A 144,179-nucleotide genomic window follows, 5' to 3' on the forward strand; every position below is an offset into this window, starting at 1 on the left:
ATTTTTTGACATTCTCAAGGCATCAGAGCTCCATGACAAAACCCTTCCCTGTGTGATTTCTCCCTTGTCACACCATCTCAGGTCAGTTGTAACCATCTCAGGAAGGCCTCCCCGAGCATCTTGGTTAGAGCAGGCTTCCGTGTCACTAGGATTTCCACTGCTACCACAAATGCTTGTGGTAACAGACTTACAGAGAAGCAAGGTTTCTTTTGCCATTTAGTTTTGGAAGCTATGTTCTATTAAGGATTGGCCCTGTTCTTCTAGGGCTCTGTAGGAAGCAGAATCCTGCCTGACTGGGGCGCAAGGTAGGACAGAACTGATTGCTTCATGGCCAGGGAGTGAGGAAGGGAAAGAAGAGGCATAGTCCATGGTTGGATGGAAAGAATTTCCCAGTGGAGTCTTGCTTCTATTTCTCTTCAGCAGGCAACAGACTGAGTCACCATGGAATAGAGTCTCCTAGCCTGATGTCTGAAAAAGAATTAAAGGAATTGGATCAGATATTTTAGGAGACCAAAAGAAAATTTGACTTAATTTCCAGAACATATTCTTACTTATGTAACCATCTTGAAATTTGTGTGAGGGGATGGGTGGGTTAGCTCAGCATTTAAGAACATTGACTGCTTTCCCAGAGGACCTGAGCTCAATTCTCAGTATCCAAATGGCAGCTTTACAACCATTTGTAACTCCAGTTCCCGAGGAGCCAGTGTTGTCCATGAGCACATAGTACACAGATATAAATGCAAGAAAACTCCCATATACATAAACTAAATATACAATTTTTAAAAAATGTATGATGCAGGGTGTTTAGAGAACATGCTCTTTTTTAAATTCATCATGTACATTAATTCAAAATGTCTTTATCCAAATCATTTTGCGTATAATATAATAAAGGAAAAAATATTCAACATATATATGATCAAACTTGTTCTTGATGGCCAAGAGTCTTAACATATGGGATCAAATACACATAATGAGGTCTGCTTCCTGGGTGGACCCTGAGTCCTAATCTCCATGTTCTTTCCTCCTCTAAGAAAGAGGCAGTGATAGCTGAAATGGCCTAAGAAAGCTGTTAGGGCAGTGGTTCTCAATCTTCCTAATGTTGTCACAGTTCCTTATGTTGTGGTGACCCCCCGGACCATAAAATTACTTTTGCTTTTGCTTCATAACTGTAGTTTTGCTACTGTTATGGAATGCATGTAAATAATTTTGGAGATATAGGTTTGCCAATGGGGTTGTGACCCACGGCTTGAGAAGCACTGTGTTATGGAAAAGGGAGTCTGCGGCAAATACCAGGATGGAATTGGAAACCTTGGTCTTCTCTGTTTATCTTGTGAATACAGGGGAAGCTCTGACATCTACTCACATGACAATTCCTATTACAAAGCAATTGTCACAGGCACTCCAGGTCAGTCCCTTGAACTGTAATCCCCCTAAACCTGTCACAGAAATGCCATTTCTTCAGTTCATTTCAAAATGAGATGTTCTTTGCTGAGACAGGTTAAATCATTTGTTCTCTGTCTGAACGTTCTGTGTTCAGACCATCTGGAGACTCTTAGATGCTTCCCTGGTTTTGGTTTTTGGAAGCCTTGGAAGGGTTAGTGATTTATAGCTTCTGTGGGTTTTAACACACAATTTGATTTCACCCCCTGAGAGAATTTTATTTCATTTGGAACATTTGTGCAGTGATGTAGCGTGCCACATATGAAGCATTCCTTTTGGTACAAGTCAATCTATCTTCTGCACGTCCAGTCACATAGCTGGGTGGGGCGTGATCTGGAGCAGTTTTCATTGAAGAGCCAGGATCGTGAGGAGTGCAGCGATGGCTTGTTTCAGCCTGTCTCAGATCATCATCGCTCTGCAGAGCTGGGACCAGAAGACAAAAAGCCTCCATCTTTCCATGGTCAATCATTCAGGCTTCCTACAAAAGAGAGTTTTGTAGAGCTCTGGTGCTTTCAGATGCTCTGCAAAAAGGGACCTGGAGTAACTGCAAGTACCAGGAGAGTAAAAAGGGGACATGCAAGGGGCTCTAGAGTCGAGTGGGACAGAGGTGCTATGAATCGGGAAATGGGGAAGATAGAAATTTTAGTTGGTGAAGGGGGAGGGTAGAAGGGTAAAGGTATTGAGGCAAAGCACTAGATAGAGGAAGACAAGAAAAGCAGAAAAAAATTAACCTGACTTGATGGCTGGTTCTAAGTCAACTTGACACAAGCGAGTTCACTGGAGAGGCAGGAGTTTCAGCAGAGAAAATGTCTCCATAAGATGGCAAACCTGATTGACGGGAGAGTGTCCAGCCCATTGTAGGCGGGACTACTGTGGACTGCTGGTCCAGAAATCCAACTGAGCAAGCCACGAAGAGCAAATCAGTAAGCAGCATACCTCCATGGCCTCTGTGTCAGCTCTGTTTGAGTTCTTGTCTTTATGTGGAAGCATTAGTCACATAAGCCCTTCCCTCTCTGGGTTGCATTGCTCACAGTGTCTGGCCACAGAAATAGTAGCCCTAACTAGGACACCTGGTGCATGTTGAAAGCACATTCCATCTGCTAGTGCACATGTACAGCAGCGGAGCAGAGGCATAGAAGCCTCCCTTAGGCCTCGTGTTTCCATGAAACTTGAACTGTGTTGGAAGCCCACAGCTACTTTGGTGGAAACTGTGCCTGTAAGCTAACGGGTTAACCCACACTAACAAAGTCGGAAAGTGAAAAGTGTTTGGAACCAATAAGACAGCATAGTGATGAGAGCCAAGTTCTAGAAACATAAAAACTGAAGAGATTTTTCTTGGTTAATGAATATGTTTAAAAAGGTGGGGGTAGGGGAGCCCAAAGATATGCTACCTACACTTCCATAACTCTGGAGCCAAATGGCAGAGCATTTATTACTTCCAGTTAGTATTGCGGTTTCCACAACCTGTATATCCTAGTCACCAACTCCAAAGAACCACTTTTTGGGGGGTAAGTTTAAAAAAATCTGACAGCAGATATAGTAATTAATAGGCCAATTCCTTTTGTTCACGAAGACTCTGAATCTTGTATTTGTCTTGAATACCTTTCAAGAAAGCAAAAACAGTTCATCACTTATTCCACACTTTTCTGATAGAAAAACAAGACAAATCACAGAGGCAATGGGAAGAGAAGGGTGATTGCTAGTTATTCAGTTTCAAGAATTAGATCAAACTAATCCACTCTAGCCCCCATTAAATAAGGAGAGTCTCTTTCAATATGTCACCAGGAACCAAGTTACAGATGGATTGAAACCCATTTTTCTCTTAGTCCTACACTAATGAACTCCTTGTACTACCTTCACTCCCATCCAGGCTCCCCCATTAGTAGGGGCATCCTCATGACAAAAGGCATTTGGTTAGCAGTGTCATTAACATTTGTGTGACAGGAAGTATTTGTCTTCTGAGACCCTTCCTGGGGAGATAGAAACTAAAGTCTGCTTTACCCTACAGGGTAAAGAAACAGAACTAAGAATCAACCCTACTCAAGTCTAGGTTAATGATTCAATGAGTTTTTCTGGACGTGGATTACTTCATTCAGGATGATTTTTTCTAGTTTGCCCATTTGCCTTCAAATTTCCTGATTTCATTGTTTTAAACAGCAGAGTAATACTCCATTGTGTAAATTTACTACATTTCACTTATCCATGCTTTGGTTAAGGATCATCTAGGTTGTTTCCAGATTCTGGTTATTATAAATATAGTGGCTATGAGCATATTTGAGCAAGTATCCTTGTGGTATGATTGAGCATACTTTGAGTATATGCCCAAGAGTGGTATCACTGAGTCTTGAGGTAGATTGATTCCCAGTTTTCTGAGAAACCATATCAATTTCCAAAGTGCCTGTACAAGCTTGCACCAGCTCTGGCAATGGAGGAGTGCTCCCCCGCTCCACATCCTGGTATGTACTCACTTACCAGTGGATGATAGCTGTAAGGGAAACACTAACCATGCTATAGTACAGAGACCCAGAGAGGTTACATAACAAGGAGGGTCCAAGGGTGGCTGCATGGATCCCCCTGGGAAGGAGAAATAGAAGAGATCTCCTAGATGGACTGGGAGAGGGTAGGTATGGGAACTTGAGGGATCCAGTTGGTGGGTGGATGGAGAGGGAGAGTGCTGAGAGAGATGACTGTAAAGAGAAGTTTTTCTGGTCTAGATAGAAGTCTAAATCAAGAGAAACTGACACAAGTCTACAAGAATGGCCCTAGCTAAGACTCCTGAATGCAGTGAATGTGTAACATGAACTGGACATCTTTGGTGATCAGATTAGTGACTACCCCAATTGTCACCAGAGAGCCTTCATTTAGTGACTGATGGAGACAGATTCAGAGACCTACAGCCAAACACTGGGCAAAGCTCAGAGAGTCCTACTGATGAGAGAGAGGAGGGATTGGAGGAGTCAGAGGGGTCAGGGACATTGCAGGAAACCCCACATAGATGCTAGCCTGGGTCATGGGAACTCATAGATTCCAAACAAACAACCAGGGAACTTAGATGGGACCAACTGAGGCCCTTTGCATATATGAGACTGTGTAGCTTGGTCTGTTTGAGGGACTCCTGGAAATGGAAGCAGGGCTGTCACTAGTGTTTTGGCTGCCTCTTGGGACTCTATTCCTCATGCTGGATTGCTTTGCCCGGCCTGAAAACAGGTGAGGTGGTTGGTCTTATGGCAGCTCGATGTGTCATGCTTTGAAGATACCCATGGGAGATCTGCACCTTTTTGAGGAGAATCAGAGTAAAGGTTGATGGGGGGTGGGAGAGGAGAGGTGGGAGAGGGACTGGGAGGAGAGGAAAGAGGGGAGGCTGCCATCAGGATGTAAAACAAATTAATTAAATAAAAAATAAGTCAATGAGTTTATTCTTCGTACAGACCGTGAGTGTAAGGCCACTTATGGGAGCATGAATGAATCAAGGATAGAGGCATTCCCAATTCCACCTCAACACCAGCAAATCCCACCACACTGTCTACAAATCCCACCACAGCACCCGCAAATCCACTGCAGTATCCCCAAATCCCACCGCAGCATCTCAAAATCCCACCACAGAATCCCCAAATCCAACCGCAGCAACCCCAAATCCCACTGCAGCATCTTCAAATCCCACCGCATCATCTCTAAAGCCCACCGCAGCACTCCCAAATCCCACTACAGCACCCCGAAATCCCACCACAGTATTGGTGAAGATTGAGGAAGCTGTGTCTCAAGAGCTCCCTGACAAACTTAGAGGCTGCCCTGGGAGATTTTCGTTTTCCCTGGCAACCATTCACTTATACCACCTTGAGAAAGAGCCTCCTTGTGAGTGGTGTGACCTTCATGAGCTTTCTGTGCCTTGGAAGTTTTGTTGGCTTGCTGAATCATACAATCTCCCTTATCCCTCCAGGAGGAAGTGCTTGAATTCTGAGGGAGCATTTCCATTTGGAGGAAAAAGCTACACATGTGTTTTTAAGCCTTATTTTGAAGGCAGAAACACTCCTAGGAATGCAAGTTCACATGAAGCCACGCTGAAGAGACAGGCAGAAAAGTTATTTTTAATCAGATACTGTAATTTTTCCTTCCCAGAGTCCACATTCCTAGTGCAGTTCCTACAAGCTGGGTTGCCATGCAGTTCACCTGGATCCAGTCAAGGTTCCATTCTGCATCCTGAGTCAGGACGGTCCAACTTTTTCCTCCCCCCCCCCCCGTCTTTCTCTTTTTGATGATGCTGTCCAGAACTTTTAGACATTTTCTGTTAGTTCTGGCTTCCTGTTCTTTCTCCAAGTTGCTCTTCCCTGCCATGTGGCAGATCCATTCCAAAGAAACTTAACCCTGAAACATCTGTCCTCTCATTTCTCCTCCACTGGGTAGCAGTTGAGACTTATAGCTCAACTATAAGTTAAAATTATAAAATTAATTAAAAAATGTTTTTTTTTGCAAGACAACGTTTCTCAGTAGCTATAGAGCCAGTCTTGAAACTAATTCTGTAGACCTGGCTGGCCTTGAACTCACAAAGATCTGCCTGCCTCTGCCTCCTGAGGGCTGGGATTAAGGGCAGTGTAATGGTGGTGCACGCCTTAAACAGAGCTCTGGGGAGGCAGAGGCAGGAGGCAGTCTAAGAACTCAAGGCCAGCTGGGTTTACAGAGCTAGTTCTAAGACAGCCAAGGCTACACAAAGAAACCCTATCTCAAAAAACAAACAAATAAACAAAAACCAAAATAAATAAATTCTAATAAAAGTCCCCAAGCTCCTGTTTAAACTTATCCTTGAATTATTTTATTGATGAGACCAAGAAATCCAAGAGGGACCCAGATTTCCAAGCTACCATCTGCTTTCATGAAGGAACACCCCAAAATCTTGGTATCAGTATCAGCCATGAACTCAAGCATATGCACATCCTCCAACACTATCAAGAAAAAAAACAGGCATAATTTGTGGGCATATTCTATTTCACTTGAACCTCTTTAACTCCTAATTTTTTCTTTAGACCCAGACTAAGATAAAGGAAAACATTGGGTTGTTTCATAGTATTTTAATTAGCACACATTATCCAATTATATAAAAAGATAAGTAGTAAACAATTTTTAGCATATAGAGATCTCATGATGCATAAGTAAAGAGGACTTATTCTGTAGGCTGCCATTTTGTATTGTTGACTGTGTCCTTTATTTTACAGAAGTTTCTCAGTTTCAGGAGATCCTGTTTAGTAATTGTTACTTTCAGTGTCTATGCTACCTGATCTTACTGAGGGCTGATCTCCAAAATTTACAAAGTTTACAAAGAACTCAAGAAACACCAAAATACCAAATAATCCAATTTTAAAATGGGGTTCTGATCTAAACAGAGAATTTTCAGTAGAAGAAAAACATTTAAGGAATTTCTCGACAACCTTAGTCATCAGGGAAATGCAAATGAAAACAACTTTGAGATACCGTTTTACATGTGTCAGAATGACCAAGATCTAAAACACTGATGATGTCTTATGCTGGAGAAGATATAGAGAAATGGGAACTCTCCTCCATTGCTGGTGGGAGTGCAAACTTGTATAATTGCTTTGGAAATCAGTATGGTGAGTTCTCAGAAAACTGGGAATCAATCTACCTCAAGATCCAGCAATAGCACACTTGGGTGTATACCCAAAGAAGACACAGTCATACCACAAGGATATTTGCTCAACTACAAGGATATTTACTAAACACAGCAACATTATTCGTAATAGCTAGAACCTAGAAGCAACCTAGATGCTCCTCAACTGAAAATAGATAAAGAAAATGTGGTACATTTACACAGTGGAGTACTACTCAAAGATAAAAAACAACATCTTGAAATTTGCAGGCAAATGGATGTAAGTGGAAAATAAACATCTTGAATAAGGTAACACAGTCCCAGGAAGAGAAATATGGTATGTGCTCACTCATAAGTAAATATTAGGCATAAAGCAAAGGAAGAGCAGCCTACAATCTACAACCCCAGAGTAGCCAAGTAGCTTCTAAGAGAGACACAAATGGATTCACCTAGGAAGGGAAATAGACATGATCTCCTAAAACATTCATCCAATAACTGATGGAAGCAGATGCAGAGATGCAAATACGGAGTGGTTAGTTATGGAACTAACCACCGGTCATAGCTCCTAGAGTCCTGTTGATGTGAGGGAGGAGTGATAACATGAGCAAAGGAATCAAGACCATGATTAGAAAACCCACAAATAAGCTATCCTGAACTAGTGGGGGCTCACTGACTCCAAGTTGACAAGCAGAAAACCTGCATCAGACCAATCTAGCCCCACTGAAAATAGGTGACAGTGGGTGGCTTGGGAGTCTATGGAGCCACTGGCAGTGGGACCAGGAGCAGTCCCTGATGATGATCAGGCTTTTGGGGGCCCATATCCTATGAAGAGAAATATTGCTCAGTTTAGACATGACAGGGAGAGCCCTGGTCCTGCTTCAAAGTGGGAGTGTAACATAATTAATTGATTTTCCATGAAAGGCCTTACCTTCTCTGAGAAGCTGATAGGGGTGGGGTGAGGAGAAGGTGGAGGGAGCAGGAGGGGAGGGAGGGGCCACTGGGATTAGCGTGTTAAAAAAAAGGAAAAAAGAAAAAGAAAAAAGAAAGATGGACCTACCTGTCCACTTGCTATGACTGAAGACATGAGTTCAAAATTTTAAACGAAAATTTTACTTTAACTTTATTTCTTTATTCTTCACTTTTTCGATGACATGTTCTTGGATATTCATCCTGAGCAGGGCACTAGCAACAGATCACAAAAATGATTGCATCCAAATCTAGCTTGTTGAACCCCTTAGTTTATTGTGGTTACTTACAAAAGCATGGGGTAAGTAGCTGCTAACAGGGTCACTTGACAAATGAAAACTATGTATTTAAGGTACTTTATGTATTGGTGTGGGAGAATTGTCTGTATTCTGTCAATTATGCTTGAATGAATGCTGATTGGTCAGGCAGGAAGTATAGGTGAATCAACCAGACAAGAAGTAGAGCCAGGGGGCTGCCGGGAATCCCTGATCCTGTGCACTGACATTCCATCTGAACTGATTGTGCTGCCAGGTTCGCTGTGTGATAATCCATCCCGCCCTGCCCCCACCTTGGCCCTTTTGTCTGGGCAGTGTCCCTGGGCTGCCTGGAATCCCTGATCCTGTGCACTGACATCCCATCTGAACTGGAGAGTGAATGCGGACCAAGGGGCAACCTGCCCTGCAAGAGAGCACAGACCCCCTCCCCCCCAGCTCCCTCTGCAGGCTTGTCTCTGTTTCTCCCGTCCCTGTCTCTCCCAAGCTTTCCCTAGTGATCTCAGGTGTCCTGCTCCTGTTCTAAGGCCATCCACCCAAAGGGGTCAGACTCTGGCCTCCAGGCAGGTCTGACGATTCCTGCAAGGGAGTGCGGGCTTCTTCAGATTGTGACGCAAGGAATAGGTCCTCCTCTGGCACTGGGGAGATCCAACCAGTTTCAGTCACAACAAAGATTGGTCTAGGACACCAAGCGCCTCCGGGCTCCTTTTGAAGGAAGAGATGGGCAGGCGCCAATGCAGGAGCTCCTCCAACAACATGAAAGGCAACATGACATCACCACAATCCAGACATCCTGAAACAACAAGAATTGAACACCCTACCCCAGAAGATATAGAAGAAACCGACCTTAAACAGTACTTTATGAAAATAATAGAGGACCTTAAACAGGAGGTAAAAAACTGCCATAAAGAAATGGAGATGACAAACAAAAAGGTAGACGAAATGAATAAATCTCTCAAAGATACCCAAGAAAAACAAGAAAAAGCAATAAAACAGGTAAGGGAAACAGTACAAGACCTGATAAATGAAATGGAGGTATTGAAGAAAACACAATCTGAGGGACGACTGGAAATGGAAACTCTGAGTAAACGAACAGAAACTTCAGAGACAAGTATTTCCAACCGAATACAAGAGATGGAAGAAAGAATCTCGGACTCTGAAGATACTATAGAGGAAATAAATTCACAGATTAAAGAACAAAACAAATCTAACAAATTCTTAACACAAAACATTCAGGAAATCTGGGACACCATGAAAAGACCAAACCTAAGAATAATTGGGGTAGAAGAAGGAGAAGAATTACAACTCAAAGGCCCAGAAAACATATTCAACAAAATTATAGAAGAAAACTTCCCCAACCTAAAGAAGGATGTTTCTATGAAGGTACAAGAAGCCTACAGAACACCAAATAGACTGGATCAAAAGAAAGCATCCCCACGCCATATAATAATCAAAATACAAAACATACAGAATAAAGAACAGATATTAAGAGCTGCAAAGGAAAAAGGTCAAGTAACATATAAAGGGAAACCTGTCAGAATTACACCTGATTTCTCAATGGAAACCATGAAAGCCAGAAGAGCTTGGATAGATGTGCTACAGACACTAAGGGAACATGGATGCAAGTCTAGACTACTATACCCAGCAAAGCTTATATTCACCATTGATGGAGAAAACAAGATATTCCAGGACAAAAACAGATTTAAACAATACGTAGCCACAAATCCAGCCTTGCAGAAAGTAATAGAAGGAAAATCACAAACCAAGGAGTCCAACAACGCCCACAATAACTCAGGCATCTAGCGACCCTTCACCAGCACAACTAAAAGAAGGGAAACACACAAACTCTACTACAAAAAATGACCGAAGTTAACAACCACTGGTCATTAATATCACTTAATATCAATGGACTCAATTCACCTATAAAAAGGCACAGGCTAAGAGACTGGATACGAAAACAGGATCCAACATTTTGCTGTTTACAAGAAACACACCTCAACCACAAAGACAGACACCTACTCAGAGTAAAGGGTTGGGAAAAGGTTTATCAAGCAAATGGCCCTAAGAAACAAGCGGGTGTGGCCATACTAATTTCCAACAAAGTTGACTTCAAACTAAAATCAATCAGAAGAGATGGAAAGGGGCACTTTATACTCATAACAGGAAAAATCCATCAGAATGAAGTCTCAATCCTGAATATCTATGCCCCTAATATAAAAGCTCCCACTTATGTAAAAGAAACACTTCTAGAACTCAAGGCAGCCATCAAACCACACACACTAATAGTTGGAGACTTCAACACTCCTCTCTCACCAATGGACAGGTCAATCAGACAGAAACCTAACAGAGAATTGAAAGACTTAATGGAGGTAATGAACCAAATGGACTTAACAGACATCTATAGAACATTCCACCCAAATAGGAAAGAATATACCTTCTTCTCTTGCGGCTCATGGAACCTTTTTGAAAATTGACCATATACTTGGTAACAAAGCAAACTTCCACAGTTACAAAAAAATATTAGTAACCACCTGTGTCTTATCGGATCACCATGGATTAAAATTAGAATTCAACAACAATGCTACCCCCAGAAAGCCCACAAACTCATGGAAACTGAACAGTCAACTACTGATCCACACCTGGGTCAAGGAAGAAATAAAGAAAGAAATTAAAGTCTTTCTTGAATTTAATGAAAACAAAGACACAACATACTCAAACCTTTGGGACACAATGAAAGCAGTGCTAAGAGGAAAGTTCATAGCACTAAGTGCCCACTTAAAGAAAACGGAGAAAGCACTCATTGGTGACTTAACAGCACACCTGAAAGCTCTGGAAAAAAAAGAAGCAGACTCACCTAGGAGAAGTAGAAGACTGGAAATAATCAAACTGAGGGCAGAAATCAACAAAATAGAAACACAGAAAACAATCCAAAGAATCAATGAAACAAAAAGCTGGTTCTTGGAGAAAGTCAACAAGATTGACAAACCCTTAGCCAAACTAATCAAACGGCAGAGGGAGAACACGCAAATTAATAAGATCAGAAATGAAAAGGGGGACATAACCACAGACACAGAGGAAATTCAGAGAATCATTAGATCTTACTACAAAAGCCTGTATGCCACAAAATTGGAAAATGTAAAAGACATGGACAGTTTTTTAGATAAATACCATATACCAAAGTTAAACCAGGACCAGGTAAATGCTCTAAATCGTCCTGTTAGTCGCGAAGAATTAGAAACTGTTATCAGAAACCTCCCTACCAAAAAGAGCCCAGGACCAGATGGTTTCAATGCAGAATTCTACCAGAACTTCCAAGAAGACATAATACCTATACTCCTTAAGGTATTTCATAATATAGAAACACAAGAGTCACTGCCAAATTCCTTCTATGAAGCTACAATACCCTGATACCTAAACCACACAAAGACTCAACCAAGAAAGAGAATTACAGGCCAATCTCACTCATGAACATTGACGCAAAAATTCTCAATAAAATACTGGCAAACCGAATCCAAGAACACATTAGAAAAATTATCCATTACGATCAGGTAGGCTTCATCCCAGAGATGCAGGGCTGGTTCAACATATGAAAATCTATCAATGTAATCCATCATATAAATAAACTGAAGGAAAAAAAACCATATGGTCATCTCATTAGATGCTGAAAAAGCATTTGACAAAATTCAGCACCCTTTTATGATAAAGGTCTTGGAGAGATTAGGGATACAAGGGTCATTCCTAAATATAATAAAAGCTATTTACAGCAAGCCGACAGCTAACATCAAATTAAGCGGAGAGAAACTAAAGGCTATCCCACTAAATTCAGGAACGCGACAAGGCTGTCCACTCTCTCCTTATCTCTTCAATATAGTTCTTGAAGTTCTAGCAATAGCAATAAGACAACATAAGGGAATCAAGGGGATTCAATTTGGAAAGGAAGAAGTTAAACTTTCATTATTTGCAGATGATATGATAGTATACATAAGCGACCCCAAAAACTCCACCAAAGAACTCCTACAGCTGATAAACTCCTTCAGTAATGTGGCAGGTTACAAGATCAACTCCAAAAAATCAGTCGCCCTCCTATACACAAAGGATAAGGAAGCAGATAGGGAAATCAGAGAAGTATCACCTTTCACAATAGCCACAAACAGCATAAGATATCTGGGAGTATCTCTAACCAAGGAAGTGAAGGATTTATATGACAAGAACTTTAAGTCTTTGAAGAAAGAAATTGAAGAGGATACCAGAAAATGGAAGGATCTCCCCTGCTCGTGGATTGGGAGGATCAACATAGTAAAAATGGCAATTCTCCTAAAAGCAATCTATAGATTCAATGCAATCCCAATCAAGGTCCCATTAAAATTCTTCACAGAGATTGAGAGGACAATAATCAACTTTATATGGAAAAACAAGAAACCAAGGATAGCCAAAAAAATCTTATACAATAAAGGTACCTCTGGAGGCATTACCATCCCTGACTTCAAACTCTATTACAGAGCTACAGTATTGAAAACAGCTTGGAATTGGCATAAAAACAGAGAAGTTGACCAATGGAATCGTATAGAAGACCCGGATCTTAAACCATAAACCTACGAACACCTGATTTTTGATAAAGGAGCCAAAAGTACACAATGGAAGAAAGAGCGCATCTTCAACAAATGGTGCTGGCATAACTGGATGTCAACCTGTAGAAGAATGAAATAGATCCATATCTATCACCATGCACAAAACTCAAGTCCAAATGTATTAAAGACCTCAATATTAATCTGAACACATTGAGCTTGATAGAGGAGAAAGTGGGAAGTACTCTACAACAAATGGGCACAGGGAATCGTTTCCTAAGCATAACCCCAGCTGCACAGACTTTAAGGGCAACATTGAATAAATGGGACCTCCTGAAGTTGAGCAGCTTCTGTAAAGCAAAGGACATTGTCACTAAGACACAAAGGCAGCCTACTGACTGGGAAAAGATCTTCACCAACCCTGCAACTGACAAAGGTCTGATCTCTAAAATATATAAGGAACTCAAGAGACTAGACGGTAAAATGCCAATTAACCAAATTAAAAAATGGGGCGCTGAACTGAACAGAGAATTCTCAACAGAAGAAGTTCAAATGGCCAAAAGACACTTAAGGTCATGCTCAACCTCCCTAGCTATCAGGGAAATGCAAATCAAAACAACTTTGAGATATCATCTTATACCTGTAAGATTGGCTAAAATCCAAAACACCCATAATAACCTTTGCTGGAGAGGTTGTGGGGTAAGGGGTACACTCATCCATTGCTGGTGGGAATGCACACTTGTGCAACCACTTTGGAAAGCAGTGTGGCGGTTTCTCAGGAAATTCGGGATCAACCTACCCCAGGACCCAGCAATTCCACTATTGGGAATCTACCCAAGAGATGCCCAATCATACAACAAAAGCATATGCTCATCTATGTTCATAGCAGCATTATTTGTAATAGCCAGATCCTGGAAACAACCTAGATGCCCTTCAGTGGAAGAATGGATGAAGAAACTGTGGAATATATACATGCTAGAATACTACTCAGCGGTAAAAAACAATGACATCTTGAATTTTGCAGGCAAATGGATGGAAATAGAAAACACTATTCTGAGTGAGGTAACCCAGACCCAAAAAGATGAACATGGGATGTACTCACTCATAATCGGTTTCTAGCCATAATTAAAGGACATCGAGCCTATAAATTTGGGATCCTTGAGAAGATAATAAGAAGGTGAACTCCCAAAAAAGATATAATAATCCTCCTGGATATTGGAAGTAGACACGATCGCCAGGCAAAATTGGGAACTTGAGGGTTGGGCGAGACTGGGCCAAGGGAAGATGGGGAGAGAAAAGTGTGAAGGGGAGAATGGGGGGAGCTCGGAGGAATGGGATGCTTGGGATACAGGAAGGGTGGATATGGGAGCAGGGAAGCATATATCTTAATTTAAGGAGCTACCTGAGGGTTGTCAAGAACTTGACCCTAGAGGGGTTCCGAGGTTTCCAGGGAGATGCCCCCAGTTAATTCCTTGGGCAGCTGAGGAGAGGGAGCCTGAAAAGGCCAGTTCCTATAGCCATACTGATGAATTTCTTGCATATCACCATAGAACCTCCACCTGACGATAGATGAAGAAAATGACAGAGCCCCACATTGGAGCACCGGACTGAGCTCCCAAGGTCCTGATGAGGAGCAGAAGGAGAGAGAACATGAGAAAGAAAGTCAGGACCGTGAGGGAACCTCCATCTGGCGATAGATGGGGAAAATGACTGAGCCCCACATTGGAGCACTGGACTGAGCTCCCAAGGTCCTGATGAGGAGCAGAAGGAGAGAGAACATGAGGGAGAAAGTCAGGAACGTGAGGGGTGCATTCACTCATGGAGACGGTGGGACAGAACTAATGGGAGATCACCAACTCCAGTTGGAATGGGACTGATGGATCATGCGACCAAACCCGTCTCTCTGAATGTGGCCAACAGAGGGGGCTGACTGAGAAGCAAAGGACAATGGAGCTGGGCTCTGATTCTTCTGCATGGACGGGCTCTGTGGGAGCCTTCTCAGCTTGGTCGATCACCTTCCTGGACCTGGGGGGAGTTGGGAGGACCTTGGTCTTAGCATAGAGTGGGGAACCCTGATGGCTCCTTGGCTTTGAGAGGGAGGGAGGGGAGGTATGGGTGGAGGGGAGGGGAGGGAAGGGGGAGAAGGAGAGGAGGAAAGGGGGAGGAGGAGGGGAGGGAGGGGGGAGGAGGAGGGGAGGAGATGGAAATTTTTAAATATAAAAAAATAAACCATGAGAAAAAAAAAAAGAAGTAGAGCCAGGATGATGAGAACAGGAGTATTCTGGGAAGAAGGAAGCTCTTCCCCCAGTCCTGCCCAGACCACCGAAGAAGCAAGATGTAATCTACCCAGCTGGAAAAGGTACCTAGCCAAGTGGCTAACATCGATAAGAACAATGGGTTAATATGAGTTACATGAGCTAATAAGTAGCTTGAGCTAATGGGCCAATCAGTTTTATAATTTATGGAGATCTCTATGTGATTTTCTTTGGGGCTTGCCGGCTGTGGAATACTGGATGGGACAGAAACCCCAACAAACAGGCTCCTCATTGTTACAATGTATGGCTCAGTTACATTTATTCATTGTGAAATGATTGTTTTGATTAAGCTAATTAACATATCTATTACTTCAGTTATTGCCCATTTTGGATGTGGTGAAGACAATTAAAATCTATGCTCAGAAAATACCAACTATACAATTCAGAATTATTTGGTTTAGTTACCATATTATACATCAGATTTCTAGAATTAGTTGATCTTTTAATTGAAAATTAATCTTTTGACTGAAATCTCTATGTTTCCATCATCCTTAGCTGATGGCAACCACTGTACAGTTCTACTTTGTGGGTTAGAACTTTTTTTGGTTATATATGTAATTGAGATCATGTAACATTTTTTTCTATTTCATGCTTATTTGGTCGGTATAATAGTGCTCACATTCATCCATGCTGTGGAAAGAGAATTTATTTTTAAGGCTGAATCATATTCTTATCCACATCACATTTTCTTAAACTAGTTGTAACCATTTCTACAATGTGACTACTGTAAATGGTGTTATAACAGTCAGGAGTATCACAGAGAGTCTTAGGGATGAGAGATGTTGTCTGAGGGACCTGCCATTTTCATTATGTGACACAAATAATTGTATTTCTTGTAGCCAGAGACTGTACTTTCATTTCCTGGCTGCCCAAACCCAAATAATCACACAGAAACTATATTAGTTATAACACTGTTTAGCCAATGTCTCAGGTGTATTCATAGCTAGCTCGTTTTTTCTTAAATAAACTCATTTCTGTTAATGTATGTATTCCCATGAGGCTGTGGCATACTGATAAGGTTCTGGCATCTTTCTCCTTTGACAGCTATTTGTTGTCCCGTTGATTCCACCTATTCTCTCTATGTATCTCTGTTCAGATTTCTCACCTGGCTTTACTCTACTAGGCCATTGGCCAAAACAGATTTATTCATTAACCAGTAAAGGCAACACATACACAGAAGGACATCTGCCTGATTCCACCTTCTTTACCCTTGCATTCAGTTTAGTTTAACCAGTTAGCTATATACATCCCTGCCATAGGTCAAAGCAGCCTCTTTATTAAGCAATGGTATTAAAACATATTCACAGCATACAGAGGGGAATCCCACATCAACTTCTGGAAGTGGTTGAAGACTGAGAGACAAGGAAGTGGCAAACTTTTTAAAAGTAGAACTTCTCCTATCAGGATTGGAGAGGTATGAGTCCACAGAGTTTGAATTCTTTATAAAAGTCCTAGGTCCTCCCTTTTCCTGAAAACTCATCCTTTTTCCTTTATTGGTCCTGCCTGGTTTTCTTCCCTTGGCTAGGCTTTTCCTTCCCAATCCTCATAGTTTTCAGTGTAGAACAAAATTAAGGGCCTCTTTTTGCATACACCTGAGTTTCCCAACTCTTCCCAGAAGGCAGGAATAGGTATCTCTGCAGAGAACCAACTCCATTTGGACATGTAGTTGTAAGTAGAATTGATGATATCATGGTTGTTCTGTACTAGATGTTTTAAGGAACTTCCACATTGTTTCCTATAGTGATTGTACCAACTCACATTCTCACCAGTATTCTCCAGTGGGAAGTACTTTTAGATTACTCTTTTCTTCACTGACTTCTTCAACATTTATGCTCGAATAGTTTAGTGATTGTGAGGAAGAAACAGAGAGAGGTGTACAACTTCAGTCCTCTGTTGTGTTACTTTTCCTGCCCTGACAAAATAAATTAGGGGAGAAAATATTTATCTTAGCTCACAATTCCAGGTTACAACTCAATCTTTCAGGAAATGAAGGCAACAGAAACTTAGAGAGAATGAATGCATGCATGCTTCTGCTCATTTCCTTACTCAGTTTAGAATGTCTGTTCTAGGGAATGGTGCCACCCACAGTGGGTGGGTATTCCCACATAAGTTAACAGCATTCCTCACAGACCAACCTAGTATAGATAATTCCCCACTGAGATACTTTTCTCAAATTATTCTACTTTGTGTCAAGTTAACAAAAGTCACCACCATGCTTCTTCTCTCTTACTTCTGCTTCTCTACTTACTATCCCTCCCCCCTCTCTTCTCCTTCTCCCACTGTCCTCCCCATATTCACCTCTCATTTTCTAAATGCTCAAATATAGAAGGTAATCAATTCCTAAAGACTAATGTAGAAATTTCTCTTTACTGGACACTAATAAAAGATAACTATACAAGCAGAATTTTTTTTTCTGGATTTCTTCATGTTTTAACTTGCCAAGAAGTTCAATTCTTTAGTCCCCTTCTGGTATACTCTTAGTTCATTTCATCCAATTTACAGCATAAGTCACTACTGAGAATTCAAGGGAAATATGTTATTTTTAATTTGGTAGAAATGCTTGCATCTTATGGAGGGCCAGTCATACATCCTTTATCTGACTGAACTTTTACAAATTTATTTTAGCTTTTTATGGAAACTTCTATGCAGAAGGAAGTAAAAATTCACTGAATTACTTTGTGTCCTGACAAATTGTGTGCAGCTGGGGAACAGGGAACTGTGGTGGTAAAGGGGCTGGAAGGCGGAAGGTGCTCTACTGCATCTGCTCTGGCATGCTGGCCTGAGGAGAAGTATCAGTAAACTCATGCTGCTTCTTCACACAGGAATGGTGGAGGGTTGTGCAATATTATTTAAACTAGGAAAGGCTATGTTACATTTTCATTTATTTTTTTTTTAAAAAACTATCTTTTCTCCCTTTACATACCAATCCCAGTTCCCACTCCCTCTCCTCCTTCTGTTTCCTTTACCTCCCCCCTCCGCCACCATCCACTCCTCAGAGAGGGTAAGGTTTCCCATAGGGAGTCAACAAAGTCTACCACACTGTTTTTACGAAGGATCAAGGCCCTCCCTACTATATCTAGGCTGAGAAATGCTGCGAACCCCCCTGGCCAGCAGGGAAGAACGACCACCGATTCGAGGATTCTTCTCAAATCACGCTTTATTGGAGCCTTTTGGTTGAAGGGAGAGCAGAAAGCGAAGGGCCCAGAGCACTAAACGGCAGCTGCCTATATAGGGAGAGCAGACAAGGGTCGTGCCTGGATTGGCTACTCGCTCGTCTTTCGATGCCCCCGCCACAGGATTGGCCAAGATTACTGCGCACTACTGCGCATGCGAGAGGTTCCGTCTACAGCCTTGCCATATATGGAGTTGTTTACTCCGTGGTGCAGGGGCTCGGCTCCATCTTTTAATGGCGGCCAGCAAATTGGCTCCCTGCAGAGAAAGATATTCCTCCAAAGAAATGGGTTCCAAAAAAGTCAGTACAAGCTAGGGATAAATCCCGTTTCATTGACAGTGGCCCCATAGTATCCCACAGCCATACAATTGTCACCCACATTTAGAGGGTCTAGTTTGGTCTTATGCTTGTTTTTTCACTGTCAGGCCAGAGTTGGTGAGCTCCCATTAGCTCAGGTAAGTTGTTTCAGTGGGTGCACACATCATGGTCACACATCCTCTTTGCTTGTATTCACACTCCTCCCACTCTTGGACTGGACTTTGGGATCACAGCTCAGTGCTCCACTGTGCATCTTTGCCTCTGCTTTCATCAGTTGCTGGATAAAGGTTCTATGGTGACATTTAAGATAGTCATCAATCTGACTATAGGCAAGGCCAGTTTGGGCATCCTCTTCACTATTGCTTAGGGTCTTAGCTGGGGTGATCCTTGTGGATTTCTGGGAAGTTCTCTAGTGCCAGGTTTCTTGTTTGTTCTTGTTAATAGGATTCCTCAATCAAGATATCTTTTTCCTTTCTCTCTTTCTCTGCCCTTCCCCCATCTTGCCTACCCCATTCCATAAAGTTTTTTTTCTCTCTCCTCTTCTACCCTTCTCCTCCCTTTTAGCCCTCCCTCCTCTCCCCACCCCCATGCTCCCAATTTTCTCAGGAGATCTTGCCTATTTCCCTGTCCCAAGAGGATCTATATATGTTTATCTTAGGGTTCTCCTTGTTACTTAGCTTCTCTGGTGTCATGGAATATAGGCTCAGTATCCTTTGCTTTAGAGTTAGTATCCACTTATGAGTGAGTGTATACCACACTCATCTTTCTTGGTCTGGGTTACCTCACTCAGAATGATTTTTTTCTCGTTCCATCCATTTTCATGTGAATGTCAAGATGTCATTTTTTTTTAAACCACAGAGTAGCATTCCATTCTGTAATACCTACCACATTTTCTTTATCCATTCTTTGTTAGAGGGGCATCAAGGGTATTTCCAGGTTCTGGCTATTACAAATAATGCTGCTATGAGCATAGTCGAACAAATGTCCTTGTAGTATTATTGAGTGTCCTTTGGCTATATGTCCAAGAGTGGTATTGCTCGGTCTTGAGGTAGGATGATTTCCAATTTTCTGAGAAACCACCATACTGATTTCCAGAATGGTTGTACAAGTTTACATTGCTGGTTGCATCAGCAATGGATGAGTGCTCCCCTTACTCTGTATCCTCTGCAGCATAAACTGTGATTGGAGTTTTTGATGGTAGCCTTTCTTACTGGTGTAAGATGGTATGTCAGAGTTGTTTTGATTTGCATTTCTCTGATGGCTAAAGATGTTGATCATTTCCTTAAGTGTCTTTCAGGCATTTGAGATTCTTCCATGAAGAATTCTCTGTTTAAATCTGTAGTCCATTTTTCAATTGGATTATTTGATATTTTAATATTTAATTTCTTGAGTTTTTTATATATTTAGAAAATAAGTCCTTTGTCTGATGATGTGGGGTTGGTGAAGATTTTTTTCCCATTTGGTAGGCTGTTTTTTCTTTCTTTCTTTTTTTTTTTTTTTTTTTTTGTCTTATTGACTATGTCCTTTGCTTTACAGAAGTTTCTCAGTTTCAGGAGGTCCCATTTATTAATTGATTCAAGGGAGATCTTTCCATTTTCTTCAATCTTTTTTGATTTCTTTTTTCAAAGGCTTAAAGTTCTTGTCAAACAGGTCTTTTACTTCTTTGGTTTATGTTACTCCAATATATTTTATGTTATTTGTGGCTATTGTGAAGAGTGATTTTTCTCTTTTCTCTGATTTCTTTCTCAGATTCTTTATGACTTGTATATAGGAGGATTACTGATTTTTTGAGTTGATCTAGTATCCTAGCACATTACTGAAGGTATTTATCAGCTATAGGCGTTCTCTGGTAGATTTTTGGGGGTCACTTAGGTGTACTATCTTATCATCTGCAAATAGCGAAAGTGTGACTTCTTTCTTTCCTATTTGAATCCCCTTGATCTCCTTTTGCTGTCATATTGCTTTAGCCAGAACTTAAAGATTTACGTTGAATAGATATGGAGAGAGTGGACAGCCTTGTCTTGTTCCTGATCTTAGTGGAATCACTTTGAGTTTCACTCCATTTAATTTGATATTGGCTGTCAGCTTGCTGCATTTTGCTTTTATTATATTTAGATATGTTCCTTATAACACTGATTGTTCCAAGAACTTTATCATAAATTTCAACTTTGTTTAATCTTTTTCTGCATCTAGTGAGATTATCATATGGTTTTTTTCTTTCAGTTTATTTATATAGTGGGTTACACTGATAGATTTTCAAATGCTGAATCATTCTTGCATCATTGAGATGAAGCCAACTTGATTATGGTGGATGATTTTTTGATGTGTTCTTGGATTTCAATTGTCAGTATTTTATTAAGTATTTTTGCATCTATGTTCATAAGGGATATTGGTCTATAATATTCTTTCTTGGTTGAGTCTTTGTGCAGTTTCAATATCAAGGTAATTGTAGACTCATAAAAAGAGTTTGGGAATGTTCCTTCTGTTTCTATTATGTGGAAAAATTGAGGAGTACAGATGCTGGATCTTCTTTGAAGTTCTGGTAGAATTCTGCACTGAAACCATCCAGCCCTTGGCTTTTCGATTCGGAAGCTTTTGATGACTGCTTTTTATTTCCTTGCAGGTTATAGGTCTATTTAAATTGCTCACCTGGTCTTGATTTAACTTTTGTATGTGGTACCCATCCAGAAAATTGTCCACTTCTTTTACATTTTTCTATTTTGTGGAGTACAGGATATTTTATTATGACCTAATGATTCTCTGGATTTCCTCAGTGTCTGTTATTATGTTCCCCTTTTCATTTCTGATTTTGTTAATTTGGAAATTCTCTCTCTGCCTTTTGATTAATTTGGATAAAGGTTTGTCTATACTGTTGGTTTTCCCAACACCAATAATAATGATAAACAAAAGATGTGTTCCATTTGTTTCATGTTTTCTGTCTAAAGGTACCTGATTGGTCTAATGAAAACCTGGGTGATCAGTAGCTAGGCAGGAGAGTGCTAGGTGGGGCTGGCAGAGAGAAAGAATAATTATGAGGAGAAAGCCAGGCTGGAGAAAAAAGAAGACAGTGAGTGAGAAAAAGAGGGGCACACCTGGTGCCAGAAACCAGGCAACCATCAGCCAGACACAAGAAGCTGTAAAAGTAGGACATGCAAAAGGAAAGAAAGGGGAAACTCCCCAAGGCAAAATGTAAATTAAGAGAAACAGGTTAAGTTATAAGAGTCAGCAAGAAATGAGCTAAGCTAAGGCAAAGCATTCAAAACTAAGTCTCTGTGTCACGATTTGGGAGCTAGTTGATGGCCCCAAAGAGAAAGCCTTGCACATTGAAGGTTCTTCCTTCATGTACAATTTTTCAACAGGCACCCAACTTGCAGAAAGAAGCAACTTTTGAAACATGAACAAATAAAAAGAAATTTGTTGCATAATTCAAACTTTTCCCCCATCATTCAGAATTCTTAAACTACAATCTTTCTACATTTCTTTCATCAGTCTTTCTTAGTGAGATGTGAAAACTGTACAACAGTGGATACTTTTAAAAGAATCGTCTTGTGTTTTTCATGAACTACATTCACAGCTACAGCGAAATGTCGCATCAGATCTTTAAGAGATAACTTCATACAAGGATAGGCATGAACTTCATTTGCATAAGCTAAGCTTCATGTTCTCTACATTCTGTGATCACTTAGGGGTAAGCAAATGGAGAAATTGGAATAGCACAGACCTTGATATAAAGCAGTCTTCTGAGTGACCAGGACAGCTCTCATCATACAAAGTTGAGCCAGCTTCCCTCATATTAAGTTCTCTGCCTTAAGGCAACAAAAAATATCCTGGGAAAATTTTGAGAAGAATTGAATAAGCCTGATTAGGACATTTTTTAAAAAATTGACTTGTAAATCTCTTGGGAAAGTGATATTTTTAAAGTTCAAACTATTAAACAGCAGACAAAAATACATATAAGATGTTAAGAAGAAGTACCACAAATGGATTTACTTAATTACTGGTTCAATATATGTGAGAGGAAAACATTTCCTTCCATTTGCCCTGTACCCTTTTGAAAATAGGAATGGGGATGGGAAAGTATCAGATAGCAACCTGAGACACTCTCTGCAAGATTCAGAAGAAAGGGGCTGTGTAAAGGCACATAGATGCAATTTTTGCTTTGATAACTAATTAGAAAGCTACTTTCCAGAACTCTGTTTGCTGATCAATCTGCTCTTTTTAAAGCATGTGTTTTCAAATCCTCTTAAAATGACAGTCTACCAGTAATGTTGAAGCATCTTGAAAGATCTAAATGCTCCCAGCTGCTTTTTTAATTTTAAAATATTTTCTTAAAGGGGATTTCCAGTCTGTTCGCAAGATCCAGAGAGAATTTGTTTTATTGCTTGTTTCATTTTCTATTTTTGGATTTCATAATGTGTTTTTCCATGGAAAGACAGTAAAGTGTACTTATTTATAAATTTATATTATTTTTAATTACTCACTAAAATACATTTTTACACTGGCTTCAAGTTGTATTTATTAGAAGTGGATAATACAGAAAGCTGTGATGTTCCCCAAAAGGTTTTAAAAGTTGGTTGTGGCAGTAATATTATGGATAACTCAGCAAAAGTGAATTGGTATTAGTGATGAACAAAGAAACCAGTCCACAGAAAATCAATACCAAGAGATAATAGAAATAAGAGACATTGCAACAGGGGAGAAAGGGACATGGGGCAGATGTCCTCAAGATTCTATTTTTCAGTTTAACAAAGATATACAACTAGTTCCAAACTAGGCAAGAGACAGTGTGTGCAGTAATTGACCCCAGATGTTTTAGCCCTGTGAACTCTAAGAGCTACCACACCTGTAGAAAAGGCCATTGCAGTTTTGATGTGGAGTTAAGGTAAAAAAAAATCCTTCTTGGCCCCTAGTGCCACTGAGTGCCTCATGAGAGAGAAAGGTTAGATTCAGATAAATATGGAAAGGAAAAGGTATTATGTGCAGTGAGATAGAGTGGTTGGACCCACACCTTCCAGAACTATGGAAGCTATCCAGCAGGGGGAAAGGTTCAGCTCAGGTCAGTATTGTTTCTTTAGATCATGCACCATAGGATACATTGTCTTCAGCAACCAGGCCTTATCATCCGGTTTTGGTGGGAAAACAAGAACGGCAAAAGCTTGCAGTGGGGACCTCCCTGTCTAGCACCTCATATGGCCGTACCACATACCTTTTACTAGCAATATTACCCAGTCATGAAGGGTATCTCCTTTCTAACTTTTATCTTAATTATATTTTTAAATTAAATCACAAAGTAATAGGTTTTTATATGCTTTTGGGTTTGTTACCCCCTCTAATTTTCCCCATCTCCTGCCCCAAACTGGACCTACAAAAGACTGGCCCTGTCAACATTCGGTCATGAAAAGGGGAGGGGCTCTGAGGTCCCACCCTCGAATGTCAAACTGTTAGTTACTGGTATCGTCTGGGAGAAGACATCATTTACTTCAGGTGTGTACTCACTAGTATGTCACCAAGCTCTTATATTTAGAAGGACAGCCCTGGTTAAACTCAGTGGATCACAAATCAAAGGAAGATGATATCACAGTGGAAAAGGACTTGTAGGGAGGAGGGGTGAATGATGAGGTAGGAGGCATATATGAGGGGGTGGAGATGAGAGTAATTAGTATGCAGTATGGACATGCATGAAATTGTGAAAGAACATTTAATTGATAAAAATTGAGTTTTTATTGCTAAGCATATAAAATAAAACAAATATTTAGGCAGCCACTGTTGATATTGGAGACTATAAATACTTCCTCCAAATCAATAATGAGCAAGAAACAATGCAATAGAAACAATAGCAAAAACATGAATAATGAATTCATAAATGAGAAAAACAATATCTAGTTCATATAAAAATATGCTCAACTTTATTATTTTGTGGTCATCAAATTAGAGAGAAAAAATCTAATAATGCTTATCATATGGGAGAAAAGGGGAATCTATAGTACTGTGACTGGAAGTAAACTTCAGTAAAATTGATTTAAAAAAATAATTTGAAATTTCTTTAAATTTCTTTAAATTTACAGGTTGAATTGTGCCTACTCCAAAATAAATATATTGAAATCCTAACCCCAATACCTCACAATGGGACCTATTTGGAAATGGCGTTATTGCAGTTGGAACTATCAGCACAATGTCATACCGGGGTAGGGTGGGCCAATCTAATAGGACTGATGTCCTTCAAAATGTCCCAATGGAGACACAGGGACACACGGGAAAGTGCAGTGTGATGATGGAGGGGGAGGTAGTTCGCTGCATAACCATGCCAAGCGATGTCTGCTATTAGCAGAAACAGGAAGGACAAGAAAAGACCCTTCCTTGGAAGGATTTTTGCTGTGGGATAATGCCTTCATACTCTGTACAAATGTGTCACTTGGATTGGTTTAATAAAACACTGGTTGGCCAGTAGTCAGGTGGGAAGTACAGGCAGGGCAACCAGACCAGGAGAATTCTGGGAAGAGGAAAGACTGAGTAGCAGTCACTAGCCAGATGCAGAGGAAACAAGATGAGAATGCCTTACTGAGTAAGGTACCAAGCCACGTGGCTAACTATAGATATGAATTATGGGTTGATTTAAGTTGTAAGAGTTATTTAGTAATAAACCTGAGCTGATAAGCTAACAAGTTTATAATTAATATAAGCTTTTTTGTGGTTTTTGTGAATAGCTATGAGACTGGGTAGGACAGAAACTTCCATCTACAGATTTTGGGAAAAATGGTTTCTAAGCCACCCAGATTGGTTAAGCATTCTGTTAGAGAAATTCATTAGATAATGAAGCTGAAAATATGCATGCTGTTGACCTTATTTCTTGCTTACCTGAAAGAGTTCTCCACATTTACTCAAATAACCTCATGAATTCAAGTCAAGTCTTCCTGAAGTATCCTGAGACCTGACAATAGCAATTCATCAGCACGCACACAGAGATGGAGTGCGGTGAGGGAGGAAAATGTGAGTTTGGGTAGTCTACTCACCCTAGCTTCCACCCAATTATTTCATTTTTGTTTGATTTATGATTTCCCTTGAATAAAAAATTCTATGTCTAAAATAAACTTGAAAACAATTGGCATAAGAAAATATTCTCTCAAATGATGACAGTTCCTTTTGATTTAGTATAAACTGGTTCTTTTTTTAGGACATCCCTTGTTACAGTTTGGTCTAAAAAGTATGTGATGTGCTTATCTTAGGAAAACTTTTTCCGTTTTGGTCCTTTATCTTTATGTAGCTCTAGCATTATTTTTGAGGTATGCTAACTAATTTGTCTGTCTTACCAGTCAGGTAAGGTTTCCATTTGTCACATTAAAAAAAAAACTAAATGACTATTACAATAACTGGTTTTAGGTGGTATGTGGTAAGAATCAACATTTATCTGCTAAGTTTTGCATGTGTGTTTCTGATTGAACCCTGTACTTCTTAGGCTGTCTGCTGTCCCATCACTCAGCTGTTTGTTCTGGGTGTGTTCCCTGCTGGGCCATGCTGCTACACTGAGATTCATCACACACACACACACACACACACACACACACACACACACACACACACACACTTTCTTATCTTCTGGAGCTTTATGAATCCTCAAATCAAGCAACACTTCAAATTTATTTCTCTTCAAGGTGGTTTTGAACATTATGGATTCTTCCCAAGGGCCCCAAAGAATGTAAACTGAGTTACTACAGCATGAAAAATAAAAATCCTATTGCAGACAATAATTTTTTTAAAACATGCGATTCTAAGATAAAACCTGAAAGAAAATTTCTGTGATCAATGGCAGAGAATGTTTAGATATGATGTAAAAGACACTATTCACTAAATTAAACATTACATTAGATGTTATAAAATCAAAGCCTTTAAAGATGAGATTATCACAAGGAAAACTACCATACAAGGAGACATAATTTGTAAATTATATATTTGATAAAGTATATGAAACCAGAATATAAAGACATCTCAAACCTTAATTAAAAAAACAAAATAACTGAGTAAAAATGGGCATTTTGTTTGTAAAGATACTTCACAAACTGAAATATATAGAGGTAAATTAACTACATGAAAAGATAGTGAACATTATTAGAAAATACCCAGTTTAGAACTAGATGGAATATACCTCATCTCTATTAAGTTTAAACCTAAAAATATTGATTAAGTGTTAGCAAAAATGAAGTGTCCCAAACACATGTGTAAGAAGAGAAAATAGAACAAGTGTTTTAGAAAATGATTTGACAATTTCTTTCAAAGTTAATCATACCCTACCATTTAATCCAGCCTTCTAGTTATAAGTATTTATTCAAAAGAATACAAGTGTATGATTGTAAAATGTTTTAGTTAGGGTTTCTAATGCTGTGAAAGTGCACCATAACCATGGCAACACTTATAAAGGAAAACATTTAATTGAAGTAACAGCTTACAGTTTCAGAGGTTTACTGCATTATCATTATGGCAGAGAACATGGTGACGTGCTTCATATGCAAGCAACAGGAAGTAGACTAAAGCATCACACTGAGCAAAGCTTGAGCAGATATAAGACCTCAAAACTTACCTCTATAGTGACACATTTCCTCTAACAAGGCCATACCTACTCCAACAAAGCTATACCACCCAATAGTGCCCCTCCCTTTGAAGGCCTTTTTTCTTTCAAATCACCACACAAATACCACAAGAATTTGAAAATATTTGTGGTGGGTTTATTTGTAAAATAGTAATAATTCAAATGTATACAACAGGTAGATGGATCAACAGAGTCATCCAGCCTGGGCTATGGGAGATCAAGTCAAAAATCCAAAACAAAACCCCCAACTAAAGAAATGAAAACACAGAAAAATGTTTGCTATGATAAACAATTTTTTAAAAAGTATACAGGTATTTTTTAACAATTACTGCCTTACTGAGTTTTTGCTTAACTCTCATTCTTTATTGTACTCTAAGTTCTGTTACACTCTATCCATTTTGTTTATGGTCTAAGAAAGAAAATTATTTTGTAAGTAATTAGTGAGTAAATGAAAAGATAGCCACACAAGTGTCCATTACTATCAGGATCTCGTCTATTGGTCACAGCTGTTTCCCTGTTCATAGTTTACCATCAACACAACCTGTGATCCATGTGGCTCCTGCCCATAGTCATCTGGTTGCCTATCTCCCTGGGTCACTGAGTCAGTACTTTTGGATTTTACACATTGGTTCAGAGATTTGTCCTCTGTGTAATAAAGGCTATGAAACAACAAACTTTGAAATTTGAAAAGTCCTGGTAACTTTATTTATCTTTTGATACATTGAGAAAAGTGATTTAAGTTATTTAAAGTGAAGAATAAAGCTTGTAAAGGAGAGACTGGTGAGACTCCAGGTCTCATGTTATCCAAGACTGGATAATCTGGCGAGCAAGAGGAGCTGGACTTGGGCAGTGGATCTTACTGGTAGCTCATCTCCCATATTTATAGATGGTCTGAGGGTATTTGGATGACCAACATTATTTCAACATGAATAAATAATGTTGTTCTCAGATGTAAAGTTGGTTATAGTTAAATTCTGTCATCAATGTTACACAGTATCAATGAAAACAAATTCAACAGTCAGTGCAAGTATGTATAATGCTCAATTCTGCTATTTAAAGCTGTTGTGTATAGGTTTCTTCCAAAATTAAAACCTTACATCTTGGAGGAAAGTTTATTGAGACATAAGATGTTAAACAGGTGGTAAACAACAAAGTGGAAACTTACTAAAACCTAGGATGTTAGAAAGTGTTGTGGTCTAGCTGCCCTCACTCCCCCTGACTGACAGCAGAACATCCTTGTGGTCTGTAATTGACAAAGATGTTTGTCTTCTTTCTGACCAGTGGGTATCCACAGAAGGAGTAGAGGTATAAAAGGTTGCTAGGCAAAATAAAGGTTGCTGCTCTTCCATCTGAAAAGAAGCTTCTGTGTCTCAATCTGGGCACCCCCCCCCACCAGTCTCGGCTATCCAGGCTGCGCTGGCTGCAGCAAGAAAGGGGACAAAGTAAAGGATGTTCTAAGGCAATGGTTCTCAAGTGGTGTGGGTGGTCCTTCTGTCTGTGTGTTGCTTTTCTTGGTTAATAAATAAAGAAACTGCTTTGGCCTGTTGATAAGGCAGAACTTAGGTAGGTAAGGAAAACTGGCCTGAATGATGGGAGAAGGTAGGGAGAGAGAAAGAGAGAGAGAGAGAGAGAGAGAGAGAGAGAGAGAGAGAGAGAGAGAGAGAGAGACGCCTTGGAGCTGCCAGGGACAGACATGCCAAGTCATTGCCAAGTCATTGCGTTAAGCCACGGCCTCGTGTCAATACACAGATTAATAGAAATAGGTTAAATTAAGATGTAAGAGTTAGCCAATTAGAAGCGAGAGCTAATGAGCCAAGCAGTGTTTTAATTAATACAGTTTTCTGAGTGATTATTTTGGGGCTGGGCAGCCAGGAACAACAATGCAGCCCCTCTTCCTACACTCAACCTTCCTAATGCTGATGTTAGGTTCCATAAGGAGTCCCTAAAAAGATGGCAACACACGTATGTAACTGGCAAGAGCATTGAATTTTAGAGAATAAAAAGAGGTCCAGCATGCCGGTGCTGCATGTCTGACACCAAGGCAAAATGGAGTCCTTGAGAGAAGCTTGCAGGCTCCTTTTAGACACAGCTAAAGGAATTTTAAAGGGAGTGAAGTCATTCTATCTAGGATTGGCTTGTGTCAGTGGCAAGCAGACTAGCCTCGGCTGCGTAAGGCTATAGCTTTTCCATCTTTGGGCAAGTCTGTCCTTATTTGGTCATTGCCTTGAGATACTGTGGGGTCTGACTTAGGTCTGGTACATGCAGTTTCCCTGGCGACCCCTTATGTCAGTGCTGTGGTGATTGATTGTCCTTTGTTTGTGGCTTCCACAGAAACTGCCTGTCCTCTTTCAAGAGGTAGGAACTGAGGACTAAATTTTAACTGAGTTATTAGGAACCTGTCTTTGGCCTGGTCCTCTCACTATGACATTTTAATAGAGTTCCTCCATTAATATAGTGGTGATCCACAACAATAAAATTATTTTTATTGCTTCCTCATAAATGTAATTTTGTTACTGTTATGGATTATAGTGTAAATATCTGTGTTTCTGATGATTTTATGTGACCTCTGTGAAAGGGCCATTTGACCCACAAAATGGTTATAACCCATATATTGAAAACCTCAGTTCTAAGGGAAGATGAAACCTCCTATCTTTAAGGGATGTTCATCATGATGAGAAAGTAAACATCTGAATAGCTGAAGGAAGTTCCTGAAACTGATCAGATTCACTAGCATCCTTTCTCTTCAAGGATATTTAAATTGTAAGACCTGAGAGACATTCTCAGATAAACTGGAAGAGGCTGAGACCAACTGAGTTGCCCAAAGAAACAGAGACCAGATGACCTGCATGCAGTAAACAAAGAGCAGATAAACTCTCTGGAAGAGTCTCAGAACAACTAAGATACCTGGAAAGAACACCATCAAACCTGTTGGGTCTCCTGGAAATCATTCAGTGAACTTTATAGTTCCAGCAGTTGTGAGCTGTCATCCATCCTGGAGTAATCTTATAGTTATGCACCTATCTTTGAGTTACTTCTGCTCCAGTAAGCAACCCCTAACCCATATTCCTGTAAAGAACCACGATAGAACTTACTGGTCTACCAAGTTGGACTTTGGTGGTTTCTGTACTTTGTTCTGTTACTGGTTTCCAGTCTGAAGTAGGTATGTATTTTTTCAAATCACCTCGGGAAGTTTTGCACAAAAAATTCCTGGTATCTAAACCAAGTGTCAAAGGATTGTTCTCAGCACTTGTGTACTAAAATGTAGAAATCTCCCTAACCCATTACCAAGTACATAAAATTCATTGAGTATGTTGTAGTTATCTATGGAAGGCAAGACAGTTAGTTCTTCTTTTATGGAGAGAAGTGTGTTAGAAGAAAGTTATTAATAAAGCTAACATAGAACTGTCTGATTCAACATTAATAGAATTAGTAAAATTACAAACAGGCAAGGAACATTCCACAAGAAACTCAAACAACTCAGGTGGTCATCTGACATTGTCCTTAGGGTGGACATAAAACATCAATGATCTTTGTTCCTTCTGTCCTGTTATTTTGAGGATCTCTAGGTCCCTGACCTAAATCTTTGAAGGTTTCCTTGTGTTCAGGCTTATCTACTCTTGCAGAGAAATACCTGAGAGCCACCATCAAACCAACCACCAGTCAACCAGCATTAGCATTTCAAAGTCAGCTGAGGTTCAGCGGGGAGCACCATCTCTACTCAACATAGGATGATATGGCCTGAGAAGAATGTTTCCAATGTCACTCTGAATACATTAAAATATGGTCTTTCCAAAATTGTACTAGAAGGACACATTTGTTGAGCTATGTAGGTCATGTCACAAAAGTAGAAACCATCATCTATCCACTTTATTTTATATTCTTTGGGGGGAAAGGTGCTTAGAGAATTCGGGAACTAGGCTAAATTTATGATTAAAATATTCTGAGCTTACAATCTATAAATAGTATGATGACATTATCATTCTTTACTTTTTCTTTGCCCAGGCCTTTGCTACTTCATTTCTGTCTCTTCTTCCTCTTGCCTGTCCTCCTCCTGTCCCAAATCTTCATTTTCTTATTTTCTTTCTTTCTTCCTTCCTTCCTTCTTTCCTTCCTTCCTTCCTTCCTTCCTTCCTTCCTTCCACCCTTCCTTTCTCCATCTTTTTTTATTTCTTTCTTTCAACTTATTCATGTAGTCCAGGCTGGCCTCAAACGTGTGACTTATCCCACTTTGCTTTCCTGTGCACAAAGATTATAGACACAGTCCACCATGGCGGGCCTGTTTATTTTTATTGAAGTTGAAAGTCAGATGATACACTTTTAAAAAATATAGCAAAAAATAGTAACCCAGAGGTAAAAACAGAGTTCATGTTGATTTCTATTTGGACAGCTTCTTTTTCCTAAGGAAAAGAAAATGCCAAAAATATTTCATGAATCTTTGTAGTATATAGTTCCACTGGGGGAATCATGATTGGCATCTCAACTCAAATTACAGAGATAATATTTTAATTGAAACATTCCCTCCTGGAGAGAGGCTCATTGAGACATGGGGAATAAACGAAATTTACAACAAGAAGTAAACAAAACTTAGCTTCAGGAAATTCCTGATACTTACAAGATTCATAGAGCCCTCCCCCAGGTTATATGAGTAGAAACCATTGCTGAGGAGAAGGGACTTTCAGACTGGTGGAGCTGTCTGCAAGTCATGCAGCAAGTGGGATCTAGAGATGAAGCTTTTGTGTATCACTCATGCCAGGGTAGGATTTTTAGGGATTTATGTGCCTTTGAGTTATTCATTCTTGTATAAGTAACCCATTGGTCACACTATGCAAGAAACCCTAACAAACTCACTGGTTCACTGGGTGGAATTGTTTCTTTGGTCTGTTGCTCCTGCCCTGTCTGAGATGAGTAGCCATTTGGCTGCATCTCCCTAGGAAATGTCACACAACACAGACAAACATACATAACATAATAACATGTTAACTTGTTTCTTGTACACAGAGCTAACTGGTTAACAGGTCTATCTGGGACTTTCTATCAAGAAAAGAACTACCCAGTGACCACCACTCACTTGTAGATGTCAATGGGAAATTCCCATGGAAGGAAGGTTTAGGAGCAGAGAAATCTTTTTCTTTTCTCTTCCCCTTATAGGTCTGGGAAGTACATATGTTTGTCTGACTAATTTCTCACTCTTACACAGACCTGAATTAGTGGAGCTTCAAAAGGGTCAGATGTTTAGGTTGGAGATCCTCAAGAATAGACCATTCCAAAGGAGACAGAAGTCAGCTTCAGACACCACCCTGGCCTAAGCTTCCCATCAATTAGGATAGAGCATGGTGGAAAGACTCTGAAAATCTCTGCACATACATCTCCAGGAATATGGGAGTGCAGTTCCTAGAAAGGTCTGCCTGATTTTTCTCAGGAGGTTGTAAATTAAATAGACTGAAATAGATGTGGAAAATGTGCTGTATGCCCATATTTTGTTTAAAAATATTCCATTGGTGTTTGGACTTCCTAGAAGTTCTTGACCACTATGGCCATTGAAATGAGAATGTCCCCCAATAGACTCAGAAGTCTGAATACTTGGTCCTCAGTTGGTGGCATTGTTTAGGTAAGTTTAGAAGGTACTGCCTTGCTGGAGGAAGAATGTCATTAGGGTGGGCTTTGAGTTTTCAAAGCCATCACACCATTCCCAGTTCATTCCTGCTTGTGGTAAGATGTAAGTTCTCAGCTTGCTGCTCCAGCTGTCATAACTTCCTGCTGCCACAATTTCCCATCATGCTGGTGATAATTCTTACCCTCTAGAACCATAAATCTGAGTTAGCCCTTCTATAAGGTGCCATGGTCATAGTATTTTTTTAATTGTAGGTTACCACACATTCTTTTTATTGTTTTTTTATTTTCTCTGCTCCCCTCCCTTTCTCTCCCCTCTCCTTCTACCCTTTCCCATGGTCCCATGCTTCCAATTTACTCAGATCAAGTCTTTTCCTACTTCCCAAGTGCATTAGATTCATGTATGTCTCTGTTAGGGTCCTCTTTGTTGTCTAGGTTCTCTGGGATTGTGAATTGTAGACTTTTTTTTTGCTTTATGTCTAAAAGGTACTTATGAGTGAGTACATATGATATTTGTCTTTCTGGCTCTGGGTTACCTCAACTCAATATGATCTTTTCTAGATCCATCCATTTGCCTGCAAATTTCAAGATGTCATTACTTTTTCTGCTATGTAGTATTCCATTGTGTAATATGTACCACATTTTCCTTTTCCATTCTTTGGTTGAGGGGCATTAGGTTATTTCCATGTTCTGGCTATGACAAACAAGGCTTCTATGAACACAGTTGAGCACATGCCCTTGTGGTACAACTGAGCATCCTTTGGGTATATAACCAAAAGTGGTATTGCTGGGTCTTGAGGTCTTGCTTCCTAATTTTCTGAGAAATTGCCCTACTGATTTTTAAAGTGTCTATACCAGTTTACACTCCCACCAGCAATGGAGGAGTGTTCCCTTTACCCCACATTCTCTCCAGCATAAGTTGTCATCAGTGTTTTTGATCTTGACCATTCTTACAGGTATAAGATGGAATCTCAGAGTTGTTTTGATTTGCATTTATCTGATGACTAAGAATGCTGAGGATTTTCTTAAGAGTCTTTTAGCTATGTTAGATTCCTCTGTTGAGAGTTCTCTGTTTAGGTCTGTACCCCATTTTTTATTGGATTATTTGTTCTTTTGATGACCATTTTTTTTTAATTCTTTGTATGTTTTGGAGATCAGCCCTCTGTCTGATATGGCATTGTGCTGATGGACGTTCTCCATCAGGATTGGTAAAAAACTTTTCCCATTCTGTAGGCTGTTGTTTTGTCTTGTTGACCATGTCCGTTCTTCGCAGAAGCTTCTCAGTTTCAGGAGGTCCCATTTATTGTTTCCCTCAGAGTCTGTGCTACTGGGGTTATATTTAGGAAGTGGTCACCTGTGCCAATGTATTCAAGTGTACTTCCCACTTTCTCTTCTATGAGGTTCAGTGTGGTTGATTTTATATTGAGGTCTTTGATCCACTTGGACTTGAATTTTGTGCGTGGCGATAGATATGGATCTATTTTCATATTTCTATATGTTGATATCTAGTTATGTCAGTGCCATTTGCTAAATATGCTTTTTATCCATTGTATATCTTTTTACTTCTTTTTCAAAAATCAGGTGTTTATAGGTGTGCCGATTGATATTTGGATCTTCAATTTGTTTCCATTGGTCCTCCTATCTTTTTTTATGCCAATACCATGCTGTTTTCAGTACTGAAACTCTGTAGCAGAGTTTGAAGACAGGGATTGTGATCTTTTCTTTTTCTGGAATAGGAATTTATTATATGCCTTTATAATAGAAATATATATATATATATATATGACTTTATTATAAGTAGACATGATGTATCAATAAACCTCTTACAATGCAGAAATGAAGTTTCTTCATGGTTAAGCAAAACCTAATCGCAGCTATCCTGTAAATACCTACTATAATTTAGGCACCATCAAGTACTTTACAAGTAGGACGATGCTTGATTCAAATACTTATGTTTTTATTGTGCTCTTGTTTTAGCTGAGAAAAAGTGTGGCTCAGCATGAATAAATAATCTGTCTAAAAAAATAGCAAGAAAAGGGATTAATTGGATAAACCCAGCTTTCTTACAGGCCTACTGTTTTTGTATTGTGAACAAAATCTTGTTGATTTGTTTTTATCATAAAAACCAAAATTGCAAAGAGTTTAGCAGCTGTGAACAATCTATGAATGGACGCTCATGCAATGCTCTAGAATGTAGGGTCATGTGACACATGCTAGATGGATTATTAACAATGCTATTCAAATGTTCTTATTCATATTTTAGTTTCCTGCTTTATGGTTTAAAGAACTTCATTTTTTTCGGTGAGAGTTTTCTCAAGATGAATCCAGTTTCTAAGTCTTATATTAAAAAAGATTTTATTTGTTCGTTTTAAGGAGTTAATTAAACACGATGGCTGGAGAAATAGCTTAGCAGTTTCAAGCACTTACTGTTCTTGTAGCATACATGAACACAGTTCACAAACTTGCAATTTCAGTTCCAGGTGGTCCAGCACCTTCTTCTAATTCCATGGTACATGCAAACACATGTAGCATACTCATCAACACATAAAGATAATAAATAAGTCTTTAAAGACTGCACTGTATGAACTTGATATGAATTTGCAATTTTCACATGCATCAGTGAGTGTTTTAATTATCAAATAGTAGATGCATCCCTCAGAACAGTTACCAAAGTGATACTAAGCTTCAGCTCTGGACAAAATCTGGAAGCTCTCTAAGTTATTGCTTAATACATTTGCAAAATGAGACACTATCTTAAACTTTCAGGAGTCAGGAAAAGTAGAGAAAGACAGTAATTATACACATGAATCAATAAGGTATAATATTACCCTGTGTGCCCTATTCAGTGATGATGATATCAAGCCCATAGTCAGCCTTGTCCAAATGTACACATCAGGTGTATAAGGCCAGACTTTTTATGATAAAAAGAATTATCTTATGAAATACAATTTCTACATGACATATTTTTTTTGGTTTTTCGAGACAATATTTAACTAGTGTCTTTTCATGAGGCCATATTTTTTTTCTATAGGTGGTGAATAAAAAGGTCTATGGTACATTTAACCTTTAGTTTTTCAGACATTGTTTACACTTTAAGATAGATGCATGATAGAAGCAGTCTTCTACCTGTGCCTTTTTATTAGTAAAAGCAAAATCAGGAACAGAGAGAAGGAAAACCTGGGTATTATGGTAAAGATAAAACGGTGCCATTCTCCGAGTGACTGCAGTGGACAGCAGGCAATGAGGAGCTGCAGTGGTAAAACGTTGCAGTTCCTTGAGTGGAATTGGGATGGCAGATTCTCAAGACTGCTTCCTGTTTAGGCAAAAAAAATTAGAAGCAGGTAATTGAGAGAGGTGTGTCTGATCTGTTTAAGGTGAATCCTTCAATTCGGCTCCCTGTAATGGTCTGTCCTATTGCTTTAAGAGACAAACTCTGCCCACTCCCCCACACCCCATCTTCTGAGGCAAGCAGTTCTTCCTTCTACTTTCAGCCTGAGCCCCTTCCTTTCTGTCTCTTTCCCAAAGAGGCAGCTTCTGCCTCTCTCCCTTTTCCGGACTTTTCTGCTTCTCTCTCTCTCTCTCTCTCTCTCTCTCTCTCTCTCTCTCTCTCTCTCTCTCTCTCTCTCTCTCTCTCTCTGCTTTTCTCCCTTCTCCTCTTTCTTCTCTATAACCCACTAAAGAAATACCCACTTTCTCTGCATGGCATGCCTAATAAATCTCTGTCTCTCACTCACTGTGTGGCTCCCTGCCTGGGACCAGCTGCCTTTGTGGTCCACTGTGGTCTTGGGACCCGCTGGCCCTCGTGCCCTGCTGCTGTGCCCCTCAGGGAACCATAGCATTTTATTTTTTACCATAACATTCATGCTTGTGACTCGTCCAGGCTGTCTTCATGTTCCCTCTGGCCCACAGGCAGGCCGGCAGTGGATGCATGGAACCCTGGGCTCAGTAACCAGGTTTCTTTACAACAGCTTTGCATTCTATCTGCCTGAACGCCAACCTCTACACACACCAGCAGCTTTGGTGGTGAGTTTTTCCTTTCCTACACCCAACCACAGCCTTCACAGCTGACATTCATCTCTGGTTGCTTCTCATAGCTAAAACCATTATTATGAGACTAACCAGGTTAGTCCCTCCTGCACCAGCACTATACACATTGTGTGGTGCTTTCAATTTGGAGCCTAGGGTAGCCTTGGATTGTTCTTTTCTTTTCTTTTGGACCACTCATAAGTGGTCTCCACCATGAGAGACCACTCAGAGAGGTCTCTTGCCTCTGGCTTCTGAGTCCCCCAGACTAGAGCCAGTCAGGCTTTAACACCCTGCCTATAGAGAGAGGACATTCTTCTACAGGCCCTGCAGTGTTTGCTGTTTTTGTTGGTTTTCACATTTCAGCTATGGTATAAACCCTCAAACTATCAGCCACTCACCTGTAAATTCTGAGCTGGTGTCCTGCCAGCTCTGCTTTTCCTCAGACTGTCCCTGCTCCTGCTACTGCTGGTCCTATGGCAACTGAAAAATTTTGTTGAATCTGTGAGGCAGCTGTTTTCAGTTCCAGTCTTTGCTCCTTACCACAACTTGTGGTGCAGTGGCTTAGCAACAGGGCAGATCATGCCTCTACATCTCTTTGTTATTATGTTTAAAACTCCTGCAGCTCAAAAAATGTGGCTTCTCCATACAACATGTGACAGCCACCATTTTGACGGAGCTCGGGTGACCTTGCCACCATCTTAACTGAGGTTAGGTGACTTCACTGCCATCTTAACTGAGAGTCATGTCAGGTGATCAAGTTCTGCCATCTTTACTGAAGTATTCCCTCCTGGTCCCCCCATGCTGACTGTTTTACATGTGTGTTTTGAGAAGTGGCATGCCTTTGGTAGGGCCCACCAAGAGCATCCATTTTGCCCAATTCCTGTTCACCGTGTGTGTACATACATGTAATTTAAATACACCTGTGTTTACTGTTAAATGTTATAATTGTCTGTTCATTGCATCTCATTCCAGACTACAAAGCAATACGTTTCATGTTTTAAATTTGTATGTACTTTAAATCAACTAATCCAATCCTACTTTCCCTGTTGAGAGCCAGTACAGTCAAACTCAGATCCAGCTCTCCAGGCAGATTCTGTACTGTAATTGTAACTCATCTATACCTGGTAAACAGCCCTTAACTGCTCAGAGACTAGGGAATATGGCATTTAAATATTATTTAAAAACTTTTTACAACAAAAAGAGACATGTTAGCTCCTAGCAGCAGCACTCTATTTCCTCCAAAGGCAGAAGACAAATGGGCACAGAACAAGCTCCATCCGCAATTTGTTCCAACTGCCAAGTGCTGACCACTGGGAAAAATTGCCTTTCATCTAAACTGAAAATCTCCAGACAGTGGACAGAATCACCAAAATCGACAGCTTAGCTGCTCAGGTCAAGGTAGGCTTGTCTTCCTACAGATTTATTAGTCCACAGGATCTTTTGGAGGCTGGTAGGCCCTGTTCTAAACAGCAAAAGAAAATTACGACTCTCAGCCACCATGGAGGACCCTGAGGAATAGTTCTAGGTGCCAACCAAGTCAGTTCTCTGTTGTATTTTAATCAGTAACTCAATTAAATTTTATCCTTCTCAAAGATCTCTGATGCAGTTTGACAGCTGAGAGGTTTTGTCAGTTTAAAAGAGCAAGCTCACCAAACAAATTTTAGTAAAACACAAATACAGATATTAAGGTAGGTACCTGCAAGTTATAAAGGTGTGAAGACAAATACAAGTTAATCAAATTTCTCTCTCACACTGCTTTATATAGTCTTAAAAATACTTTTCATTGTGCAAAAACGTCTATCACAGTCATTCTGACCTAAATATGTTACTGTTTATACAATGCATATGTCTAAAACTTACGTTTTCACAAACTGAAAGAATTCTTGTAAGCTCCAGGGAGTCGAATTGAAGGATCCACCTTAAACAGGTCAGATATATCCCTCTCTATTCCCTGATCCTAAATTTTTCTTTTTCCTAAACTTAACTTTTTCCTCTGTTCTGCCAAAACCTTAAACAGGTGTAAGAGACACCAGACATTTCCCTACCACAAATACCAGATAGGAGCAAGAAGGCCAGCAATGCCAGGATGTGATCAGCACCCAGTTTTCTCAAGTTCCCCTTCCCCCAAGATAATGCCCACAAATAAACAGGAAGCAGTTTTGAGAATCCACTGTCCCAATTCCTTTAGCTTGTTGTGCCTAACCTCCTGCCTTTTTATTATAAAAAGGAGATGGGAATGTAATGGTCTGTCCTGTCCCTTTAAGAGACAAGCCCTGCCCACCCCCCCATCCACAAGGCAAGCAGATCTTCTTTCTGATTCCAACCTGAGTCCCCTCCTTTCCATCTCTCTCCCAAAGAGGCAGCTTCTGCCTCTCTCCCTTCTCTGCACTTCTCCCCTTTACCCCCCCCCTCTCTCTTTCTCTCTCTCTCCCCCTCTCTACTCTTCCCCCTTCTCCCCTTCCCCTCTGTCTCTTTCCTATCCACAACCCACTGAATAAATACCTACTTTCTCTGCATGGTGTGCCTAATAGGTCTCTGTCTCTCATCTGCTCTGTGGCTCCCTGCCTTCGTTGCCCACTGTGGTCTTGTGACCCATGGGCCCTCTTGGCCTGCCGCTGTACCCCTCAGGGGCCACAGTGTTTTACTTTTACCATAGCACTGGGGACAAAGTGTCTCAGAGCAGCTGGAGGACTTAGGCAAACAGCAGCGTTTCTAGCCAACTGGAGTATGTGCATGGAATTTCTGAAATGGACGGAAGACATGCAGTAGAAAGTCCTTTGAATTTAAACCATTCTCTGTGACATCTTTATTTCACATCACCATTCCAGATCCTTTTAAACGCATGTACATGCAATAGAAATAAACTAATGATTGGTTTTACAAAAGTGTATTCCTATGGAATGAAAAGTAAACATGGAGCTTCTTGGCATAAGTAAAAGCTAACCAAAGGTCCCCTGCTGCTTCTCAGGCAATCTGCTCCTCAGTCAGTTTGGCCATTACTTTTTCTTTTGTAGCTCCTAAAACTTTTCTTTTAAACCTAAGGTCACACTTAGACTCTTTGGGTGTTTGAGGATATTACATGCTGTTTAAAAGTATTTTACTTTAAGACCAAACTTCCTGTGTAGAGAGGTTAAGTGGGGTGAGGGAGTTGTACTGTCTTTGTCTGCAGTCTGTGCTATGATAAACATGGGAATCGTTTTCCCACTAGAATGAAATAACCCAAACTTCAAGCCCTCAAAGTCTTGTGCGTGTTTATTTATTGGCAAGCTCATTGTGAAATACAGGATTGGACTAACGCCATCCTATATTGAGGCCAATTTTTTACAGTAACACAATATCACTAGGACTGGGTTTTACAAAGATAACAATGTCAGCTTGACTTGTGTTCAAAACACAACAGATTAGTCATCAGACAATGAAACGCTGCCTGAGTTAAAGAGAATGCTCTCAGGAGACCAGAATTCTCTTCTATCTGGCCATATCCTTTTCGTTTTCTGTTTCTCTGTCATTTCTCTGCTCAAAAAATCACTGCTTCTCAATGACGGCTTCAAACCACACACCTCCCACAGAAATATCTGGAATGTGACACCAACCCACCTATTATCTTAGGTTTAAGTCCTGTGTCAGATCAGGTCTTCCAGTGATGGCAGCTGTATGATTTCTTGTCCCCATAGACCTTGATTTGCCTTTACTGCATGGCACCACTCTTCTCTGTATGACTAGACCCTTGTGATTGCCTTGGCCTCTAGAGTTTGTCAGAGATGCGGTGGGACACGGTGAATTAAATTATAAAATTACAATGTACTCCATAGTCTCTTGAACAGCTCCAGTCACCATATGAGCAGTTCATGAGTTCAAGTAGAGAGAATTCAGAGAGACACTGTCTGGATGCAGCGCAGGTCAGGTGAATAGGAAGGTTTTCCCCCTGATGGAAACATAGCAGAATAGCTCCTGTGACAAGTTTTACTTCCCATAAGCCTAAGAGTCACCTTCCCCTCTGCTGCTGATTTGATGTGAATGGTAGGAATTTTCTAAAGAATGCCTTCATAGCTCTTGTTTGTGCTTCATTCAAGTTCAGTGTCAAGCTGATGGGACCTCTCTGCAGCAGTCATATCCTCACATTGATGGCATCTGCCCCACCTTCCCTAGGATGATCACCAACGATTGAAGAAATATAGTCAAAATGTACCAAAGTACTTATTTACTGCATATTCACAGTGACAGAGATTTAATTTTAAAAGTACTTCTTTTAAACCCCCGAAACAGACTAGTTTGACACTTAATAATACACAGAAATATAAGAGCACTGTCTCAAAGAATTTAAGTACTGACTGTGTCCTAAAACTATAGAATACCTTTCATCAGAAAGCTCAGAGGATAACTGAGGGTAAGCCTGCCCAGAGTAGAATTAACAATAGGGTTAGCCTGTGAGAACAAAAGAGAGACCCAAGGCTCACGGTTCTTAGATTATGTTGTAGGTAGCCATTTCCCTGGAGACATTTGGGGAGATGCTAAGGAAAAGAGGGCAGGCAAGCACAGCAGACGGAGTCCAGCAGACTCACAATATGATTGCTGCAAACAAAACTGTTTGAATCCAATCACTCTGTCATGTGTTTATTCATGCATGAATGAGACTATCTATGGACAGAGAAACATGGTGACCTGATAGTTTGCAAGTCAGAACTTTTCATTACTGAATTGCTACGTCCACTCATAATGGTTCCATCGAAGAGTGATCTCGAAAAAGCAAAGTTAGGAGATGGGAAAGCATGGAAAGGAAACAAAAATAGAAAACAAAGTGAAGATGAACTTGAATAGAAAATGGGGTTCGGAAGTTCTTGTGGCCTAGCAAGTATATGGTCATAATAAACACTTGGCTCTTTCTCTTGTCATCTGTACACCTCTCAAGTTTTAGTCAGTCAGTTCGTTTTTGTAGACACAGCTTCTTTTCACAAATCTTTCACACTGGCTTCGTCCTCTCTTCATTCTCATTCATCGCTGACTATTTGATTAACCCCAGATGCATTTTTGAAACTGAACATGAACAAAGTTCTAGGTAGACAGATACAAGAGATGGAAGTCTTTACTCAACATCATCATCATTGGTATAAAAGACCTCCTAGTTGCAAATAGCCCATGCAGAAGCGTGGGGAAAAGTTATTAGATATGAGAAGAGTGTCAAGAAATCTGAGCTCTAATCTTTATGTACTGTATTGATTTTCCAATGCAATAATTGACGACTGGTTTAGCAGCCTGACCCACTATAGTTTTACGGGGAAGCAGCACCAGCATGGTAAGTTATGGGGCTCTGTTTAACATTTTTATTTATTTTATATCCTTTTCTAGAAATCTCTTCTACTCTAGACTTATCTCTCCTATTGCTGGCCCAATACGCTCTGCCATGATAACATTATGTATCAAGAACACACTTATAGTGAATATTGACTAAACCTGTCTCCCTTTGTTTGTTTGCTTTCCTTTTGAAGGAACTATAACACATTTTAAAGACAATGCATGGCCTGTAGCTGAAGTTACTAAGAGGTCTTGATAGAAAGAAAAATAAAATACGTTAAGCTCAGTGTTATACTACTATTCTAGTTAGTGTTAACTGTCAACTTGACAGAGCCTGAAACCACTTGAGAAGGGAGTCTCAATTGAGGGAAGATATAGATCAGATTGGCCCATGGACATGTCTGAGGAGTGTTATCTTGATTGTTGATTATGTAGCAAGGCTCACACCACTGTGGCCAGCACCACTCTCTGGGCAGTTATTTCTCAATTGTATAAGAAAGCTAGCAAAGTTGCCGGGCAGTGGTGGCGCACGACTTTAATCCCAGCACTCGGGAGGCAGAGGCAGGTGGATCTCTATGGGCTCGAGGCCAGCCTGTTGCCAGTCGTGTCATGCGTGGGAACAAGTCTTCAGAGGCAATTCTGTGATTCATTCCTAGCCTAGAGATAATCATAGCTCACTTGGGGGGAATCTGGGCTATGATGTAACTGTAATCAGCACCCAGACTGAGCCTCAGGGACTCAGCAGAGACCCTGACAATTCAGATTAGCCTACTTCCACATTTAATGACTATTCCTTCCATCCCAAGGGTCAGAGTATTTGTCATTGAGAATATTTCAAACATTCTTTAAAAAGGTACGTTCAAAGCCTAAACAGTGATCTGCTCTTCATTTATCTTGCAAGGCTTTCAAATGGAATGTTCTGTTTTATCTTCAAGTGAGCTCAGGCACCTGGGGATAGCTGAAGACAGAATCCAGGGACGTTGGTGCTGTCTGCAGAAAGGAGGCTTTCAGGCAGAGAAGCATTGACATCAAGGTATCTTTTGCCACTTCAAACCCAGAGCATTTTCTTAAATGTTGACCTTGGCACAAGAACAGATGGAATTAAAGATGGAAGTAAGCAGGTGACCAGAGGAAACATCTTTTGAGGTATCTCATAACTCCAAGATTTTACTTTAAAAGGAGGGGAAGGTAAATAGTAATTTTGACAGTAAGACTGTTTCTCAGGAATAGAGCATTAGGAAACCACGGCTGACTGCAGCAATTCTGAGCTCAGGGCAGCAGTGGAAGCCCATAGCAACTCTGAAATTCTCCAGCATGACAAATATGGAATATGCTCACTTACCCCATGGAAGCTGAGATTGAAGAAGGTGTGCTTATCATCTCATTGACTCTAGTTTTCTCCCAAAACATGCTCAGGACACTAATTTCATTAGCTGAAAGATACTATAAAAAAATGGAGCTGAGATACTATAAGGCATTACTAAATTGTTTAAAGCAAGTGCCAGAAGATACTTTGAATTGTAGTTTACCAATGAATGTGTGTTTTTATGCAAGGCCTAAATAATGGCTAAGAAATTAAGTATAAATGAACTTATATTTATTCAGTTGATGTTAGAAAATTTTGCACGTACATATGTTTTGATCAAGTCCTTCATTACCTCCCCTTCAATTCCCCCATCCCCCACCACTATTCCCTCCCAATTTCATGTGTTCATTTTTTTTTTAAAAGCAAAACCACTGATTCTATTTAATGCTGCCAATATTGCATGGATGTTGGGTCATCCATTAGATCATGGGTAACCTCCTGGGGGTTGCAACCTTGAAGAAAGCTGAGTCTTCCTCCCCAGTAGTCATAGTTGCCAATAGCTCCTGAGATAGTGCTAACATTTCATGATTACCATTGTCCTCCATGCTGGGATTTTGCTTGGCTTGGTCTTGTGCAGGTCTTGTGCTTGGTGCTGTATTTACAGTGAATTCGTCTATTTGATTTTCCCATTGTATCCTGAAAATACTGTTTCACTATAATCATCCATTGCTTCTGGCTTTTACAGTCTTCCAGCCCTCTCCTCCTCCTCAAGCCTTAAATCTTGAGAAGAGGGCATATAGATATCTCATTTTGGACTGCAATCTTTTATTTCCTTCACCTTGACCAGTTGTGGGTCTCTGTGTTGGTCACCATGTATTCCAAAAAGAAACTTCTCTGAAGAAGTTTGGAAAATAATCTAATAGTCATTAGGTTATTAGAATAAGTTACTAGGAAATGGGTTAATACTATATCCATTTAGCAAATTCTTCCCTTGGTGTTACAACATAACTAGCGTGGGTTCTTTGCCTCATTTATGGTATATGCAAGAGTTCTGATTAATCCCTATCAGAAAATGGTTGGTTATCTCCCCTAATATTTCTGTCACTATTGTAGCAGTGTGCAAATCTTGCCAGGTCTATTGCTGTTTGTGGATTTCAGGGTTCCCAGCTGGATAAAACTGTTGATTGCATGTGCAGTACTTTCTAGCTTTATGGAAGGCGGGCAACAGGAAGGAAACTTCCAGGTCAGCAGCAAACTTGTTATCTCTGTGTTCTATGGTGTCTTTAGCAATAGAGTCTTAGCCTCAGATTCTGGAATGTAACCAAGAGGAATGGAAGTAGACTTCCATGTTGGGGTGGATCTATGACTCCATACTGACAAGTTTTCTCCAAAGAGGTAACCCATACCTGGCACTGCACTTTTATTGCCTAGGGGAAGCATTTATTGCCTGAGTGTCTAGGGGAAGCATTGTCCTTCTGATATAGGGCAACTCCATTTAAAATCTCTAAATATGCATGCATTTTAGAAAGAGATATTTGTTCATTCATGTTTATTGATTCATAATAGGGTAATGAATATGTAGTAATTCAAATAATAAATATTATTTAGGTGTTAAGAAAATTGAAAATTTTGATATATTTTGGAGGTCAACCCTCTGTCAGATGTAGGGTTGGTAAAGATCTTTCCCCATTCATTAGGCTGTCATTTTGTCTAATTTACCATGTCCTTTGCCTGACAGAAGCTCTTTGGGTCCAGAGTGTCCCATTTATTGATAGTTGCTCTCAGTGTCTATGCTATTATTGTTGTATTTAGGAAGTGGTCTCCTGTGCCATTGTGATTGAGGCAACTTCCCACTTTTTCTTCTATGTGGTTCAATGTAACTGGGTTTATGAAGAGGTCCTTGATCCACTTGGACTTCAGTTTTATGCATGGCCATAGATATGAATCTATTTGCAGTCTTCTACATTTTGACATCCAGTTATGCAAGTGCCATCTTTTAAAGATATTTTCCTTTTTCCATTGTATGATTTTGGCTTCTTTGTCAAAAATCAGGTGTTCATAGGTATGTGAATTAATGTCAGGGTCTTTGATTCGGTTCCATTGGTCTATGTGTCTGTTTTTTTATGCCTATACCAAACTTTTTATTACTACAGCTTTATCTGAGGGGCCCCTGGCAGTAGGACCAGGATCTATCCCTAGTGTATGAGCTGACTTGCTGGAGTCCATTCCCTATGGTGGGATGCCATGCTCAGCCTTAATGCAGGGGTGAGGGGCTTGGTCCTGCAGTAACTTTATGTTCCAGACTTTGATGACTCCCCATGGGAGCTGTTACCCATTGGGAGGAGGGGATGGAAGGTGGGTTGACAGGGTCAGGTAAGGGGTGGTTAGAGGAGGGATGGGAGGGAGAACTGTGGTTGGCAAAATAAAAAAAAAAGAAAATTGAAATTATGGGATTGCTATGGCTAGAACTAGAAAATATTTTACTGAGGGAGGTCACCCAGATTCAGAAAGACAACTGTTACATGTTTTCTTTTTTATGTGGATGCTGGTTTTGAACCTTTAGGGGTGTGTGTGTGTGTGTGTGTGTGTTTAAGTTGGAATGCCCATAGATGGCAGGAAATGAGTAAAGTATACTGGGAGTGGAGGTGGAAAGGGTTGGATGTAGTGGTGGATTGGTTGAGGGTCTCAAGGGAGGGGAGGTAGAACCAGAGGAGATATGAAGAGGGATTGCTGAACAATGGAGCAGAAAGGACCAGTTAGGGTAGGGGATGGGAGGGCAGGGTGGAGGAATGAGTACGGCGAGGGATAACTAACACTAAATAACTTTGAAAACACCATATAGATGCAATATTTATAAATGGGTGGGGAACATTTTCAGCTGCCACATTGTTTAAATTCTCTATTGGTGCTTCACTTGATCAGGCTACCAAGCAGCTCCCAGTCAGACTTGGCCCTGAGCTGTGGCACATAGCACTAGAGAGAAATAATAGGCTATGATTACCTAGACTTTCATGTGCGAATGTTAGGCAAGTCTGTGATTTCTTTATTTCTAGGGCATGGGGACCTTATTTTCCCACTTACTGGAACCTTATTTTTTTTGATCACCTGGATTTAATAAAAGGCAGATGATGGAAATCTCGGTGAACTAAAAGAATGTAGGGTAAATTCTTCAGAAGAGATAGCTGCACACTGATTTTCTTCTTTCCTCAAGTGATCCTGAGTGTTAGGCACAATTCGGTCTCACAGAGTGCTGAAGATACCCTGGAACACATGGGATGTAGAAACACCCAGGAACATGGCAGACTTTGGAAACAGGACAGATTAACACTAGCACATGCAAGTCCCGGGAAGGTCTTGGGTGAGGATGCTTGACAAGGAGGAAACACTAGGGAAGCTCACATGGAGAGCTTTATGTGAAAGCAATCATGTGCAAATGACGATCGTCCTATTTGTTTATGTTCTAGCCTTTTTGTTGGGAAGTATGAGTGTGTGTCACAGTGGTTGAGGACACAGAACTGGCTGTCTCCACTGGACCTTTCCTTGCCACTGATATGACTAATTGCATCTATCACCTTGAGTTTCCTCATCCGGGGAATATAGTAATTCTTCAGCAGTAGTGTTGGGAACAGGCAAAAAGCACCCTGTCCTAAGAACTGCAATTTTGACTTCAGACTCCATTTTACCTGTCGGGTGAAACCAAGTTCAAATTCTCAATCCCTAGGGAGCTGGGAACATTCCTTTAGCTGACCAGCCTCCACTTTAAGCAATAGAAACATTCTGTTATTCATCTTTAGTTCTCTAAAGCATTACGACTGTTTCTAACAACGAAGAGAACAAATGAATCTGATTGGTTGGATTGAAAAGTTTCCATTCTGTGTTGGTTGACAATGATGGAACGCATAGGGAAAGGCCCTAATCTTTGGGTCCTGATTGGTGGAACATTGCAACTGACTTGTCACAGATGTTTGGGGATTTTGTGCTTGTAAAGCCTGCTTCGGGCCCTGCTCAGGGTGGCCAGGAGAAGCAAGGGTCCAGAGTCCTTGTCCTGCAACCCTAATCAATCAGAGACTTACTAAAGACTTTGCTGTTTCACAATCCCGTTGGTGCTGTCCCTCTCCCTCTTCATGGTGCACAACAGACATGGTGTATCGATAGTGGTCAAGGAGAGTGTGCTCCCCATGGATACTGCTGTGATAGTGGTAGAGGAAGGTGGTACTCCATAGAATATTTGCGGCAGCTTATCTCTCAGCTAGGTAGGCCCCATGGAAGCTTCTGGAAGTTTCTTTTCTGAGGTAGGAGCTGCGTCTTGTTTTAAATCAACATAGTTTCTATGGTTATTAGGAGAGAAAACCAACTCACAGATCATACTCTATTTCTCTAACAGTCAGAAAACTCATTGTGAGTTCTGCTGAATTCTTTTTTCTTTTCTTTTGTCTTTTTGATTTGTTTTGTTTTTGATTTTAAGACAGGGTTTTTCTGTGTACCTTTGGCTGTTCTGGAACTCACTCTGTAGACCAGGCTGGCCTCAGACTCACAGATCTGCCTGCCTCTCCCTCATGAACACTGGGATTAAAGGGGTGTGCTACCATTCCTGGCTCTGAAGTCTTAATAGTGAGATACACTCATACACTCATACAGAGTGAATGTGCCTGTGGAGGCCAGGCAAGGGTGTGGGATCCTCTGGAACTCCTGTTTCAGGCTAATGTAAGCTGAGCTGCTGTGAGTGCTGGGAGCCCAGCTCAGGTTCGCAGCAAGAGCCTTTCACACCGTTGATCACTGAACTATCACTCCAGCCTCCAAGACAGCACCATCTTGATGAATTACCACCGTATGAGCACAAGTGCTTTAAAGCCCAGCCTTGGTGCTTCTTCTAAGAAAAGTTTATTTTCTAGTTGTTTGCTTATACCCCAAAGTCTGGCCTGACAGGTTTGATGAGCTTGACATCTTTGTTTTGGTTGCGTGCATTCATAATTAGAAGGTATAAATACAAAAGAGGAACCTATCACCCACCATACAAATGGCAGCCACTGTTTATTCTTTCCATTATCCTTCTCGTGGATTGCGCCTTGCACAACAAACACCAGGCTGTTGGCTTTTACATTGCAGTTCATTCTGTCTTTTGTTTTCTCACTAAATTCCTTTACTTTGTTTTTAACTCTAGATTATTAGAATTCTTTTTAATGATTCCATAATATTTTATTATATGAATGTGTGGTGCTCTTTTAAAGTTACCATGTCAGGTTCCTTTTTTTTTTCTCATTTTTTTATTAAAGATTACCATCTCCTCCCCTCTTCCTCCCCCTTCCCTCCCCTCCCTTCCACCCACACCCCCACTCCCTCCCTCTCCAGGCCAAAGAGCCATCAGGGTTCCCTTCACTATGTTAAGTCCAAGGTCCTCCCAGATCCCCCTAAGTCCAGGAAGGTGAACAACCAAGCTGACAAGGCTCACAGTGAGCCCATCCATGCTGAAGAGTCCAAGCCCATTGCCGTTGTCCTTGGTTTCTCAGTCAGCCTCCACCGTCAGCCACATTCAGAGAGTCTGGTTTGGTTGCCTGTTCCATCAGTCCCATTCCAACTGGACTTGGTGGTCTCCCGTTAGTTCTGTCCCACTGTCCCAATGGGTGAACGCACCCCTCACGGTCCTGACTTCCTTGCTCATGATCTCCCTCCTTTTGCTCCTCATCAGGTCCTTGGGAGCTCAGTCCGGTGCTCCAATGTGGGGCTCTGTCATTTTCTCCATCCAATGCCAGGTGAAAGTTCTATGGTGATATGCAAGATATTCATGAGTATGGCAATAGGATCTGGACATTTATGGCTCCCTCTCTTCAGCTGCCCAAGGAACTAGCTGGGGGCATCTTCCTGGATACCTGGGAACCCCTCTAGAGTTAAGTCTCTGCCAACCCTAGAATGGCTTCCTTAATTAAGATATATAATTCCTTGTTCCCATATCCACCCTTCCTATATCCCAACCATTCTATTCCCCCAAGCTCTCCCCATCCTCCACTTCACACTTTTCTCTCCCCATCCCCCCATCCCCCCATCCCACCCCACCCAAAACACCATCCTGAGTGAGGTAACCCAGGCCCAAAAAGATGAACATGGGATGTACTCACTCATAATTGGTTTCTAGCCATAAATGAAGGACATAGAGCCTATAACTCGTGATCCTAGGGAAGCTGAATAAGAAGGTTAATCCAAAGAAAAACATATAGTTATCCTCCTGGATATTGAAAATAGACAAGATTTCCGGCCATGTCAGGTTCTTGATCTCTTTATAAAGCTGCACATAATAACTAAAGCTGGGATAAACCTCAAACGAGAAAAGATTCCATTACTAGCTTGATTTTTGATGTCGGAGAGTGGGCTATAACAAAACTAAAGGGCACTTCTCACTTAATATCTTTTTTTTTCTTTTTTTCTTTATAAAAAAAAAGCAAAGCTGGATACCTCTAAGTAGTTGTACAAATTCCAATGGCATTAATAAAGGATGAAGAGCTAAGGGTGGAATATCTGAGGGAAAACCTTAATATGGCTGCTTTCTCCTATGTAGTTTGAGATAGTGTAGTTTTTATTATGTCCATTGTTGCATGGCTTGACAATGGGTGGAGAGACACACAACCACTTCCCAGTCCTCTATGCAGAATAAAAGTTTGAATGAAGAGTTATGCAAGAAATCTAAGTCATCTTCTCTGTGGTATAGGGTGATAAGCCTGCTTAATGAATGTGGTCCTACAAATATAGGGTTTTTTTTTAATAAATATAGGAGTTTACTGTAAATATAGAGATGTCCTAAGAAAGGGGACAAGAGTATCAACAGGCTGTGTGAGAAGTTGAATGGGCACAGTTATATGCAGTAAAAATGTAAAAAGTGTGTGTTTTGGAGGCAAGATGTCTACTCAGTGGGAATTTGCTCATGTAAGAAAGGATGAGCTAAAGATATGTCTTGATGTTTATTACTGTTGGCAAGGTACACGGGAAAGAGTCCAAGGTAAATCAGTTCTAAATAACCCTTTCTTGCATCCAGAAACTTGCCTGGAATGAGTCTGAAAACAAAGAGAGAAATAAATAATAAGATAAAGATGACAGTGAAGAACTCAAGAAAGAAACTCAAGAAAGTGGTGTTTGCTGCACAGTTTACCAGGGCAGATAATGCTATGTTCATTCCTGAGTTAAAGGGGTCAGTCTATCAGTGAACTCAGACTGAGATAGTGGCTTTGGTGAGCCCCATGAGAAACATTAATTTTCTAAAGTAAGGAAGGATTCAGCAGACAAAAATAACTTAGACTAATACATAAACCAGTTCCAAAAAAGGATAGATTGCAATTGGGATGAAAAATAAATTAACTGATTAGTAAAAAAAATACAATAAAGATGTAAAATTATACTAAAAAAAGAGAAAGCCAAGACAGATGGAAGGGTGGTTGGGTGGTTGGATGGATGGACAGAAAAATGATAGATAGATGATAGATGATAGATAGATGATAGATAGATAGATAGATAGATAGATAGATGATAGATAGATAGATAGATAGATGATAGATAGATAGATAGATAGATGATAGATAGATAGATAGATGATAGATAGATGGATAGATAGATAGATAGATAGACAGACAAACAGAGAGATAGACAGACAGACAGAGGAAATCCTCATGTTACTTGGAGTCATCTGTGGATACATTTTCCCTAGGGGAGAAACTAATAGATGACCAAATTCAGTGCTGGCTAATCTTTGGAAGGCCTTCAGTTCTGATCAGCAATTCAACATAGTGTTAAATTTTATAAAAACAAAGACGTAAAGATGATTTCTACTGTACTTCCTGCTATAGAGGAAGGAGGTCTCTAGGGAAGGAAATGACCTCAGCCCCTTCCCTAACAATGTTGCCAGGGATACCTCCAGGAGAAGACCATACACGGTGACTGTAATGTTGAATTACAGATTTGTTCTTCTTCTACTAAAGTTAATATTTAGGCCAGAGTGGATGCTGAAGCAGGTAAGCCTTGGTGCCCATGGCCTGCAGGAGTATGAAAGGCAAGAAAAATCATCGGGGGTGCATAGATATTCACAAACATGGATTACATGAAAGGAGTGGGCAGCTGCATCCTTTACTCAGATGCCATGGAATAAAACAACCAGTTAATGTCACAAATGAACAAAATCTTTTTATGCTTTACTGGACCACACCAACAATTCATTATCTTCTTAATGCTAACTCCGGAATCATGTGAGATTTGCCCAGAATGGATGGCAATGAACTTTCAGAGTGCTTTGCCAATGTTATATTGCTCACTACCTAACTCCGTAATGTGTATGGGATGGTTGTTCCAGACTTGTTGCCCTGACCATCCTCTGTAAAAAGGATTTGTTGTTGTTGTTGTTGTTGTAGATAGAATACATAATGCTAACTCTTAAGTATTTTACGGATTTAAAGACTCATTTGGCAAACACAGGAATACACCTAAAGGAGTAAAGATTAAAAAAAATTAGTTCAGTAAAAGTCAGTAAGGCTGTTATGTGAGCTTAAAGCAGATACTTCACCAAGCCATAAATGTGGGGAGCTGAGGACCCCTGAGTGGGTGTGTGACGAGAGAATGAAGGTCTGAGTGAAAGTGTGGTGGTGACATGGGCACAGTGATGCCAAGTATACCAACGTCTCAGATCCATGGAAGCCGGCAAAGCCTTCCTCCAGGAGAAGCTCAGAGGAATGGCAAAACCTTCTCCTTAAGTATGAATGTTTACAAATGATTAAAAATGTATACAAAACCTAGTATCTGCAGCTTCCTCCTCTCAAGTGACTGCAACCTCAGGTGGCTCCCCTGCCGAAGGCTCCTACTAAAGGTAACTACCTCTGCTTCCTGTACTATAGGTAAGAAACACACTGAGGAGATGCTCCATCGGAGTCAGCACAGCCTACCTGGTTCTAGATTGTTTTAGATTCTCTCTCTCTCTCTCTCTCTCTCTCTCTCTCTCTCTCTCTCTCTCCTCTCTGTGTGTGTGTGTGTGTCTCACTGTCTCTCTTTGTGTATGTTATGTATGTATGCTTGTTCTTTTTTCATCCCCGTGTTGCCCTTAGTCAGATCTGTAGGACCAGCAAAAATCCTAGTGCTGACGATGGGTTACCTCCCCAGGAGTTGTTAACCAGGGAGCCCTATAGGCCCTTAAAATACAAAGACCATAGCATTGCTCTTAGTTGCACCCCAGAATCAGATGGTAAGGATCTATTGTTGAAGACATCAGGCATTTGGTTACATGACTTGGGGGAAAAAAGTATAGGACAGAGCTGGAACTGTTCCCTTTATGTGGTCTAGCTCTCTTAGCAACAAGGTGTTGCCTAGGTTACTGGGGAAAAGCATAGCCATAAATCCTCCTTGGCTGTGGATCCTGCATGCTTCATGATAAATGTGCCAGACAATGTTTGCCAGCTAGTGCAATAGTAGCACAAGTGATTATAGATGTAGTGGTTAAAAATAGAACCAACTTTCTGATTGGATTTAAGGCCCACTCCATCTATTAGTATTGACTTATTCAAGACTTATAGCCAGGTAAGTCACAGACCCCAATGAGAAAATAACTAGTATTGCTTTGGTAAACAAATGAGATTCTTACTGGGTAATGTCTTTCACAAGATTTGTGTTTATGGCCATCGTTATTAATACTGTTGGTCCTCACTTGGATACTATTCTGTTTCTCATGTTATGCCTTTTCCCCACAGCAAAAGAAATACCGATGAGACTCATCACCAGCCATGTTCTGGAAGCAGGAAGATAAATAAAAGACACTAAGGTTTAGTATTTACTCCACTAGAGTTAAACGACAATATTAAGACTTCTATTCCACACCCCCAAGGCTCAGGGACCATTGCAGAAGAGGGAACAGAAAGAACATTAGAGACTGAGCAAGGGATGGAATATTGTCTGAAACTTTCCTGCCAGATTAAAACCATCTATTTTGGAGGGAAGCTCATTAAGACATGACATTTTAAAAAGGAGTTAAGGTAACAGAATGTTATAAGGGAAATAAAACAGTCCGTCCTGCAAGGAAACTTGATACTTTCAACTCAATAGCTTCAACAAGTCCCTGAAACTAATCAGATTCACTAGGCTCCTCACTCCTCAAGCATATATAAGCTGTAACAGCTTCTGCAACACACTGTCAGATGAGTTGAGCTGCCTAGAAGAGGTTCAGACCAACCAACAAGCCCGAAATCAACTGCCGGAAGAAGCAGAGACCACCTGAACTGCCTGAGGAGTCTCAGCACAATTGAGCCACCTGGAAACTGAAACACTTCAACCCATTGAACTGCCTGTAGGCTGTGCACAGGTTTCTAGTTTTCATGCATTGTCATGCATACTGGAGTGGGATTTGATGATTCAGATGTCTTTGAATCATTTCTACTCCAGTAAGTGGTTTCTCACCTGTATTCCTGTGACTAATCCCTATAAAACTCCTGGCATCACGGAGCTGAAGTGTGGTAGTATCCTAACTTCAGTGTTGGCAGTTTCCCATCTAGGGTGAGTAAAAATTTGTTCATGTCTCCCCAGGAATAGTGTCACCCAACAGTGTGAAACATGTTTTTAATTCTTTTGGGTATACCTTATTTATATGATAAAATATAGTTAACTTTATATATAAAAATCCTAACATCCATTTGTTTAGAAGTGGTTACGTTATTTTGCATTCTCTTCAAAAGGAAAAGTTTCTCTTCTTTTCAACACGTCTTTCTCAGAATTTGGTGTGATCAGTGTTTGCTTTAGTGATCCTAATTGCTGCGTAGTATGAATACTGTACTTTCCTAATAATGATAAGGGATATGTGTCATTTATACAACATTTGTGGGGGTGATTAGGGCATTTTTATACTTTCTTTGTCACTCTCTCCTGATCGAATTTCAAGCTTACATTTTCATTTCCTTTGGGTTCTCTAAGCGTTGTGTCAGTAAAGGCTGGCATCTATTGCCAGGTAGAAGATGAGCAGTGACCATCCTCCTGGGGCTACTTGCTTCTTGAATTTCATGGATGCATAGACACATCTGTCCTACACAACTCATGATTTTACTCTTTTCTTTGAATCTTACGCTTTTGGAAGATGAATGTATGCAATGAGGTATGAACAGGGCTGGTCTCCATGCTTACGTGCAGCAATTGCCATGTCCTTCAAATGATGCTCCATCTGTTCAACCCAGCAGAAAATGTCTTTGAAGAGTGTATCACTTACTCCTCAAGTCTGTTGGCTGCATAGTAAGTGAGAAGAATCTTGCACATTATCTTCTCTTTTTTGAGGAATTTACTGATTAAGCAGTGCAGACATTGGTGGTGGCCTCAAGAAGAATGAATTGGGATTGACTTCTATGATGGAGGAGAGTTATCTGTCTATGTTTCTTTCATTGGTTAATTAATAAAGAAAACTGCCTTGGCCCTTTAAGAGACAGAAAATTAGGTAGGTGGAGTAGACAGAACAGAATTGTGGGAACAAGGAAGTAGAGTTGGGGAGACGCTTCAGGCAGTCTCCATAGGGAGTCTCCATGCTGCTCCTCTCCGAGATGGACACAGGTTAAGATCTCTCCTGGTAAGCCACACCTCATGGTGCTACCCAGATTACTAAATATGGGTTAAAGGAAGATGTGAGAATTAACCAATAAGAGGCTGAAACTATGGCCAGGCAGTGTTTTAAAAGAATACAGTTTCCGTGTAATTATTTCGGGTGTAAAGTTAGCCGGCGGCCGGGTGGCGGGACGCAGCCCTGCTGCTTCACACTACAGATTGGCGCTCCAACGTGGTGACTAAATCCACTTAAAAACCTGAGAGGGCTTTAAATAAAGGAGAGAGAGAGTTTAACACAGCTTTTTGCTGTTTGCCTGGACCCGCCGTAGAGAGATTTCCTGTTTTGTCAATAGCGGCAGAGAAAAAGCTGAGTCATTTTAAATTGCGGCTCCCTGGTGCTCTGCCGCCTTGACTGAGGCAGTAGCAGCTCTGGCTTTGCTCTGCCATGCTAAACTGTGCTGACCTCAGGCAGGTCTATCGTAATTACCATAATAACAGCGCAGTTAAGGTTTAGATTTGGCTGTAAACAGGTGGTACTGTATTACCTCTACTTGGCGCAACTTAAGTTTTTAAGAAGTGGTTAACCTTTTAAGAAGTGCTCCTGGATATTAAAAAATTACAGAGTCACAATAGGAAAGATTCAGACATAGAAGGCCTTTAAATGGGTCACAATGTTGGATAAATGTACGTAGGCTTGAGAGCGAAAGAGAAGAAAAAATATAGAAAATAAAGTTAATGCCTTTAAAAAAAAAGGTAAAGCCTTTAAAGAGACAGAATAAAGTAAGTGATAGAGTAAAAATAAGCCACGTAAAAATGGAAAATTCATAGAGAGTCTGGATGATGTATTTTATTGTGTTTTCTTTGAAATTTTTGACTGTAAAGGAGCTAAATACAGAGAGACATTTCATTATATGGGCTGCCAGTCTAGACCAGAATGGACATCTTAACGGTATGACTTCAGGATTTGGATCTAAGAACATGATGCTTTGGAAAAGAGTTTCTTCTTTTGTTTTCACAGAGGACGAGACTCTGTGGATTGCTTCTATCCCAATATGGTATGATAGACCACGCCCTCCTGAAAGGTTGCTATGAACATCTTCAAAAAATTACTTCACTCAACTGCCAACTGAGAGGAACCTAGCACACAGGTTACACCATAAAAGACCTAAATAACAGCGCCCCCATTCAGCAGGAAGCAGTTTGGAGAGAAAAAACTGCGCCCATTTTCCCAAATATTGTTTATAAATGTTCTTTTACATTTAAAGGGGGAGATGATATAGATATGAATAATTTGCATTGGTATAGATTTTAAGGTCAATTTTATTATATGTATATGTATTTCTGCTCTTGATTAAGGTATTGTGATTGTGTAGTTCATTTTAAAAACTGTAATGTATAATTAGGAAATATAGGTTGTTAATGGATAAACATCGATAATAGTAAAGCTTGTAGTCATGTTAGTTAGATTTTCTAGATATATAGAGATATACTGTAGTTAAATAGGCATTCTTCATATCTTTCAATAGTCAAACTTGTAGTCATGTTAGTTAGATTTTCTAGATGTGCATAGATATATTTCAGATAGGCATTCTTCATATCTTTCAAAGATTGCAGAATATGGCATTTAATGTTTTAATAACTTAGGGTTTTCATGACAATGAGACACGTCTGCTCCTGGCAGCACCAATCTACTTCAAGAGGAGGATGGGCATCGAAGAGGCTCCTTATGGACTTTGATAGCCATTTGGGCAAGAAACTGCTCTTGCCTGGACTGTTGCATAAACTGGACACAAGGAACCCACAGAAAGAGGACTGCTGAACTTGCCTAAAGGTGAGATGGCCTTTTGGGGTTCCTTAAAGAGTCTGCGAGACATTCTGCAGGCACAGCAGAAAGTGACTGAACTGTCTTTGGAATTTCCTGCTTCATGGAAAAGTCTGCTGGACACTATCGGCCTGTAGGCTGAAGATGGATGCCCCAACGGTACAGAGGAACTTTGGGTGACTGTCCAGGCAGCGAGTTGTCTCTGTCATTTCTAGAGTTTGAAAGTTGCAAATGACTTGTTTACTTAGGTAATATTATATCCTTCTGGAGTCTTTGATGGAGTTGAAGAATAAATAGATAGTTATAGCTTTCCTTAGTTATGATAAAAGATAAAATAGATTTAAATATTGTAACTGTAATTCTTGCTTGATAACTGTTTTGTTACATGTAATTTTACTATGTTAAAGCCTTTCTTTTTTGTTTAAACAGAAAAAGGGGAAATGATGGAGGAGAGTTATCTGTCTATGTTTCTTTCATTGATTAATTAATAAAGAAAACTGCCTTGGCCCTTTAAGAGACAGAAAATTAGGTAGGTGGAGTAGACAGAACAGAATTGTGGGAACAAGGAAGTAGAGTTGGGGAGACGCTTCAGGCAGTCTCCATAGGGAGTCTCCATGCTGCTCCTCTCCGAGATGGACGCAGGTTAAGATCTCTCCTGGTAAGCCACACCTCATGGTGCTACCCAGATTACTAAATATGGGTTAAAGGAAGATGTGAGAATTAACCAATAAGAGGCTGAAACTATGGGCCAGGCAGTGTTTTAAAAGAATACAGTTTCCGTGTAATTATTTCGGGTGTAAAGTAAGCCGGCGGCCGGGTGGCGGGACGCAGCCCCGCCGCTTCACACTACACTTCTATAATAATTTAATGACTCAGATTACAGTTTTGCTGCAAAAGAAAGGAAAGGGGAACTTTGATAGACAGTGTCTTATTCTTTTGTGTATTTATCTCTACTACTTTTATGTACCGACTTTTTGTGTTGCACTTGGGTGACATCCACAAGGATAGCCTTCTTATATCAGCACAACAACGTTCCGACCATTTAAATCCCCTTTAGGGTTTATCAAGGTATCAACAGTCCATCTCTAAAATGGACAAACTATTGTAAAATGAGAGTTGTTCAACTTGATGCTTTCTGCTTCAGAAGATGCAGTTACTGTTTTCTGAATATAAGTATTATATTCAGAATATAATATAATATAATATAATGTCTGTCTGATAATCATTCTTTTCATTTCCCCTGCTTTATCCCTCTAAGCAAACATGCTACAACTTCTCTCATTAAAGCAAAAACATCAAAAGCAATGCCTAAAAGTTGTTCTTCTTTTTTTTAAACCAGTTTGGTTCTGTACTCCCTCAAAATCAGTGTCCAAGAAGAATTATTAGCTAATACTGATGATTTATTTTCTGGCAAATAAGATGTTCATATGTCTAAAGAAAAACATTTAGTCTGCATTTCAAATAACTTGTTAGACTGTGTCAGGTTTTAATTTTTTCCTGTTCAACTGAGTGCACTGACACATAAAATTGTTAAGTAAGTCAGCCTTCTTATGCATGTTTGTACATTGCACACCATGTTCAGATAGATCCCAAGGTATCAATTAAAACATAAGGTGAATATTAAATCTATATTCATTTAGTTTATACTTCACTAAGGTAGGGATTTATGGACCCAAATAATACATTATAAGCTGCATTTCAAAAATTATACATAGAATTTCTACAGGTTTTATTGGTTTGAAGGATTTCTCCAAACTGAGAAAATGGTGGTTAATTTTATGGAGAACCAATGCATATATAAAGGGTGGATTTTTCCAGGAGGTGATAATGAGGGCAGGAATTCCACACATAAAAAGGATAGATTTCAAGCAGAGTCAACACAGAAATATCTTTGGAATCCTTACTCTAACTTTCAACTATTAGACCTGCAGTTAAGGTCCATGAGGATAACACATCCATCAAACACACTGGCTTCTGTTTACTGAGCATTTATCTTGCTCCTGGAGCTCTATGCCTCTTCATGATTGTACAAGTGCCTGATGGTCCTGCCAAGGACCACGCCTCATGTTCCCTGTCCTTCTCAGAATATTGCCTTTTCCCTCTCTCTGATAATCATTCTTTTCATTTCCCCTGCTTTATCCCTCTAAGCAAACATGCTACAACTTCTCTCATTAAAGCAAAAACATCAAAAGCAATGCCTGAAAGTTGTTCTTTTTTTAAAACCAGTTTGGTTCTGTACTCCCTCAAAATCAGTGTCCAAGAAGAATTATTAGCTAATACTGATGACAATAATAATAATAATAATAATAACAATAATAATAATAACATAATCATAATAATAAAATGATGATGAGGGTTTGTATGTGGGGGGTATGTGTGTAGTCTAGAGGCCGACATTGGATGTCTTCCACAATTTCTTTTTAATTTATTTTTCCATACTGGTTCTGCCATTGGTTTGGATCTTGGTAGATTGGCTACCAGCACATGCTGGGAATCCTTACTGCACTGGAAGAATGATGTCAGTTCTATGTGTATAGGTGCTGGGTATCTAAACCAAAAGTTAATTCTCAACTCTGGCCAAGTCAACTTATTGAAAGTTCTTGACTCAAAGGGCACCCAGTTTGCAAAGATTTTTTTTTTTTTATTGACTGAGAGTTCAATTTCCTTCATGATTTCACACACTTTCCTTCTGGTATTTCCTCCTTAACATTTTTACTTTTGCTATTTTAGTGACTTTATTAAAATAAAAAGTATTTTAGACAATATTTCTCTGTAGTTCAGTTTGGCTTAAAACTCGTGATAGGATTTATTGGAATTATTTACAGGATATATTCCTACTAATCTAACAATGACTGGGTATGGATGGAAAGATCAAGAATTCAGGGGTCCACAAAGCTGGATATCTCAACTGGTCTTTATTTGATGCTGGATATCTAAAGAAGTGGGAACGGGGCTCTAATGCCAGTGAAGGAATGCAATTGCTAGCAAGGTGAGAGCAAAAGCTTCTGTCTTCCAGGTCCTTATATTGGCTTCCAGCAGAAAGGGTTGTCCAGATTAAAGCTGTACCTTTCCGTCTAAAGATCTGGATTAAAGGTTTGTGTCTTCCTCACTCAAAGATCAAGATTAGAAATGCATCTTCTTACTTCAAATTAAACAAAAAATTCCTCTCATGTATACCCTCCAGTTTTGAGTTTTTGTTCCAGATGCAGTCAAGTTAACAACCAACAATATCCAATGCAGCATGTAACATGAATAGTGCTCAAAATAATTTTGCTAAATGAAAGTAAGCAAAATAAAAATTGGTTATTATAAGGATCAAATAAGAAAAAGTAGAGCGATGTATAAGAGAAATGATGAGCCTGTCAGTCCCCATTCACTCTGCATTTCAATTTTTCCTGGCAGCTTTGAAAGAACACAGTGTTTCTTGGCTCATGGCAAATGTCTGCAAAAAGGATGAAACTGTGCTTTCTCCTAGGAATTGCAACAATGAATTCTGTCTCCTTCCCCAAGAATGAACAAACTCATCAGCAGATCCACAACACTAAAATAACTCAGGAGTACACCAAGCTTGGTAAACACCAGATGCTTGATTCAGAAAACTTGAGAGAGCAAATGGTCCTGCCACTTCCTGGTGATTTCTGCACGTTAAGTGTCTCTTGAGCATTTCCTCACAGAGACTCCTCCTGCTAACGTTCTGCTCCTCTTGATGCCACTTTTTACCACATCATCTGTCAGACCAGTGAGCAACTGACATATTGTATCAGTTGACTCAAGGCACTGTTGGCAGTATGAGATATTTCAAATATGTCCACACTGGAGATTCTTCCCTTCATGAAATATATGGACTAACATGAGCCATTAGGAAAATAACCTTTATATGTTAGGATATTAAATCTTGGTTCAAGAGATGCCCAGAATCTACTGAGCCATGCAGCTCTGATCATTTTTAATTGTTTTATTATTCCCCTTCACCGAAATGGCAGCTTAGTGCAAGTGGGGACTTTTTGATCATAGTTGAGCATTCATAAATATAATTGGTGAATAAAATTTCAATGAACAATGGAGTTGTAATAAGCCACATATTTTGGCATTAGCTCCACTTTGTTAAATGTTGACTTTTAATTCAAGCTACTACACGTTATCTCTCACTGAGGAGGACTCTAGATTTCACCACGGGGCTAAAGTGTGGGTACCAACCAGCATGATGTCTGCCCTCCAGGAGCTCAGGCAGTCTTGAATTTTCTACTTTGTCAGATGATTTCTCTTTACTTTTATTTCACTGTTTGCTGTAAACTGTTCCAAATTGTGTTTGAAATTTAAATGTTTAAAACCATGTTAACAAATTAGCACTGACTTATCTATACCAGAAGAGACTCTTGTATAAATATCATGGCATGGACAGAAGGCTGGTTGGAGTCAGTGCTGGCGCAGAAAGCCTTGTCACTTGCCATCATGAGAAAGCGTCTAGAAGCCTGTGCTACACAGATGAAAAGTAATACTGATTGCCTACACAAAAAGAAAACAGTGGGAACATGAAGTAGAAGAATACTCTGGACATACTATTGAAACATGAAGGAGTTTTTAACAGGCCAGATGGTGGGAAACAAACGAGTACTTAACATGCACTAGTAGGAACAGTGGGAGTTGGCGACTGTGTGGACCATGATGCTGATAACATTCATAGCTGCTGTAGGTTCTAAGCGTGAACATCCTGGGGAGAATTTAATCACCAGTCAGTGGTGCTGAGGACCAGGAATCTCCCCAGTTGCTGGCCTCAACAAAGACTGGTAGAAGAAAAGTGGAATGTGAATGCAAAAGAGAGGTGGTAGATAAATAAGCTGATGGGTGTTCTTGGGTTGACATAGCTAGGTTTCGAAAGGATGACCAACATAGAAACAAACATGTACAGATGCAAATATGTTTCCCTGTTCATGAAAACACAACATGTTGTATTCATCGAAAAATGGAATAGGCACAGTATATGTGGTGGTTTAAATAAAAACAGACCCCATAAGCCCATAGGGAGTGGCATTGTTAGGACCTGTGGCCTTTTTGGAGTAGGTGTGACTTTTTTGGAGGAGGTGTGTCACTAGGGAGTGAGCTCTAAGGTCTCAGATGTTCAAGTTAGGCTCAGTGGATCAATCTCTTCCTCTTGACTGTGGATCCAGATGTAGAACTCTTAGCTACCTCTCCAGCACCATGTCTGCCTGCATGCCACCATGCTTCTCACCATGACAATGCAAGCCAGTCTCATTTAAATGTCTTCCTTTATAAGAGTTACCATGGTCATGTGTCTCTTCATGGCAATAGAAACCCTAACTATGAGAGAATATATTAATAAAAATTAATAAACAATAATACTGTGAATGCTGTGTGCTACAATAATGACTGTCCTGTTGGAAATGCTCACTGGTACGTTAGTGCATGAACAACATGGGAATGACCAACCACTTTATGACTAAATTAATAACTTCCTCCATAAAGTGAAACATACCTCATATACTATAATCAATCTAGGAATCTATAGTTAGCTGGATCTTAGGCCCTAGGGGAGAACCTAGTAATATCATGATACTAAATGATGATAGTATTTAAACCAACTTCTAATGGTTTATCATTACACATAGATCAACCCTCATTTGAGACACTTCTATTTGTAGTGGATAGTGATTTATAAAGAGACCCACAACTGGCCATAGTGCAGAGAATAAGATACCTCAGTACTCTTAGCCCTGAAGAGTACATATATATCACATACCCCTGTCCCAAGGATTGCTGCAGAAGCAAGGAACAGAAAGAGTATAAGAGCCAGAGATGGTGGTTGACTACAAGGAAACAGTGTCTTCTGGACACGCAGGGCAGCTGAACCCACACACTCAGGAATTTTTACACCATGCATAAAACCCATGCAAGCTGAAGCATCTGTGCATATGCACAGATCAGCACCTCTCCTAACACTTATCTGCAGAAGCTGTAAATGACACTTCTTTGTTGTGGTATTGAGATAAAGTTTCATTCCATAGCTTAAACTAGCCTCAAAATTGTGGCAATCCCCCTACCTCAACTTTCTAAGTGCTGAAAGTACATGCATGAGTTACCATATCTGCCTGAGACGTATATGTACTTTTTTTCAGGTAGTATTACCAAAGTTAATATGCTCTAAAAGTTAATAGGTAGTTTTATTTTAGCACTGTATGCCTGGCATTTTCTTTTGATAGTTTAGCTATCCAGGGCTACTACGTATTTATGTTAAGTGTACTTTTTTATTTTTTTATTTTTTATGTTCATGGGTGCCTGTGTGTATGTCTGTGTACTACATATGTACCGTGCTTGTGGAACCCAGAGGAACTTAGATCCTCTGGAACTGGAGTTACAGACAGTTGTGTGCAGCCATGTGAGTGCTGGAAACTGAACCTGGATCCTCTGCAGGGGCAGCCAGAGCTCTAACCACTGAGACATCTCTCCATCCACTGCTGGCAGCTGGTGGAGGTGCACTGTATATGCAAAATTTGTTCACTACACTTAAAAATTTGCAGTTGTAAAGAAAAATAATCTAAGATACCTCAGCAACCCTTAGTATTAACTTTATGTTGAAAAAGTATTTGGACACATTAGATTAATAAATTGTACTCCTTTATATCTTACGATAACTGTATAATTAAATATATAGTCTGATAAATATTGGATTGATAAAATAGTGAAGTCGGTTCTGATATTTCTGTTTTACTTCTTGGGAATGTGGCTGTTAAACACTCTGTTGCACATATAACACTCACTTTGTTCTATCAAACAGCGCTGCTCTGAGCCCGTTACCCGAAGCGGTTTCTCTTTGGAGCAGCAGGGTGACCATGCTTGGGAGTGTGTGTGAACTGAAAAATGTGAGGTTTCCTTAGATAAAAATTCTCTTCTTTCAAGCTTCTCAAGTATGTTGTGTGTGCATTAGTTGTTGAGAGGAGCTGTTGCAAAAGTTGTAAAAACTGAATAGCTGCACAGGAGAGGATAGAGCATCATGGAAAATAATATACCTGGAAAATTCATTGGGTAACAATGTTTCTATGTCATAAATTTTACCTGGAACATGAAGTCAATATTTCCTTTATTCCTAATCTAAGTGCCACAGATGCATTATCTTATTGTAAGAAAGTATAGATTTGGATAGGTCATAAAGAATATGGCAGAATAAATATAAAATCCATATTAATAGACTATGTCAAAATCTTTGATGCTACTGATCATATTGAATATACTGATCAGTACCTATAATGTAATAAAATGCACGGTAGTAACTAAGAGAACAGAAGATGATTATTAGTAAAATATGAGGAGAAAGGATGTGTCTTAGCAGCACTCGCGTTCTGTGCTTACAGGAATCCTCTGAAGAGAGGTTTTCTGAAAAGTTCACCAGGGATCAATGTCATATAAAATAGACCATGCAAGTCGTCATGGAATAGAGCACTAGGGCAGGCAATAATCTCCATGGAGTCACTTAGGTAAAAACCGGAAGTCAAGTATGAAGTTCACATGACGTGGAAAAGAGAACCAGGTGATACAAGAATTCCAGAGGAGGGCAGCAAAGTTAAGAAGACAGTGGGATCGACTGAAGAGGGAACCTCACCTAGCAAACCACATTCTGAATCGCTTCTGTGTCGGAAGAGCCCCTCTTGTTATTTGGCTCGCTAGGATAAGGGCAAGCGGAATTACACACAATTACATGCTTCTCTTGCTGTTTATTTTCATTTGACATGTTCATCGCAAGGCGTAGACAAGTGGTGTTTGACCACACTGAGAAGTGCTGCTTGGCTTCGCATGCCTGTACCTGGACGTTCTCTTTATAAATGAACATGGATGGCTAGTTGCATTCATAATTGCATTGTTGTTGCTTGTTTATATTTTCCTACAGGAGAGGCATGAATCATGCCTGGCTAAACAGAATGTTTGTTTATTGGAATATACTCACAGGAAGGCAGGATAGTCAGAAATAATTTTATACTGGTAAATAAAAAACGTTTAAGAATAATTGGGCTTTATAAAATATTTGATCTATGTTCTAATTCATGACAAGAGACTAGTTGGGGTGGGGAGTGAACGTGAGGGCAAGAGAGAAAGGAAGCGGGATGTTTATCGTGTTCTCTATTTAACTAGAAAGCATGATAGCCTCATTGGGGGCATGCTTTCTTTTGAATTAACTCACAGACTTATTCGGAGCTAAAAGACTGTTTGCCTTCATCTTAGAATTTTTGATTTCTAAGATTCTTCAAGTAGTAAATGAGTGTATTCTTTAGATGATGTTTGTTTCGCTACTATCAAAGCGTGAAACCCATGCAGTAGAGCTGTAAAAATGGATGGAATAAGCCTGAACATCTTAACATAATATAAGCTCATGAGTGTATCTACATATCTGCATGTATCATAATACATTGACTTATGTTTCTTACTTGTAGCTACTTAGTCATAACCAGATAAGTGTAAACATTTGAATGCAGGTGTATTGTTTGATTGTGGCTTTTTTTCCTAACTGAAGATTCTGTCAAAAGTCTACTCTTTCAGATGAAATTTGTAAAATAAGGAAAAAAAAAACATTTTAAAAAAAAGACAACAGAGATGCTACTGCGGATTTGATCTGATTTGACTATATGTGAATTGCATCTTATCTCTCCAGCATGCAGTTGATCCTTAAATTCCAAATTTGTTTTCCAGAGTTTTCTTTCTGTCCTGCTCACTGGTATGGGCTGTCCACCAAGGACCCCACTTGGGACACTTCCCAAGTACCGTGCTTCTTCTCCAGCTCTTCCTTTCAACAAGCTTTGTCCCTCTTTTTTAAATGTTTTTTGTGTGTTTTGTTTTGTTATTATTGTTATTGTTGTTGTTTTTTTGTTTGTTCATTATTTTTTATTTTTCAAGATAGGGTTTCTGTTTAGCTTTGGAGCCTGTCCTGGAACTAGCTCTTGTAGACCAGGCTAGCCTCGAATTTACAGAGATCTGCCTGCCTCTTCCACCCGAGTGTTGGGGTTGAAGGAATGAGATACTACCGCTTGGTCGCTTTGTGTAAGTTTTAATGCTAGGGCCAAATACCACTCCTTTTGCTATGTGACACAGCTCCAAGTTTCTGAAAATATAAATTGATCTGAATATTCATTTGTCTCTATGCTCCTAGATTATGTATACATTTCTTGTATCGGGGTCTAGTTTGAAATTTTTTAAGTATTGATAGAAATTTATATCCTTTCTGTATATTTCATCAATGTACCTAGTAGAATTTTTAACAAAAATCTCAAACACATGATTAATCATCCAGTTTTTAGTGCGTGATTTCAAGATCTATTCTGTGAATTTTCATACACCTAGTATATTAAGAAAGGTTAGAATTGGAGCAGCCAGGAAAACAAGCATGTGAGGTGCCTGTGTTAGAGGAACCTGAGATCAGGTTTTAGCCTTGTTTTTCTCAAGTATAAGATAAAAACATGCCACCTGCATGTTAGCTCATAAAACTGGTCCAGAACATGACAGTGCAGATGGCAATGACTGGCTCTCCTCCTGGAGATGGCTTTTGCTAAGTTGAACTCCCACCTGAGCTAGATTTTGCTAGGAAACAGAAACCTAAAACATTTCTCAGATGCCCTTAACAGCTGGCTGAACGCTGCTAACTGCAACTGTTAGCACTTTGTCTGTCTGAAGGAGTCCCCAAGTTGATCACCTGGCTGGTCCAGCATTTGGGCAGCCTCCCCCTACTGTATACCCAAATAAAACTAGCAAGCTTTTGCTGCCATTGTTGTCCTCTACTATTTGAGGGGCCTCTGAAGTTTTTAATAAACTATTCTTCTCTCCACGGAGAGAAGCTGTGTGATGTGATTTCTGCTTCCTATGCCTGTGTACACCGCATAGCTATTGTGAAGACCAGAAACAAGTGATAGCAAGTACTGTATTGAGGTTGATTATGTAAAAATAATATGCCCTGCATAGCAAATGTTCCTGGTGAAAATACTATTTTTATTATAGTTTTTATTATTTAAAACAGTTTTAAGTTTAAATATATTTTGATCATAATCTTCAAGAAGTAAATTAGTGAACTCATCTTCAAAAGACAAAAATCTAGAAATACATTTGAATTAGATGGTCTCTTAATCTTATGGGGAAGAAAATGCTATTGTATTTGGGTATTAGATGGTTGTTACCTGATCTGTAAGCTATACTTTTTTACTAGTTGATGAAATAAACAGAGTGCTATAACAATGTAGCAGATTAAAATTCACTGGGAAATATCCGAGCAAATTTCACATTAGAACAAAAGATCTTTGTGGCACATGCTGTTTAATGATCTACATATGTACAAGTGTGTTGACATGCTCGCTGGTATTGGCTGCCACAGTGGGCACAGAAAATGAAAGGGGCACTTAGACACAAGGCTTGCTAAGCTAAGTATCTATTGTGCATAATTTCATGCTTTCAGTGATTCAGTGATCTTCGTGAATTTGCAAACCATGTAGTCTTCATAATGATTACCAGTCATTAGTACACATAAGTGTTTTAGGAAGAGCCAACTTACAGGGCAGTTCAGTTACAGAGACAGGAGCATTTCCTGTACGTGGAAACCAGGTTGAAAGAAAAGAATTATCGTTTTCCCCATAACTTACTAAGAGTGAGGGCCATGCTCTTGAATACAGTGGGGAATTAATTTAAAGTGAAATTTTAAACCTGGTTTCCTCTAAAATATCAATAATGAAAACATTAGGGGCCTGTTTTAGTCCAGAGGTTCTTAGTTAGGGTTCTCTCAGGCACATTTAATTATACATTTTTTTCACTTAAGATGTTTTACTTGCTTCACAAAATAAATAATTTTTTATTGTTTTTATAATCAATCATCTTACCAGAATCATGATTCACTCTAAACTATTATGGTGCCTTCAGAGAAGCTAGTTTATAAATTCTATGATTGTTATCAGTATGTTAAGGTATTATAATCACTATAATAGACTCTGTTTAGAGGAATTAAATAAAATCTATGCTGTGGGTATCATTATTTGTATCTAATCTAAATTAGAAAATACTGAAAAGAGAAATATGAAGAAATAGTAAAGGTTCAGATTATATAATTTACAGTTTTTCATTTTGGAGGAAGGAAGCTATTTCATGGCATTTTGTGGATAGGTGTGAACAAACCTTTATTCACCCTAGATATGGTACTGACATCAGACCAAAGAAATGATCCCATTCAAGTTCAGTTGAGAAAATTATTGAATTTATTGTGGTAACACATGAAAGCATGGGGGGCGCTATATTGAGGTTTGTTGGTAAAAGTTTACCCATAGGAACAACAGTGACCAATTGCAGCTACATAACTGGAAAGCTCACGCTAGCCTGAGTAATGACTCACAAAACTGGCATCCACAGAACTCCCTGACAAACTGCAGGAAACCCACCAGAATCGCCTCTTCCCAGCAAGGTCACTGTTTAGATGTAAGGAGGGGGCCTTTTAAGCCTTGTAACTTTCAGGGCTTTCCTGAGCCTTGTAAATTTTATTGCTTCCTGAGCCTTGTATGTGTGTTTCCTTTACTTCCCAAGTCTCAGGAGCCTCTGCCTCCTCTAAGAAGGAATGTTTAAATTGGGAGGAAAGATCTACATAAGAGAGCGAAGAACCTGCATGTGTGCCTTTTGTGGTTCCCCGTTGTAAAGATATATTTAATGGTATGTGCCTTTACAACAAAAATCGCTTTGAACTTTAAATGTAGAGAATTTAAAAATATCTTGGATGTGTTGGAAGCTAATAACTCTTTCTTGACTGCTGTTGAGAGCATTTTTTGGGGCAAGGAAGTCTAGGTCTAAAAAATGTGGTGGGATCACAACTTGATTGTAACCAGGAACAAGAGAAAAAAGTGAAGCTATATGTTGGCCAGTTGTCACCAACTACAGACAACTGACCTTCTCTTTCCTAATCTAAAGGAAAGGCACAAAGGCATTCTCAGCAACTGAAAAACAAAACAAAACAAATCCTTGTCTTAGAGTCAAGCTAGCTCCTGCTTTGCATCTTCGGGGGACACATTAATGTTGTTAAGGAAAAAAAATCCTATTTTTATGCATATTTTTGGTGATGTCCTAAAGTCTTCAAATTTTCATCGCTGAGAATACATTTCTCTGGATTCTGCAGCTCCTTGAAAGGCTGGGGGCTTTTGTTACCATGAATGTTATAAGGAAACAAAGCACATTTATCCCTGTCACTGGGACTTTGTATGTCTGTGTCCATTGGCTTAAATCCATGCTATCTGCAGTTAAATATTGATCTCTTCTTCTAAGACATGCACAGGATCATGAGAGCTCAGGTCACAGAACACCAACATTTTGTCAAATGGTTCTCAATAAATAGTTCCTATGCAATTTTCAGATGTTTGCTGGGTGGTGCTTCACCATGTCTTACAGTACTCTACTGAAATATGGACCCAACTCTCAACTCTTGGAATGCAGCAAAGTTTCTGCCTAATAATTTGAAAAGAATGTTTTTATTCACTGCATAGCTAGATACAGATTTGGTCTTGTATCAGTCTTTCAACTGGGTTTGCTTATAGATGAAGAGGTAAACCTTTTTTTTTTTTACACCAAGGTCTTGTAACTGGTGTGATGAGCGTTGCTGAGAAACGACCAATTTCTTTGACCAAACTTTGGAAGACAGGACTTACAAGGCTGCTGTATAGCTTGATTAGCTGGCTGAGTGTCAGGTTTTTGGCCTGCAGAAATATGTAGATTTTCATGACATAGGCAGAAAACACTTAGATACACACTGGCCAAGAGGACAGTTACATCTCAAATATTGCTTTTTATTCCTTCCTCATCCACATGGTAAATACCAAAGAGCTAGACTTTCTCAAAGACTTCGTGGAGAAGATAAGAGGTTCTCTCTCTCTCTCTCTCTCTCTCTCCCTCTCCCTCTCTCTCTCTCTCTCTCTCTCTCTCTCTCTCTCTCTCTCTGTGCGTGTGTGTGTGTGTGTGTGTGTGAGAGAGAGAGAGAGAGAGAGAGAGAGAGAGAGAGAGTGGAGGTAGTCACTGGTAGCACCTGTAGGTACACTAGTGGCCAGGCCTCTCCCCTGAGGACCTCCAACTGCCAGGCTACAGAACACTCTAATTGCCCTTACAGACTGTCACTGCCCCTACCTTACAGAGTAAAAAGCCCAAGCTCTGAGCTTGAAACACTACCAATCCTCACCCTGGAAAGTTCTGTCCCACCCCACCCCCAATGAAAAACTATATAAACCCTGCTTCTTTTTTTTTTTAGGTGTCTTATTTTTTTTTCATGGTTTATTTTTATATATATATATATTTAAAAATTTCCATCTCCTTCCCTCCTCCTCTCCCTTCCCTCCTCTCCTTCTCCCCCTTCCCTCCCCTCCTTCTCCCCCTTCCCTCCCCTCCCCTCCACCCATACCTCCCCTCCTTCCTTCTCAAGGCCAAGGAGCCATCAGGGTTCCCAACTCTATGCTAAGACCAATGTCCTCCCAACTCCCCCCAGGTCCAGGAAGGTGATCGATCAAGCTGAGAAGGCTCCCACAGAGCCCGTCCATGCAGAAGAATCAGAGCCCAGAGCCATTGTCCTTTGCTTCTCAGTCAGCCCCCGCTGTTGGCCATATTCAGAGAGACGGGTTTGGTCGCATGATCCATCAGTCCCATTCCAACTTTAGTTGGTGATCTCCCATTAGTTCTGTCCCACCATCTCCTTGAGTGAACGCACCCTTCACGTTCCTGACTTTCTCCCTCAAGTTCTCGCTCCTTCTGCTCCTCATCAGGACCTTGGGAGCTCAGTCCAGTGCTCCAATGTGGGGCTCATATCTCTGTTATTTCTTGCCCAACGTGAGACAGTCACTCTCCTGTTGTTGGTTTTTTCTCCCCTCCCAATAAACCTTTTGCATGGGGTTTATTGTGCAGTGCGACTTTGTGGTATTCCTTAGTTCCCAACTGCCAGGATACCTTTCCATCCAAGATGTGACACTTACTGTCACTGTGTGCCCAGATAAATGCAGTAGCCTTAACTCACTAACCTAAGACAATGGAAATAAATATATGTAGGTGATATCGAATTTTAGGGTTCATTGCCTCAGCCTTCCTTAGGTGATAAAGAGTAAGAGAACCACCTCTCTTTGCTCTTCTGTCTTTTTGAGGTTCTGAGCACTGAGGAACTATGGACATAATCTTTAAGGTGGAATTAGCATACTGTAAAGGATACCATAAAACACAAACACACAAATTTCCATGTAGATGATCATGCTGTATTTTGTCTGTCTTATTCAATCTCACGATGGCCACTCTAACATACCCTATTATTTTTGGACACATTCAGACAAAAAGCAGCTATCATATACCAAAAAACCCTACCACCAAAAGACCACCAAATGAAACACCTCAGAGAAAAAAAAAACCTTGTAATTTATATACTGAGACTGAAATATAAAGATTATTTTTAGACACATCTTTCAAAAAAAGTTCTTTAAATATTTTAAGCTATTTTCTACATTCCTATGTCTTTTTTGCTTTTTTCAATATTTCCAATAGAACATATGGGATGATTTATAATTTTTATATTCATACTTATAAAAAGCAAGATAAAATTCCCAAAGAGAAAATGAAGTCTTTAGGGTGTTTTGCACACATTATTACTCTTCAGGGCATCTTTGCGGTTTCTCTTGCTAACAGGTTTTCATTACTTGTAACACATACAATAGTTCACATCATAAATTAGACAAGAGGTATTTGTGATAGATTTCTTCTGACAGCCATGTGCTCCATGAATCATGAACGCTTTACCAATGTTCCAGTGTGGGATGATAGGAACAGCTCTGGCTGGAGATAAAACAGTAAGTTTGATTTTTCAAATGTTTTAGATAAAAACTAAAAGTGGTTTGGAAGGTAAAGCAAGGTATCCAGCAGTACACTGTGTGAGAGGTTGTGGGCCCACGGTTCTCCAGAAGCCTGCGCGTATCTTGTCCCCAACATATTTCTTTTGTGTAGTGAGATTTCAAGTAGAGAAACCCTTAATCTGAGAATATTTTAGAGGTTGGGGGAAAGCAAAAGGAGAAGGGGAAAGTGAAAACATGGGAAGAGTGATCCAGGACAACCACTGTTTGAAATGATGGTGCGGAAAGAAAATTGTGCCTTGGTGCCAAGGGCAGTATGATGAATTAGAGCATTTCAGAAGTGTTTCTTCTCTCTTCTTAAGTGTGTGAGAGTGTGTGTGTGTTGTGTGTGTGTGTATGTGTTGTATGTGTGAGTGTGTATTGTTGTGTGTGAGTGTGTATGTGTTGTCTGTGTGAGTGTGTGTTTGTATGTGTTGTGTGTGTGAGTGTGTGTTGTGTGTTAGTGTATGTGTGTATGCGTTGTGTGTTAGTGTGTGTGTATATGTTGTGTGTGTATGTCCTGTGTGTGTATGTGTTGTGTGAGTGTGTGTTTGTATGTGTTGTGTGTGTGAGTATGTGTTGTGTGTTAGTGTGTGTGTGTATGTGTTGTGTGTGTATGTCCTGTGTGTGTATGTGTTGTGTGTGTGAGTATGTGTTGTGTGTTAGTGTGTGTGTGTATGTGTTGTGTGTGTGTATGTCCTGTGTGTGTATGTGTTGTGTGTGTGTGTAAATGCATGCCATGTGTGAATTTCAGAGGCCAGAAGAGGGTATCATATCCTCTTCTGTAGGCTTCTGTGAGCCCCCTGGCATGGTTTCTCTGGAAGAGAAATAAGTTCACACAACCACTGAACAATTGCTCCAGTCCTAAGAAACCTCTCTGTATGTAGCCAAATGTTAAGGTGACAAGCCTTAACCTGATGTCAAATCAAGATGTTGGCTGCCATCTAAGAAGTCAGGTAATCTGTGTTTTATTCACAGTCTCAGCAGACTAAGATGAGTTCTTGCCAGTAGGAAAGGCACCAGATTCAGAACATGATTGTCTCTGCTTGTCTCAGCGATCTGAAGTACAAGGAATGATCTGTTACATGTGTTTACATATAAATGTTTAAGATGTACATATACTCATAGAAAGACCTGATGGCTGCAAGCTTAGTTTTCCTTGTTGTTTTGTTACACTTCTTGAACAAACGCCCTTCTTTTCCTCTAGCTGGGAAATGATACTGAATTTTGAATGCCTTTTGTAACCACATCTGTGGAATCTGTGAACCTGGACAGTGTGTATGCTTTCTGAATTTTGCTTTTGACTCCAGCCTGCTCAAATAAATGGGGATTCTGTCTGGAGTTACCCATGTCCACTTCATGCCAATGTTTCTGAAGCTGATTTCAGCAGCCTCCAATGCTGGAGCTCGCTGATGGCGACAACCAGACCAACAGGTCCAGGTCCAGACAGATTAAATATCTCACTCCGGAAATCAATGGCCAAATTGCAGATGAAGTCACAAGTTGATAGTTATTCCATGCACTGCTTTGGGCTTTGAAACACATTGGTGCTGCAGACTCCAGTCTGAAGCAGAAGGGGTAGATCTGTGCTATAGAAGGGCTAGCCAACAGCTCTGACGTTAAATCCTGAGTTGTCCAGACAGAGGGCATACTTCTAATCGAAAGAACAGAGAGGAAGAAAGTTTGGGGCTGTGCTTACAGGATAGGGCTCTGGACTCCAGAACTTGCTGTACTGTCTTTAAAAATCTAAACTTCTCAAGCGCTGTCAGTTTTACCTATAAAACTTTGGAGGTTATTATGAATACTAAATGACATAATATGTAGAAAGTCGCACAAAGTGATTATTAATATTTAAAAGATAGGTTTCCATTTTTCAAGTTCTTAATGGACACAGACTTAGATCCACTGACTGCAAATACGTGCTATAGTTTTATCCCTTATATTAGAATGTCCATGTCCCAAGATACAGGAAAAACTTGTTTTAAATATTGGATTAAAAAAAAAGAGGGGTGGCTGGGCGGTGGTGGCGCATGCCTTTAATCCCAGCACTCGGGAGGCAGAGGCAGGCGGATCTCTGTGAGTTCGAGACCAGCCTGGTCTACAAGAGCTAGCTCCAGGACAGGTTCTAAAGCTGCAGAGAAACCCTATATAGAAAAAGAACAAAAACCAAAAAAACCAAAAAAAAACAAAAAAAACAAAAAAAAACAAAAAAGAGGGGTGTAGCTATTTTACTTCCCTTTCTTGTAGCAACCCAGAATAGCAAAGAGTTTCTTGATAAAAGACTGGCATAGCTCTTTACCTTCTGGTTATGCTATGACAAGGGATCATCATCAGCCAGCAGAGGGAGGAAAAAGATGGTGGGGAAGAGAAGTAGTACACACACACACACACACACACACACACACACACACACACACACACAAACGGGTCACACGAAAATAGAAAGGAGGCTGGGAGCTACAGGGTGGTTTTTGGGAGGAAGTCAATAGTTCAACTAAAACATTCACTACTTCGGAGGAAGGGGAAACCATTATCATATGTTTATTATTGCACGCATATTATTAGTATGGGGAGAGTAATCACTGCTTTTGGCAAAATAAATTTGTTTTAAGGGTGTGCATTTATAGATTGGCTATTCTTTAACCCCAGGAAAAGACTTTAAAGCTAATATCTTCAGTGTAATGTAGCCTCATATAAAATGCCTTGTATAATACAATAAATAACTGTAATTTTGAGATGTTTTATATGTGTATAGAATGGGCACAATATTTACCCAGTGGATAGTTGCATATTTTTCTTTTACTCAATATAAAGTAAGTGGCCAAGGAGACAGTAGTGAACAATGGGCATAAATCCTGCCCCTGACCTCATGGAACTTGGACTCCAGTAGGGGAAATGCATAAGAAAATAAGGGGCATGTCACAGATTGGGTAGTACATGACAGTTGGCAGAAAGGAGGAGCTAGGAAAGGATTCCATATGTTGTCCTCTGAGTTGAACCCCAAAAGGAGATGGGAAGGAAGATCAGTGCTGGCCTGCTGGGGAAAAGCTGTTCCATCAGAGGTGGGAGCATGCCTGCTGGGAGCAAGGGTCATCCAGAGTAGGACACATGCACAAGAGTTGATCATATGGGGACTCCAGGGGAGGAACTCTTTGACTTCTAGTTGAGGATAGTGTTAGTTTTATATGCATTTTAAGGTGATTTCCTCTGTTTTGTTGAGTAGAGACTACTGCAGCCCTTGGTAAGTCTGGAAAAGGAGGGAAGAAGCTATTGCAATAACCCAAGAGAGAAACCAAGAACGATGGGAAGGAACAGACTGAGATGTGCTTGGATGGTGAATAGATTCCAAAAGGCTACATACAAATTTACCTACATGATTTTTTCTTCATGATCCATAAGGGAGGGACCACATAGAAAACAGTAAATCTTGAATGACTGAACACTGGGCCATCAAAATGAGGAAAAGTCAAGAGAGGAGACTGAAAAGTAAAAACTATTGAGTCTGAAGTAAAGGCGGGGCAATGGTGGCCTAGATGAGAAGGGAAGCGGCTTTAGACACGAAAAAGTAGTTCTGCCATGTGAACAGGTCCCTGAGTTTGACATCTAAGTTTGCCGAGAGAGGAGTCCAATAGTTTATCATGTTCTCAGTGTGTGAATAAAGTGCAAAATTCTGCCAATGCCATTAACATTAAGATCACTGTGAAAATTAGGAAATGAGACATAATTCAAGTGTAAAAGATGCTCAGTTTCAAGGCAACATAGGTAGTTTCTCAAAGAGCTCAGGGGTTGCAGTGTGGTCACCATGAGTGGCAGGCAGGGTTCAAGCTTTAGTAAGTCTGCACTTTCTGAGACTCTTGGAGACCGAGGCAGAGAGGCAGGGAGGCAGTCTCACTTGCTTTGATTGATTTCTGATGACAAAGAAGTATATGAGACTGTTACTCTGCATTTGCTTTTTTTATGCAGAGTGCTATTCATATGTTCTTCCCATTGGTGTTCAAAGAAAAAATTGTATAATCATATCTTCTCAATCATTATATGTACTTCTGAAAATGTCACTTCTTGAGAGTCCATTCTGTTTTTGGACTCAGTTTAGAAAAGAGGTCAGAAAAAGGAATTTTAAATCTGCTTTATGAGAATTTTTATTATTTTGACCTTAAATTTACTTCTTCCACCAAAAACATACATCAAAAACATACAAAAAACTAGTATGTTTTTTCTAGTATCTAGGTTTTGATACTAGAAGATGGAGATTCAGCAATGGGATTTCCAGGAAGAGACCCAGTAGGGCCCAGTGCCTATAGTGTAGCAGAGAACAGGGACCTCCAACCAGACCAATGATTCTTTGAGATGAAAACCTTCATAAAAAAATATATGGATAAAGTGGTTTACTGAGTGACTCACTGTGTCACACTGCAATTTCCATGACTAGATTTTCCCTTCCTTTATTTTTTTCTTTTCTTATCTTAAAGTTTATTTTGTTTTATTGGGGAGGGGCTGCAGGGGAAGAGGGCAGATATGAGGAGATGGAAGATGGGTGGGATCGGAATGCACGATATGAAAAATAAAGGATAAATTAAAAAGAAAGTTTATTTAAAAAAGAAAATGCAGAAGAAGCGGCGATGGCAGAAGAAGAAGAAAGAGAAGGCAGAGGGGGAGGGGGAGGGGAGGGGAAGGGGAAGAAGGAGAAAGAGAAGGAGGAGGAGGAGGAGGAGGAGGAGGAGGAGGAGGAGAAGGAGAAGAAGAAGAAGAAGAAGAAGAAGAAGAAGAAGAAGAAGAAGAAGAAGAAGAAGAAGAAGAAGAAGAAGAAGAAGAAGAAGAGGCTCCCTGAACAGCAGTTTAGAAGGCCTTATAAAGAGGACTAGGACCTTGATAACAAAGGCCACATAGGCAAATCAGCCCTTTATCCAGTGGGAATGCAGCAAAAAGGCGCATTTAAAGATCCAGATTGGTGACTACACCTTAAAAAGATGATTTACCACCTCTGTGGTCATCTGTCAGCCCAGTATGGTTGACACACAAACTTTGCTTCTGTACTTGTGTTAAAAACATGTGAGCACCAACTGGCAGTGAAGTAGGCCTCCAAAGGAGATGTCCAATTCCCAGTCTCTATCTCCAAAAATGAAAAGAATTGAAATGAAAATTTCACCCCAAAACTATGTAAAGTTACAGTGCATGACTTGGGAATGAATGCGTGTTTTATTGGACTTCAATATTCCCTGAGTGAACAGATAGTTTAATAATTCTTTCATAACTTATTTCCTAAGTTCGATTAATTTTTTCAATGAATGGGTCATATTTGTTAAACTGTAGTTGAAAATCAAATAGCCTAAAATTTCCTAACAAAATATTTTGTATTTTTTTAAAATAAGTAATACATACTTTTTTCACTGAATGTGAGCCATTAAAATGTAGGAGGAGCAGCATACTGGATTCATTTAGTAGAGAAAGTGGGAATATGTTAGTGTGACCTTTCCCTTTAAAACTGAGTGCCTTTCAAGCCTTCTCTGGCTTGAGCAGTTATAGGCGTGGGTTTGAGAGGCTCTCTGTTCTTGACCAGTATACCAGCCAGTGGTTATACATGTGTGGATATTTTGTTAATAGGCATCTATTCTGTTTTTCTTAGACATTCACAGAATCTTGGATTTCAAAGGTTTACTTTAACTGTAAAATAATCAACCTTTCTGCAAATGTTATTGAGACCTTTAAAGCCCGCTTCTCCGCCAGCTGCAGATCACTTTTCAGTAGAACGGAAATAGCTTCACACTCCCATTCAGTGACATAATGGGATTCAACTCCAGTATATGGAAAAATGGAACACTGTATACATTTTTGCTTTATAGACGGAGGTTGGCATATAATGTTTAAATTTTTTAAATTGATTCAAGATAACTTAGATTTTATTTGAATTTAGCTTTAGCCTAGCATTCCATATTTTTAGAAAATCATATTTTCCACAGAGGGGTGAGTTCATTTCTTCCAAGTCTGAACTTCTCTGCAGCTTCTCTCCCTCTAGAAATGCCTTCTAACTTTTTATATAGTATTTGGATTGAATTTTTGATGTGCGTGCTTTTATTTCTTTCTGTAAGTTTGATGGGGGTTTCATCCATAACCAACTCTATTTAGAGTGGGTTGAAGTCTTGTGTTCTTGGTCTGAGACTTACAGTTTCATTATTGCATTCCCCCGAGTTTAAGAGGAGAAGTATAGATTTATACAGAATAAAGACCTGGAGCCATGGCAGTTCATTTGAACTTTCCAGATTTTCTTGTCTTTGTTTTATAATGAAAATGGCTGAAATTCTTTTGCTTCAATTTGGCTTTATTTATAAAACAGAATTCCTGCTCTTTCATAGGATTGTGTGTGGGTCATACAATAGTGCATTTAGAATGATCTTCTCTCCTGTCCATATTACTATCAAAATCATAGACCTTTGTCTTTTACTGCTTTTCCATGGGATTAGCAAGAGTGTATATTTGCTCACACGCACCACATATCTAGATAGTCTGTCATCTATTTGTCTTCCAAGAAGCTTTTCCTGGAGCGATATGAACAAATGTCTATTTACTTCAGGACAGCGATGAAAGTACAAGGCAATGATCCCCCTCCCCAAGTTTAGCATAATGAACCACTGCAGGTTTGAGAAGATACTTGCAGAAGCGTGAGTGAGAGATTACCTAGAAAATTATGGTGTGACTTAGAGCTAGCGCCACTGAAAAGCCTGCCCCCGCACTGTGGGAACTCGGGAAGGCTTCATCCTCGGAACTCCTTGTGCAGGCACCGGACAGCTTGCTTGGACTCATCTCTCCAGGAATTGGCTCACTCTATTCATAACCTTGAGAGAGACTTTATGAATCTTAGAATGTTTGGGAGCTTCTTGGACTTACAAACTTTGTTTAGTTTCTGAGTCTTACAGGTCTCGTTCCTCCTTCCAAAAAGAAATGTCTCAATTCTGAGGAAATAATTTACTGTTCTTGAGCTGTCTATTTACATGAATACAATGTGCTTTCTAGAGAAGAAACCTGGCCTTTGGACTTTAAAAATGTGTATAAATCTTTTCCGGTATGTATGTCCATGTATCACATGTAGAGGTCAGAAGAAGACATCAGACACCCTGGAACTAGAGTTACCTATGGATGTGAGCCACCATGTGAGTGCTAGAAACTGAGCCACGGTCCTACGGAAGAACAGCCAGTGCTCTTGACCACTAACACCATCTCTCCAGTTTTGAACTGCTGGTTTTGAACATGAGTATTTTGTTCTAATGCTGTGGTTCTCTTAGGAAGAGACATCAGCTCCAAGAAATGCCAATATTATGATCCATGTAAGCTGAAATAATTGTAGTTGATACTAAAAATGGTTGGGAATTTTCAGCTTTACTCAAAATTAAATTTGTTAGATTTTCAATTTTAATTTAGACTTTATGAGTACTGGAAGGATTTCCAAAGCAGACAATACTTTTTTATCATAAATCATCTAGCCTTGTGTAGTTTCTTTCAAGTTCATGTACAGGTTTCAATGTTTTAAATTAGCCTTTGGTTTTATTGTAAGTTCACGACCTCATACAACAAAAATTAAATTCATGAAATTGGCTCTTGTTTCAACTCGAAAGCAAAATCCATATTTTTTTCACGTTGCTTATTTCCCTAGAAATACTCTACTTCCTGAAATTTCCCAGAGGTCAGTACAATTTTGTTGTTCATGTTGTTCAGAAACCATTACCATAAAAAAGAATGTGCCATTTTTTTACTCAGACATGCTACCATAACCCAGCAGTAGAGTCAGAACTCTGGACCAATGGAGGAAGCACAGCAGGAATCCACCAAACAACACCAGACACCAACTTGTAAAGGTCATGAAATTGGCAAGTGATCTGTTCATGTATTTCACATAAGGACTGTACAATTACTTCAATAACAAACGAGAAATAATTTACATTGGCGTTTTGTTGTTAAATTTGATTTCCTCCTATGAGTAAAATTTGATAAATTGTGAATAAATCAGCTCATAAAATTCCATAAAGTAGGAAGCTATGTTTTAAGAGAAGGAATGGACTCCAGTCTTTGTCTCCTGAGGTTGTAGAATAGCCTTCTTAGAGAATGGCAGGCGGATATGAACTGAGGCACAACCAAGTGCTCTCTGAGAAATGGAAACTCTGGAAAGGCCAGAAACCTGCAGGGAAGGATGGCTGTTGGGTTGTTCTTCATCAGAAAAGACGTTTTTCTCTGCTAGTGTCTCAGCAGGTGAAACACCACTGGCATTCTGTCACTACCAACAAAGCTTCCGGAGAGTTTCAGGTGTTAGAAGGCATCGTTAAATCTCTAACAGTTTTTCAGGGTGTCACTCATGCATTCTGCTCATTAGTGACTAATGGTCAACAAAGTGGCTTTGTCGAGATAAAACAGACTCGTTATTGCCTTTAGGAAGAAACAACACTAAGATTCATACAATCACAGTCTTAGATAAAGGTCATGTACTTCAAATTAAGGTGAGCAAAATATTTCAAAATCCACCTCCATTTCTTGCTGCCATGCATCATCTGGAAATTGGAGCTTGTTATTTTCATCTTCCGTAATCTCTCTTAGTTAATCAACTAATTTCTGATTCTGTTGTTGGCTTCACAATGTTCTCATTCCATTTGAAACAGGAAAGCATTCGACAAAGGATCAGTACTTTGACCAAGAATGAATACTAACCTGCCAAGGAATGTGTATAAAGAACAAAATTAGAAAAAGTTGTGGTTCACAGTTCTCATTGACTTCACTAGCAATCTACCAAGCAGGCAGCACACCATTGTTACTAGTTACATGTTCAGTGTTCTCGTTCATCCTCCCCATCTGCTCGAAGACACTGAGTACAGTCCTTCAGAAGGAATTCGCTCAGTGAGTTTTCTGACTTTAGTCAATTTTACAGCTACTTAAGTTATAATTGTAGCATATGCTACTGTCAAAAGGAAAAAAAATAAAGGGTTTGGATGTAAGTCTTAAGATACTTGCTGAGCTTGTACTGCATTCAGTCTCCCAAGAGAGAGAAAGAGGGAGAGGGAGAAAGATAAAAATGACATTGTAGTGGTTGAATGATCATATCTTTGGATGCTTGGTCCTCAGTTAGGAATTTTAGGAGATGTGACAACATTGGAGAATGTATGTCATTATTGAAGGGAGGGAGTCAATGGGGGGTTGGGCTTTAGGGTTCATGAATATCTTGCATATCACCATAGAACCTTTATCTGGCGATGGATGGAGATAGAGACAGAGCCCCACATTGGAGCACCGGACTGAGCTCCCAAGGTCCTGATGAGGAGCAAAAGGAGGGAGATCATGAGCAAGGAAGTCAGGACCGTGAGGGGTGCGTTCACCCATTGAGACGGTGGGACAGAACTAACGGGAGACCACCAAGTCCAGTTGGAATGGGACTGATGGAACATGCGACCAAACCGGACTCTCTGAATGTGGCTGACGGTGGAGGCTGACTGAGAAACCAAGGACAATGGCAATGGGCTTGAACTCCACGGCATGGACAGGCTCACTGTGAGCCTTGTCAGTTTGGTTGCTCACCTTCCTGGACCTGGGGGGAGTTGGGAGGACCTCAGACTTAACATAGTGAGGGAACCCTGATGGCTCTCTGGCCTGGAGAGGGAGGGAGTGGGGGTATGGGTGGAAGGGAGGGGAGGGAAGAGGGAGGAGTAGGGGAGGAGATGGAAATTTTTAATAAAAAAATGAGGAAAAATAAATAAATAAATAAAATAAAAAGCCCACATCAGGCTCAGTCTCACTCTTACTCCCTGCCTTCTCTCTTCAGATAAGATGTAAATTCTCAGCTACTGCTTCGGCACCATGCCTGCTTGTCTGCCGACATGTGCCCCACCATGACAGTCATGTACTCATCCTCTGAAAGTGTCAGCAAAACCCATCACCCACAAATGCTTCCTTTTACAAGTTGTCTTGGTCATGGCGTCTTATCACAGCAACAGAACAGTAACTAAGACAAAGGTAGAGAGACATTTTGTTTTCTTCTCATCTGGTACCACTAGGGTGCAGTTTGCAGTTTTGTTTAAATAAATCAATTAAAGACACAAAAATCATTTTTCTTACTTTCTTAAATAAAGTCACCAAAAATATTTTGTGCTGCTGTAACTTTCTGCCCTTTTGAAAAGTGTGTTATAAACGTACCTCATTCTTTTTGGAGATATGTTCAATAATTTATTCAAACTGTTCCTTAGAAGGGATGTATTTTTCCTCGTTTTTCTGTTGTTCTCCCTTTCCCCTTTACTAGTAATGAGTTAATAAACATTCTGTGTAAATCTGTGCATATACCTCTCCTGCTTGAGATTCCTAAGTGGGATTTGTAGGACAGAATGAAGTTAAAATTGCAAGGTATTTTATATATTGCTGCAGTAATGCCCTGTATTGTCATTTTGTTTTGTATTATATAGCTGCTTCCTTAGTATATTGAGTTCCTTGAAGGTAGATATTCTTCCTGTTAATCTTTAGAGGCAATAAATATTTATTTGAAAATAAACATTTTGATTAACAAGCTACATTACCATGACTATAGTTTCACTTTTCTAGTTTCTGATGGTTAACTTTAATTCACAATGTCTTCCTGAACAGTAATGCCATCAATAGCTGCCTCCTCTCTTCCAACTAATAAACTTTGAAGTATGTCAGAGATTTTTTTAATCTCTGGACTATAGTTTTGACGAATTATTTCGTTTCTTTCTTACATTAAACTTCTATTTAGAGTAGATTATTAACTATTCGTGGTCAAGAGTCATAAAATACACTATAAATTTACTAGTGCATTCATACATAGGGTGCACGGATCCGTTGTGCTTTGTATTAGTGTTGTGAAAGCACATTATCCATATCTTCTTAATGTCCATTCTGTGAATTGTGTGTTGGGAACACAGCTAAAAGTGAAAGACAATGTTAGAATCAAATGCTTGTCCCCCCACCCCACGTCTGGTGAGGGCTAACACCCATTGCTGAATGGATAAGAGCTGCATTTCATAAGGTCATCCTTTCCTGGATGGATAAACAAAGATGGAGCTTCAATACCTTTTGAACTGAAATTAGATGGACAGGAGGAACTAGATGCCAATACAAGTAATTCATTTGGTACGCAGGTGGAGTGAAGCAAACTGGGTATACTTTCAGTTATGAACTGAGTAGTGTTCTGCCAAAGTTCAGATCCACTGGAGCCTTTCTGACCTTATTTAGAAATAGGGCTGTGCAAGCGTAATCAAATTAAACTGAAGTCATAGTAGATTGGTGTGTGTGTTGACTCAAATAACTTGTGTCCTTATAAGAAGAAGAGTGGAGACACATAGACACACTGAGAGAAGAAAGCCTTGTGAAGATGAAGGTGGAGATAAAAGATACTCAGTCGAAGACTGTTGGCATCCCCAGAAGCTTCAGGAGGCAAAGGAGGCTTCCTCTCTAGAGTCCTCAAAGGGAGTACAGCCCTAGAACTGAGAGAGAACACATTCTTACCATAGTAAATCACCAAGTCTGTTGTTGTTGGTAATCATAGGAAACCAATATAATTACCAAACTTTTGTTTGTCAGCCCTTGTGGCAAGTTATCATACCCTTAAAGCAGAAAATTTAAAGCAACCATATAGCAGATTTTTTTTTTTTTTTTTTTTTTTTAGTGGTAAGGCCGATTCCATCTACTAGCTAAATTGCTTACTTAGTTGCAATAGAGTTTAATTTACTTTTGTTGAGTTTTCTAGGAATGCAATTAACCACATACAGATGCTCATACATAATGTTATTGTTTAATAACTTATGCTTTTTTCTTTTTTCATGCTTTGTTAATCGGATCATAGAATGATATCACCTATTAAAAAATGCAAGACCCGGGGAAATTGCTCAGTGGGTAAATTGCTTGCTGTCTAAGCAAGAAGACTTGAGTTTGGATTTTTGGCAAACACTTAAATTCCAGGCATATCAGTGTGCAGAACAGAGAGTGAAAAAAAACTGAACTTTAGTAGTTGCTAGCTGGTGTCCATGCAAGTCAACGAGTTTCAAGTCCACTAAGGGGCACTGTCTCAAAAGCAAGGTGGACAGTGAGAGAGGACAGGAAGACACTTGACGTCAGTCTCTGGTCTCCACATACACATGCATGGGTGTATACAGCTATACACATACACAAAAGAAAAGAAAGATAGGAAGCGCACATTGATTTTACTTATTTTATGAATAATAAATAACACAATAGTACTAAATCAAATATAATATTAATTGTCCTTAGTAATGAACTTCTAGAATGAGAAAATACTCTTTTAGTATTTCTGGGTAACATGGCAGATTAAAGCCTCTCCTAAGAAACTGGGTGAAAGAAAATAGTCGACAGACAATATCTATTTCTCTTGAAAGAGGCAAGATCAATAACCAGAAGGACATAGCTATAACTCAACAGCAAGAGAAGCTACAAAATCAGGCTGACTCGTAGGGAGCAAGCAACGTGATGTGCAATGTTGAACAATGTATCACTGGATACATCAGGAAGGGAATGTAAGAACTGCATAGAAACAAATGAAAATTAAGACACAATATACCAAAGCCTATGGGTGAGAACGAAAGCAATCCTAAGAGGGCAGTTCATAACTACACATCCTTATATTAGAAAAACCAAAGTGATCTTAAATAAACAATTTTATGATTCACCCGACAGCCTTGTCAAAACAAAAACAAATAATGTAGACTTGAAATAATTAAGATCCAGACAGCTTGTATGTATTATAAAAAATATATAGAATAAATAAAATAAAAAGATGTTTCTTTGAATAAATAAAAAATATCACCAAATTTATGCCCAAACTAACAAAAATAAGAGAAACAAAATTCTGCATATAAAATACAGTTGTATAACTTGGTCTTTGTGTGAGACTCCTAACAGAGAGAAGAGGGACTGTTTCTGACTGTATTGCCTACTTCTGGGACCATTCCTCCTACTGTATTGCCTTGTCCAGTTGTTATAAAAGGGAATGTTCCTAGTCTCACTGCAAGTTGATATACCATGGCTGACTGATATCCACGGGATGCCTGCCTGTATCCAAAGGGAAAAGGAGAAAAGAAGTGGGTGGAGGTGGATATGGGGGCAATAATTGGGAAGAGGGGGCAGGAGGGGAAACTTTGAATGGGGTGTAAAAAAAATAAACAACAGCATCAGCAACATCACAGGTCCATGTTAACAAAATTAGAAATGAAAACGAGAACATTACAACAGATACCAATGAAATTCAGAAAACCATAGCATAAAAACTGTTTTTACACTAAATTGGAATATCTAGAAGAAATGAATGAATTTCTAGATATACATTACCAATCAACGTCAAACTAAGATGAGATAAATAATTTAAACATATCTATAACAAAGAAATTATGGAATTAAATCAGTAATAATTATCCCAGCTGAGAAAAATTCAGGCTCAAATGGATTCAGTGTAGAATTTTTTTAAATTTTTTATTGATTTTTATTGACCTATATAGTTTTCTCTGTTCCACTCCCTGCTTCTCTTCTCCTCTTCAGCCCTCTCCCATGGTCCCCATGCTCCCAATTTACTCAGGAGATCTTGTCTTTTTCTACTTCTCATGTAGATTAGGTTCATGTATGCCTCTCTTAGGGTCCGCATTGTTGTCTACATTCCCTGAGATTGTGATTTGTAGGCTGTTTGGTTTTTTTTCTTTATGTCTAAAAGCCACTTATGAGTGAGTACATGGGTCTGGGTTACCTCACTCTATATGATGTTTTCTAGATCCATCCATTTGCCCGCAAATTGCGAGATGTCATTTTTTTCCTGCTGTGTAATGTACCATATTTATCCTTTTTGTAGGTAACAGAATTTTAAATAAAAGACCCCAAATTTGCCGCTGTAACACTCTTAGACCTGATAAACACTTTCAGCAAAATAGCTTATATCTTTTTTTAGTTTCTTGTTGCAGCTGTAGATGTTCTGACCAAAAGCTGCTTACTGGCTTGTTCCTCAGAGCTTTCTTAGACTGCTTTAACTCAGGACCACCTGCTGGGAATGGTACCACCCATAGCAGGCTGAACCCTCTAATGTCAGTCATTAATCAACAAAATTCTCACAGGTCAGTCTGATGAAGGCAATCATCAACTGAGGCTCCATCTTCTCCATCTTCCCAGGCGACTCTAGTCTGTGTCAAGTAGACAAAAAACTGGGCAGCACAGCTGGTTACAAAACCAATGTACAAAATGCCATAGTCTTCCTATATACTAGTAACTGGTACCAAGAAAGAAATCATGGCCACAACCCATCGACAATTGCCCCATGGCAATACATTGAGATAAATCTAACTAGGTAAGTGAAAGAACTCTATAATCAAAACTTTCAAATGCTGAGGTAAAGAAGTGAAGAATATTTTAGAAGATAAAAAAAACTTCCGTGCTCCTGGATTGGAAGATTTAATAACATGAAACTGACCATTCTACCAAAAGCAACCCATATGATCAATAAATTTCCTATAACATTCTTCATAGAAATAGAAAAGAAATCATAAAATTTATGCAGAGGCATAAAACACCCCAGGTAATAAAAGCAATCCTGGATAAAAAGGATTAAGTTGGAGGCAACACCATGCCAGATTTCAAGTTATACTACCGAGCCACATCAAACAAACCATCATGGCACTGGCATATAAATGGACACACAGATCAATAACATAGAACAGTGGACCCAAATATAAATTCACACTGGACAGTTACAGTCATCTGCGACTTAACAAATATGTCAAAAATACATATTGGAGAAAGGCAGCCTATTTAACAAGTACTGTTAGGAAATATGACTATGAACTTGTAGAAGAATGAAACTAGATCCTTATCTCTCCCATAATGCATTTCAATCATAAGAAGGAGGAATGGAAAGGCAGTGGGAGACATGTTGCTACTTAAGGCTTGTTTTTACCCGCAGGACAAGATGATGTTTGAGGCTGCTCGATATCGTTGATTAGTTCTTACTTTGTTCCAGGCACTGGCTAGAAAGAGAAGTCGTTACTTCTCTCACAGCAAGCCATGAAGCAGGCACTATTATCTTAGTGGGAAATAATCATTCCAGAGGCTGCCATAACTTTTCTGGGACTGTGTAGATGGAAGACTGGTACAGCAGTCTTACTTTGGAGGCTCTTTCTCTTATTCTGAGGTTCTGTGCTGTGCTGTGCTGTGCTGTATTTCTTCTAGGACTGTGGCTGTAGCTGTGTTCTCTCATGCTTCCTGTTTTTGTATCCTTCTGGGATGAATGTCACTATCTTGCTTTAGGACCCATCTTTGTAAGCCCAGATATCCTTAATTTCTAACCAGGCCTTGGTCTTCTAGAAGCAACTGAGAACAAGAAACTTCCCTTGGTGGTTTTCTTTGTCCGGGAATTCTTTGTTCTGTGTTCTGCTGAATGAATGTTTGATAGATTTGATCATACCATCTGTGGGGGCTGTCGTTCTCTGCTTTCTCTGTTAAGTTACTCTCTCTCTCTCTCTCTCTCTCTCTCTCTCTCTGTGTGTGTGTGTGTGTGTGTGTGTGTGTGTGTTTCTGCCTGTCTCTGTCTCTGTCTCTGTCTTTCTCTGTATGCATGTGTATGTAGGTAAGTGTGCTGTGTGTGTGTGTTTGTATTTACATGTGTTTGTATGTATGTATGGTGGGTATGGGTGTTTGTGTGTGAAAAGTTTCAGCTTACAGAAACCATTTTTTTCACACCAGGGTCTATGTCCTGTGTTCTCTGTAGATGGAAAAGCATTGGGCAATGATTTTGGTCAGAAGAGCAAACTGTCATTGGGAGCTTGAACTAAAAATAAAACCAACCATTATACAGCTTCGTGGTTCTTGCCATATGACATTACTGAGCTAATTGTCCTGTCACTTGCACACCTTCAAATTAAAGCAGTACTTCTAAAAAGAGGCCATAGAAGAGCCACTCCTAAGCCCACGGACTTGCTGTTGGCTGCTCCCACATGCTTGTGCCTTTCTTGCTCTTTGTTTTTTTCCTCTTAATTTCCATCTGTCTTGTCCATTACAGGTAACCTTATCTGGAGAAGCCTCACTTACTTCAAAGCTAGTGTTCAGAAGTCCATAGTGCAGCCTAAAGACGCTGTTTCATGCTTCCAGAATTGATTCGTCTTCTGCTGTGGGACAATGGTCTTGTGCCCTGTAAAGATTTATCACTTGTATTGGTTTAATAAAACACTGATTGGCCAGTAGCCAGGCAGGAAGCATAGGTGAGGTGACCAGAATAGAATTTTGGGAAGAGGAAAGGCTCAGTCTGTAGTCGTCACCCAGACGCAGAGGACAAAAGATGAGAATGCTTCACTGATAAAAGGTACCAAGCCACGTGACTAACACAGACAAGAATTATAGGTTAATGTAAGATGTAAGAATTAGCTAATAAGAAGCCTGATCTAATAGGCCAACCAGTTTATAATTAATATAGGCCTCTGTGTGTTTCTTTGGGACTGAATGGCTGTGGGACCAGGAGGGAAAGAAACCTCTGTTAGCATTTCTCTGGGCAACTCACCTCCTTATTGGTGCCTCTCTGTTTGCAAGGGCCCAAGGATTCTTTATGGAAAATGTCCAAGCCTTACAGATTCCAGCACTTATTAGGAACTGTCGAATCTGACAAGCAGTAGAGTAAGCAGGCAAGAGCCGGCAGGCCTTGTCCTCTTCTCTTCCTTCATGGAGGCCTTTCCTTTTGACATTCCTCAGTTAATGAGAGAGAAATGTCCAGACACAGAATGGAGGTAAAGAGAAACCATGAGGTTTCTGGGAGAGGACGTGCTATCTAACCCCTCTTTGGGTGCAGCCAGGAAAGCCTGCAAATATTATCCATTTGTTTTTATCACCGTATTTTCTGTTTACTGTCATGTGAACCCTATCTAACAGATAGTAACCACAGGAGTAGTGAGGGTCAGTGAGGGAAGGGATAAGATCTTTACTGGAGACCTATAGGTGGTGTGGGAAGAAACCTTGAAATGCATAGAATTGTACCAAATTAAAAAATTAATAAATGAAAAAACAGAAGAGGAATTTTCCATCTTTTCTGCTTTTCATTAATCCTTATTTCCCTCAATTTTTAACTTATTTTATTGCTACTAAGTTAACAGTTATTATTGTTAAATTTAGGATACCCTGTGTATAACAAACTTTACAGAGGCTCAAGTCCCTTACATAAAAAAAGTGTTTTCATAGAGGCGATTCAAACCATCCTGTACATGTTAATAAGTTGTGCATTTGTTACAATACCTAATATAATATATGTAAGTAGTGTCTATATTGTATTTAAAGAAGTGACTTAAAAAGGTGTATGCATTTTCAACATATATCCAACTATGATAGGTTTAATGGCACAGCACAGGGATGAGAGGCAATGCTCCAACAGAATGGATGGTAGAGCCAAGAGGCATGCATAGAGGCCATCTACAGCCCAGCATGTACTTCTGCACTTCAGTCACATGGGATACTCACATATTGCTCTATGCTTGACATATTCAAGTTTTGATTTTTTTTATATTTCTAGACTTTAAATTAACAGACGGCTGAATCTGAATCAGAATGAAAAACTTGCAGATATAGGGGGATGAATTTTCTCACTGTAGAAGTAACAGTATAACATAAGACAGTTACAAGACTTGAAATATGTTTTCTCATTTATGTAGAAACCCTGGTCAAGGCTCCATTCATATCAGACATGTTCACGATCTTTCTTTTCTTTACTAATCCAGAGCAGTTGCCTTTATTTTACATTTAATTACAACGGAAAGTTGGGAGGTCCATTCCAGATGTTTGAAGAATACTACATATTTAAACTGTGACTGCCACAGTTGGTAGGAAAAGCATACAGGCAATGTGATTTTCTGTGGGGCTTTTAATTTTAAGGTGGGAATGTTTGTGTCTCTGATCTTGTAATTAGAGATATAATCAAAAGGAACACATCATTCCATAAAAGACTGTCCTTCTAGTTATGTGTAGAATAGATTGTGACATACTTATTTTCTTGTAAGTTGCAATTTAGCTCAATCAAATGGCAAAGCATTTAAGAGTAGAGAGAATGGAATGAAATTAGTACAGTTAGGAAGAGGTAGTCAGGCTCAATACTGACTCTGTTGCTCACCATTTCATCTTGGATAGCTTGCTTTGATTCAGTTTTCCCATCATACAATAGAATGATTCTGATTCTTTTCATTGCATGCTATCATCACAGTTATCAAATGGCAAGGCATGAGCTGTGCTTCTTGAATTATAGGGCTCTTCACAGTCAGAATGTATTTTTGCCTTAGTACTAACTTGATGAAGTAACCAGTACAAGTTAGTTGCTTCCAGAAAATTCAGTATCCAAAGGATGTGCAATTCCTGCCTGCTTTTCGAAGTTTTGCCCATGTAGCTAATATGCTGCCCTCTCCCTTCTCTTTCCCTTTCTCTCTCTATCTTTTTCTTTCTTTCTAAATGAAAATCTACTCTATCAGCGGGTTTCATCCTTCTTGTTATTTGTGTAACAGTTTCGGGTGATCTATTCAAACTCTTTTCATGCTCAGCAAGAACTCCACCACTGAGCTACCATCCAGGCTGTTGTCTGTTTGGTTTGTTTGGGTCTTGTTGTTACAAGCTCTTACCCTTAGCCTAGACTGACTCTCAAATGTATAAAGTTCCTCATTCCACCTTCCAAGTGCAGGTATCCAAGACAGCTTAGTGTAGTGTCTGTGTTCTCTAGAGTGAAGCAATAAGACCTGTTTCTTTGTTAATGAGCCAACATGGACAGCTTCTCATAGTAATATGGCGATGACTGGGAATGATAGTTTGTCTCTCCCCATCCCTTCAATGACAGATATGGGAAGACACAAATCTGAGAAGTTTGATATACCTGGGTTAAATAATTAATAAAGATCATATAAACTGTGAATCTGTAGGATATTCCAATTTGGATCATATTTGGGGTCTAGTCATGAGAAATGAACACTAGAAAATAAGCTTGTTGCAAAGGCTATTTTCCCAGCACTTAATATTAAAATATCACTTTTAAAAAATCATTTAGAAAACAGATTTTTTAAAAGAAATTGGTAATTATCTCCATGTTCCCAATGAAAGCAGAGATGGAGTTATAGCACATTATGTTAGCACACCCCTGACTAACAGCCGACGTAGGAGACATAGGAATTCAATAAGTGCTCTGTTGCATTATACTGTGCTGCAGCTAAATGTCTTTAGAGGTTCATACTCCCAGGCAACAGGCAAACGTCACATTAATTTAGGTAAAGTTTAGCTAAACAGAAATGAGCAGTTACATAATTATGAGAGCAACCGTTTCAGCATTCTGCCAACGGAAACATTTTCTTCCTAGAGAGAATTCCCCAATGTTCATTCTAACTTTAATGACTCGAGTAATGGTTTTTATCCTTCTCAGATAATTGAAGAACAATCTGAAAATCATCACATGTTATTGCTTATTCAATGTTGTCAAATATATTGCTCCTAGTAGACTGCTTCAATGCAAATTCCCCCCTCCTTTCTATAAGGCAACCACATTGCCAGTTCTTTCTTCTGCTCCTAAAGGAGGCGTGCAATGTATAGCATGCACAGAAAGGAAATAAGACATAGTTAACAGTATTGGAAACATTTATAAAGGTTATTTTCATTTGTGTTTTATTTTGTGTATGTAAGTGCTTTGCCAGCATGTGCATCTGTGTACCACTTGCATGCCTGGTACCTATGGAGGCCATAAGAGGGTATCAGATGCCCTGGAACTGGAACTTCAGACATTTGTAAGCTGCTATGTGGGTGCTGGAAATTGAATTCAGCTCCACTGTAAGAACAGTCAGTATTCTTTAAGGCTGAGCCATCTTTCCAGCTCTTAAAACATTTTTTTAAATGAGTTATCCACTGACATTAAGAAAAAAAATGGACTAAGGCCAACAAACTAGAAAAAATATTTTATGTCATCTCCATCAAAAGAAGATGGATTGGGAAGAGGGAGAAGGAAAAGGAGAAGGGACCTCTTTCCATTGCTTACTAAACAAAATCAAATCTGTTTCCTCTAGTGTTCATTGTCTTTCTCACTGGTATAACTGATTCCGCCTTACTCGTACCCACTTCTTGTACTTTAGGAATAATCTGCTTTGACTCAAATGTCATTTTCACTCTTACAGAACACCTTTACCTTTCTACATTCATGCCATTTTATCCATTATTATGAAGTTTCTTTATTCCCTTCTCAACTCCCAAGAGACTTTAAATATACCTAGATCTACTGCCAGGAGTTCAGAAAGTGGGAGAAGTGTTTTCCTGCATGTCTGCTGTCTGCTCCTCTGCCCTTTGTTAAACTGGAAGTGTGAACTAAAGTATTTTAATCAAAGAAGGCTCCCTGTCTAGGAGCCTCTAGTGCCCAGTGTTGACTCCTTTGCAGATTTCCACCCTCACTAACAATGTTTGGAAGTGTGCGTATAAGACAGGTCTCTTGTTTCAAATCAGAACAATTTAGATTTAGAAAGTCTGTCCTTACTCCAGAGCATAGCTGCATTGTTATTCAAATTTCTCTCTCTCTCTCTCTCTCTCTCTCTCTATATATATATATATATATATATATATATATGCACGCACACACACACACAGACGCACACACACACACACACCTTATTTCCTTGCAAGCATTGCTTCTAAGAGAATTTTTCCATACAACTACATTAATACTTGGTCCAAGGATGGTATTTTGCAAACATGGCAGGACAGCTGGCATAGAAACAGTTTGAGGAAATCAACCTTTAGCTGAAGTGCCCACTGGCTGGCAGGAAGTGAGAACAGCACAAACCATGCTGTATCATAGCAACCGTTTTGATCAATTCTGAAAAAAGGTGGAATGGTCATGAGATAAAGAATACATAGCATTGGAACCTGTGTGTCCGAGATGTTTAAAGTCAGTGGCAACTATGAAGTCAGATGATATCTAATGGAGATAGTCAAATGTTTGAAAGAGTTAATAACTGAAAGATAATTAATTAAAGATTATTAATAAGATCAATGGCTTATTGTTATAACTGTACATCAAGACATCTCTTAATCATTATCAGAGAAGCTTCTATTTGCATTGGATTGTGTTTACTATAGAGATCTACACAAGGTACAGAGAATAAGAGATGGTACAGTGCTCAGTCCTACATTGTAGTGAGGAGGTGCGGGCAGGCCTGCTTTTCATCCTGCCTGGCTCCTGGCCGCCTGGCTAGCTTATGCCCCCAAATAACAACACACAAATTGTATTCTTTTAAATACTGCCTGGCCCATTATTTTCAGCCTCTTACTCACATCTTGACTAACCCATATCGAATAATCTTTGTAACACCACGAATAGTGTCTTACTGGGAAAGATTCAGCATGTCTGACCTGGTGGCTGGCTCCATGGCATCTGTCTCTCTGAGGAGAGGCACGGCAGTCTGTCTAACTTAGGAGAGGCGTGGCATCTGACTGAGCCATCTACCTCACTTCCTTCTTCCTGTTCTGTCTACTCCACCCACCTAAGGGCTGGCCAATCAAATGGGCCAGGCAGTTTCTTTATTAGCCAATAAAGAAATGTTCACTACATGGAACATAAATAATGCACACCCCCTTCTAAGACTCAGGCGTGATTCTGAAGAGGGGACAGGAAAAATGTAAGAGTCAGAGGCAGTGTATAACTCCAAGGAAACAGTATCTTCTACACAGCAGGGTAGCTGCACATATGAAACCACAGCTTTTGTGATAACATGTAGAAAACCTGTGCAAGCCAATGTTAGACCAAAACCCAGCATGGAGAGAGGGATAGGACATGAAACCCCATGCTATTTGAAGAGCTAGTGGCAATATTAGCTGCTGGGAGAGGCAAGGTCATTTTTCTCCAGAAGTGTAGTCCTTGGTGATAAGTCAACTACACTCCAGGGGAAAAAACACACATCTAAGAGTGTTTGAGCAGCACAAATTGGTCTCTATAGTGGAAAGCAGGACACAATTTTGAGAAGGTAGAAAAATGGAGCTGAATCTGATAAGAACTGCATAGAGAATGGTAAGTATAACCAAATCACATGGCATAAAATTATCAAAGAATCAATAAAAATGGATAAAATGTTTAGAAAAAAGCATGAAATAGAAAGTAAAATTACATGTGAAAAATCAGAGGACCTCCTGGCTTCTAGGTAGGAAAAAAAGAAAACTGAATACTAAGTCTAGTACTTAACTAAAGTAAACTCAAGTTCCTTAGTAGACTGAATTCCACCTCTGCGATTCTGCTGTTACTTGGCATCTGGGATGGAGGCATCCAAGCACATGAATTGCTAATTTAAAATTTTTACCCTGTGAAGCTTCTAGGGATACAACAGTACTGAACATCTCCCCATTAGGGGTGGATTCTCTACTCTCCTGATATTGTGTGTACAGATATCTATCTTCTAAAATAACACCTAACTTCCCAGGGTCTAGTCCCCTCAGCACTCCTAGACATCACAGCAGTAACTATGATGAACTAAAAAAAAGAAAAAAAAGAAAAAGAAAAAGAAATATATGTTACCAGACAGTTTACAGAGAGGCTGATGGGAAGAAAGGGAGTTCATAATGGAGAATGTGGAGACCAAACATGAAGCAAAGTGACCAGTGACAAGGGAATCTAGGTCTTAGGGATACTGGATCAACAGAAACATAAGATTATGTTATAAAGTTTTTGGAAGTCTGGAAGCTCTTTCTAGGGATAGGAGATTTAATTGCTTGAAAATTATTCTTAGCGATGACTCTAACATTTCAAAGTAATTAATTTTGGAGATTTCAAGTCCATAGAACCAGTGAAAATCTTAAGTAAATACATAAATATTGCAGTGTACAAGGAGGGAGTGAGAGGAGGCTCCAAGCACTTGTCATGTCAGAGTGAATGTGGTAAGTATACTGTGTTGAAGTAGAAAGAAGGACAGCAAGGTGTTCTCCAAGGGACCTGGAAGAGGTGATGAGCATTTTTTATCTGCTGCGAGCTCAAAGGCTCCAAGACGATAGCATCAAAGTAGAACTGAAGATGTGCAAGAACTGTAATGACTGGAGAAGAGAAGAGTCTCAACCAGGAGTCTTGATCTATAGAGACCTTCAGAAGAGTAGATGAAAGTTAATGATCCTGGTGCAAGATGAATGGAAAGTGAACAAACATTGTGCTTGATTTGTATTAAGGAGATAAAGAGGCTAAGGGCAGCAAAGAACTCACTTTGGAAATGCTAGGCTCTATGCTGTTGAGCAGATCGGTGAAAATCTGGGATCCTAGGTAAAGAGAGGAGAGATGGTCAAAGGAAGGAAGATGGGAAGGAGGTGAGCATAAAGAAAATTGATGAGGAGGCAGAAAATGCTAGTTAAAAATAGGCACCATGGATGGGCTTCTTTCCCTGAGTAGGCACCAGAGAAAGCCTCATTTAGGCTACTTTCCCCTTAGAGAATGAAAGAAAGGCATAGAATATTGAATAGATCTGATGCGCCCATTTAGTCTGAGCATAGAGAGGAAACAGCTGTGCATTTTTTCTTTACCATTAAAAGCAAATACAGTCAGCCATCGACATTAAAGAAATTGCACTCCTCATATCATGATTCATTCCCTTGGATTCTTTGTTGTATACCCTAGGAAATCATGGCTTTCTCAGTTGTAATATAAGGTTACAATTCCAGATGCTTAACAGCTCAGGAACTTTTTTGCAATATTTCTTTCCTCTCCCTTTTCCTTTCTCCTTTCCATTTGTGATGGTTCCCTAAAATGCATTAAGCTATTTGATTTGTAATGTGTGAAGTTCAGGCAGTTTTCAAAGCAGGCAAGCATAAGGAAAGGTTTGGAACCTGAGATTTCACTTGATTTAGGCTAAAGAAACATCCCTCTCCAAATAATGTACCTAGCAATCTGTTAGCAACCCAAGACCCCTACCTGCATCAAGATTCATGTATCCATGCTTGGAAAATAAGTTTCTACTCTTAGAAATCCCTTGCCAACACCATTTCTTTTCAAACACATTCTAGGACACATCCAGGACTATAGCCAATAGGTCAATCCAGCCTACACTGGTTTTGAATGCATGCACAATAAGGCAAAACTAAGTTTCCAAGTGAGTTTGTGTGAGGACTCCCCTATTTATCAACTTAATGCCTATTCATAGTTGAACATGAATATGATTAAACTTAGATGCATTGTGGGAAAGACATCCACAGTTAAGAAGTCATACCTAACCCCAACCTGACAATCAAAATACAGAACCACTCAGATTACACCACTTGTAACCAAATTCCTTCTGTTGAACCCCATAAAAAGAAGCCCCTATTGTGGGATAATCTTTTTGTACACTGTGAAGCTGTGTCTCTGCCTAAGGTGACTTCAGATTGGTTTAATAAAGAGCTGAATGGCCAATAACTAGGCAGGAAAGAATAGTCCAGACTTCGTGAGAGAGGGAAACCCAGGGGTTAAATCTAGGTGCACACGGGAGACTCCACTGAGACACAGAGGGAAAGGCACATACAGAATGGAGGAGAGGTAAAGAATCACATAGAAGAGAATAGATTAATAGAAATAGGTTAAAGTTATAAGAACTAGTTGGAAGAAGCCTAAACTAAAAGCCAGGCTTTCACAATTGATAATCAACCACCATGTCTTTATTGCGGAGCTGTCGGTCCAAAGAAAGTCTGACAAAAAAAAAAATCATACAAGTTTCAAGCAACAACCAGGGTCCTTGAATACCTTCAGTCAGGTAGCCTGCTGCCCACTTGCAATAAATTCTGATTTGCTCTGTTGCTTGGCTTTGTTTTAAATAAAGCTTTTTTTACTACTTAGCAATTTGTGTGGGCTTTTATTTTGTTCCTGAATAAAAAGTGAAATGCCTGAAAATTCCCAGCCCAGATGCTAATCTTGTTAACCTTTCTTAGTATTTTTCCTCTAATGAAGCTTGTAATATGAGGTAGAGATAAACAAGTAGATGGCAATGACAAACTGTAAAAAGAAAAAAAAAAGAAAAGAAAGAAAAGAAGACAAATTGATGTAAGTACCCGAGTACAAGACACATACCTTGGACATGGGAGTTCAAGGAAGGACTTCGGTAAGCGGTATTTTTTAAATTTTATTCTTTGAGAATTTTACACATATGTACAATGTATAATGGTCATATATATCCCCCAATATTTCCAGCTTCCCCTAAACACTTCCAACATATTTGCCTTCTAATTTCACATTCTCCACCTCTTGCTTTTCTTTTCCTCCTTCTCTTCTTTTAAATATATGCCACTTTATCTGTTTCCAATTAGTGTTGCTCATAGGTACATGGGTGTGGGGCCGTCCACTGGAATTTGAGCAGCCTAATCAGTGGACACATCCCAAAACAAAAAGTACTTTCCATACCTCAGTTGTCATCAACCGTTAATAGCTTGTCAGCTAGACAGTGGTTTTCTATCTGTGGGTCACAACCACTTTGGGGATTTGCATATCAGATATCCTGTATATCATGTATTTACATTATAATTCAGAATGGCAGAAAAATTACAGTTATGAAGAAGTAATGATAATTTTATAGTTGGGGGTCATCACAACATGAAATGGATTAAAAGTTCACAGCATTAGGAAGGCCAAGAACCAGTGAGGCAGACAAAGGGCGTCTGAGCACTGCCTCCCATCTCCTATCTGTGCTGGAATTCTGGCTGGTTTTGTCTTGTGCAGGCAACCACAGCAGCTGTGAACTCATGAGTACAATGGCCATTTCATGTCTAGAAGACAAGATTTCATAGAATTCCTGCTCTTTCTCCATTTCTTATGTTCTTTCTGTCTCTACTTCTATGATGTTTCTGGAGCCTTATTGGGTCAAGGATGGTATTTTACCATGACTTGGAGAAAAAAATGAATGAAAAGGTTGGATGAGGACATATGAAATCCAGAATAATTTGTTTCATTTGTGAACCCACGGGAAATAAATGGCTGTCATTTTCGAGAAATACAAAACTCCTAGAACATCCTGATCTTTGATTTAAAAAAAAATGTTGGTAAATTACGATGAAAAAATTCGATGGAAGAGATAGGGTTTATCTGATATCAAGAATGGACCTGGTGTGTTAAGGGAGGCTATTTAACAAAAATTTAATTCATGAGGATATAAAATTGACATTACATCATAAATATTGCTATAGTCAATGAAGAATACACTGAATTAAGCAACACTAAAAAAGTAAAAAAAAAAAAAAAAAAAAAAAAAAAAAAAAAAAAAAAAAAAAAAAAAAAAACCCAAAACAGTAATTTCATTACAACTTCATCCTAACCAATCACTGGGCTCTTTGTGTCTCAAAGACATATTGAAATACACACTGTATTTTAGGGTTATATATACACTTTTGCCTCTAATTATACTCAGAATTCTCCAATACATCTGCCTTTCAGCTTCATGATTATTCCTGCTTCTTTCTCCTGCTTCTAAATATATCTCGCCACATCTGATTAGTGCTACTAATGATAGCTGTCTGCATAAAGGTTTCAGTGAATATTTGGGCTGCAAAGTAATGAATAACTAGATAAACTAGTCAAAGGACTTTTTCTAAGTTTTTATAATAGCTTTGTTTTTCAAAGAGTGGTTTTCATGTTCAAAAGCTTACGATGTAAAAATGGCAGTGATGTAGAAACCGATTCACTTTATGCCAAGACTATTCCATCCCACATCATTGCAAAGCTGGGCCCATTGTTTAGGGTTCCTATGTACTCAGTTTCTGAGATGGGATAGTTTGTTTGGTTCCTTGGGGGCAAAACTATCTCTTTCACGTGATGATTAGTTCAGAAGTCATGCTACCTGAGTATTGCCAATTGGCGAGAACTTCATGGGTCTTCTCTTTGGTGTAACCCAAGGATACACTTGAGACAGCCATGGTGCTGGAAGCTGCTGAGACAGAGTTTAGCACTGTGAGGGAAGGTGGGCAGTAAATGAACTTGAATGACAGGTGAAGATTAAGAACATGCTCTTCATTGTTCTTCCACCATATTCTTTATTTCAATCCAACCCAGAATCGTTGATATGGTTAGTCTCACTAGGCAGCTTGCTGTGGGGAGTCTCTATCCACCTTCTGAGGTTAGAATCATATGCAGGCTGCCCTTGTCACCTAGCAGGTAAGTCGGTTTCTGGGGATTTTTAACTGTAGTCCTCAAACTTCCATGGTGAGTGCTTTAATCACTGAAGCATGTCCATAGCCCTCTTGTTACATTTTAAAATTCCATTTAAAATATTTGAAAAGAACAATTATGTGCTACTATATATATAATATAACATATAGAAGACAAAATTATGGTTAAAGAAATATAAAGGTAGAAAAATAAGTAGATTTTGTGTCTACTGACACCATCAGAGCACTTTTGTTTTTCAAGAATTCAGAATTTATTAATAGAATTTTAAAAAGGCACAGAACTCACATTAAAATATGTACCCTAAGAATCATGGACTTTTGTGTTAGGGACTTCTGAAGATTCAATGTATGGTGGATATAATTTAATCCTCTGTAATCCTCTATGGTAGTAAATACTTCCCCTCCTCTCAGAGAGGAATGTGCTCAGGATACAGGTAGTGCCATGAGATTCGGACCCATTTGTGCTTGCTTCAAAGCCTCCATCTCTGACCACTGCATTTGCCTCTACAAGAAAAAAAGGAAAATGAAAGAAACATTTTACTAACAGAGGGGTCTATCACTGTCCACAGGGTTTGTAAGAAGAAATGTAGAGCAGTATAATCCTGAAGTGTCAATTAAGTACCTCAAAGGCAATTTTCCTAAGGCTGTCTTTATGTTATTAGATAAGCCAACAATAAAACGTAACCAATGGAAAAATTGCTAGAATTATCTTTCTAAGTTGCCCATCCTTCTGGTTTGATTTCTGTCACTGTAATAAACAACATAAACACAATCAACAGCTTATCTTAACTCTGGGAAAAACAAGTACTTTGGAGCAGCAGATTATGTGGCTTCATGAGCTAAGCATTGCCTTAGGAGGATGCAGCCACACAACTACTACAAATGGGAAAAAAGACAGTACTAAAAATAAAGACATCATTGAACTTGAAAGAAAAGTAAAGCTGCCCTAAATGAATGGTCCTGCAGGAATTCAGGTTTGAGATAAATATCAGTTTGACATTCTGTCCTGGTTGGGTTTGGGGGGGGAAGGGGTTGTGCTTTCATTTGTTTGTTTGTTTGTTTTCATTTTTTTTGTTTTTTGTGTCGACTTGACACAAACTAGGGTTGTTTGAGAAGAACTCCAGTTGAAGAAAAGCCTACCTCATTTTGCCTGATTGCCAGTGGTCAAAGTTTTGGGGCATTGTCATGATTAACGAACAGTGTGGGAGGACCCAGACCACCCTGAGGGGTGCTGTCCTTGGGCAGGTAGTCCTGGGTTGTATAAGAAGCAATTTGAGCAAACTAGAAGGACCAAGCCAGTAGACAGAATTACTCAAAGGTTTTTGCTTCAGCTCCTGCCTTGAGTTCCTCCCTGTCTACTCTCAAGAACTGCATGTGCTCTGAGAGTTGCTATGTGAGATAAACCCTTTCCTCCCCGTTTCTTTTCATCATCATGTTTTATTACAACAAAAGAATGCTGAAATAAGACAAATTCCAAATGTTCTTAAATGTCAGACATCATTAGTAACACAGCCATTGAGGCTGCAGCTGCTGACACATAGCTTATCTGTGACTAAACATTGCTCTGATAAAATACCTTCAGTGTGGTAGCTTAAACATAGATGTAAATCATCAAGCACATAGATTTTTTTAATTTACTTTTTATTTTTCCTTTCGGCCATCTGCTGAAACCATAAATCTAAATTAGTATCAGTTTCAGAGTACTTATACAATGACTGAATGGCTACATCAAAAGAGAGAGAGAGAGAGAGAGAGAGAGAGAGAGAGAGAGAGAGAGAGAGAGAGAGAGAGAGAGAGAGAGAGAGAGAAGGAGTGCACACATATGCACACATAAAAAAGCAAATAAGCAAACCCATCAAGCTTTCAGAAAACCAAACCATTCAGGTGTTATGTGGGACAATGAGAAGAAAAGACAATTCGTATCTCAGTTGTAATTTTATACTTTAATCTCCACTTACTTACATCTTTCTCTGTTCATCATCTTTAAGATCTTTGCGGGCAGAAGCCATCTATGGACTATCCTTTCCTTTTCCCAAGTAAAACAATTTAGTTTCTGCAAAATATAAACTAAATATGTATGAACTAGTTCATGTAATATATAATATTAATAGACAAATGGATATGCTTAGATTAAAATATAAAAGACACATATAAAAAGGCTCAATTTAAGCCGGGCGGTGGTGGCGCATGCCTTTAATCCCAGCACTCGGGAGGCAGAGGCAGGAGGATCTCTGTGAGTTTGAGACCAGCCTGGTCTACAAGAGCTAGCTCCAGGACAGGCTCTAAAGCTGCAGAGAAACTCTGTCTCGAAAAACCAAAAAAAAAAAAAAAAAAAAAAGGCTCAATTTAATGGACTTAGCCAAGGAAGCTACTTAGAGTTTTCCAGCCCTGGCTATCTATTAATTACCCCATCAATATTGGTAATAAGAATGTGATGTAGAATTCCCCTCTATATGCTGTGATTATCATTGATTACTAAAAAAAACTGCTTTGGATGTATAGCAGGGCAGAACAGAGGTAGGCTGGGAAAACTAAACTGAATGCTGGGAGAAAGAAAGTAGAGTAGAGAGACGCCATGTAGTCGCTGCTGGAAACAGATGAGCCAGAACCTTGCCCATAAGCCACAACCGTTTGGCGATACACAGATTAATAGAAATGGATTAAATTAAGATGTAAGAACTAGCCAATAAGAAGCTAGAGCTAACAGGTTAAGCAGTGATTTAAATAATATAGTTTCTGTGTGATTATTTCGTGGTCTGGGCACCTGGGAACGAACAAGTGGCCTCATACAACAGGAATGCATGCTTTATTGAATATATTGAGGAAAACAGATGAACATAAATTTAAGTTGTATGATAAGGTCAGTAATATACCATTTTAATATAATTCACATGTAAAAGCTGATTGTGTTAAAATGAAGCAATAGATTTGGATATTAAATGTGTAGAGACTTGTTAACTGTACAAACTTAGAAGACAGAAGAATAGATAAGACTGAAATACTTAGTTGTGTGAATGACAAACCTAAATGCATTTATCAATGGGTTTGCACTTTATTCCTGAAGAACATGAATTAGCTGCTGCAGAGGTGTTGGGCAATGTGCCCTACAGAGTGGAGCAATGTAAGGATGCAAGATTCTAGGTTGAAATGCTTTCTATAGCCAGACAAGGTTAAAGCACACACCTTTAATACCAGCACTTGGCAAGCAGAGGCAGGAGGAGCTCTATGAATCTGAGGTCAGCCTGGTCTACATCGTGAACTCTAAGACAGCCAGGACTTCATAGAGAAATCTTGTCTTTAAAAAAAATGCTTCTTAAAATATAGTTTGCAGTGGCCATACAAAGATACTGCTGAATGCTCACTGGTAGCTGTAACTAAATAAATATGATTTCAAAATATAGTATATTGCCTCTGTAGGCATATTTGGATTTATGCAGATTTCTAATTTCAATTTCATTGAAACATGTTTGAGTGGGAATAAGTTTCAAACCAATGAGTTTAGATAGATAATATAACTTCTATTAAGAGAAAAAGAATGCCAGATGAGGAGGTTCTGTCTAGAATCCCAGCACTTGGGGGCCTAGGTAGGAGGATTGTGACTGAATTCCAGGTCTGCTCATAAAAAACAAAATCCATAACATCACCTATGAAGTGAAAATAAAGCTAGAAAACTTACAAACAAACTATCTTTACTCCTTTGAGAAATGGTGTAGAAAGAAAAATTTATATGAAAGCAGAAAAAATTGTACCTGGAGCAAAGTTCATGGCTGACACCAGTATCACAGAGTCCCCACAGTTACTGCTGAGCATAGACACTGTTGAGAGCTTTGTTTGGGTAGGCCACCAACCAGGCTGTAAACATGGAACCAGTGTGTGTAATTGAAGGGGCTCCTAAATGCCATGTTTTTATATTGGAAAGAAGCTGGGTGCTCAGGTCAAGCATACATGTTCTTTTGAAGCTTCTCTCTAAGGAGGATGCTCTCTGATTGCCTTGAAGGATGTCATCAGTAACTCCCTTTCAACCAGTACAGCTCTGGTCTCTGGGGTTAGAGTCTTGTACAGATACTCACTGGAGGGCAATGGTCTTAGGATAAGATATACCATAAAGGTCTGTTTGTCTTGTTTTCTCTCACAAAAGAGCTCATATCAGTTGGCAAGGAAACAGAGACTGGATATATTTAGCCATATTTTGTTCTCTGAGGAGAGCTTGCAATTTTGCTTCCAATTACTATTCTCCTTAAAACACCACTGTAATTAACACTATGTATTTAGTTCAAGTGTAACATACACCAAATCATAGAGCTCTAAAGAGCAGCACTCAGATGAATTTTCAATACAAACTTCACGTCATTTCTGGTACCAGCACCTGAGAATTAGTATCTAAAGAAAAACCAACTCTCTTTCTTCAAAATATTTATGTTATTTTCTGTGTTACAAGAAGGAAAAGGCTCCTCTATCTAATACCCTTAATGGGTGGCTGGAACTGTGTGTATATGCTCATCCCTTAATAACTCAGTGAGGTAGGCGTCATGCTGGTTTACAAATTGGGCAACTGAAAGTCTCATTCAGTCTTCCAGGTGACAAGAGTAGTGAGGGCTTTAACACAAGGTAGAGCACTGAGACTTTACGTCCTCTCCAACACGTAGTGCAACAGTTTAGTGGTTTGATTTTGTTCTCAGAGCTCCCTACTATTTGCTAGCAACATGTGTTCCATCATATATATATATATATATATATATATATATATATATACACACACACACACACACACACACATATATATATATATATGAATATGAGATAGGGTCTGAATTAGTATATGCTGACTGTAGGCTTGCACATTGGAGAACACGCATTTCTTTAAACTACAGCCAGTGGTGTACTTAGCTAACAAATCTATTTACTCATTCAAAATATTTGCAAAGCCCCACCCTGTGACGGAAACTGTGCCTAGAATCCAGGGCAAAGGGAGCTTGGGCTCTAAGAAGAGTTCATTGCCGATGACAAATGGCGAACACTCACTGAGTTGCTGCTGCCAGCATAATTACAGATTCGGCCCTTTGTCAGCTTTCTATCTCTGATTATCAGCATTTGTCTCTAACCACGACAAATCAATAGACTGCATCTCCATTATCAGTTTCATTTTAGAGGCAGAAGAGAGTGGTGCGCAGAGCTTGGGGAGTTTTTCTGAAGTCACACGGATAAGAGATGTGTGGTTCAGCCTTTTGGTGTAACAAAAAGCTCCACACCTTGACACACTTTATCCTGATGGCAGATCTGTGTACTGGTCAGAGCTTGTCTGAGCAGAGGCGAGCAGGGCTCCAGGTTGCTAGTTGGGTTCCTCTGTCCCTGCTGTCTTTCCTAAGTATCCTTTGTTTGCTGTCTTTACGGAGAGGAAGAGGCCCGCTGGGAGTCAAGATCTACATAATGGGAAAGTGGCAGACTGTCTCTTCCCCTGACATCCCAGAGTCACTAAAAGCCACAGGTCAAGTTTGAAGTCAGGGAACTTTTCTCTTCCCACATTAGAAAATGGCAAGGATTGAGAGGATAGGAAGTGTTACAGTCAAGTAGACCATATTGGTGGCAGCCCTGAGATCCATAAGCAGGGAGACCTGTTCAAACCCTGTTATTTTAGGTATGAGTAAAATCTAAATAAATAAGGACTTTATCATTTTTAGAACATGACTAGTATTTTTGAGTAAAAATAGTAAAAAAAAAAAAAAAAGCTAAATTTTAACAGCTTAAAATAATTGGAATTAGTTACTACTATTCTTGTTATCAACAGTAAAAATCCTTCTTCCTCATTCGATGTAACTACACCTCATGGTTTCCTTACAGTGTGGACACATTCTCCATCCTCTACAACTTCCCAGAAATGCTAAACTCTGTGTCATCAAGGAGATACAGTGCTCTGTTTATTCTGATGCTTGGCATGGATGTCAATAGGAATCCAGGCCTCCCAATGCTCAGCAATGCATCTGTGCTTCTCCATGTGGTCATTCGAAATCTGAGGAACTGACCAGCCTCAATGGGAGCATTCTGAAAATGGGGCCCTGAGACATATTGGGTATTGGGTATGGTGGAGGGAGTATTCTCTCTCTCTCTCTCTCTCTGTCTCTCTCTCTCTCTCTCTCTCTCTCTCTCTCTCTCTCTCTCTCTCTCTCTCTCTGTGTGTGTGTGTGTGTGTGTGTGTGTGTGTGTGTGTGTGTGTTTCTATGAGCCTATAACTCTACTCTGAAGGGACATGCCCAAAAGAGTCTTGATGTTCCATGTTTCTAGATGCCTCAGATAGATGCAGGCCAATTGTTTTCTTTGGAATGGCAGCTCCTGAGCACTGTGGACTTGTTCTTAAATTTATATGATATGAGCTCCCTAGTGTCATGCAATGGAGCTGAGCCTCAATGGCAGGAAACTGATTTCACCAATTGTAACTCTGGCCACTGAGTCCATGTCCTTCCCAATATTCAGGGCATCAGAATTACTAGAACACTGATGGATGACTTGGTCTTTATGGATTCAGTGTGTGGCTATTGTGTATGCTTGTAAAGCTAACCATCACCTGATGATCAGCACTAATTTTTCTATTTGTTAGAATGAATGTGAAACATCTAAAAACTTTAGTACCTATCTTAATAGAATGGAAAAAACACATTATCTGTAATATGCAGATGGAATTAAAAAGTAGAATTCTTATCGTTTCTGGGCAGACCTAGGTATGAATCTTAATTTGAACTGCAGCACTGGGATGTCCCGCCATCCCATCCAGAGATGGGTGAGGAGAGAGTTTTTCCCAGTTGCCATTTGTGGTATTTGAAGGCACGGGAAAATGAGTCTTCCATTCCAAATAAGGAGCTAGCCTTTATCCAGATAGCCTTCATGAAGCTGGGAGAAGTGATAAATTTGGTCTCACTTTTAAGGTCTCATATTCATCATTGTTGATAAAACTCACACAGTAGGGAGAAACTGGGAACAGTGAAACCAGGACAGCAGTACAAAAGCCAACAACAAATAAGCCGAGGAATGAGAATGAGGAGTATGCTCCAGGAGACTGGCGATGGGATCACAGTGCTTCCAGATGAAGAAGATGTTAGGGGTGAAATGAAGCATCCCTTCTGTATTCTGTGGGTCAATGGAGACAGCTAAGGCTGAGTCATTTCTATAATCTCAACTATGATCAAGAGACACTGAGTATCAACAAACCAGGAAACTCTCCAAATGGAAATATGAGTGATCTAGTAACTCAAAAGTTTAAATATTCCCAGGCTCAAAAGATACCTAAGATGATAATATGCTTGCTTTGCAACTATAAAGGCCAGATTATGGATCCCAGGACTTTCAGAGAGAGAGAGAGAGAGAGAGAGAGAGAGAGAGAGAGAGAGAGAGAGAGAGAGAGAGAGAGAGAGAGAGAGAGGTGGTGTCATGCATATCGGAGTTAGGCAGAACCCTAGAACTCACTGGCCAGCCAGGCTACTCAAATCAATGAACTTAAGGTTTAGTGAGAGACCCCATCTGAAAAATAAAGAGGACAGCATCGGAAGAAGACATGTGACATTCACACATACATGCACACATGCAAGTGTGTCACAGCGCTCTAGCGTTTCTGATGTCCTGAGTTGCGGGAAGAACTTGGACACAGTAATCTAAGTTATGGTCGCTGAGGTCGGCTGCCCTCATTGGAGTCTTAGCGCCATCACCTATGTGGCGCTGGAAAGCACCTGGCACTTTTCTAAGCCTCGGTTCTGTCGCTTGTTATCTGGGCCGTCTGTGCGATCTATTTCAGAGGGTCAGTGAATTTAAGTGAAATAATGTGTGAAGATGAAGTGAATCATGAGGATTAAGTGAAATACTGCCTTTCACATTGTCATTAAGGAAAAAAAAAACATCAAAACGTTTTATTTACCACTTTATCTAATGTACCATATGCTTCGTACTTCAAATGCTCGTAAACAATATTGTTTGGGATCTAGTCTCATTTATCAGAATTGATACTTGAAATCTTTTCCAACCATAGATTTTGGCTTCATTGTTTGTGGACATTCTGGATAAATCTCTGCCAAGTATTCTGCCAACTGATCCTGGTCGATAAAGTTTTCCTAGCTACAGCTCAACTCTCTTTGAAACCCAACCTACAGGATCTCCTGTAGCTCACTCCTGTTTCCCAGAGGGAATAGGAGTGGGTAGGAGACTGTAATCCTACCACAGCGTGTGTAGGTTTATTCATCCTTAGCATCATCTCTGAACCCTCAGTCCTCATGCTCATGGTCAGCCTTTCATTCATTCCCAAGCAGGATGGAAATAACAGACATCAGTGAGCAAGGGGTGGGGCAATGTAAACAAAGCCCAGAGTCACCCAAGACCCTGATTTGGAAGATGAGCTATGTAGTTCCGGGGGAGGATTTATTCTTGCCCAGTTTGAGGGAGCGACAGGCTACATTTTGTGCCCCAGAGAGTTACTGGCTCAGAGCACAATCTCGCGATGACAAGGCTTTCAGCTGTAGCAGTCTGCAGCCATCGGAAGAACGTGCTGGACCTGGAGCCCTGCCTAGGCAGAAAGCTAAGCCGATGCAGAGTGCTGAATAGGCGCAGAGTTTGTGTCACGTGCCTAAATCATGGTTCGCAGAGTAATTTTGTTGCTTGAGGTTAGAAGAGCACAGTGAAGTCACACTAGTCCTGAAGGCGTGAAAATGAATCATGTGTTCTTCACCCCGGAAATCTCCCCAGGTCCTTCCTCCACCGTCTCCTTAGGCCTTCGACTTTTTTAGCTGTCGGAACTTTCTGCTGCCTTTGGTTTTTTGTCCCCCACATTCCCCAGCCATGACTGTCACCCGCCCTTATCTTGAATGCAGGCTGTCTTCCCAGCTCGGATCTGCGGATCTGCGGATCTGGTACTCCAGGGAACAAGACTGGGAACTCACACATCAGCACTGAATGCTGACCCATGCGAGGACCTGTCCCCTTCAATGGCTTGGACTGAGCTCAGGAACAAAGCCCTCAGGACTGTAGCACTCACCTGAGAGGAGCGTGGGGGTGGGGGGTGGGGGGGTGATATTCTAAGCTTTGATGTCTCCCTCGTTCAAGTGTTTGCTCCCACAGTATTGAGAAACTGCTTGTGTTTGGACACCGAATTGAAATAAAATGTCAGAATTGTGCTGTGCCCGAAAACTCAGGCATATTAAGCAGTTGGATTCATTTTTACTAATATCTCATTATACTTTAAAACATGTTTCCCTTGATGATATCATGTGATTGGCCCTGGTGACAGTTCTTAAGAATTATTACCCAGACTTTAACTCCAAATAATGGAACCAAGCCTGTGAAATCCAGAGACTAGGAATGCAAATACTGTCGAATGTTCTTTGCTCTTTTTCCGTTGGCGTTTTGCTAAGGCATGCGCTGTTTCCTGAGCGCCAGAGATGCACATGTCGGTCCTGGCAGCACTGCTTCGTACCAGACTCACAGGAGGCTCCGATGGGGCCTGGCTTCCCCCAAGTGTTCTCACCTGGATTCTCAGCCAACTGCTTTGCTTTCCAGTTTTATTAGAGAATCCAGTTGGCAGAAAGAACTACATATTTTTTTCTAATATTGATATCATTTTTTCCACTACCACATTATTCCCGCAGCATTTTATAGGATGCACTTGAACCGACTAAGTGGGTCAAAATAACCTATCACATGACAGAACGCATAGTCGACTTCATCTATCACAGGTCTATGGAGATAAATGCTGAAGATGCTGCCCATTGCAGAGGCGGCCATGCTCCACGGAGGTAGGAACAGACACAAAGGTTTAGCCAAAATGGTAGAACTCAGCACCAAGAGCAGTATGTAGTATCTTCCCTGAGCATGAAATGGCACAGAATTTCTGTGACGTGTGGATCCCTGGAGAGGGAATGTGTATCATGGAAATAGCTTATTTAATTAAACAGATGAAAGAAAGCCAGAGACTGGTGTAATCTGATTGGCTCTTTCCCTTTAGATTCAAAGTTCTGGTGACTCTCTGCCATCCAACTGGATATTTCTTCATTCTCAAGTCTTCCTGACCCTAGCAGGAACTAGAAAGTATCTGTGCTTGCTCACACTTATGCAATCAAAACTTATATCATGAAGTAGCTTATAGTCAATAGTACCTCCTTGGTCTGGGTTCTCTGGTGCCCAGAGCAAACTGTGGGCAGGTACTGCACCATATTCCCTGAATTTTCAATGCCATCTGCTTTGCATTATAAACAGTAAATACATTGTAAAAGTTTGTTGAGTTGAACTGAAAGGCTGAAATAACATTATTTTGCAATTTCCTTGCCAATAAAATTTAGATAAATATTTACATTCTTTACAAGATTGTTCAGGAGAGTTATGGGTGTAACATTCATGAAGGAGGAGTGTGGCATATTGTCTGACCAAATGTGCACTGATGCAGTATTTGCACACCCCTTCCTTCCCAGTTCTCTGGTTCCTGATTATGCGGTGGCTAGGAGTCTCTCTTGGTGATGGAAATGGATCACAATGAGAAGATGGGAGGCAACCAGCTGTGCTGTGGGGCCCAGAGTTGATAATATCAGAGGGCTGATGCTGGAAGTCACAAAAAATGGTCCATGGAGATTTGTAGAAAAAATAAAAAGCTCCAGAAACCTAGAGGCCAAGTAAAAAAGAAATTCATTCTGTTTATTTGTGTCTGCCTTAAAAATAGTTCCATGGAAAGTGTAGTTTTGTAGATGGGTTTGTTTCTTCCTGTATTACTGCTGACTTTTAAAAATGAATTCACATTATTGTTCTTTTATTAGATGATTTAGTTCTAAAAAGTAATTAGTTGAGCAAATTCTAGCAACACTTTATAACCAAGATGCTATTGGAGTAAGAGGTTGGTTGTGCACTTTATCATCTGGTCAGACTTGGATACTGTTCACACTTTGCGTTGGTCATTTTGTAAACGGGATTGGGGCTCCCTCTAAGAGTTCTGGTTGCTAATGTATGCCTTTGTTCACATGGAAAGCTGTTCTGTTTGACATCTTTTCTCAATAAACGTCTCATTATTACAGTGGGTGGAAAGCCAGCCAAATCCTTGCACTCCAGATGGTTCATAAAAATCTGGAACACTGGACCAACTGAAAAACTGCCCCACTCCAGTAAGTCTTCCCCAAGTGCTCTCCTTAATACTAATTGGTAGAAGCAGACATTGTATTTTACTCTCCCTCAGTTCACAGAGCACAGCACCAGCTTCGGAGTTGAATTCCTTAGGTTGTCTTTACGTTCGTGATAGAAACAGACTTATTTCTTGCTCTTCTTTTCTTTTGGTTTTGCAGACTTCGAACATGCAGATTAGAAAGACAAATGAACACCATATATCCATTGCTCAATTCAACAACAACAGTGACTGGTTCATGGCCAGTCAGTTTCTTCTAAATCTTAACTATTTTGGGTAACTCATTTTTCAGTAGCACATCATTCATAAATGCTTCCATGTTTATGTATAAAAGTCAAAACCTGATTTGATTCACCATCATGAGAGTATCAACCCGTTATCAAATGTTTAACCAGTGTTTACATTTACATGAGGAAAAGCCGATCCATGAGTACAATGTAGTCAGAGAGAAGCAAGCAGTATCCAGGCATTCTGGTGCATATCTTTAATCCCAGCATTCAGGAGGCAGAGGCAAGCAGATTTCTGTGAATGTGACGCCAATCTGATTTACATAGTGAGTTTCAGGATATCCAGGGATACACAGTGAGAGTCTGTCTCAAAAAAAAAAAAAAAAAAAAGCAAAAAACAAACAAAAAAAAAAACCAGAAAAAAACCAAAAAAAAAAAAAACAAAAAAAAAAAAACAAAAAAAAAACAAAAAACAAGACAATAAGAACAACAAAAAACAAAAAGGAAAAAAGGAAGAAAGGAAGCTCTGTACTGTCACAACACAGCATATTAACTCTGTGTAACACTGATGTATAGTAGACTTCAAGTAGTCAGAAGAAAGGGCAGTGAGGGGATGGATTCTCAACTGATTTGAACATTTCCTAGTGCATATGTGTATTCGGTGTTTGGCAGGTTGCCATGCCTTGGCAGATGGCTCCACACCCATGCTCATGGAAGAAACTGTAATATGCTTCAGTAGGTTATAACAAAAAATAGAGGATATGAAATTGAGATAGATAGATAGGTAGGTAGGTAGATAGATGATAGATAGATAGATAGATAGATAGATAGATAGATAGATAGATAGATAGATAGAAAGAAAAGAAAGGGAGGGATGAGTTTGTTATGCCCAGAATTGTGAATTCCTCCCAAAACAAGGAGACTGAGAACCATATGTACAAGCAAAGAGCCTTTATTTTATACAAGTTTGCAAACTCGGTCTCTCTGTATGTCCAACATATTGGAATAATCGGAGAGCCCCAAGCTCAGTTAGAGTTGGGTTTTTATAGTAGTAAAGGTGGGGGTGAGGGATTTTAAGGTTCAGGACCTCTGATTAGCTGAAATTTGTCTAGGGTGTCCTGGTGAGTGTGCTGGCAGGTGATCCTATCTACAACCGTTGGAACATTAGGCATTTCCTTTGGGTGGTCTGTTCTTGGGTGGTGCTTTGGTAATCTCAGTTTGTGGTTCTTCCTGTAACCAGGTATCGCTTCAGAATAAACTACTGAGATTCAGGCCTCCATTAAACTTATCGATGGCCGAGTCCTACACTGGCAGGTGATAATGGTTGGAAGTAAAGAACATCCTTTGGGTGGTCTGTTTCTATATAGCTTATCATGGCTGACTCCTACACAGTTAATGTTGGATATGATTAAGATATCTCATATACATTGTTAAAAATTTCCTATCTATACCCTCTCCAAGGTTCAGAGGAAATGGAGCAAAAGGAAAAGGGAATAATGTAAAAGACAGATAACGGGAAAGAGGCCTAGGGAATGCTGACTTCTAGATATGACACGGATATTGTACTGATCAGTTCACTGCAGCTGTGGTTACCTGCACTCTCAGGCCTGCCACCACTTCACTGTGCTATGGGGACGGGCTTAGACTACTAGTAGCTAATGATTTGGAGGGGACGTGATATAACTACTGCTAAGTTGCTCATGCTCCCATAACCTCCCTCCCATGCTTGTACAGTGAACGGCCACATTCTCAGTGACTCATTAAAAGAAAAAGAAGAAGAAGAAGAAAAGGACATGAAATAGAAGGAAAACTTGTTAGGAAGAAGGTTTTCAATGGGAAGGGCAGGAGGATGGGAAAGGGGAAAGGGGACAAAAATGAAAATGATTTATCACATACATGTATGAAACTATCAAAGAATAAAAAGAAAGAAGGAAGGAAGTTAGCAGGTCTAGATTTAGAGTGTTCATCAAAATTGGTCAAGATTTCCTGATTTAAGTCTACAGACCAGCATTCCAGGATGTCTTCGCAGTTACTACTGATCTTCTAGAAAGGACCATGGAACTTAGTAGAACATGGTGACATTTTGACATATTTCTGGCCACCAGCCTCTTCAGAGGGGGTTTACTTCTCTTACATTATTTCCGCAGCTTCCGGTAACATGTCCGTAACTAATGGTCCTTTATCTCCAGTGTCTACAAAGGATGTTGATCAGGTACTTTTTCTGTACCTTCCCTCTTCGGATGTAGGGAAAACCAAAGACAGAAACAAAAAATTTTATGTCACTGTTGCTACTACAATCCTTCATTTGGCTTTTAATTATTCATACAAGGAGTTTTTAATAATGGTTTTGGCTGATTATGAATTGTGATTTTTGCACGACTGCTTATTGATTGGTTACATTCTTTACTTGACAAAAACTATTATACAACTTTCAAAGAAGTATGGTATAGGCATGGAGATTTCTCACCAAATTAATTATCAGTAAATAACTTACCCTATAATGCTCTTTAATGCTTATACACGTTTAGAAACTTTATATGAGAAAAAGTAGCAATATTCATTAAAAGAAAGTCAAGTATATATGAAATTTAAACTCCTAGTCCTGTTAATTCTAACACAGACTGAGTGGTAAGATGGACATATTTTGCGCCTGTTAAATGCTGAACTACCTCTCGAAGAGTGGTGGCTTTTACTACCATTCTTTTCTCTGATACAGAAACAAAATTTTCTTTGCATTTAATGGCCATATCATGTTGATCAATCAGCATTCAATATAGGAAATAAAGTGAAATTTATAAAAGATTAACATTTTCCTGAATCTTAGCCTCCATCCCTTCATGACTTTTGTTAGTGTATCAGCATGCTACATTCAGGTGCAGTTATTTTCTGTAGGAATTTAAATATATACCCATGTTAACTCTTCTCGGAAGCAGGAGATGTTAGGGCTCACAGTTAAGAGCTCATTTTAGCATGAAGGCAATAACTTGAGTCCTACAAGAGAATACAACCTTGTTTAGTAATCTAGGAAGATGAAGCCACAAGCAGAGGAGACTGGTATTCCAAACACTGCAGGGACGGATAAATGTTGTTTACATTTTCTGCTACGCTGACAAACAGTGACTATATATGGATCCTTAGTGATTGATGTGTTAGGAGGATGAATTTGACTCACTTTCAAGGGCAATGTTTCAAAATGACTATATTCTCTGGAAATCTATTTATTGAAAAATCTTATTTTGAGAAATAATGAAGTCTTAATAAAAATCTTGATTTTTTTTTATTCAACAAAGCTTTACTGAATTCAGCACTGGGCACTGTTTTACGGTTGCAGAGGCAGCACTGAACAAAACTGGCAAGCATTTCTGCTTTTGTGGCAACTTTGTTCTGCTGGATACAGATCAAAACACAAACACTCCATAAACTAAACTGGCAAGAATGTAAATTCTCTGTTGGCTTCAGAGGCCTGAGACTCCTGTGTGCATCCGCCCTTCTCTCCTCTCTGCATTGTCTCTTGCACTTTCCCTTTAGATCTCAACTCGTGTACAAATTTCTGCTCAGTACATAAACCTGATGTGGATAACAGTTCACTAACACTTAATGCAGTGATGGAACAGTCTGTCTTGGATCGAGTGTCTTCTGGTGTCATTCCTAGAATTCCAGAGCCCTGAAGATTAACCATCTGAGGAAAACACCCCAAAGTCTCCACTAACATCAATGCCTGAAAAAATTCCCAGCAATTCAATTCCTGGACACCTTTTCCCTTCAGTAGACCCATTGTGCTGGTGCGGTTGCTTGTATCTGTCTGTCTGGTACTACCAGACGTCCTTTTCACTGTGGAAGCTTGGAACTGTTACCTGTTGTGGATGCTCTTATGATGGATTCATGAGCCTGTTCTTCCATCTCCCAACAACATGGGGGCTGCCTCACCTCTCTCAAGTAAAATATAGAGATTTGTAGTGTCATCAATATCACTGACTAGAGAAAATATTCATCGAGTTACAAACACATTTTTATTTGCTATCATTTAGTTATATATTAACTGTATGTAATTTTTATTTACTTGTGTTTACCCAAGAGTAATAAATATCAGCACTCAAATATTCTGAGAAAATTGGTACTTCTTGAAGAGAAAAGATATTTAAAAAAACAAAACTAAGTAAAACATACAACTTCAACTTCAGCTATAATAAAAACAGCAAAGGAGAAAATTTATTAAGCTCCCTTAGAGCAGGGTATACGGCACAGTTGCAAGGCTTTGAAGGAAGTGTTCCTTTAAATGTGACTAATGGGGACAAGCACAAAGAGGCAATCAGGAGGGATAGGAGAAAGACTCCTCTTAAGATTTCAGAGACATTTCAAAATACCAGTGTCAAAAACAAAATCTCATTAGCTTTTCAGACACCCTGTAAATCATTTCTCAGTTGTACCTGTAGAGTCTGGCTTCTGTATATTTTCATTGTGGAGTTGATTCTATCTTAAGCACTGTCAGTGGCCACAGGACAACAACATAGTCACCACTGATCAAGAAGCTCCTGTGGGTCTCCAGAGAGAGACTCCCAGATAGCATTTTAATCATAGTTGTTACAAGGAGAGAGGTCCCTTTGTTTGTCCCAGCCTCCTGGCTAGCTTACACTAGAAATAACCACACAGAAATTGTATTAATTAAATTACTGCTTGGCCCATTATCTCTAGTCCTTTATTGGCTAACTCTCACATGTTGATTTAACCCATTTCTATTAATCTGTGTATCACCACGTGGTGAAAGACCCTCACCCACTGGGTGCAGGCCCAAGAGGGAGAAGCCCCCGCGGCCCAATTAACCAATCCAGCAGATGCAAGAAGCAAGAGGGTTTATTAACGATCACGTGATCAGGTGTCTCTAGTCTCTGAAGAGGCAGAGCAACCCTGAACAGCAATTCCAGCAACTTTTTATAGGCAAAAAACACAACATTAGCATAATGGGTATGAGGTACAGAATGATTGGATATAATATTTTACATTATATTAGCATATTGGGTCAGTTCTAGGCCATAGCTGTTTGTTCCTTCTATTTCCCAGAAAGACCATAAAAACCCCAAACCCTGTCCTGGAAAGTCCCCAATCCCTATCATAGGCGCTAGGTGTTTCCTGGAAGGTTGGTGGTGCAGGGTACTGTGGTCAGGGTGCAAGTTTCCTGACAGGCTGGTGGTGCAGGGTACTGTGGTCAGGGTGCAAGTTTCCTGGCAAGCTGGTGGTGCAGGGTACTGTGGTCAGGGTGCAAGTTTCCTGGCAGGCTGGTGGTGCAGGGTACTGTGGTCAGGGTGCGAGTGGCAGTCAGGGCTGTTTTGCAAGTTTTGTACTTTTCCACTGCTAATTTTCATCCACCTAGGGCATATGCTTAAAGCAGTTGAAAGCAGACTTTTTGAGTTGGGGTCTTACAGTGGCAGTGGCCTACCGGGAAAGAGTTGGCATGTCCCTCCCAGAATTCAGTTCTGTCTTCTCCACCTACCTAAGTTCTGCCCTATCAGGCCAAAGCAGTTTCTTTATTCATTAACCAATGAAAGCAACACACAAACAGAAGGACTTCCTACACCATTTCCCCTTTTCTGTTTAAACAAAAAAAAAAAAAAAGGCTTTAACTTTAACATGGTAAAATTACATATAACAAAGCAGGCATCAAATAAGCATTACAGTTATAATACTTATATTTACTTTATCTTTTATCATAACTAAGGAGAACTATAACTATAACTATAAATTCTTCAACTCCATCAAAGACTCCAGAAGGATATAATATTACCTTGGTAAACAGAAAGTGCATTGCAAGCAACTTCCAAAACTCTAGAAATGACAGAGACATCTTGCTGCCTGGACAGTTACCCAAAGTTCTTTTATACCATTGGGGCAGCCATCTTTGGCCTTCAGGCCCATAGTATCCAGCAAACTTTTCCATGAAGCAGGAAATTTTAAAGACAGTTCCACCTATATTGGCAGTTTTTAGTTACTTTTCTCTGTGTCCTGCAGAATGTTTAGCAGACTCTTTCATGAAGCAGGAACCCCGAAGGACCATCTCATTTTTAGGCAAGTTCAGCAGTCATCTATCTGTGGATACTGCATGACCATTGAAGCAGTCCAGGCAATAGCAGTTTCTTGCCCAAATGGCTAGCAAACTTCATATGGAGCCTCTTCAATGCCCATCTTCCTCTTGAAGTAGCTCATGTTGCCAGGAGCAGACGTGTCTCATTGTCATGAAAAGTCCTAAGTTATTAAAACATCTTAAATGCCATATTCTGTAGTCTTTGAAAGATATGAAGAATGCCTAGCCATCTGAAATACACACCTAGAAAATCCAGCTAACATGACTACAAACTTGACTATTACAGAGATTATCTATTAACCTATATTTCTTAATTATACATTACATTTTTATATGAGCTACACAATCACAATACCTTAATCAAGATCAGAAATACATACATATATAACAAAATTAACCTTAAATTTGTATCAATAAAGCAAGATCCATACCAATGCAATTTATTCATATCTATATCACAGAGTAGTGATTCCTAGGTAGTCCCAACAATTTGTCCAAGTGCACACAACACTTCAGAGCTGAGACTCCTGACTCAGTACCAGTGGAACAATGAGGGGTAGTACTGATAGTGGCTCTCTGTTACACTAAGTGATAGTGGTCATTATTATAGTTTGTGGTAACCCATTTTTTATTTCTCTATCTTTTAATATTATAATTTGTCTTTAAAAACTAAGTTTAAGATAACAAAACAGCAACAACCTTAATATATTAAGGAAGAACAGAGATTAATTAGGGAAAGAATGGGGGGGGGGGGAACCGTCTAGAATAGACCAGAGCATTTGTACAAGTTCTGTAGAAGAAGACACAAAACATTCTTGAAGAAATCCTAACAGGTCCTAGAAACTGCAATGTAAAGCTGTGTGAAGTAGAAAGAACACTTGTGCCAGGCTTTGGATTGTGTCAACAAAGTCAATATACTCAGAACAGTAAGTTTTCAGCTATATAAGGGAAGTTTACACATATCTTACATTCAATTGCCATATACAATTAAGAAAAAAAAACAGTGTAAGAAGTTCCATCTTCTTCATCTGTTGTAATGTTTGGGCATCAGTTTTTGCTGCCCTTGGGCAGATTTAGTTATGATGAGCAGCCGAAAGGACCACACAATTTCTTTTGATAATCTGTGCTGTTCCACTTTTGCCTTAACTCTGCTCCTTAGCACTTTCTTTGATACCTCAGAATAATATTTTCTGCAATTTCCTTTATGAAGAAATTCTGTTGCTATGGTGTAGTTTCCTCTGACTTTAAAACCTTCCACCCTGGAGAGAAGCTCATTAAAACAGGAATTTTACAGAGAGGAGAAACGGCAGGCTATTCTAAGGGAAGGTAAAACATTCTATCCTTTAGAGAATCTCATTAAACTCAGGAAGTAAACAACTCAAACTGGTTCAAGAAGTTCCTGAAACTGATTGGATTCACTAGGCCCCTCTTTTGCCAATATAAGCTATAAAATTGCGGGGAGACTCTTAGACAAGTTGAGCTGCCTAGAAGAGGCTCAGATCCCAAAGTCAGATAAACTGCCTAGAAAAAGCAGAGGCCAGCTGAACTTCCTAGAAATAGCTCAAACTCATTGAGCAACTTGGAAAAAAATACTCTCCTGTAGACTTGTCTACAAAATGTGCTATGCACACCAGGTTTCCAGTTTTCATGAGCTCTCTGCGATTCAAGGGTGAGCTTTGATGTTGTCTTTGAATCTTTTGCTTCTCTATGTAACCACTGCCACACATTTCTGAAAGTCAATAAATGACCCACAATAAGGCTGTTAACTGATTCAGCAACTTGTACGTTGGTGGTGTTTGTCCATCACTACATTGGTCTGTTATTGAGTCCCTATCTGCAGTGAATGATGTTTATTCTTGTCTATCGAGGAACAGTGTCACAACACCCATTGTTTGGGAAGCAGAAACAGGTGGGCTCTGAGTTTAGGGTTAACTTGTTCTGCATACCAAATTCCATTCTCAACAGGAATTTTACAAACATATTCTTATAACTATGTCATATTGCTCACTTCTTCCCTGGAGTAGTGTTACACAGCAACAATCTGTATCAAACTCTGCTATGCATAAGTGTGCTTGAATGTGCTGCTCTCTTAAACTGTGGTTGGCTAGAGAGTTGTATTTAGTCATCAGCTACCATATGTACTTTGGAGATATTTTCATTGACAAGTGTTTTCTAAATCAGAAGAACAAATCTTAAAATGGCTATTGCTAGGCAAACTAGTGGTATTTAAGACATTTTGATTCATAAGGAATTTGTAGGTCTTTCCCTTCCTTTTTGTGGAACTCACAGAAGCCCGGAAGTCTACAATGTCTACTGATGTGGGAAGGTCTTCTGTTTTAATAAAGAAACTGCCTTGGCCAGCCCTTAGGTGGGTGGAGTAGACAGAACAGGAAGAAGGAAGTGAGGTAGATGGCTCAGTCAGTTGCCACACCTCTCCTAAGTTAGTCAGACCGCTGTGCCTCTTCTCAGAGAGATGCCAGATGCCATGAAGCTCCAGCCCAAGATGGACGTACGCTAGAAACTTCCCAGTAAGACACCGCTCATGGTGTTACATACATTATTAGATATGGGTTAGTCAAGATGTGAGTAAGAGGCTGAAAATAATGGGCCAGGCAGTGTTTAAAAGAATACAATTTGTGTGATGTTATTTCAGAGCATAAGCTAGCCAGTGGCTGGGAGCCGGTTGGCGGGAAGCCAGCCCACAGCTCCACACTACAGTCTACAATGGCACCCACTAAGAGGAATATCTATCTAATTCAATTCTAAGAAGAATTGAATACTGAGTCTTTAAATATTATTAGCATCATCTTGAAGGAATCTTCTGTAGTGTATGCTCAGGACATCCCAAAATGAGTAAGCAGTACATAGAGAATGTTTGAGGTCTTTAATATTAGGATCTGTGAGAAGCCCCCAAAGAAGACCAACAGCCATGTGTGCAATAACAAGAGTGCTTTATTAATTCCAGTGTTAGGGTGGCACTTGGTGACCTCTGAAGAAGGTCACATGCTCCTTTTAAGTAGAGTTAGGGAAATTCCAGAGAGGACGATTAATTTTGGCTGATTGGTGGACGAAAGATTAGTATGGGTGCTGATTGGTACGAAGTTCTAGTGATTAGGTACCTGTTAGCAGCAGGGTAGGGAACGCCATCTTTACTTATCAGGAGATGGGAGGCACCTGCTAAGCCAGCAAAGGGCTTTGGGGTTCTGCTGAGCCAGCAGAATGGGCCATGAGGTGCCTTCAGAGCTAGCAGAAGGCTAGGACTGTCTGTTTAGTTCTGTCTCATTTTAGTGAACCAAAACTAAGACTTAGATTTCTGTCAGGCTACTAGGAGAGCCTGGCCTGCACCCCTCAACACACAGACAGTGCTCCCATTTAACACGTACCATTCTGAAGCTTTAGAGTTTTTGTTCATCTTATTCTCATCCATACATTGTTTTGGGGTGAGGACAGTTATGTGGCAGTGTGCAGAAATAATGTACAAGTTAAATTGGTAAAATAGGAGTAGCTTCTTTAACTAGGTCTCTAGTGTCTATCTTCCTGTGCTGTGGCATTTACTGTGAAAGGTTAAGCAAGGTAATTGACTTCTTCCATTTCTCTCTTCATATTTTTGACTCATTTTACAAAACTCCACCCCCCAAAAAAATCTTCCTATATTTTGTGTTTGTTTGTAACAAGGTGAATCCTAGTTTCCTTTCCAGTGAACTATACCAAGCTGTTCTGACAAATACCAGTAGGCAGAATTCTCAGCCTTTGGAGGACAAACTTTGTATATCTTATAATTCAGTAAATGTTATCTCTCCAGGTATCTCTAGAATAAGAAGTAATTTAGAAACTTCCATTTTCATATACATATCAAGAAGTTCTGATTTTCTCAAATATACTATTTCCCCCAACCTTATGGTAGGCCCTCCACAGAAAAGAGAATTAGTTTTCTCTTTCCTACAGCTGTGCCATTCTATACTGTTGATAGATGCAGGCAAATAGAATGAAGCAAGTTTATTGCTAATGGCTATACTAAGCTTTTGATTGATGTTTCTGATTCTCATCATAAAATATCCGAGGCACCCTAACTTTATAAAGAAAATAGCTTTGTTTTGCTTGTAGGTTTGGCACCTGACTGGCAAAAGATGTGGCATGTCACTGGCTCAGTTCTGGTGGAGGTCCTCTTGGCTGGCTGCATCATGCTGTGTTCAGTGACATTTGAAAGAAAGTGATCGCATGTCAAGAAGTCAGAAAAATCTGTGTGAAGTCCAGCTCATACTGATAACATCCACTACTGAGCCCTTGGAAAAAGTCAATCAAGAGCTTCCCTATTTTTTTTGGAGGGCGTGACTTCAGCAACCCAAAGCTCTGCAATAGGCCCGTCTCTTGGAAATACCATAGTCTTGAAACCTCCATGTTGAGGACTAAACCTCCAATACATGCACTCTTGGGCCAAACTGTATCTAAATCATAGCACTAAGGTAAAAGATTAAACTCACTTATAAAAAGGAAATGCTACTTTGAACTGGCTTTTAAGAATCATCAAGTATAGTTCATATTTCAAAGTAGCTGATTTGTGATTGAAATACAAGTGTTTCCTATAGTGAGCAATCTCTTCACAAATGTTCAACAATCTGTAATTAAATGAGATGCCATATGATCTTTTCACAAATGCCCAGGAATCTAGAGCTAAACATGATGCCATAAATCTCTTCACACATGTATAAGTGTCTGAAACTAAATGAGATGCCATGGAAAAATGGACAGCAGGAAAACTTTTGGATTAACAATTCTGCAGGACTCAGGAAGAAGGTAACAGGCGATGAAGGGAGTTGTAACAGGGAGAGCGGGCTGCTTGTTGTCCTGACTGCCTGGCTATCTTACACCCCAAATAATCACACAGAAACTGTATTAATTAAAACACTGCTTGGTCATTAGTTCTAGCCTCCTATTAGCTAACTCTCAAGTCTTGATTTAACCCATCTCTATTAATCTGTATTCACCACGAGGTCATGACTTACCCAGGAAAGATTTAGCATGCCTGACCTGGCATCTCCATGGAGGCTCTCTGTCTCTGCTTTTTTTCCTCTGAGAATTCAGTTCTGTCTTCTCCTAGGTTCCACCCTATCAGGACAAGCAGTTTCTTTATTGATTAACCAATGAAAGCAACATACAACAGAAGAACCATCCACACCATTTCCCTTTTTCTGTTTAAAAAGGAAAATAAGGCTTTAATTTTAACATAGTAAAATTAACAAAACAGTTATCAAACAAGAATTACAGTTACAATATTTATATCTTCTTTATCTAATATCGTAACTAAGGAAAACTATAACTATAAATTCTTAAATTCCATCAAAGACTCCCGAAGGATATAATATTACCTAAGTAAACAGAAAGTGCATTGTAAGCAACTTTCAAAACTCTAGAAATGACAGAGACATCTCGCTGCCTGGACAGTTTACCCAAAGTTCTTCTGTACCATTGGGGCATCCATCTTCAGCCTATAGGCCCATAGTATCCAGCAGACATTTCCACGAAGCAGGAAATTTCAAAGACAGTTCAATCACTTTCTTCTTTGTCCTGCACAATGTCTCACAGACTCTTTTATGAATCAGGAACCCTGAAGGATCATCTCACCTTTTGGCAAGTTCAGCAGTCCTCTCTCTGGGTTCTTCGTGTCCAGTTTATACAACAATCCAGGCAAGAGCAGTTCCTTGCCCAAATGGCAATCAAATTCCGTAAGGATCCTTTTCGATGCCTATCTTCCTCTTGAAGTAGCAGGTGCTGCCCGGAGGAGATGTGTCTCAATGTCATGAAAAGTCCTAAATTATTAAAACATCTTAAATGCCATATTCTGTAGTCTTTGAAAGATATGAAGAACACCTATTCATCTGAAATGCACATCCAGAAAAATCTAACTAATATGACTACAAACTTACTATTATAGAGATTATCTATTAACCTATATTTCTTAATTATACATTACATTTTTAAATGAGTTACACAATCACAATACCTTAATCAATAGCAGAGATATACATATAACAAGACTGACCATATATTTATATTAATAAAGCAAAATACATACCAAAGCAAATTATTCATATCTCTATCATATCCTCTTTTAAATGTAAAAGAACATTTATAAACAATATTTGGGAATATGGATGTAGTTTGTTCTCTCCAAACTTCTTCCTGATGTATGGGGGTACTGTTAATCAGGTCCTTCATGGTATATCCTGTGTGCTAGGTTCATCTCAGTCAGCAGTTGAGTGAAGTAATTTTCTGAGGATGTTTAGGGCAACCTTTCAGGAGGGTGTGGTTTGTGCCTCTGAGCTGTGCACAGTGCCCCCCTTCCAGGCACACAGCGAGTCCAGGTGCCATCCATAGCACTTTACTCACAAACCCCATGCAAATGCTCAGTCTCCCAAAAGAGTTAAAGGTCACGCTGGTTGCACAGACCAGAAAGCCGGAATTTTAAAACTGCTACAGCTTTTTTACTGTTATGGCTGAATTAGGAAAATCTTTTTAGGAGCTGAGGCAAGCAGCCAGAAAACAGCAAGAAGTTGTGTTAAACTCTGTATTTGTGTCTAGAATTACTTTTAAAGCCCTCTCAGGTTTTACGTGGAGTCAGTTTACCACATTGGAGCACCAATCTGTTGTATGAGAAGGGGGACCCTTTGTTCCCTCCCGCCCAGCTAGATTAAACCTGAAATAATCACACAGAAACTGTATTCATTTACACACTGCCTGGTCCATTAGCTCTAACTTCTCACTGGCCAACTCTTACATCTTAATTTAACCCATTTCTGTTAAATCTGTGTATCACCACCTGATTGTGGGTTATGGGCAAGATTCTAACCAGTGTCCATCTCAGGCAAGAGAACCATGGCATCTGCCACTCTGCCTTTCTTCCCAACATTCAGTTCTGTCTACTCTGCCTACCTAAGTTCTGTCCTATCAACTAGGCCAAGGCAGTTTTTTTATTCATTGAATGAAAGCAACATACAAACAGAAGGACCTCCTACACCAGGGAGTTATATTTTTTCTTCCTAAATTAAGAAAACTTTGCTTGATAGAATTTGGTCTATCAAGAACCCCTCAGTAATAGACTCAATCATTGAAAGCTATCCAACACACTCACACATCTGAAGTCTCTGTCTTCAGGTACATCTCTCACCTAGTAACTCTCCATAACAATTGCCTCAGAAGCGGTAGTCAAGTTGATTTCTCAATTGCCTTCATTTCAGCTCACTGTCTTTTAGGATCCTAGACTGTGGATTATTCATTTATGCTGAGATTAACATAAAACAGTACCAATGCATATTTTTAACTTAGTGGAATATGTACTTATTAAATATGAATTTATTAAAACTATAAGATTTTTCTTCATTTTCACACACACATTTCAGGAAAATCCATTCTACCATAGTCCTTTGTAAAACACCACTCAATGGATCAAGGGATCAAGAAGCCCCACACAGCTGAGAAGTTTATGGTTTTCTTAATGGCTATTAGAGGTGGGAGAGACAGTTTTGTTTGTTTTGTTTTGCTTTTTGAGATGTGGCCACTGGCAGATTTCCCATGCTGCTGGGGATGGCTCTCCACCCACACATAGTCTAGAAGCACTAATTGGGGTCAGAGAGCTGAAAAAAAAACACCCAATAAAAGAGTGCATGAAATTCGCAATAAGACTTGATTCAGTGGTTCTGGAAGGAGTTGAAAGGATGAGGGGTCATGAATTTGATCAAAGCAAACTACATACATGTATGAAATTGTCAAAGAATAAATAAATTGACATATGAAGATATGTAAGAGAGATGCAAAATTAACTGATAATTCCTTAGGCGATGTTTCATTGTGATATGTATAAAATGTCATAATTGCGTACAAATTTCAAAAAATGAACAAAGTTTCAAAAGAGTACAGCAAACTCTAAAATCGGACAAGCAGGCATCCATAACAACAGCCAGGCATTCCCAGAGTGAGGGACCTCTGAGCAGTCATCATCTTTGATTAATTAGTGCCTGGATGCAGGTCACAAACAGGTGGGAACATGCAAGAGAAACTCTAGAACATAACAAAGAAGATCCGGATGGAGAATTGCCAGTCAATGGAAAATGTTGGGGGCTGTGATCAGTCTCTTGCTGAGGAGAAGCAGAATCTGATGCTTCCCATATTGTAAACTGGTTCTCATTTGTTGACCAGATGTAGATCTCGGCAAGGCAAGGTACTGGTGTCATTCACAGTGAAGTGTGAAGGAACTCTAGCCAGCAGGAGCGTAGTGAATGTGGCTCTGGCAGGCCTTGCCCTTCTCCCCCATTCCCTCTGTCTTGCTATAAACTGTTAGATTACGTTCCTAAAGTTAAGTCATCCAAGACTATTTCCTTATTTGGACACTTCCTCCTCCCAAGACTGACTACTAAGTTCCAACTATCAAAGTATTGAAATGCAGCCAGCAATTCAAAGCCTTCTTTGGCTCACCTAATTAACATGTCCAATTAAAATTAAACACCTCATTTTAACAAGGGTTTCCTCTTTTACCTTTATAGCCCCATATTCTTATGGCCCATCACTGTCTTCTCTCTATCAAAAGGCAATCCTTTGTTATCCTTGAAATGAAAAATGAAATGACATTTATGCCCTGGCAATGCTAAAACATGCATGGACAGTCCATATATGGTGGTTCTATTGAACTTGTCCATGTTGGATTTCAAAATCTAAGTTGACGAGGAATACTGACCTCTTCCTCAAGAGGGCACCAGATCTCATCACAGGTGGTTGTGAGCCACCATATAGTTGCTGAAAATTGAACTCAGGACCTTTGGAAGAACAGACAATGCTCTTAACCACTGAGCTACCCCTGACTTCCTCATTTGTTTCCTTCCCTTTTTGCCTGTGCTTTATCTCCTGTCTTTGATTCTTATTCCTTGCTCTTTGTCCCTCTGGGGAAATAAATCTCCTTTTGCTGAGAAGTTGTTCTTTGCAGCACCCTGAGCATACACCATTCCCTTACACAGTTACTGCTCTAGTTAGCAGCATGAACCTGGGAGAACCGGACCTAAAACTGAGGTGGCCTAAAGTGTTATGCAATAGCCAGCTTTATTACCAGCAATGTATACTCTCAGGGCTAAGAAGAGTCATATGAGTAAGGTGTCAATCACAAGGACAAGTCACAGGTGACAAAAACAAATTTTCCTTTAGAGACTCATGAATAGCAACAGCTGGATTAACTCACTCCTCCCTGTGAGCGACACAGATTCCGAGAACAATTATGTGTTTTGAAGGAACTGAGATCCCAAGACTCCTGTCTTGTTCCCTGGAGTTCTCTCACAAACACTCCAAATATCACTCCACTGTTTTGTGACAGAGGAGTACATTAATACTCTACTGGACAAGTCCTGAGCTGCCTGTCTGAAGCCACAGAGCAAAGAATTCCCGTGTTTATTGTTATTTATAGAAGACTGGGGAAGTTGGCATTTAGTGTTCAGGATGTGTGTAATTCTTAAAATATTTTACTTTAAATATCAAGCGTCCTAAAGGCTTTTTCTTTTGCTGCGAAGGCTTGGTAACCATTCCATGTTACCATTGTTATCCTTTTATAGCCTGTTTATTCCATAGTTCCGAGGCAGCTGGGAGGGTCACAGTCTCTATCCCAGCCCTTTGTAAGTTTCTATGAAGGATAAAAAAGGAAAAGGAGCCAGCCAAGCAGTGGTGGCACATGCCTTTAATCCCAGCACTTGGGAAGTAGAGGTAAGCGAATCTCTGTGAGCTCAAGGCCAGACGAGCTAGTTCTAGGACAGACTCCAAAGCAACAGAGAAACCCTGTCTAGAAAAAAAAAGGAATAAAAAAAGAAAAGAAACAAAAGATTATAATGAGTTTATTCCATTCCATTAAGATGAGTTTAAACTATTTTAATCGCAGTTAAAAGCAGAGAAAGTTATTGAGACAAAATTGAAGAAAATAATCCAATTCCTTAAGACAGAGTAAAATAAAATTCTCCTTGTTTAGATTTGAAGTTAGGTATATTTGATCACATGTTGAAAAAAACTGACTCAATAAATATGATAATATTTTCTTTTTAGTACTTTGTACTTCAGGGAGCTAATGCATTTTTTTTTTGTTTTTACAGCCTGAATCTTTAAGTTTATAAAGTGGATAATGAGAAAGTAGAAACCTTCTGCTCTACTTCATCAACAATTGTTCAGTTCTTTTAGTTTAGTTTTTTTTTTGGCACACATTGTTAAACTTCTTTAGTTTTTGCCATTTATGCTTATATTTCTAAATCACACATTTCTGTCTGCCAATTTCTACTTTCATCCTGTTATAGAAGACTAAAGTTTAGCAATCTTACAGCTCAAAATGCCGCTTTCCTCTCTGTTTTTTAAAATAAGCTATAATTTCTATTAAATCAGTACCGGATGTGCACCTAATTGTGATTATGCAAATGTGGTCCATTGTTCAGTAAGATCTGCGCTCTGATTGTATATTTGATTTCCTGTTAAACTTGTTTTGCTTTCAGATATCTTCCCTTCTCCCTTGACTTGTTTTCTGCATTCTTACAACCCTGTGATTAAGTGCTCTAAAAGTCTCCATACATAGAAATCCATCTACATGTGATTTCACACACAGTAGAGCCAATCTGGTGTTACCTCGGTTCATTTTGGTCCCACGCTATTCTGTTGTGTTTCTTATACTGTGGGCTTGCGATACCTTGCTTATTTCCCTAACCAGGGTCTAATATTTAAAGGTTTTATATTGATAAAATAGTGCCAGATGGCAAGCATTTCCTATTCGCCCTGCAGATGTGAGGGGTACATATCTGCAAATGTATTGCTTTTTCACTGGACAGTAGTCTTTAAGGAAGGGACGTTATCCAGATGGGCCGATCCAATTCCAAAGGACATTAAAACCAGAAAACTTTCCTCAGGAGAAAGAAGGAGAAGGAAAAGAGAAATCAGATTCTAAGCACGAGAAGGACTTTGCTTGATGGCTCGAAGCTGGAGAAGGATGATGGCAGGGAAGGGGAATGGTAGGCCCAGAGCTGCAGGAACTGCATTCTCCCAGCAATTCCAGTTATATGCATCAAAATGAAAGATCCATCAGATACACTTCTGATTGAGGCCTCTGAGACCACTTGAAAACCTCATTAGATTTTAGAGGTCTGAGATCACAATTTCCTGGTTCCCTTCCTCCATTTTTCTAATAAAAATAGACCATAAATTTGAATAAATTGGTTCCATGTCCGCCTAATTAGGACTATGTAAACATAGCCCAACAAACTACCTTGGAATGAGTTAATGTTTGTTCCCATGGATGGATGCTACTTCCAGCCTTAATCAGAGAAGTTTGTCTTTGCAATTAGCATTTTTAAATGCAGAGACTCATGGCTGCATGTGGCTGGTTAGTTTTTGTCATGTGGACACAAACTAGGTTCCTCTGGGAAGAGAAATAGATGCTCAATTGAGAAATTGCCTTCACCAAACTGGCCTGAGGGTATGTCTGGGATACTTCCTTGATTAGTAATTGCTGTAGGAGGGCCCAGCCCAGTAGGGGAAGTACCATCCCTAGGTGGGTGGTCCTAGGGTGTATAAAAAAGCTGTCTGAGCCTGCAAGAGGAGAAGTTGGTAAGTCTGTTCTGCCATGGTTTCTTCTTCATTTTCTGTTTTCAGGTTTCTGTCTTGGCTTCCCTTCATGATGGACACTATAGACCCTTAAAGCAGAAATAAACCATTTCCTCCTGACAGTGTTTTATCTTAGCAATAAAAGCAAACTAATACAGAAATTGTTACTTAAGATATGGCCAGGCTGTGATGGAACTGAGTGTATTTGGCAAGGAGGTTGTGGAAAGACTTTAGAGGTTTGGAGGGAAAGTCCTTGATTTCTCAGAGCTTGATTGGCTATTCTGTGGGAACTTGGAAGGTCCTGCTGACAACAATGCCGATAATTGGAGGTCATGAAATTTCCGAGGGATATTTAAGATGCCCATAAAGACTGTACTGGGGCTGTACAGGTGATATGTCTGAATCAAGAATCTGGTTTCTCGTCAGCTGGGGTTCAAGAATCAGCTGTGATTAATGGGGCAAGCAGCATTGAAGTGAAACGTTTGTTTTAATGGACCATTGATGCTGGTTGACTGGGGCCAAAAAATCAGTTGTGATTAATAGGAGTCCAGATCACTGAAGCACAATACGGGAAGTGTTTCCTTAGAGTAAACACTTGGGGGCTGCAGGTAAGGCTACATCTCAAGCTGGCAGCCAAACTTCGTGATTTGTAAAAACCTTTCGTGTTATCAGGAAATTATCACATTTCATTATCATCAAATTGTCATATGGTTATGTCATAGGGTAAAAAGTTCTTCCATCTTGTCTCAGCTGGAGCCATCTTTGTTTTTACTTACTTTACTTTAACCATGCTTTACTTCCCCGACAGCTACCAACTAGGGTGTCATTTGTTTTTGTTCTCTGCCTATAGCATCTTACTGTAAAAATGCACCCATGGTCATTTCATGAGAAGTGTTTTTCTCTAGGCCGTCCGTCATGGGCTGACTTAACAGAAAGTCTCAATTTCAACTTTGGTTGAACTGGGTGGCCTTCGGGTTCCTACCCAGCAACAGTACTAGGTTTTCTGGTATGAATGTTGCGAGAGTGAAAGAGTCATAGAGAGAATCTGAGGTTCGGGATCAGGAGAGGCCACTGGTGAAGGGACAATCTCAGTTGGAGTTGATACCCAAGTATTGATTGACAAGGTCACACACAGAAGCTTAGGCTTGGCACTATGTGGCACTGTCAGAGTCCCTAAGGAGACCAGAACAGGCCATTAGTCAAAATGCAGGCAAAGTTCCAGTGAGACTCCAATATATTGGCGATGGCAGTACTGTGAGAGTACCACCAAGAACAGTAGCAGCTGTAAAGTGAGCCACCCTGAGCCGCAAGACCAAGCAATGTGTGTTGTGGGTGGTAGAACCAGAGAGGTGGAACTACCCAAGTCCTTTGGAGCCTAGAAAATGAAAATAAGTATCAGATATGGACATATGAAATCTTAGGAATAAACAAAATAGGAAGTTATGTTTTAATAGTGATATTTTTGTGTGTCAAATGGATAAGGGGTCAAGTGACACAAAATAGTGTCACCTGGTAAGACGAAACCTCAACTTAGGAATTGTCTCCATCAGATAGGCACATGGGCATGTTTTTGAGACATTTTCTTAATTCATGATTTATGCAGGAGGTCCTGGAGGCAGAGCCACCCTTAGTTTTGATGTCCTGGGTTGTATAAGAAAGCAAGCTGAGCAATCCATGGAGGGTAGGCAGTAAGCAGAGTTCCTCCATGGCCTCTGCCTCATCTCTGTCCTCCAGGATCCTGGCAGCTTCTGTTGATAGGAGCCTCGAACTCTAAAACTGACAAAATCAACTCCTTCTTCCCTAAGTTTGGGCAACATTTTACTCCAGCAACAGAGAGGGAACTAGAACACTGGGCCACTGAGCACTACACTGAGAATAGAGGATGGATGAGTACACTACACAGGACTTTATACTATCCTTTCTTTTTTAAGTTGTTTTTTTATTTTATTAAGACTTTTTTAATACAATCTTTTTTATTTTACATAGCTATCCCTGTTCCCATTCCTACCACTCCTCCCACATCACCTTTCCCTCCACCTCTTCCCACATCCACTCCTAAGAAAAGGTAAAGCTTCCCATAAGGAGTCAACATAGTCTGACACTCACTTCAAGGCAAGACCAAGAACCTTCCCCCAATAACTAGACTGAGCGAGGTATCTCTCCAAAATGAATGTGCTCCTAGATGCCAGTCCAAGAACTAGAGATAAATCCTGGTCCTACTGTCAATAGACTCACAGACTGCCAAAGCCTCACAACTGTCCCCCACATTCAATGGGCCTACCTAGGTGGTCCTAGTTGATTCCCCTGCTATCAGTCCAGAGTCAATGAGCTCAGGTCAGCTGTTTCTGTGGGTATCGCTATTATGGTCTTTGACCCCTTTGTTCATATTATCGCTCCTCCATCTCTTGGCCTGGTTTCCAGTAGCTCGGCCCAGTGCTTCACTGTAGATCTCTGTATCTGCTTTCATCAGTTGCTGTTTGAAGGTTCTATGATGACAATTAAGGTAGTCATTAATCTGATAAGAGGGGAAGACCAGTTTAGGTGTCCTCTCCACTGTTTCTTAAAGTCTTAGCTAGGGTCAGAGGATAAGAGCACTAGCAACTCTCCCAGAGGTCCTGAGTTCAATTTCCTGCAACCACATTGTGGCTCACAACCATCTGTAATAACATACAGTATTTTTCCTAAAGCTCAGAGAACATTGCAAAGAGGGTACGGGAAGAGGTTAAGAATTAGAAAATAGGAAAAGAAAAAGATGTGAACTTTCATTTTCTGGGTAAGACACAACCATTGCAATACCACAGTAATTGTAGTTGTGTATGTCCGCACTAGTCTGTACAGGAATGGAGACATCATAGTCAGGCTACTGCTGATAATTCAGGGAGTCATTTCCTTTAGCTGTGTACCCACTGGTCATGCCTCCAGATGTTAGTACAGTGCTCGTGTATATGGCCTTGGTTACACCAAAGGGGTCACTAAACAAAATGGAAATGCTTGAATCTCAGACTCATTTCTGTGACTCCACATTTAGACTACAGTTTCAATGCAAAACAGAGCTCTCCCCTCAACAGGAATGACAGAACATTTTGTTGTTGTTTTTTTTTCCCGAAAGTCAAATATGAATACTGAATGTGGACTCAGCTTCTCTTTATGTGTTCAGATGCGAAAGCTGACACATGAAAATTTAAAGTCATAAAACAAAAGAAAATCATAAATCTAGGCATTTTTGAAACACATTGAGAACTTGCAGTAGATGGGATAGGACAAAGAAGGAAAAACAATATGAACTTTGAATTTTATCTGATAATATTCTTAACTTTTGAGCAGTGAAGGTTAGTTTCTATTAGGTGCATAAATTCTTTTAAAGTCTCACCCAGTTGTTAAAAGGATGTTAGGTCAGGCACAGAGGCAGACAATGAATGGCGATAAGACTAAAAATAACTTAAGATGACTTTGATTCTGAATCTGTCTTTAATGTTCCAATCACCACAATCATGAATTTATGATCAGCCTTGTAGAGTCTTTAACATAGGTAAGACTTTTCTAGAGTCTCAGTTATCCCTCTCCTTCATCACGTTCCTCTTTTGACCCGTAGTTCAAGGTATCTGTTTCCCTCCACTTCCCAAACTCAACAATCTTATAAGCTCTTTGATGACAATGATATCATTTAATTCTTTCCACATGACAAATAACCCACCAGCAACTGGCAGATTTGTTTAACTTACACAGATAACATGAAGAAATAGGTAACATGATAGAAAAAGGAAAGAAATGATTAACCAATAATCAGTTGCACATAGATAATTTATTTTGGATGACAGTTCTTTGAATATTTAACTATCTGTTTCAGCTTTAGGATTTAGACACCTATTAATAATTGTCATAATAAATTCATAACACAGTATATTCCTACCCATAATACATCATTTCCCTTTGTCACAAAATGAAACCCTCTATCAGCAACATCCCTCATCTTCATGAATAGCTTTTTTAAAGTAGGGACATACAATCTTTTTTCACATAATTTTTCAGAAATAATCTGAATTTGTCATTAATATCAAAGGGCAACTTATCTTTTCATAACTAGATAATATACCTCCTGCAATGTTATTGACTTTTCTTGCTAACAATGTCCTATCAAGTCTATATATGTTATATAAAGCATTTTACATAAAGAGTTTATAAGCAAATCAATTGAATATGATGTTTTAATGAAATATTACAATAACCTTAAATTAAAAATGTAAGATAATTAAAAGTGAGTTATAGATAGAGAAAGAGAAATTCCTGAAATTTTAAGAAAATACAGTGTGGTTGATGTGGCTTAGAAAGAGAATATGGACTTCTCTAAGCATCTATATCCTGCTCCATTTTCCAGTGCACTAATCCACTAAGTCTATTTTTAATTAAAGCCGTCTCCTGTAATCTTAAACTAATCCTTGATAATTTGTGACATGAAGGAACAGAGAAGAAAGTGATTCTTGCTGACAGACAACAGAGAACAATGTCTGTACTTTTGAGGTAGGACAGAAAGATAGGAAACTTGTGGGGCCTAGGGAAAGAAAGGGAGCCCCTTGTTCCAGAGTCTGGCTGAAACATCTCTCCAGGCAAGAATCAGGAATTCCAGCATGATTAACTACAGTTGATGTGAAGATTGTCTGCATGGAGATAATATAAAGATATTTTCAAATAAGAACCCAAAAGGGCAATGAACTATGGTAAGACCTAAGCCTGTGTCACTTTTAAGTATGGCTTTACCATTACCTTTTTGAAAAGCTCATAAACTAGGTTATTAACATGTGCCTGAAATTTTCATGCAAATCTTGTGATTTGGGGTTCTATCTCACCTGTGGTATCCTGCCTTTTATAACTCGGAAAGCACCCCATGATCTCAATTAAATTTCTTCACAAACCTTTAAATATATTAAGTTCAGAACAAATCAGGATTTAATGTGTGGTGATTGTGAAGACAATGTCATGTGGATGTCTTTAGAGAAGACCTATGCATACTTTGATATGTCTAATCCTTTCTTTGGGTGCTTCACTTTTTAGAACCATGACCTCCCTGCCCTGCACGTGTGCACACATGTGTGTACACACACACACACATGCACACACACACACACACACACACACACACACACCACTGCTTAAATCTATGTTTAAAATCCCCTTTAATATATTCCAGTCAGTTCTGCTTTATGTCTTGTGCAACTGTAAAATTCCTTTTCGTAGTGATATCAAGCATCTAGGTTTTGTGCTCCACAATTAAACTGCCAGGCATTATATACCTGTTGTATATATTTATATATTATATAAATATACATTACTGCTGTAATAAGGGTATAAAATTATGAAACTAGCCAATTGATTTCTGATTGAATTTGAGACCTCCTCCCCAAGACAGAATTAATTCCTGAAATTGCAAATCTGGTCAAGAGCTCATGGCTAGGAGGTCATAGTCCTCAGTTTAGCAGCTATGACTGTTGTTTGCTAATGGACATGTTGTGGTCAGAAAACCATTTACTAAGTATTGTTGTTTCTGCCTATAATGCCACTCTGAGCCAAAGTCATAGAAGTCGCCTTTGCAATGCATGGTGGATATTGTAGAGGTCAAAGCGTTGAGAATAAATGACAACTGAGTGTTCTTCGTTAAATGGAATATCTGTATGACCTCCTAAAAAAAGTAGAGAACACTGTGGAAGGAGTGACAGAATGAACCTGAGATCAGAGGATGGAGAAGCATGCTCCGACATACTATCCTCTGGACATGACAGTCATGGTACTCCTGAGTTATGGTTACCTGCACAAGATTGAGCCTTTCAACTTCCTGCAGTGCATGGGAGAGGGAATCATGAAATTCTACCCTTCACTGAGTTTAACTTCACTGCCTGAATTTAAAGTCTCTGGGGAAGGAGGAGGCTTCATTGATGCCATAATTGATGACTTATACATGCTTGAGAAATAACCACCTATCCAACCCAATTTCTCTCGCTCTTTCTCTCTCTGTCTTCCTCTTTCTCTCTCCTTTCCCCCCTCCCTCTGTGTCTCTGTCTCTGTCTCTTTCTCTCTCACACACACAAACATGGAAACTAGTGAGATGGAACTAGTTTGGAAGAAGGAGTTCACCAGCAGGAAGACAGAAGAGGGTAGTGAGAGTAAATATGATCAAAATATATTAAATATATGCATGAAATTGTCCAAAAACATTAACTTAAAAAGGTTATTATGCTTTACCTGAGTGGAGGTCTCTAAACAGAATTTCCCAGACAGTTGCAAGTGGCATTATGGCCTGAGTCTCCTTCACATTACTGCTTCTCAGTTTTAGCAGTCTGGATTATCCCCCTGTGGATCTCTAATATTTGGCTTTAAATATGGGGGTTGCAATTATTGATATAATAGGATAGGATATTAATAGTGTTGGTTGGATTTAGCTGAGGACATTAGTCCTTTTTCTGTCCCAGATGAAGCAGAATAGTTGGAATATTGAGATGCTGATGGCCTATAAACCGAGATGTTTGATGCTCCACATGTCAAAAGACTTGATTCCAAATCTGTGGCAGTTGTTCTTAACCATAAAGCATAGCTGTGCTGACCCAGCATCATCTTTCCTGAGCTGTAGTCTAGAAACCAGTAGTTTAAAACATGGCTTGTGTTTGCTTTTATTTCTTTGACAGCAGTTACTGGCATGTATCTGTGATTATCTCATGTATGAGAGAGGCATATCATATAAAAGTGCATTAGAAAGTATTCAAGTTATTGTAAGCCTCATTCATAATACAGTGTCCAGATTGCCTTACTGTAAAACTTCACATAAATTTCTTAGTCATAATAATCGTTGGTCTCCCCCATGGGACAATTTTAAGAATTAAAATGTGCACTTTTGTTGAGGTCCAGTTTCTGTACATGATGTTACTTCTACTATGTTTTATCAGTTTCTCAGATATCTGAGTGAAGTTGCACTAAGTTCCCTCTGAGAACTTCTTGTTTATATTTCATAGTCACAGCAATGTTCTTAAGTGGTATTGTCATCTTCAAAGAATGTCCTTCTCCATTGGACAGTTCTTTTCAACCTATTTTTGAGATCCATGGGGTAGAAAAGTTGCCTTGTAATCTTGACTATCATAATCGGTCTGATCGGCAGTGATTTGTCAGTAGCATCCTTGATTTTATCTCACATCTCAGTTGTTGATGCTTCCCCCAATGTACAGTGAGGAGACAAATAAAGTCCAAATTCCAAAGTAAATCTTACCGTTTGTCTCAAATCTAGTTGGTGACAAAGCTGAGATTGTCCCTGCAAGGCTGCCTGCCTTTATCTCATACTTATTTACACTGATAGGCTTACTTTTATCATTTTTCCTAAGTACATATTGGCTTTGCATCTGACTAAATTAAGTAGTTAATGAGCTTGAATTCTAACACTATTAAGTGTATGGGATCTGCCTGATAGAAACTTAGAGATCTGTCTTTGACTGTCTAGTTAAAACAATGTCACCTGTCACCTAAATATTTGCACATGGGAGAAAAAGGGAGTCATAACTGTGGGAAAATTCTTCTCTGTTTACTAGTGTGAATTTTATCATCTTAGCCTGAACATTCCTCTGGTTTCCTCATACCTCATCTGTCCATACTCAGAGATAACCTGAAGTTCACCCTGTGATATAAAAGAAGCAGTCTTTGAGGGCCTAGAGAGGAAATCAGAATGGCCACAGGGGAGAGAGTGCTTGAAAGAACAGAGAACAGAAAGGACAACCTTGGCCAACCAATGAATGTGGCCTGAACAAAGTGAGGGTTCGACTGTGGTTAGACTGTGGGGGATTCCTATGGGCAATTAAAGAGGAATGCTAAAGAATAAAAGAGTTAAGCCATGTAAATGCCTATTTCTGTTCCAAATGAATTGCAGAGGCAAAATTAACCTAGAGTGGCAAACCTGACAGACCAGAGGTTTGATCTTTCTTATAAACCACAAAAATGTCCCTCTACAAGATGGGAAGAGAAGCACTGGTTTCTATTTCAGTCTACATATTTTTTAACCCATTTAGTTCAAATTTTTTTTCTTACATACTCTTAGGTGTGGGACTATTCAGTGGAGCATGGCTGGCCTCCTGGGGGTTCATACCTTTAAAGAAAGTCGATTTTCCTGTCAGTTCTCACTTATTAATATTTTTTCATCTAGCACTGGGATTCTGTGTCCAGCTACTTCCAACCATGCTGGGGTATTTATCTAACTTGAATGTGGATAAGTCTTGTGCATATTGTCACAACTTCACTGAGTTTCTGCAATTGCCTTTTTGAGTTCTGGAAACTGTTTCTCTTTATATAGATGCCCAACTTAGAGTCTGATCACCCATAGCTTTTGTTTGCTGCATATTGAACAGTTATAGATCTCTATGTTGATTGCCATCCACTGCAAAAGAAACTTTTCTGATGAGGGTTGACAGATGGGCTAACCTATGCATATAGCAATAAGTCATTAGAAATTGGTTGGCTATTTAGGAGAATAATACTATTAAGCTATTGCCTAGATCCTATGATCTGTCTAGCCACAGGGTTTTACCATGATAATGGTGCCAAATATAAGTTCCACCTTGTCAAACAGGTCCTATAGAAAGTGGTTGGTTACTCCCATGGTATTTTTGCCACTGTTGTACCAGTGAGCATAACTTTCCAGGGCAGTTGTCATTATATATTATATCATTCACAACTGGGTAAGATTGATAGTTACTTTTCTCCTCTGTTAGATATCTTTAGTAATAAGGTTTATTAACTCCTGTAAGATAACCAAGAGCTATATCAAGAGCCTATACCACTTGAGGGTCAATGGGTCCTTACTAGGCAACAACTTCAAAAGAGATTATCTATTCCTGGCAATGAGCTCTTTGTTAGCTAGTGATATGGTTAGTATGGGCATTGTTGCCCCATTAAAAGGTGACTCTATTTAAATTCTTTTTATATGCGTATGTAGTAAGTCTGTGTATATAAATATACATGTACACATTTATTTGTTGTTTGTTTGTTTATGAAGCTTATGTAGTAGCAGGTTTCCTTATGGCTTTTTCTAAAACGTCTTTAGGGTTAGTTGACCCTCCCTCTAGTCTGTCCTTTATCTTGCCCTCTACTCTGCCTTTTTATCTCCCTTCCCAGCCAGCCATTCTTATTCCATTATACTTTCTCACTTTATAACACTGCATCGATATCCTTTCCATTGAACACTGCCCCTATGGTCACTTACTAATTTTCTAACCTCTATGGGTATTACAAACAAAACATTCCCATCTAAAGATTGAAAGCTAGCATTCCCAAATGCTAGAAAACATTACACATTTGTCTTTCTCACCACATTTACCTCAGTTGAAATGTTTGTTTCTAACTCCATCAGTTTTACCTGAAATTTTCATATTTTTATTAATCTTACCCATCTCACTGGGATAAGATGAAATCCCAAAGCAGTTTTAATTTGCATTTCACTGATGGCTAAGAATGTTAAACTCTGAAAATGTTTCCTATCCTTAGTCCCATTTATAATGTGCCTGTTTTATACTAACCATGCAGTTTTTACTATAACTTTGAGGAGAAAACTGGAGTCTAAAATGGTGATACCTCCTGTAGAATTTTTTATTATTTATTATTTTTATTGTGGATTCTTTTCAAGATATTTTGTGTTTACATATGAAATTTATAATTATTTTTCCATTTTGTGAGTAATTACATTGGGAATTTTGTTGAATCTGTAGACTTCTTTTAGTAGGCTATTTCACAATATTAATCTTACTAACTCTGAAAATGAGAAGTCTTTCTATGTTCTTGCTATCTTTTTCAGTATCTTCAAGTTTCCATTGTACATGTCTTTCAATTCCTTGGCTGAAATTACTCCCCAATTTTTTTTGTTGCTGTTGAGATTATTGCGAGTGATATTTTCCCCTGATTTCATTGTCACAGTTTGTTATTAGTAAAGAGGAAGTATACTGATTTTTATATTAATTTTTGGATACTGATACTTGACTGTGTTTATTGACTGTGTGAGTGTTCTGGCAGAGTCTTTAATGTACAGAATTACATCATTTGCAAAAAAGATACTTTAACTTTCTCCTTTTTTGCATCCCACTTATCTACTCCATTTTATTTATTGCCATATCTAAGATTTCAAACACCCTATTGAACAGGAAGTGAAATACTGGATATCTATGTCTTGTTACTATTTTAGTGAAAATTCTTGAAATTTGTTTCCATTTAGGATGATGTTGAAACAGGGCTTACTGAATACTGAATTTATTATGTTGAACTATGTCCATTGTTTATTATGAAGCCATGTTGTATTTTATCGAAGCTATTTTCTACATCTACTGAGATGATCCTGTGTTTTGTCCTTTAGGCTATTTACATTATAGATTACATTGATTGGTTTGTGCCTGTTGAATCATCTGTGCATTACTGAGGTGAAGCCAACTTGACCATGGTGGATAATTTTCTTGATATGTCCTTGAACTCAGTTTACCAGTTTTTTATTGAGAATTTCTGGATCTATGATCATTAGAGATATTGGCCTGTGATTTTCTTTGTGTTAGGTCTTTATCTAGTTTTGTATGTAGTTAACAATGGCTTCTTAAAAATAATTTGAAAATTTACCTTCCTTTTTTATTTAATGAATTAATTTTGAGGAGTACTGTTGCTCCTTTTTTTTTTTTTAAAGTTGAACAGAATTCTGTGCCTAATCCATCTGGCCAAAGGTTATTTTTTTAATTGGAAGATCTTTAATTACTGCTTCAGCCTCAAATTGGATGACATAGGTCTATTTAAATTATTTACTAATTTGTACTTCATCTTGATTTGATTTTGTAGCACACTCATGCACAGGCATACATATAATCATTGTTTAGATTTTCTAGTTTGATAAAATATAGATTTTAAAAATTTGTTTTTATAGTTGTCTGAATTTCCTACATGGCTGTGGTATTGTCTCCACTATGATATCTAATTTCATTAATTTTAACATTTTCTTTCTTTTGGTTACTTTGGCTATAAATTTGTCAATTTTGTTTATGTTTTTATAGAACCAATCATTTATTTCATTGATTCTTTGTATTAGTTTCTATTATGAATTTCAGCCCTGATTTTGATTATCTCTTCCAATTTTCTTTTATGGGCTGTTATTTATTCTTGTGTTTCCAAAATCTTCAGGTGTATTATTAGATTATTTATTTGAGACAGATGGCATTTTTATATAAGTAGCTAGTGCTGTCAACTTTCGGATCCATCTCCTTTCGATATGATCCCTAGATTTCTGGTATGCTGTGCTTTTATTCTCACTCACTTATAGTAATTTTTAAATTTCCATCTTGATTTCTACCTTGACCCAATTTTCACTCAGTGGTCTGTTGTTTAGCTTTTATGAGCGTATATACTTTTTGTCATTTCTATTGTTACTTTAAAGCTAGCTATATTCCTTTGTGGTCACATAACATATAAGATGTTATTTCATTTTTCCTCTATGTATGTGTTCAGGTTTGTTTTATGTCCTAATATGTGACCACTTGTGGGGAAAGTTTTATGGGCTGCAAAAAAGAACGTGCATTCTTTAGTGTTTGGAAGGAATGTTCTGTAGAAATCTGTTAGGTCCATTGGATTTGTGATGTCATTTAGCGCCAGAGTTTATTTATTTTTCTCAGTGACCCGTCTACTAGGAAGAATAGGTGTTGAAGCCGTGCACTATCACTGTGCCTTGGTTGATCTGTGCGGTTTTTTTTATCTAATAATATTTTTAATAAAATTGAGTGTCCCTTTGTTTGATAGATACACTTTAAAACTATTGTATCTTCTTGGTGGGTTTTTCCTTTGTAAACACGTTTTTATATGTGTACAGTCTGCATACATGGGTATCTGTGAACTCCATGAGTGCAAGTGCAGTGCTTACAGAGGTCAGAGAAGGGTATTAGAACCCCTGGAGCTGGGATTATAGATTGTCATTGCCTGAAAGACCAATAGGTGATTTTAACCACTAAGCCATCTCTTCATCCCTGGATTGTTCAGTTATGAATATGAAGTGTTAAACTCCTTATCTCTCCTAGGAAGGTTTGTTTTAAAGTCTCTTTTATCAGATATTGGAATAGCTGTGCCTGATATCCCTAGTTCCATTTGCTTATAATATCCTATTCTATGCTTTTACCCAAAGGTAGTGTCTATCTCTGATGGTGAGATATATTTCTTAGAAGCAGCAAAATGATGGATTCTGTTCTGTAATCCATCCTGTCATCTGTGTTTCTATAGTGGAGGATTGATAACACTAAACATAAAAGTTATTACTGAGCAATGTGTTTTTCCTATCATTTGGTTGTTTAGTGATTTTTTTTTAGACCTTCTTTGATTAACTGTCATAAAATTATTTATTTATTCCCATTGTCCTTAGGTGTATTTAGTCTTCTATTTAGGCAATAATTCCTTCCAGTATCCTTTATGAAATTGGATTAGTGTTTATAAATTCTAAAATTTGTTTTTACAATGCAAAATTTTCCTTTCTTTTTTGATTATTATTAATATTTTGGCTGGAATCCTCTTCAATTTCTTTCTTCAAAGACTTAAATTTCTTGTCAAATAGATCTTTCACTTCCTTGGATAGAATTACCCCAAGATATTTTATGCTATTTGTGGCTATCATGAAAGGTGATGCTTCTCTGATTTCCCTCTCTGCTTCTTTATCCTTTGTGTATAGGAGGGCACCTGATTTTTTGGAGTTGATCTTGTATCCTGCCACGTTACTAAAGGTGTTTATCAGCTGTAGAAGTTCTTTGGTAGAGTTTTTTGGGGTCGTTTATGTATACTATCATATCATCTGCAAATAACGAAAGTTTGACTTCTTCCTTTCCAATTTGAATTCCCTTGATCTCCTTATGTTGTCTTATTGCTATTGCTAGAACTTCAAGCACTATATGGGGAGGATGGGGAGAGCTTGGGGGAATGGGACGGTTGGGATGATGAAGGAAGGGTGGATATGGGAGCAGGGAAGAAGATATCTTAATTAAGGGAGCCATTTTAGGGTTGGCGAGAGACTTGACTAGAGGTGTTCCTAGGTTTCCATGTAGATATCCCCAGCTAGATCCTTGGGCGGCTGAGGAGAGGGAGCCTGAAATGGTCCTATCCTATAGCCATACTAATGAATATCTTGCATATCACCATAGAACCTTCATCTGGTGATGGATGAAGCTAGAGACAGAGACCCACATTGGAGCACTGGACTGAGCTCCTAAGGTTCAAATGAGGAGCAGAAGGAGAGAGAACATGAGCAAGAAAGTCAGGACCACGAGGGGTATGCCCACCCACTGAGATGGTGGGGTTGATTTAATGGGAGCTCACCAAGGCCAGCTGGACTGGGACTGATGGAGCATGTGATCAAACTGGTCTCTCTGAATGTGGCTGACAATGAGGGCTGACTGAGAAGCCAAAGACAATGGCACTGGGTTTTGATCCTACTGCATGTACTGGCTTTGGGGGAGTCTAGTCTGTTTGGATGCTCACCTTCCTAGACCTGAACGGAGGTGGGAGGACCTTGGACTTCCCACAGGGCAGGGAACCCTGACTACTCTTTGGACTGGAGAGGGAAGGGGAGGGTAGTGGGGGGAGGGGGAGGGAAATGGGAGGAGGGGAGGAAGTGGAAATTTTTTATTAAAAATAAATAAATAAATAATAAAACAAAAAAAGTATTTTGGCTGGATATATTAGTCCAGCCTGGTAATTGTGGTCTTTTCTAATTGTAGAACATTAGTCCACATCCCTGGCTTTTAAAATCTCCAGTGAAAAATTAACTATTACTTTAATGGGCCTGTTTTATACATGACTTGGTCTTTCCTACAGGTATAATAGCCTTTCTTTGCTTTGTACAGTTAGTATTTTGACTATTTATGAAATGGGGAGTTTCTTTTGGGTCCTGTCTATTTGATTCTCTATATGCATATTGCATCTTGATAGGCATCTCTTAGTATGGGAAATTTTGTTTTATTACTTTGTTGACATTATTTTCTGTGCCTTTCACCTGGGTTTTATCCTACTTATAATTAGTAGTTTTGGTCATTTTATAGTGTCTTAGAGTTCTCACATGTTTAATTTATTCATTTACTTTTTCATCCTTTCATCTATCTATCATCTATCTATCTATCATCTATCTATCTATCATCTATCTATCATCTATCTATCTATCATCTATCTATCATCTATTTATTTATTTTTAGATAAGTTTCTTTGACTGAGTCATCCAAATTTTCTACCTTGTCTAAAAGACCTGATATTCTCTCCTCTGCTTGGTCCATTCCACTGCTGAGGCTTTCTTTGGATCTTTTTATTTGACTTCCTAAATTCTTCATTTCAAATTTTCTTTAGATATTCTATCTTATTGTTAGATTTCATTCTCATATCTTGAATCATTTTTGTTATTTTATTTGAATGTTTATAGTTCTTTACCTGCATGTGTTCATATCCCCTTGAACATAGTTATTACTGCTATTTTGAAATCATTGCCTTCTAGGTTATCTATGTTGCTTTTCTCAGGGAGCACTAATATTAGAGGGGACATGTATATCATCTTGGTTATTATGTTGTTTGTGCACTTGCCATGTGGCTAAGGCTTCTGGAGTTAGGTCATTGGTATTGTTTCCTGGTTTGGACCACTGGTTCTTCCTATGTTGGTGAATATTTCGATCTGTTTGATGTCATTCCAACTTGTTAGGTTATAGAACAACTAAATGGGGCTTACAGCTCAGTCTTGGTGCAACTCAGTGTTATTTGAATATGGTATCAGAAGTGGTCCACGAACTTGGTGACACCTCTAAATTGAGGAGCAGAGCTTCTATGAAATGAAAAGATTCTCACAGCCAATCCTTAGGAGTTAGGTGAAGGTATGCAGCACTCATCCTCAGATGAAAGGAGTAGGTAGAGTAGAGGCGTAGTGTGGGGACCGTACCCAGAAAAGAAGAGCCAGAGGGTGGAACATAGTGTTCTTACACAGTCGTCTGGGAACTGTTTCAGAAGGTTGTGGATTCTTTTAAGAGGTGGAGCTTTGTTGGAGGAAGCAGATCATGAGGAGCAAGCCTTGATGTGCTTTATAGTTTGCCCACGTCCTGTCTACTGGATGCACTGTGAGTAGCCACCCTCTTCTCATTCTACTCTGCCTTCTCTACCAGGCTGTTCTGTAGCCTTTCAGGCTGTAAGCCAATACAAATCCTAACTTCCTCCACTTGCTTCTTGTCAAGTATTTGGTCACAGCAAAAAGAAAGCTAATGTATTAAGATAATAAGCATTTGTTAAGGCCCAACTTTTTGAACTTGCTTTAAGTAATAGAGATGTGTTTGACCAAGCCATGATCAGAGGAAACAGTAAATAAGCATCTTTAAGATTACGCCCTCTTTCTAATAAACCAACTAATTGTCCTCCTGTGCAAGTTTTGTAAGATGTAGGGAGGGAGCAAGGGCACACCCTGTGCCAGTTTTTGGGAAGTGGAAAATGAGCATCACATAAAAAAAATAAATAACTAAAAAGCAATGGTTTCAGGGAAGCCACTTCTTCTGGCTGCCAGCTTGATTGAACTTTTCTGAAATCAAATCCCACATCCAAAAATGAACTTAAATTCTTGTCTTTTGTAGCTTCCAGCACTGTTTTATTTGCTGGTCTTCTGTAATGGTTTGTAAATCATAGAATAATTTATAGTGAATTTAGATGGTAAACTTTAAGTAAACATTTTCTTTAGTTCTGAATTGAAATCCAACTTTCTACAACAAGCAATCCTATCCAGTTAGATGCTCACTCAACAATACTAACATTTATTACTAGAGTTGTTATCAGGTCTAACAAACAACAGCCTAGATAGGGTTTCACTAAAGAGAGAGGATATGAGAACCCTGGTCCTTGGCAGTAGGAGATAGTGAGAGCAGAGTAGGCACAACACAGAGGAATGGGGGGGGGGCAGTAAAATGGTTGTTTATTTTCACAACAGTCAGTCCATGTTAATAGACATTTGCTAAAGCTGAGGCAATATATCACACCCAGAGCAAGCCTGCTGTGTTCTGAGTCTGTGAGGACAATAATGAACCAGTGTAGGGTCCTTAGTGTCATAATATTTTTCTCTGGTTGGGGAGAGGTGTTGCTGATGGGAATGATGAAGTTCATTAGAATTGCCTTTATTTTCTGATTAATTTTTGCTGAGAACCTAAAGTGTTCCAAGAGATAGTTTATTGATTTTTTAAAAAAAATTGCAAAAATCTGAGGTGCTGGAGTCTTGAAAACAAATAAAAGATGAAGAAATGAATGAAATTGAAAGAAAATAAGGAA

This window comes from Arvicola amphibius, chromosome 6 (genome assembly GCF_903992535.2).
Source record: "Arvicola amphibius chromosome 6, mArvAmp1.2, whole genome shotgun sequence".
NCBI classification, from domain to species: domain Eukaryota; kingdom Metazoa; phylum Chordata; class Mammalia; order Rodentia; family Cricetidae; genus Arvicola; species Arvicola amphibius.